This window comes from Tenebrio molitor, chromosome 6 (assembly GCF_963966145.1).
Source record: "Tenebrio molitor chromosome 6, icTenMoli1.1, whole genome shotgun sequence".
NCBI classification, from domain to species: Eukaryota; Metazoa; Arthropoda; class Insecta; order Coleoptera; family Tenebrionidae; genus Tenebrio; species Tenebrio molitor.
In genome coordinates this window covers 675181-798970 of record NC_091051.1, presented here as the reverse complement: position 1 = coordinate 798970, position 123790 = coordinate 675181, and the positions used below count along the sequence as shown (strand labels likewise).

At 41.5% G+C, this 123790-nt stretch overlaps 9 protein-coding genes and 2 long non-coding RNA genes across 19 annotated transcripts; 6 read left to right on the top strand and 5 right to left on the bottom strand.

The window, feature by feature from the left end:
- Positions 1-2384: 2384 nt before the first annotated feature.
- On the top strand, positions 2385-5693 carry Nadsyn (NAD synthetase). Its single transcript, XM_069050023.1, has 6 exons — positions 2385-2748; positions 2803-3454; positions 3785-4136; positions 4336-5107; positions 5156-5303; positions 5401-5693. Exons 1-6 carry the CDS (start codon positions 2603-2605, stop codon positions 5503-5505), a joined length of 2175 nt encoding a protein of 724 aa, XP_068906124.1. The 5' UTR covers positions 2385-2602; the 3' UTR covers positions 5506-5693.
- A 104-nt stretch (positions 5694-5797) lies between these two features.
- On the bottom strand, positions 5798-13412 carry ovo (transcriptional regulator ovo). 4 transcript variants are annotated; one of them, XM_069050019.1, is made up of 5 exons: positions 13087-13412; positions 7525-9218; positions 7055-7364; positions 6721-7004; positions 5798-6487 (listed from the first exon to the last, which is right to left on the bottom strand). In XM_069050019.1, exons 1-5 carry the CDS (start codon positions 13226-13228, stop codon positions 6467-6469), a joined length of 2451 nt encoding a protein of 816 aa, XP_068906120.1. In that variant the 5' UTR covers positions 13229-13412; the 3' UTR covers positions 5798-6466. The 4 variants fall into 4 exon arrangements, with proteins under 4 accessions (XP_068906120.1, XP_068906121.1, XP_068906122.1 ...); XM_069050020.1 differs by having other exon boundaries at positions 5798-6508; positions 13087-13411; XM_069050021.1 differs by having other exon boundaries at positions 7546-9218; positions 13087-13411.
- A 20017-nt stretch (positions 13413-33429) lies between these two features.
- LOC138132506 (uncharacterized) lies at positions 33430-35218 on the top strand. The gene is made up of 2 exons (XR_011160091.1): positions 33430-33872; positions 33926-35218. It is a non-coding gene; the product is annotated as an uncharacterized lncRNA (long non-coding RNA).
- Positions 33887-34746, bottom strand: LOC138132505 (uncharacterized). Its single transcript, XM_069050018.1, has 2 exons — positions 34620-34746; positions 33887-34573 (listed from the first exon to the last, which is right to left on the bottom strand). The coding sequence occupies exons 1-2, from the start codon at positions 34659-34661 to the stop codon at positions 33908-33910; spliced, it is 708 nt and encodes a 235-aa protein (XP_068906119.1). The 5' UTR covers positions 34662-34746; the 3' UTR covers positions 33887-33907.
- Positions 35111-37486, bottom strand: LOC138132504 (embryonic polarity protein dorsal-like). Of its 2 annotated transcripts, none has more exons than XM_069050017.1 (6): positions 37217-37486; positions 36549-37009; positions 36262-36497; positions 35968-36208; positions 35836-35919; positions 35111-35783 (listed from the first exon to the last, which is right to left on the bottom strand). In XM_069050017.1, exons 2-6 carry the CDS (start codon positions 36985-36987, stop codon positions 35305-35307), a joined length of 1479 nt encoding a protein of 492 aa, XP_068906118.1. In that variant the 5' UTR covers positions 36988-37009; positions 37217-37486; the 3' UTR covers positions 35111-35304. The 2 variants fall into 2 exon arrangements, with proteins under 2 accessions (XP_068906118.1, XP_068906117.1); XM_069050016.1 differs by having other exon boundaries at positions 35111-35786; positions 37217-37484.
- Positions 37487-38816: 1330 nt separating this feature from the next.
- On the bottom strand, positions 38817-39786 carry LOC138132607 (uncharacterized). Its single transcript, XR_011160120.1, has 2 exons — positions 39644-39786; positions 38817-39584 (listed from the first exon to the last, which is right to left on the bottom strand). It is a non-coding gene; the product is annotated as an uncharacterized lncRNA (long non-coding RNA).
- kibra (WW and C2 domain containing protein kibra) lies at positions 39583-52832 on the top strand. Of its 2 annotated transcripts, XM_069050170.1 has the most exons (8): positions 39583-39743; positions 44493-44602; positions 44908-45002; positions 48839-49107; positions 49159-50568; positions 50618-50810; positions 50864-51888; positions 51944-52832. In XM_069050170.1, the coding sequence occupies exons 1-8, from the start codon at positions 39616-39618 to the stop codon at positions 52152-52154; spliced, it is 3441 nt and encodes a 1146-aa protein (XP_068906271.1). In that variant the 5' UTR covers positions 39583-39615; the 3' UTR covers positions 52155-52832. The 2 variants fall into 2 exon arrangements, with proteins under 2 accessions (XP_068906271.1, XP_068906272.1); XM_069050171.1 differs by lacking the exons at positions 39583-39743; positions 44493-44602; positions 44908-45002 and adding an exon at positions 46347-47416.
- Positions 52833-53044: 212 nt separating this feature from the next.
- RpL9 (ribosomal protein L9) lies at positions 53045-54064 on the top strand. 2 transcript variants are annotated; one of them, XM_069052096.1, is made up of 3 exons: positions 53045-53203; positions 53409-53780; positions 53831-54064. In XM_069052096.1, the coding sequence occupies exons 2-3, from the start codon at positions 53413-53415 to the stop codon at positions 54030-54032; spliced, it is 570 nt and encodes a 189-aa protein (XP_068908197.1). In that variant the 5' UTR covers positions 53045-53203; positions 53409-53412; the 3' UTR covers positions 54033-54064. The 2 variants fall into 2 exon arrangements, with proteins under 2 accessions (XP_068908197.1, XP_068908198.1); XM_069052097.1 differs by having other exon boundaries at positions 53175-53258.
- Positions 54065-54097: 33 nt separating this feature from the next.
- On the bottom strand, positions 54098-56016 carry LOC138134033 (zinc finger protein ZFP2-like). Its single transcript, XM_069052093.1, has 2 exons — positions 54773-56016; positions 54098-54725 (listed from the first exon to the last, which is right to left on the bottom strand). The coding sequence occupies exons 1-2, from the start codon at positions 55632-55634 to the stop codon at positions 54220-54222; spliced, it is 1368 nt and encodes a 455-aa protein (XP_068908194.1). The 5' UTR covers positions 55635-56016; the 3' UTR covers positions 54098-54219.
- Positions 56017-56413: 397 nt separating this feature from the next.
- LOC138134032 (signal-induced proliferation-associated 1-like protein 1) lies at positions 56414-71159 on the top strand. 2 transcript variants are annotated; one of them, XM_069052092.1, is made up of 7 exons: positions 56414-56729; positions 65246-65976; positions 66030-66433; positions 66585-67088; positions 67495-69574; positions 70030-70356; positions 70409-71159. In XM_069052092.1, the coding sequence occupies exons 2-7, from the start codon at positions 65255-65257 to the stop codon at positions 70620-70622; spliced, it is 4251 nt and encodes a 1416-aa protein (XP_068908193.1). In that variant the 5' UTR covers positions 56414-56729; positions 65246-65254; the 3' UTR covers positions 70623-71159. The 2 variants fall into 2 exon arrangements, with proteins under 2 accessions (XP_068908193.1, XP_068908192.1); XM_069052091.1 differs by having other exon boundaries at positions 56415-56729; positions 70030-70359.
- Positions 71160-71370: 211 nt separating this feature from the next.
- LOC138134034 (galectin-8-like) lies at positions 71371-77415 on the top strand. 2 transcript variants are annotated; one of them, XM_069052094.1, is made up of 5 exons: positions 71371-71554; positions 71860-71948; positions 73355-73760; positions 74623-74788; positions 76870-77415. In XM_069052094.1, the coding sequence occupies exons 1-5, from the start codon at positions 71432-71434 to the stop codon at positions 77166-77168; spliced, it is 1083 nt and encodes a 360-aa protein (XP_068908195.1). In that variant the 5' UTR covers positions 71371-71431; the 3' UTR covers positions 77169-77415. The 2 variants fall into 2 exon arrangements, with proteins under 2 accessions (XP_068908195.1, XP_068908196.1); XM_069052095.1 differs by having other exon boundaries at positions 71515-71656; positions 71709-71948.
- Positions 77416-123790: the final 46375 nt, after the last annotated feature.

The following is a 123790-nucleotide window of genomic DNA, read 5'->3' as shown; positions in this document are numbered from 1 at the left end:
TTTCTGTGGTTATACAACTGTCAAAAAATAGCAGGAAGTGAGTCTTACGTCTACGCCACTGGTATATCGTCCGATCCCAAAATAAAACGTGAAATATACCTTCCCGCCCGCAAAACAGCTCGTCCTTTATAGTTATATTTATAAAAAAAACAAACTACTTTGTCCCATCTGTCAGCCTCCTCCTCACCGATACCGCCACCGTCTAATTTACTCGGCTTTCGTGACTTGATTACAAAGAAAGTACTGATGGGGCAGGGTTATTTTATTTCCCAAACAAGAAAACTGGTTCGCCTGACACTTTAATTATGTTTTTGTGCCGAACACCCCTATAAAGTGGAAGAAATCGGGAAAATTATATTGTTGACATGTAAATCATGCGACGGAGCTTGGCGGTACCGCTTGTAAATTTCATTGACCTTTTTATTGCATATTCTGCGAAAATTCCAAATTTATTCGTAATTAAGAACCGTTTCGAGTCAATAATTCATTTCGTTGCGATGTAATTCGAAAAGTTTTGGAATTTTTTTTGGAAAAAAATTGTCACGCCTGCTAGATTCTGCGCGAAGTCGAAATACTCGAAATTCGACTGGAATACAAAAATTCAAAATGTCCGCCCCATCCGAGTATTGACCAAACAAATTCCTTAGCAAATAATTTAAAGTGATTAAAATATGAGAGAGCGACACGACTGAGAACTGAGCGAGACTTATTGTTTGTATCACTTGGGTAAAAAATAAAGGCGACACTAAAACCCACGCCGGACTTGGTGCTTTACGCATGCGTGAACAAAAAAAAACTCTAGTGGGAATAGAAAATACAAATTACAAATTCAAACTGTTACCCCGTAAGTATCGTATGATCAAAAAGTCTACCTATGAAATTATTTTTGACATTTACTTGACAACTTTCTAGTTAGCAGGTTATAATTAAATGTTTCAAAGAAAACATAAAATTTTTGTTATTAAATCATACTACAGTAATGGAAATCATGGAGAAAATGGTAATTGGATTTATTCGCCTCGTTTATGTTTAAATGAAGTAGAAGTAAATAATTCTATAGATGGTTTTTACATTACATGGCTATCGCGATCCAGACTTTTTGATCATACGACATGTCTTTTGACGAAAAATTGGTATGAATTACAAAGTTAAATGTGGAGACTCCAGTTTTTTCAGACCCGTAGGGGAGTTTTCTATGGGACGAGTGCGCCAATGCCCTTATAAAACGAATTTTTTATGTTCTTTTGTAGAATTTGCAACTCTTGTTTTAATTTTTAAATAAAAAAATTATTTTTTTAGAATTTTGTACGTACATATTACATAATTGGTAATTCAAGGTAACGTATGCAACTACATCTGCAACAGATGTTAAAAAGTAGAGTTGAACATTAATATTGGAAGTTTTTTGGTGTAAATGACAAAAATGCACTGAAATATTGATAAAAATTTTCTTAGAGATTTATTAAACCACAAGTGCTTTAATAGCCATAAATGACTCCAAATTGAATACAATAAAATACCTATTAGAGACGCACATTCTAAAAAATTACTACTAGAATTATGTTGCGCCCCGGAGACCACCCGGATTCCACCCGGAGCCCACCCGGAATCCTTTCGGAGCCGAACCGGAAACCAGCCGGAGCCGACCCGGAGCCGACCCGGAGCCGACCCGGAACCGTTCCGGAGCCGAACAGGAAAGCACCCGGAGCCGACCTGATTGTTTAGTGCTGTTTGCAACAACTTTTAATAAATTATTACCTACTAGTTGATCAATAGTTATCAAAAGAGTTCTGACAAGAACTGTTTTTTGAAAAACAAAATGAAAACGGAGGAATGAATTTGCAGAAAAACCATAAAAGCACGAAAGAACACATTATTGGCTGGAGAAAAAAAAAACATGTTTCATTCGGATTAAAAGTGACTTTTTTGCTACGCTACGCTCCGCCTCGTAAATGCAAAATTTGCTCGTCAAGAAAGTGACACTTTTTATCCTAATAAAACAATCTATGTACTACATAAATCTATTTATTTTTGTTCACGCATGCGTAATTGCGTACATACTAAATAAGAGTTGTAAGACCGTAAGACTAGTGTTGGGCATAATCGATATAATCGAATGAATCAAAATAATCGCTTTGCATAATCCGAATGATTCAGAATTGGATGGGCGATTATGAATGATACCTACGCAAATTTCAATTTTCACATCAAGTTCTTTTTTGGAATGTTAGTGAAGTAAACGAAACTAATCTATGCTAGAGTATCTATGCTACCCTTACTAATGTGGCAAAAAATAAAATCACTAGATTAAAACGATGAGAAGCGAATGACATGAATAATATCTTCTATCAGAGAACTTCTATTATCTCATATTATCTCGTTTTGTTAGTCGTAATCGAGTGGATCGAGTGGTACGGTCGAGTCCACGTCGAGTCGTTTCGAGTGATCATACAATTCTCGAGACATAATAACGAATTATTTTAACGAATGATAAACGAAGAGCATAATCGAATGATCGATTATTCGGCTATAATCGATACATTTCGATTATATCATTCATAATTTCATAATCGCCCAACACTGCGTAAGACTGCCGCCTGCCATGGGGCGGAAAGTGACAATAGCGAGTGCCACCCTCAACCAATGGGCCCTGGATTTCGACGGCAACCGGGAGAGGATCCTGGAATCAATCCTGGAAGCGAAAGATCTAGGTGCAACGTTTCGCACCGGGCCCGAATTGGAGATTTGGTAAATTTGAGGTTAAGTCAGAGCCGACTGGACGCTAAACAATCGAATTTCCAGTGGGTACAGTTGCGAGGATCACTTTTACGAAAGCGACACGTTCCTGCATAGTTGGGAGGTGTTGTTGGAACTCCTGATGGCCCCCTTATGTAAAGACGTGATAATCGACGTTGGAATGCCTGTAATGCACAAAAACGTCGCCTACAACTGCCGCGTAATATTTCTAAACCAAAAAATACTCCTGATCAGGCCTAAGTTAAAAATGTGCGACGACGGCAATTACAGAGAGTCGCGATGGTTTTCCGGTTGGAGAAAAATACGTCAGACCGAAGACCATTTCTTGCCTCGAATGATCTCACAGTTTACTGGTCAGACGACCGTGCCGTTCGGCGACGCCGTCATTTCCACCAGAGATACCTGCCTAGGTTTTGAAATCTGCGAAGAATTATGGAATCCCGCCAGTACCCACATCGATATGGCTCTGGATGGGGTGGAAATTATCTCCAACAGTTCTGGAAGTTACACGGAATTGCGCAAGGCCTACGTTTCCGTCGATTTAGTAAAGAGCGCCACGTTCAAATCTGGGGGGTGTTACATTTTTAGCAATCTGAGAGGCTGTGATGGACAAAGAGTCTATTTTGGGGGTTGCTCTTGCATAGCGCTTAACGGCAGCATCATCAGCAGGGCCAAACAGTTTGCCCTACAAGACGTCGTAAGTCCCATTTTGTCCCGTTGGTTCAATTTATTTTTTGCATATCGTAATGAAAGGGGCACTTTTTTACACGAAAAATCGTAGTGAAAGTAGTACTTTTTTGCATCATTTTATTCCATTTCTTTGGAGATGATTGTCAAAGCATACCTACCTTTTTTTTACAACTTGCATCGATACGCAAAAAAATTGTGTTTACAACACGTTATGAAAGTCTCTTGTTTTCACTTATTTGCTTGATTAATTCGGGCCACGCCCTCGTAATCAATCTGCAAATTCGTGAACAAAAGTATGACTCTCATAACTAGTTATAACTATTGAAACTAATTCTAGGAAGTTACTGTAGCAACTATCGATTTGGAAGATATAAGATCTTACCGGAATCAGATTAGGTCGTTGGCGCATTTAGCGGCCGGAAGTCCCAATTATCCGAGGGTAGTCGTCGATTTTTCGCTCTCCCCTGAACATGATACAACACTGCCTATTGCTACATCAATTGAATGGGTTTATTTGAGACCGGAAGAAGAGATCGCGCAAGGTCCAGCTTGTTGGTTGTGGGATTATCTGCGAAGGTCTGGTCAGGGAGGTTTTTTCTTGCCCCTAAGCGGAGGAGTCGATTCCACCAGCGCAGCCCTTATCGTGTACTCCATGTGCAGGATGGTGGTAGAAGCTGTACAAAGAGGGGGTACGTGAACAATCACGATCTTGGATTATCAAAATATGGCACATCCATCCTGTTAAAAAAATACTAATAATGATCAAATTATAAATTAGCGAAATAATGATTTTATTTGACAAGTGACATTTAAGATGTCATTTTTCCAAAGACCACTATGTTGATTGTCAGTTTATAAAATCCACATCCTGATTGAGGTTAATTTCAGATACGAAAATCCTGTTGGATTTGCGTCGTTTATTGGGCGATTCCGAGTACACCCCGCGCACCCCCTCCGAGCTGTGCAACAGAATCCTAGTAACATGCTACATGGGTACGGAAAACTCGTCCAAAGAAACCAAACAAAGAGCCGCCACTCTAGCTGCATCGATCGGTAGTTACCACTTGCATATCGTTATAGACAAAGCCATCACGGCTATAATCGAAATCTTCAGCGGAGTCACCGGTTTGTTTCCTAAATTCGCGGTTAAAGGAGGTTGCCCCCGTCAGAACCTCGCTTTGCAAAACATCCAGGCCCGCTTACGCATGGTCTTGTCTTATTTATTCGCACAGTTGATGCTATGGGCCAGGAATCGCCCAGGAGGACTCCTAGTACTAGGTTCAGCAAATGTAGACGAAGCGTTGCGGGGCTACATGACGAAATACGATTGTTCGAGTGCCGACATAAACCCCATCGGAGGCATCTCCAAGACTGATCTGCGCAAGTTTCTTCACTACGTCAAAGATAAATTCGACATTTCTGTGATCGGGGAGATCGTCGATGCGCCCCCTACAGCCGAATTGGAACCGCTGAAAGATGGGAAGTTGGCTCAGACCGACGAAGAGGATATGGGGATGACCTACGCGGAGCTGAGTCAGTTTGGTAGGCTCAGAAAAGTGGAAAAATGCGGACCGTTTTCGATGTACTGCAAGCTGGTGCAGACGTGGAGCGGCAACTATACCCCGCGAGAAGTTGCAGAGAAAGTCAAACACTTCTTCAGGTGGGGATCGATCAGGAAGTAACGTGATTCAATAGCGCCGTTTTGCAGATGTTACGCCATTAATCGGCACAAGATGACGGTGCTGACTCCGGCTTATCACGCCGAACAATACAGTCCAGACGACAATAGATTTGACCATCGGCCGTTTCTGTACAAGGCTAATTGGTCGTGGCAATTCAGAGCCATCGACAAACAGGTGAGCGTCCTTTTATTGAAAAATTAAACTGGAAATCAAGTAGAGATAGGAAAGTGTAGAGGGCGTTAGTAGCGGTTGTTGATGGTGAGTTTTTTAGTTGGAATATCAGAGTAACACAAAGAGGGCGGGTGCGAATGTGGCCACGACTTCCAATAAAAAAGTGGATAATTCTTCACGACTTCGGGCAGGGATTCCCGTGTAACGTAAGCCATTCCAGTAAAAGAAGGGTAGTTTTTTGCATATAATTTATTTGTATAACAACATTAGGAAAAATTACATATTTTGTTCTACAAATACAATATTTCTTGTGAAGTTTATAAATACAGAGTTATTACGTATAAATTTAAAGTGTCATCAGTGTTAAAGCTAATATTATTGTTTTATTTTTTTTTAATAAAAAAACAAAGCTTTTACGTACTCAGTTCGATACAGTTAATTAAATAAGGGGGACTACGACACTATGAGAAGTCATCAAAATACTGTGATGTAATAAGTAAGATAAATAATGTATTATTAATCAATTCAACATTTTGTAGGTACACTGGCAAAAAAAGTAAAAAAAAAGAATTAAATAATTGTACAGGCTAACAATGTTGAACTGACGCAAGTTCAACCATAGATAAAAAGGTACTTAAGGTAGATAAAACCTAAATATTTTTATATACAAAACTATAAACATTCATACAATATTAACACATGTTCTCTTTCAACAGGAGTATAAAGACTAAAAAGTACAAAAAAATATAAACCTATATTGCAGAATGATTCGTTGTCAATGAATTTTTGAGGGATAACGCGAAAAATAATCACAACACACCTTACTCTACGAAAAAATTCTGCAGCACCATAGTTTATGTGTAATCTATGAAGCACCAGAACGGCGAGGGACGTGTTAAAGCTCAGAAAGAACGACACCCCAGACCCCCCGTTTTTCGAAATCGCTTCCAAATTAGTCTCGTGTTAAGAACTCGGTCTCGACCCCGTCGAAATGTTGGCGTTTTTCTAAATTCTAACTGCGTCCCTTCTTTAGACAGTTCAGTAGACAACTATCCTATGCTTACATAATAATAAACCCAGTTCCATCCACCTGATTGCACAAATAACCCGATTTAAATATTGTCCCGCGAACATTATTTGCGGCATCGCCTCCGTTTTATTTATTTTCATCTAATATTCTTCGTATCCTGCAGATAACTTGACAATTACTACAATAATGTAAAGTGAAAAAGGATTAAATTTAATTATCACAGAAGGAAATGAAAAGTTCGTCTCCCAATTAATAATAATTATTAAAAAAAAAAAATAATAAAACAACAGAGACCTAATTTTCCAGATAGATTGCAGCCTAATTGGACGGTTCGTCTCGTCAATAAATAAATAAATAAAACAAAAAATAATAAAAAAATTAGGTACGTACTTGGAGCAGCATGTTTGCGAAATTCGAATTCGTAAACTTGAAGTGTCGCTTGTCGTAGAATTTGAGCAGGGCAGGACTGTAGGGGTGTTTCTCTTTCAAGTGAAGGTAGTGGACTTCGGGCTCGCTGGTCGTGTGTCCGCACTCCTCGCACACGTACACTTTGGTCCTCCTCTCCTTGTAGGCGTACTGGTGTTGGACGCCGTGCACTTTGAGACAGTGCGACTCCAACGAGCATCTCTGCGTGAAGCTTTTTTCACAAAGGCTGCACTTGTACGGCCGCACTCCTGCAAGAACCGGTGTAGACGAGACGTTCGTCCGAAGGACCAAGACTCACCTGTGTGCGTCCTCGTGTGCCTCTTCAGGTCGAAGGTGTCGTTGAAGCCCTTCCCGCAGAAGGTGCACAAGTACCTCTTGACGTCCGAGTGGCACTTCATGTGTCTGTTGAGGAGGCGCTGCAAGGCGAAGGTCTTGTTGCAGATGCGACAGCAGAAGTTGGTCTGACCGTCTTCGGTGGTGATGGATGCTACTTTGGCTTTGTCTTCAGTCCGGGGTCCTTGTCGGACGGTCTCCTGGTTGGCGAGGGGGTTCTTGATGCCGTGGCCGCCGTTCACGAACTCCAGCTGCACCTCGGAGGGGAGGCCCAACTGTAACAGCAACCGAACGTGGAACGAGCGACTTGGGTGTCGGGATAGCATTCGCATTGAATTGGGCATTGCTGGAGCGAACCGACAGATTTGACGCGTCTGGTCGGTTCGTTTTGACTGAAAGAACCGGAAAGCGTTTGCCTGCATCAAGGAAGCTTACCCTGTGCTGCAAGACATTTACCCTGCCGTGCAAGGCAGGAGCCTCACTGCTGGTGCTAGCGCGTCGCCCACTCACATTGGCCGGGGGAGTGATAGAGCCGCCGTCGTTGTGGGCCCCGTCGAGTGAACAGCTCGCCGCTCCCGGAGACGGCAGCGACATCGTCGTCGGAGAGTCCAAGTCCAAGCCGCTCCCGTTGAACGAGAGCGTCGGCGAGAGCATTTGCTGCTGCTGCTGTTGTTGCTGCTGCTGGTGCATCTGGACTTGCAGCGACTCGTTGTTCACCGATTGGTAGTTGTTCAGGCTGGTTTCATTGTAAATTTTCGAGAACTGGTGGTTGTAGTTACGACCTTCGTAGTTGCGGTTGCCGAGGATTTGGTCGTTGAAAGAGTCCAGATTCTGGTCGACTTGTTGAATCTGGGAAGAGTCGGAGGTCATGGACGGGGAGTGGATGTTGCTGGTGATGATCTCTTCGTTTTCGTTGTCCTCGCTGGGCAGACGTTGGAGGAAGGTGGACAGGTCTGCGGCATCCGAGAGACTCTCCAAGAGGGCGTGTTCCGCCGAAGTGGAGAATGTCAAGGTGGCGGTGAACTGCAAGGGGTCGACTACCGTCCCCGTCACCATGTCGACCATCATGGAGTCGTCGTAGCCGGTATACGAACCCGGAAGTAGCTGGTTCATGGCGTCGAGTTTACCCTCGTACAGGTCCAAATCCGCCTCGTCTTTCATGACTATCCCGTAGGAGGCGTTCTGGAGGGTGGAGTACTGTTTGGGCGGACTCTGGCCACCGTTCAGGCTCAGATTGGCGAGCTCCTGTCCCGTGTCGCACTCCATGTTGTGCTGGTTGCCGTTGTTGATGAGATAATTCGAGGAGAAATTCCCGCTGGCGTTGTAATTGTTCCCGTTGTTCCCACTTTTGAGCGACTCGTAAAACGGGGGTAGACTCCCGGTTGGGGGGCTGCTGGGCCCATAGTTCTGTCTCCCGTCGCGTCCCGGATTCATCCCTCCACCTCCGGTCCCACCACCGATCGTTCCCCCAGAACTCCCACCCGACGACCCTCCCGAGAAGTTTATGGTCCCTCCACCTCCGGCCGACGAATTCGTCGATTGATTCCCCGCACTTTGATTCCCGCTCGAGCCTCGACCGTGTCCCGCCGCCGCCGACATCGTCACCGGCAGCTTCCCCACGATCGCCCTCACCGAAATCAGCGGTTTACTAACTTTCGAACAGTGACTACGCCTCTGCTCTCTTATCTTCTTCTCCTCGTTCTCGTCCTCCGTCTCACCTCTCCGCTTCGGAATGTGATAATCTATGGGTTGCTCTTGCTCCGGCTCTTGCATGACCAGCGGCGCCGTCGACAGCTTCGCCTCCTTGTCCTCGTCGCGTTTCGTCGTCTTTGGCGTGCGCTGTATCACCGAGAATTGACGCACCGGCGCCAGGTTCTGCGGCTTGGGGGTGTCTTCGGGCGGCTTCTTCGTGACGGGGAGGGTCACCTTGTCCGGGGGGACGATGGGGGCGTACTCTTTGCGCTCGGCGCGCGTGAGAACGTGCCCTCGGCTTCCATAGGGGACGTCTCCGCCGAGTATCGACGAGATGAAACGGCGCGGGGGGACAGTCTCCTGCGGTTTCTTGCACGGCGGCTCGGCCGCCGCCGCCGTCTTGGGCTTGGCATCCTCTTCGGGTTGCTTCTCTCTATCTGAAACGAGTGGAATTCGGATGGTCATTCACACCTGCCGATTAGCATCTTATTTATAAAACATGATGCAACGGTGGGGTCGATTCGGGTGGAAGAATGGGTGGGACGGCGCCGGAGCGAATCGGTGCGTTTTTCACGCAATCAAGGTGTTTAATGGTCCATTAAGAGACGGCAAAAAGAGACGAAGTGAACGCGGGACCGAAAGCCTTCGAACGGTCGGCGGCTAATTGAACAACGGTTGGCAATGGGAGCGGGACCTTGTCAGGTTAGGAGCGCTGGACTCGCTTTTCGACACGACGAAAACTCCAAGGCCACGCTCCATATCAAATCATTCTAATTCTGTCAACCGAGAATGTAAATGTAACGAAAGTCAAATTTTCAGGTTGACAGGAGACAGGTGCACCAACATCTCCGACCAAACTTCACCAAAAACGAAAATGACAGAACGCGACAGTCGAAACGATTTAACTGGTGCTCGAGGATTCTCAAGAGGAAGATTCGATGATTCGGGACGAGTAAACGGTTAAGGTAAACCTCGTCTGTCAAATCTGGCCCGTCACGTGGCGCAATCCTCCAATCTTTCATAACTGGCCTGGCAACAACATAATTTCATGCTAGACTAATCTGTTTGCTTGTAATTTTTTTCAAATTATCTGATCATCTTGTCGAGAATGAATCTCGACTTGCAATTAAATAAAAATGTAATCACGCCAGCGGCACAGATCGCACCTCGACCTTTACCATTGATTCCGTCCACCAGGTGGCGTCGTCGCGCTCTTTCCCACCGCCTCCATTGTGCATTCCGGTAAACGACGCATTATCACCACGTTGCGATCTCCATGCATTCGCGATTCCAATTAGGCGGAGGCGACACCGGTCCAGGTCGAGGGGTGTCGTCTTCAGCGTCTCATCCACCGGAGAGGGTGTATTACGAAACCGCCATCGCTTTACCGTTAAGAAGAGATGATTTCGAATTTGATTGCTGGGGGACGGGGCGGCCGTAAAAGTCAAGGTGAAGACCACGCGGTCTCGGTTATAATTGATACGTCTGTAGGCCAGTGGCGTAGCAGATAGGCGATCGTTGGAACGGCGTCGGCTCGTTTCATGTGCGCGTTGATGTTTTTTTTCTATTGTTAATTGGCGAATCAACACGCGGCGGTGATAAAAAAAGTGTCCTTCGGAGCGCGTTCGACGACCCAAAGTTGTCGAAAACGCTGCAAACCTTGATCGAACAGCGAAATCCGTTACAACGAACTATCAACACAATTACATAAGCGAATGGAAATTTAATTCAGGAAACGGCGTGCATGCGCGAGCCTTATTCGAATTTTAATCGAAAACTGAAAGCGACCGGAAAAAAGCACCACGAACGATCAGATTTCCTTGCTCGCAAACCGCCCGGAGAAGACAGTTCAATGCCATTATCATCATCATCATCATCACCGGTTTCGAAAAATCACAATAAAGAGCGAGTCGACTCGCTCAGCCCTGAGAACAAGAAAAAGCGAGCCTCAATCGACTCGCTCTTAAAAAAAACTCGGATTTGATTTATTAGGAATTGTTCGCGGATTTATTAATTATTTATGGGTTCGCGAGGCGCGATTGCGATCAGCTTCGTCTTGTTGTGGGTACAGTCGTCGGACGAAATTTTCCACGAATGGCGAAAGACAGTCCCAGCTCTCACCGCGACCGCAAGGTTAATTGAATTCCTTCATTGTAATGGAGTGTTAATCCGTCTCCGATTTATCTCGCTCGGTGACGGCCATTTTTAACGGCGGCCATTACACCCAGATCTTATCGACGCTCGTTTCGTTAAAAGCCGAAATAATGGACAACGGAACTGGTCGCTGACGTTCGACCTGCACGAATCCAGACTTCCAACAACGAGAGCCGATCGAGGGTGCATTTCTGGGACACCGCCAGGATTGCAGGTAATAGCTAAGCGTTCTAGGAGCTGGTTTAATAAACGTCAGACTTATTATTTACTACTCTTCACAGGAAATATGGCCAACACGTCCAACACATGCTTATTAACATTATTTTTATTATCATCATCATCACTATTATTATTTTTAGTGATGTTTGTTCACGTCAAATCTAACTACGGTCACGTTTTGACCAAAAGTAAAAGTTGCTTTGTGGACCAGTTCACACCGTCCAAATCGATCTACAACATACCTGCCCCATGATCGAAAACGAAACTTGTTTAGAAACGTCGGAATCACCGAAGAAAACAAGAAATTGTATCTTGAGACGCGCCGGACATTTTTAGAGCGACGAAGAAAGAAGAGAGTTTTTGAAAAACGTACAATTTAGGTCGAGATTACAAAACTGTCTCATAACCGTAGCGGTATTTTATGCAATCCTTGTTGATTTTTGTTTATTTGGGGACCCCTCCTCGGGTGACATAACGATCGTCCGAAAGCGACTTCCTCGAGACACGTGGTGACAAAATTCGACTGGATATGTAAATGTGGAGGAGCCAGTGCGGTTTCAAAACATCGTCGTTGGTCCATTTTTCGATGAGAAACGTTTGTGATCCGAGTGATTGCGCGAGGAGGCACAACACTTGGTTTCCACGGGTGTCAGATCTGGCCGTAGCGGAGGAATTCGGAAATGATGTGTGAAAAGTGGCAGTTGTGTGGAGCACGCACCACGACGATGAGTAACGTTTCTGAATTGGAAATTGACCGGTTTGAGGTCAGAGATTTGGTTTGCATTAACGACAATTACCATTTTAAAACGGATCCGGTGGATCGGCGCGGGAGTGCCAACGCAAGGATAAGTTTCAGGTGGAACATTTACATAATTCGCCTTGAGTGTCGTAAAACGTTTCGGCATTTGAAAAGGCTCCCGCGGCGAGATGGGTACGGTTTTACGGTTGGCCAACGTGGCGGCGTCTGAGATTTGAACAGATCGATTCCGAAATTGACAGGTGGTTTATCGGCGAGTCTCAGGTAGGATCGCGGACATTTTGTGTGTAAAAGTGGGTCACCGCCACAAAGGGTTCTGGTCGTTTCATGGTCTGGTTGCGTCGACGAATTTAAAAAGTGAAACTGCGTCCCTCGATCATCGTTGTTTAATTCATCGTGGCCGCCCCACGTGTCCGCTCGAACTGGGTGAAAGAAATTAGCCGTGATAATGACCCAGAACTGAGATAACATCGCTTATATCACCGGAGAAAGTCGTCACTTTCTAGGCGCGTTAGGTAATTGAAATAGAAATGCGGCCTTGAACTCGCGGAACCACCACCTAACCGTACGGCCGGGTTGCGGTACCCGCGCTCGTGTTTTGTCTCCCCGCAGGTAACGCGATGTGCGAGCATAATGGAGCATTGTTCTTTTCGGATTACACGCTCGGTTGGCCTTGGAACGTGGAATGGTGGTTGATTTTTTCCCCCGCGTGCAAGGTCGCCCTTCCATTCCCGCAGAGCGCAATTAATCGCGGGGCGCTATATATGGGGTGCGTACATTATTCATGAAGAACCAGGATCGACTCGCAAATTTGGACGCCTGATCGGGCGTTCGAGTCTCCGGTGTCGGGGTGGCTTTTTGCCCGAGACAAAGAAATGGGTATGTTAATGAAGGTTGGGACAAGTGGACGAGCCGAAAGGGGCCCACGCGGTGACATTGATGGCACCATCTAGAGGAAACGGTCGCGCCGACCTGTTTCGCGTTGCATATTTGTAATAATGTAGAAATGCGTTGTTTAAATGCCAGGCACAGTTATGTTTGTCTTTGGTCAGGTGACAGTGTGCGTCTTCTTCCAAATTGGGGTGATAAATGGACATTCCGTCGCGCGTTAACGGTACCGATGACGATGGAGGACCATTAGATGCGTCAAGGGGCGATAACACTGTCTCTCTTACCGTCTTTCTTGTGGACGATGAGACTCAGGGGCTGGGAGTCGGCGTTCGGGTCGTTCTTGGTGTTGGCCGCGTTCTGCGACTCCTGCGACAGCCTGAGCTGCTGCTGGTGCAGCCGATTCTTGATGAGAAAGATCTTCGGCATGGTGCCTTAAGTCATCAGTAATCCACTAGATCAACACTGACCACACAGATAATAACACGCGCACTCACGCGAACTTCACTCTCCACCTTCAAAAGGAGGTAGGCCAGACATGAACGCTCCTCCGAGTTTCACGTGTTGCTCCGATCAAGTCCTTGTGAAGACTGATGACCGCAAGAAGTAAAGTCGATGTGAACCGTTGTGTCCCCCTCTCGGTCCCGCTCGGCCCGCGCACGCCGACCCGTAGAGGTTACCATTCGAACTTGCTTGGCATTGGCAACAGCGGCACCGTCTGCTACCTGTCCGCCACCCTCTTGCGCAACCCTCCGCAAGGTCGCTCGACCTTCGACCACCCTCCCGGGTCGCTCGCCTGTTCTCCCGTCGAAGTCTCCGGCGCGAGCTGCGCAATTAACGCGACGTAACAGGTGCTGTGGTGCCGCGGTCCATCCGCTTCTTGCGGATTGCTCTTGCAAAGCGATCTGCGATGAATTATCGAAGCGCCCGTCCTTTTCTAATGCAGGAATGCCAAGATCACGGTCTCGCGACGTTGCCACGTCTCTCGGTACCGGTTCTTTCGCGGTGTTTATTCGAAATTGACAACTGTGGCGTGTTTGACGGTAATAATAACGTTGATGGTTTGCGTGTTCGCCGACCGTTTCTTCAACGCTCGGTTTCTTCGGCCGGGGTGATTTGCATGAACCGGCGGACCTTCGACGGCCGGGACCGAGTCCTCTTGAAATCCGACGGACGCGCTCCCACCTAATTGTTATTCGAGCGATGGAGCGAGTCAAGTACAGTGACTTGCTGAAAAACCAGCCGTAATTACATCACTGGTCGCAAAGTAAACAATGTAACTGTTTTATTTATTTTCACTCGATCGGTACAGTTGGTCGCAAATATCGGAATTTTATTAAAATAAATTCAATGACGTCCAGTCCGGTAATGACATTTCCATCGGGAAAAACGCGACCGATTAATCTGTTACGTTACGTAACTAGCATTGTTTACATACGCATTCAGCTCTTTCGTGTCCGATCGTTTCACACATGGTTAGCGATGGCAGAGCAGGTCTTTGATCTTCCTGGATCGGTTCCAATTGTAAACGTAACGGATCGAGCACATGTCGCGTCGTTACCGCATCCATCGGGATTCCTACGACACGTCGACGCTTTTACCGAATCGTTCGTGTGAACCGACCTTAACGAAAATGGCGGTTTTGTGCAGAGGTACCGCTCGGATCCGACTTGTTTTCGTCTGAAATACCAAAGAATTCGCCTAAACAATGAGAGACTCTCCTCATAAATAAAACGTACGTGGTGATACGGGTCCAATGAAGAAGAGGAAAAAATCGGCGATAACAAGGTCATCGGCGGGCGAACATTTCTTACATCACGAATTTGACAAATTGGGAGTTTCGACGAAAATGCGCCCACCCAGTTGACGAATCTCTTGTTGTTGTTTTGGCGAAGCGATGAAGAAGGCGTTCGTTGTGCTCCTTTTGATATTTTCGGACAACAATTCGGATGCCGAGCACGTAATGGCTTCTAACTGTGGAGCCGATGTGCTGACATATTTTAATACACCTCAAGACTTTTTTACACTTTTGGTTTCGCCAGAATTGATGTTTACTTTTCATTTTTAAATGTGGTTAAAAAATCAAGAAACCAACATTACAACCGGCAACGCTGTTTAGAGAAAAATTTAAAAAGTACGGATTTATCAACGTTATCTTCGTGGTTGTCAATTTAATGCTGTAAATTTTTACCCTTTTGAGGTGACGTCACTATTTCCTTCCTCGCTTTCTCTCTATTGAAACGACAGAAATGGAAAAAAACAAAAAAAGCGGCACGTTTATTTATCGTTAGTTATTTTGAGGTTATTTTATGCTCCTGTCATTCTGACAATTTTTAATTTCTTTCACTTATTACATAATTTAGTGAATTCCAAAAACATCCGAACTATCAAAGTTCCGTCAAGTTGTCACACTGATTATTGATAAAGCTGTTTTAGTACTTTTCAATGTATTTCGTTGACCATCCTGCAGCAGTATAAATCCCGCCAATGTCAATTACAATTTGTCAACAATTCGAAAAAAATGCAAAAACACAGGAGAACAGTACTTAAAGCCAGAAAAAAGCAAGTAATTGACTGTTCTAATGTGATTTTCTGGTCTTTCTATTTAATGTTTCATGTCTTTTTTAAATTTAAACAACCTCACAATCAAAATCATACATAACCTCACAAAAAATAAAGCATGATACACTTTCATTCAAAAGTTGTGTTTCAACTGTCAGCCCGGTACATTGCGAATAATAAATTTTCACAAATTGTGACACTTGACAGCACGGATGTTTTTGGAATCTACTATAGTTATTTATGATCAATTCAAATTTGTTTCTGATCCCAGCTCAAACATAAACTTCAATCAAAAATCAAAAAACCACCACCTGTTACTTTAGGTTGGTAAAATTTAAAAATCCCTGGGTAGTTATTTTTTCATACTATGTTGGTAACTATAAATTATGACATTTATTTGATTCAAAATAAAATTCAATTACTCAGCATGTTTCATTTATTAATTCTTATTAGGTACATATTTTTACTTACATGCCCAGAAAAACAAGACACTTAATAAACACTTAACCTCAAAATTACATTTCTTGTAATCGAAAACGTCAGTTTGACAATTAAATTTACATTTTGACATTTAAATTTTGAATTCGACTAAAAATATTTAACATTGGCTGATCCAGAATGGCGGGAAATTTGAAAACGAATGGTTTTTATACACAAAACTGATTTATTTGTGTTTAGCATCGTCTAATTCAGAAATATTATTTCAGCAGTCCTAAATTTAGTACAAATTTATATAACCTTCAAATGATTAGCATACTTTAAGTAGAACCCATTTAAGTTTACAAAAAGAATCAATTGTATTTGCTGCAAACAAGATATTGTGTCAGATTTTGCTTTAATCCGTTACTTTTAGTGCATTGTTTTAAGACGTAACGTTGGCAAAATATTTACAAACTTACTTTTAAGATCCTTTCAGAGAAACTAAAATCAAGATTGCGAGAATTGCAACATTTTTAGAACATGGTTAGTCAGTCCCAAATTTCAAATAGGCGCAAAAAAAACACAAAAAAATACTTTTTTGAAAAAGAAACAATTCACGCCACTGCTTGTTGCCTTAATAAATGACGTTTGACATCTATGGTTTGGACAGTTGATGAAACTGCGCCATACGTTAACAAAAACAAAAGCAAGCACCAGAACCCTTGACCACAACGCTCTATAGGTATTTTCTTTTGTTGTAAGTGCATTTTACAGATCAAATCTTAAAGATTCGTTTGAAATCTTTGAAGTTTACCTTCCTTCGGACATTTTTTAACTTTTCCATGACGTTTTGTACTTGTTCATAAATTGAAATCCTGAAAATTGTGTTTTTCTTTCTCATTTTCGGCGACATTTTATCTGCCACTGTCCTCCGACAGTCTTCTAGAATTTTCTGACAAACGCGTTTATAATGCGTCAGCTCTGCACATATCGCACGCTTCGTCACCGTCTAATTGCCCCCCTTGCCCGAAACCTCGTCGAATTCGGTGAGCCTCGGTACCTCAACCGGCACTTGTTTCACGCCGATCCGTGCCCCATGCCCTCTGCCTCTTACACGGATTTTCCGCGTACTTAAGTGAACTTCCTCGTCACTTAACCCGCTTCGACCATGTTTAAAAAGCAGTTAACAGCGATCTCCCATTATAAAGCACTTTAGTGCGACAATGCGCCGCGATGGGAACCGCCACCGTCTTCGGGTCAAATGACCCGCGATGCCAACGACCATCGAAATCGCGCAATTTCGTCGTGGATAACATCTGCATCGTGGGCGCGTCAACACGAGCCTCGCCAGGGCCCCCCGGAGAATGTGGTGACAGTCAATGTCAAGGCCAGGACTGGGCCCGCAGCGCCCGGCCGCCATCACCCGCGAGGTGCGCGTCTCTCGGTGGAGACTTCGACGCCGGGTCAGGACGCCGTCCCACGCTGCCGTCGCCGTTCTCGGGGGCCGTACGCGGCGGTTGTTGATGTTTTGGCCAGTCGAGAGCTTCCGAGGTTCGTTGTACCAATTAGCGGACTCGTTCGCGGCCAGTTTTTGTGCATTTGCATCGCGAAATGTCACCGGTTCAAGATTATTTACGAAAAACACACATAACGGCCCTGAACCTTAAAAAATGTCCGACGGTACACTCATAACACATTCACGAATTTTAAAACGAAAGAAACGAGATATCGATAAATTATTCAGAGGCTAATCTAATGCAAGAATGGCGTCATGCCATCAAGATTCTGTGGTAAGGTCAAAGAACTGTCAAAATTTGTCATTCATGCATAATACAGGAACGCCTCGCTTTTTCTGGTATTTGTGTTGTTTGTTGTCGGTTGGCAACGCGATATGACTCGAGAAAGACCTAAGTATTATACAGCCCGCGGAAAACCGAAGACGTGTCGCAGCTTAATCACGCAATTAAACAAACGAGCGTCGGACGGTATCGGAGCAATTACGCTTCGGGGAGATGTCCACTTTGACTGACAGCGATGACGCATTCATTGGCTTTTGTTTTTTCTAATACCATAATCCACAGGTTAACATTCGCGATTGACGCAACACACTTGAAGTTCATTGCCAAAGCTGCCATTTTGCGCTACGGTTTTCTACTGCAATCTATTCTTTTCATTTTTATTCACGCTGGATTGCCTTCGGAAATGAAAACATGTCAGAAGTTGTTGTTTGGATTTCGATACCATAGATTAAAACTGTTTTAAGGTTAGCGACGCTCGACAAACCGGTGAAGATTTTGGAGTTTTTGACACCGACAAGGTCACGCCTTTGCATCGCATCAACTCAAATGCGTTGCTGGGAATTTGTTTAAATAACAAACAACACGAGAGACGATGTTTATTCCGTTTTCAGCTCTCGAACTCAAACCAGTTGATAACATTTTAAAACTGTTTTATTCAAACATCACAACAACGTGGAGTCGTCAGTTTTTGGGCTTTTACAGAGTTCTATTTTAGGACTAAATCAAACATAACAAAAGATTCCACAATATTACCATTTTTTGGACACGTTTCTTGGGCAGTTTTTATGGTATTGCTCTCTTCGATGGAAATATCTTTTATTTGCAATTGGTTTTACAAAAACAGGAAATTGAAGAAAACATTTAAAAAAATCTAATTTCAATCACACGTACATTTTCTAAACACCTGTATACAGGGTGTCCCAAAATTGGCGTACTAATTACTTACTACCGTATCGAGGATGTTTAAATGTACACGAAAAAATATGGAAAAAAAAATTCAGACAAAAAAATAAATTGTTATTATTATTAACAGTAATAAAATATAAACAAAGATATACTCGGACATCATTACCTTGCCATTGCAAGGTAACATTTTACCATGACAATTTGATACATATATTTTGAAATAATTTATCTGTTAAGTGCCACTTTCAAAGACCGCCAACTCAGCAGATAAGTCCAATAGAATTTTTTTAACATTTTTCTGACGTTTACGGTGGTCTCTTCTACACCGTAGTACACCTTTAGTACGCCTTTTTTCGGACACCCTGTATAAAAAAAAAAAGAATACACATTTATTTTTCGTGCTTACATTCTAAACGTTTACCTTTTTTTGGAAATAAAATTCTTCTATGATTTTTTTTTGTTTCCTTTCCTCAAACTATTTTCTTCTCTCTTTTTCCCACACAAATTTTGCTTATGATTTTAAAAATTCTTCCAGCAAAACGTCATGGTCAAGAATCTTTATTTCTACCTGACTCAGCAAAGACAAAAAAATATTACGAATGTGAAAAATGTTTGGAAATTGATATATCTAGTTCGTGAAGCGCAACTCTTGTGTCAGTTGTTCCAGGCTGTGTCAATTCCTGGTCTCGGTCCTTGCACATGCCAATTCCTTCGTCGGCAAAAAACCGACATACCTCTTCGATTCCTTCGTCCAGACAATAATCTTCTGGGAAGTGGGGTTCGAAGCGGCAATTCCTGCTAGAAAAATGTTCTCGGAAGAATCCGGCGACGACAGGTCGTTCCTGCGAGGCGTCTCCATGACCAACTGAATGGCACAAGAGGTTAAAGTCCTTATTCTAGTAGCTTGAAGACGACGATGAACTTCCGGTCGCGGTTTTACCGTTAGTCGTTCCTTCTTAGCTGAGTGACGTTGGCAGTCATCACATGCGATACCAGGATCGGCCAGTTAGTAATCGAATTTGAGGGGAGAACAGTTAGGGGGAATGTTTGTATTGCGAGCGGCGATAATGTATCGGAGGTGGCGCGTGTCGGACGCCATGCAGGTAATGGTGGTCGATAAGGCCATCAAGTTCGCTTCCGCCTTGCCGCAATTATCATTTTTATTGGCGCAATCAAAGCGGAGCGCGTAATCCGCAGATGACGCCTGCAGGATGACGTCTAATCTGATTTATGGAACACAAGAGCGATGAAATCACCGTTATCGGGCGACAATCTTCCGCGATTCAATCATTTATGAAGTTGCGCAACGAGGAAAGTGCCTCCACGGGAGAAAACGCTCACTCTCCCGCGGGAAGTCTCCACCGCATCGGCACTAACGGTCCGTGAACTCTCGCACACATTTTTTTCCAAAATTAATCGCGATGTTTTGATTTTTTTTTCGCATTTATTTTTAGCCTTCATTAAAATGCAACCGGCCACCGAGTCTGGGTTAGGTGAATGTTCACAAATTCGAGCGAGTTTTTCTCCACGTTACGGTACCGCAACTTTGCGTACACTCGTGTGATTTACCACCGTTCGTTTCCGGCTTCCAGGAATCGGGACTCCGCCGAATACGATTCCTGCTAATCGCTTCTCGGAACGGAGTGACCCATTTTGTCACGTGACTCATCGCAAACATTCGTGGAGACTTCGATGCCAAGTTGGAATCCGTCCTGCTGCGACCTTGTCGAGTCAAGGTGATAAGATAATGGTGCTTTTGTGCTATTGTTGAGGCAATCACAAAGCTGGATATGCAGATGACACTGAGCGGGATTGTGCTGCAGGATTGCAACAATGAGTGTGGTAATTGCGCTCGCATTGATCTTGCTTGTGATGAACTTGATTTTTTTTCGTGGGAGCGACTCCAAGAGGAGTGTGTCAGATTTCCCAAAAATCCGACAGGTGCATTTTTACTGCGAGGGCAGGTTGACACATCTAATGAACCAGCTGGCTTTAATTTTTAAACCAATTTATCTGTCTTAAAATTCGGGGTTTTATTTTAATTTTGGGTCTCACATTTACCAGCTGCTTTCTGTCGAGAATCACGAATTTGGAAATTTCTTTTTGCGAAATAAGCAGTTTCACGAAAATTGCCACAAGCACTTGATGATTTCCTGCTATTCCGACAACCTCGGACAATATAGGACCAATAGTGGTAGAAGTTTAAGAGCTGAGTCACTTGGTTTAATGAGAGTTGATGCAGCCATGCGATGGCCTTCTGTATCTTTAGAGACCACTCTAGTGCTCTTTCCGCAAGATTGTTTGCCCGAACGCAAACATTTGTTTACATTATGCATGCCTTGGACAAGTTTTACATTTATAGGTATTAAATAATAATTAATTAATAAGTAACGGTAGTTGGTGGACATTTGCATAAAACATTCGAGAATGTGGCTGTCGCTGCGAAACTGGAATAAATTCGCTCATTTCCCCGGAAAAAATCCTCCGGAAGTGATCATTTCGATTTTTACTGGAAGCAATTCCTGCGACTGGTCTGTCTAATTGCCGTCGCCAACCTGCTTAATGCAAGGAGGGCGTTCCGTATCCTCCTGCATCGTGTAGGCCTTCCCCTCAATGTCAACAGCAAAAACACTAATTACACATGATAAGGCGGCGAATGAAAGGAGTGTTACGTAAGTGCGTTTTTTCCTGGTGCAGTTTTTCTCCTGACCTAGCATCGAATTCCCTACGCAGCTAACGGCGCTTGTTGCGTAGATGTTTTGGTCGGGGCCCCCAGCCGCGGCCCCATCCCGTGTGTGACAGTGACCAATTTGCGTCGATGGGACCTTGGCCTGGGGGTTGGGCGAGGGGTTCGCGGGGGTCTATCTGCGGACACACGCAGCAGGTTCATTGCACCTGACGGAATGGCGAGTCCGGGCACTGACGTGCCGGTTATACCGTTAGGCCGCGCGCTAATGGGTTCCGCTAACATTACAGCGGAACCCATTCTGCATCTGACACTAGCGACGACAATGGACCCGGATCGCTCCGGGAACCGGAGGGAGGTTCCCAATTCGGACGGAAGCTGGAGCACTCTACGAGAACCAACGGTTACTGCAGTACCTTCGAAATCACTGACGGTGACGCTGCCGGGACAGCGAGCTGGATGATGATTTTTGAACGTGATAATCCGAAAAAATTAATGAAAACTGACTGACAAAAATTAAATCAGAATGTGGTACCTACTTTCACAAAGGTAGCAGGTGTTGCAGATTTTGGAAAATAAATCATTCTACAAAAATAATGTCATTTATTTTCCTTCGTCATTCATCCTTTGGTTCACTTCTCAAAACTTGTAGTAGTTACCAAAGGCCAGATCGGCCTACAAATAATTTCTTCCAAAACTTATAGTATAGTACCACTTTTGAATTCACATTATTATTTTTCACAAACAGTACCACTAAACTCCATTCAAAAATCAAAAAACCACCAACGTCGCATTTTCCTCGATAATTACTATCGGCAACGCTGTTTAGTGTAAAATTTGGTGAGAATTGTAATTTTGAGGTGTTTATTAAATGTCTTGTTTTTCTGGGCATGTTTAAGTAAAAATAATAAGAATCAATAAATAAATAAAACGTACTGCTAATAAAACAATATGAACGGAATTCAAAGCAATTGAATTTTATTTTGAATCAAATAAATGTCATAATTTATAGTTACCAACATAGTATGAAAAATATCTACCTAGGGTTTTTTAATTTTTTTTTTTTTAATTTTTTTAAATTTTACCAACCTAAAGCAACAGGTGGTGGTTTTTTGATTTTTGAATGGACTTTAGGTACATTTTGGATCGTGTTCAAATGAAATCCTGGGTTGAGCAGGCGTTGGAAAAATTAAACCGTTTAGAACAGTGCAAAGTTTGAATTTCCCGCCGTTTGACACGAATGACATTTGTTTATGTTTAACCGGGACATAATTAAACATGTTTGTTTGCAGCAAAGGGTCCCTTAGATATTTGCTTCGAGAATAGAAATCGCTACGTTATTCTATTTTTAATGTAAAACATTGCAAAGAAAGAAAAAAGTAAGAGATTTTTGGCTCTAAATTTTAGGTTAGCTGTCAACATGCTCCAGCATACCTAGCATAAGATAGTTTTTGCTTTTTGTTTTTCTTCCTCTTTTTTAGATTCCTATTCCATGTCACATTTTATTCTTTTCGGAACCATTTCTCTGGAATTCCATTTTAGCGCGATCATGCGAGAATTCTGTTGGAAACAGGGCACAAGGTCGCTCCCAACTATGCTAATCGAGTGAATTAATTTACTAGCTGGGTGATGTAATCAGTTAATCAGCTCAGGTTAGCACACCCACCTCCGGGAAGTACTGAGGGCTTCGGCGATGCTATCGTTACCAGACGACGATGTCTCCGTTGCGCAACTTGCACAGAACTCCACGCCTCGATGCCTAGACATTGGCGCTTGACCCTATTTCGCATTATGCAAGTGACATTAGCAAAGGTGAAGTTCAATGGGATCTAATCCTCCCACTTGATCCGCCATCACGTCCACGTGCGAATATGGCGGATACAGATTAACACGTATTTGTAGCATTGAACTTGTGAATCACTAGGATGATTTAGTTGTTTTGATAGAAAGATGACGACTGTTTGTTGGAAATTGTGCATCATCAGGGCGGCTATGCAAATACGGAAATCGCTGGATAATGGCAAAGATGGCCGCGAGACACGCATGTGACAATAAATGATTACACGGTTTGCGTCCAGAGCGGCTTCTTCCTTTTGTGAGGAGCACCGCAAGGGTCTGGACCGGGCCCGATTCTAATTCTTCGAAAATTGTAAAATCCCAGAAGGGATGTTTCTGATGGTTAGATTTCTTGGAGAATAACTCAGACACAAGGTTGGTTTTGTGGTGAGTCACCTGGACCCAAATCTGCGGTATCCGCGGCCCGGTGAAGGTAAGAGGGCGCAGCAAAAGGAAGAGTTGCGCTCTTGGAGCGAGTGCAATGGGAGAATCGTCATCGTCGGTATCAACGACCTCCCATTGCCTAGTGAACCGAACCCGTTCTTCGCCTCTCCGAGCCGCCTCTCAAAATGCCGAAAATTCGCAAGTTGTCGTCGAGATTCGGGCGGCAAAGCCGCCCCCGGCGCCTCCAACGAAACCAAAATTTGAATAAAAGTAACTCTGGTGTAACTGTCGCGGTTACTTTCCGATCCCCGTTATGTTGCGTGGTCCGTTTGTGTGTATGTATGTTAGCTGACCGCACCGCTACCACGGCGGAGCCGGGCCGTGGGCGGCGATAAATCGTCGAGTCGCGCCGAACTTCCATGGAAATTTCCTTGCTCATCGCTAACGGTAAACGGGAGCAGGGCGGCCTTCGGAGGTGGCGACCAAGACGCGAATTCGCTCGCGCGTCCGGATTTGACGATGGGTCCAGCGGGGTGAGCCACCCCGACTTTCTCCGGTTCCCAGCCTCCGCAACACCTGTGCGATTTTCCCACACCCTCGGCGGCAGCTGGCGCAACCCTTCCGCCCTCGATCGAGGCATGTAAGGTTGATGGGAAGGGCGCACAAAGGAGAGGCCCCGAAAATAACAACCATCCGTTCTCTTGTTCGCCGTCTTGCCCCACTTCCTCGCCGTCACGGTCAAGGACTGGGCAATGTCGCAATTAGTACGAAATGCGGAAGCGCAACCCAATTAGAAGAAAAGGAAGAAGAAGGCAATCGAAGAAAAAATATAGCGTTTCGTCCAGAAGAAAGATACCGCGAAATGTTTACGTTCCAGGGTGGATGCATTTTATTTCACTTCCATTCGATTCACATTAAATAACACAGATCAGCGAATCTTGAAAAAAGATTAAAATTAAAATTAAGATTAAAAAGAGTAAAAAATATTCAAAAAAACTTGACACGTTGTTAAAAAGGTAATGAAATCTAATAAGTAATAAGATTCTTATCTGTACAGCTTGATTAATTGCCTTTCCATTATCTAATTTTATTAGAACCGCTTTTGTGTTTCTAATAATATACCAGGTGTTCCATCAGAATGACTACATGGGAAAAAAACATGAGATTTTTTTTTCTACAAATACCGAAAGTGCTTATTGCTAATGATAATCAATTTCAAAGCTTCTTCATCATCATTTGGAAAAATACATAATGATGTATGTTTGCGAAGTAGAATTAATCTTTTTGTCCAAAATAAAATAAACTTTGAAATTTCGAACGTAACAAATTTATTTTTAATAAAAAAGAGTGATTTAAGAAAAAAATCACTCAAGTACTGTCGCGAGCAAAAAAAACTGGTCGTCAAAGCCATGTTTTGACACAATGGAAAATGCTCCATTGTAAAACGGTCGTAAATATCATAACATAACCTATCATCATGTTGTATGACATTACTTGTCATTTTTTTCTCATTTTTTGACACTTTGTTGACATGGGCATAATCAGGCAGGGCATTTTTTTTTTAATTTGTGACAATCTAACCAAATTTTGAAATGACATTGACGGTCAGAATTTTTGCTCGCGACACAGTACATATTTCCAAGAAAATGGAAAGTAATTGTTAAGGGACTATTTGCATAGTCATATTAAACAGATTAACACGCTAATAAGTGCCTATCGCCTTTGACAGCGGCTCAACATTAATAACCAGTTCTAGGTAAATGCCAGGAACAGTCAGTAAGACGTCTTTTGTAACACTTTCCTTATCCAAAATAAATTGTTCCTCTTTACACCCTTTTTAGCGAATAAAATGCTGCCACAAAATATAGAAACCGTTTTTTTTTTAATAAAGAAATTAGGTACCTAAATAATAATAATAATATCTAATATGTAATAAACTATGTATTAATATGTATATCGGTTGTTTTTTTTAAATTTCACCTTGTAGTAGGCGTTGAAGAGTCGATTGTGAACACACCACTCGTGTAATCTCTTTTTAATAAATCTAATAATAATAGTTATTTGTGCAACGAGGTTCTGTGTAAATTGGGCTTCTCTAATTGCCCGAGAGGCCAGATTGAAATACGAGCGTAGCGAGGATTTTAAGGCCTCGAGGGCAATTAGAAAAGCCCAATTTGCAAAGAAAGGAATTGCATACAAAATTTTATTGTTTGAAACGACGTCCCCAAAGCTTCCAAATCTATTAAAAATGATTTCGCATTTGCTTTTGACAGTTTTGACAAATTTTTCAAGAAATGTCACTTTGAATGTGTTGTCTAGGGCAACGATTGGTTATCTGCTGTTTTTTGCTTTAGAGCAGTTAGGAGGCAGTTTACAAAGGAGAAAAATGAGAATTTATGACAGTTGAAAGCAATAAATAATTAAATTAATAATTTAATGAATACATCTTTTCGGTTTGATATAGGTAAATTAAATTAAATAAAAATCATTGAAATGTACAGTCCCAAACTTATTGCTTTGTTAGAATCCGTAGGTAGTCCTGGTAAGCAGCATATTTACATATTTTATAATTTTCTTTGAAGTTGACCGTCACCCAGGTATCAAATATAATCTTCTAACGACTTTCGAGGAAGCTCCTTTGACCAAGAAGAATGTTATAACCAATAAATGAAGGTTTGCAGCCTCATAAAAAGCGACAACGTTGTTAGCTTTCTTTGACCGTTGCCATATTTATTTATTATTGGAGAAAATAGATGGACCGTATCGGTCACCATCAAGGAAAGAGGTATGAAGCTCAGCTCAGCTCATTAAAATTATTCTGGAAAACGAGACAACAGAATGGTCGCTTAAGACTAATAAAATTGACAAAAGGGATAAGTTCAGACCATTTGAGAATTCGAAAACCCCATAAATATATTTGATTAGAAGATTCCAAATATGTAATCTATATTAATCATAAATTGATTTGGAAAAACGTTTTTTAAAGAAGAATCCATGGATGCCAAAATCATAGCCCTGGGTATCATATCAAAGAAGTTATAAATTAATATTTGAATCTTTTTTATTAATCAGCAATTTTCGCTAATCATCTTTGGAATTCGATTGAAATTGGGATCAAATGAAAACAATCTAAACAAAAAAACTGTTACATTATAATTAATTAATATGCTGCACCTAATTCTCACATTGAATTAAGTTTTTTTTACAAAAACGAGACGAATCCAATTGTATCTTCTTTTTCTTTTTCTTCTTCTTTTTTGGGTTAAAAATAGGTCAAAACGAAACGAATTTCGATACATTTTTATTCCGTTGTTTGAAGAAGTGGAAGTGCTTAAAATGTTTTGTCAGTTTTTAATTTCAAGTTTTTAACACTCCTATCATTAATTAATAAAAAGTAACATTCGCCATTTTGTTGAGCGCGACGGATGTCTCCGGCCGTTGACTCTGCAACCAGCGGCCCTGAAAGCCAAAAATCGTGAGATCTCCTAATTAGCTGCGTTCGCCGAAACTTATGTAAATCCGCGTTGCGTAATGCGTACCTCCAATTAGGAGCGCCTTCCAGAGCATGCCGGCATCTTCGACCGGAAAATAAAAACAAAACCCTCGAAAAATTAATCGAAAGGAAACAGCTGCCCCCGCCAGAAGGCCACCTAAAAAAATCCCAACCCTTCTTCACCTTGCGCTTCCGACCTACCACAACCCCCCAGATAAAATCTCCCCGGGTCACGGAATGACGGTCCGTCAGGCGTGTTGGTGTTTCTCACACTCTGAAAAATGGGTCGCGCAAAGGACGCGCTCTTGCGCAACTGCGACGTACGCGAAATCATTTTACTATCGGTATAACAGTACTCCTCATACGCCGAAGAATTTTCTTCGCCGGCGAAAATGGGACACCGCTGCTGTACAAACAAGCGCCGGTACCAACCGCAGATAGCTAAAAGTAATTTGCATCAATTCCGAGCTAATAAGATGGCGGACTAACGGGGCTTTTGTTTGCGCAACGAATGTTTTTTACTTTTGATTGTTTGGATGAGGAGTTAGCGAGATGGCGACCCGACGATTAGGTACTCGCACTGGTGCGATTTGGCCCCCATGGGTCATTTCTGGTCGACACTATTCCAAAAATAAACCTAACGGCGATAATTACACCAAACAACACTGCCACCGGCGCAACTTCTTCGCCAATAACGATAACGTTAATTAATAATGAGCGATGCACAATTAGTAACGGTAACAATAACAAAAACTAATGAAAACCCCCCCAGAAAAAAAAGCAGTAAAAACTCTCGCTACGTTTCTCTTTCTGCACACTGTCCCTACTTTATTTTTAATTCTTTCCAGTTCTTGACGATTAAAATTCAGAAAAAAAACCCAAACAAAAGTTTTTGGTTTGTCTTTGCTCAAACTTCCATCAAAGTTATGTTTTTTTTTTGCGTTTTAAAATGTTGCAAAGAACAAGAAATGTACTCCAGGATGAGAACATAATGAATATCCATATTATTTCATACATCCTGGTTGAGCTTCTTCACGTCTCTGTTGTTTCTAGAAAATTGTGATTTCTTAGAAGTACAAGAATATTTTTATTCATCCTATTTGTCGGTCGTGTTTTGATAGATGAATAAAAAAGGAAGAAATGCGTAACAGGCTGAAACTAGTTCAAACCCAAGTCGACCGTAAACCTCCCGGCTAGACCAAATTCTGCAAATCACACTTTGCGAAAAAATCTGCGGCGCCACTGATCCAAACCGAGCGTTCGTCATCCTCCATCGACTTCTTCGCATCAAACCCAACCAGAAAATTCCAATTGGCTCGGTCGCAGAAAACCGTTAATTCGAGCGAATTAATCCAAAACCTGCAAAATTCCATCCCCATAACCCCACCTCTCCCATAAACCTTTTCGGCATTGTGTCACTAAGCCATCGTCCAAAGTAAGACACGTTCATAAAGGAACAACAGACATGACGCGAATTCTATCCTGGGTAAGGTCGCGACGTCGAGGCGGTCTCACTCTGGCGCGATTCTCTTGGCGTCCGGCGCCTCCTACGTCAGTTTTAGCTTCCCGCGAACCAGATTCGTCGACGTGATTGGTCGACATCCCCACGTGACGAATGTCTGGGCGCGGTTTCGCGGAGCGGCCCCACCTGAGCACGCCGCGCTTGCCGCTAGCCTCGCGGGTCAACGACTGGATGTTACCTGAAAGACATTCAGCATTACCAAAGTCAAGGCGGCAAAAACGATTATATCATACTTGTTTGGCCGAATTTAGCACAGTGGTCGTAGCTATTGCGCGTGGAAATAATTTTCGACAGGATGCCGGTCGACGTGAACAATTTCGCTAATGGCGGCAATTACGCAATAGATTCCTGCTTTTTCAGCGAAGATCGATCAAGAAGAGGTCCCGTCGGCCATCTGGCGTGCCTCTTGAACTTGTTCGCTGAAAATTCGCCATTCCCACGCCTGTAAAACGACACTTACATTCCGGATGGAGCGTATTGTCTATTGTTCGACAAGCGCCACCTGGTGTTTGTTTTTTTCGGCGTGATTGATGGACCACCGCAGCCCCTAATCGAGGGCCCACGATTAATCGATGGTTTTTTGGGACGAGTCAGCTGCGTGGTCAGCATCTGGCCCCCGGAATCTCGAATTACTCGGATCGATTGCGATAAGGTTTGGGAGTGACCTTGGAACGGTGCGCCCTCTCACCGGACTGTCATAATTGGTTCAAGCCATATTGTTACATAATTTGGATTTAATTGTGAAACGGTGAGACCTTGCGGCCCGGGTTCAACAAATCCAAAATTAGACCCTGATGGCTCTTTGATTGTTGCTCTTTCGACAGTTTCGCCGCTTTTCTTAATTACCGTGAAATTAAGGAAATCCAACGTCAATCCGCATAGCAGGCCCAATCTAGATACCGACGGATCATTGTCACTGCGATTTTTTGCGCCACGCCAATGGTAAATTAATTGGTTTATTATACCAATTTGTAACAATTTTATTGTTGAGGCTATGACGAAGGAAGTTTGTTCGTTGTGTCGGTCCTCGCGTATGTAATTTATTTTTTGTTTACTCCTTTACATTGCCACAAATCACCAATTTCGACGGTCACGGCTCTCTCGACTACAAAGGCCATTTTCCAACTGACAACTGTCAAAAATGACATTTACCAAACTTGTCATTTGAGTGTTTGGGAAGTGTTTGTGTTCCAGATAAAATCGTCCATGAGTCAGTCGTTGGTCCGCCGCAACGATGAGGCGTGGAGTTGAGGTAGCGTGGCGGAATTTGTTAGCCGCACAAAAGCAATCGGTGACATAAGTCGTGGGGGCGCTGCGGACAATGCGAAAGCACCGCCGTAGGCGTACGCCCGAAACGGTACCGGACATTCGCAGGGTCAGGGTCCTGCAAATATCAAGAACAAGCGTCGACCCCGAATTTGGCGAATCTCCTCGCAACATCCCGGCCTTGAACGGTGTTTAACTGAAACCGATCTAGTGGTAGGTTGTATATGACATGCGGGAACAATCCAGCATCACTTTCCACGGCCCGCTACGCATGGAGATGAATAACGAGACCGAATAGCTGTACTCGGTTGCATAAAACGAAACCGAAATTGTGCGATGACGCCGGTGGCGTTTTGACCCAGGTCAAGCCGACTCGGAGGCCGTAAAGTCGGCCCCGGCGCGCTTTATTGGAGGGATGGTGGAGGCACTTTCGATTTTGTTGGGGGTCGTAAATAATCCCGAAGATAGTTTATTGGACTTGTGCAATTCGGTTTTATTGCGAGGGCGAGTTCTCGGAAGGTTGTTGTGCAATTTGGGGGCGAAATCGAAAGTGAAAAGGGAACTACCTGGGGCTGGTCCGGCTCGAATTTCGACAGGAAGCGTATCGATTTGCTTTAAAAATCTTGTTCCCATGGATCAGAAGATGAGATTGAGGTTTCGTGGATGATATTTACTCGAAAACCACTTTAAAAACGGATAAATATTGGACTGTTAGGTGTTAAGTTTTTCAGGTTAAATATTTAATCTGGTAGTTTGAACAAGACCGCATCCGTTCGACGGGACAGGGCCGGTTTGGCGACTTTGCCAACTCTTGTAAAAAAACGTAATCACAATTGTTTATTGACAGATTCAGACCCGGAGCCTTATTTAGTGACAGTCGCGTTGGCTTTGAAATTCTCTGATTGGTGGTCCACTTCAAACAAGGGAACAACGAACGCGATTGACTTTGTTTTCGTTCTTCAACATCTCGTCTTCTAAAATTAGAACATTTGTTCTTCTAGATTTTTCCAGAAGCGATCAAGTCACTACTTTCAGGGTTTATCCTCCAAAAATGTTAAATAATTCGGAGAGGGGCGCGTTGATTTGGTAGTTTATTGGGGAAGGAAGACCTTGGGGTGTAAAGAATCGCTTTCGTTTTATTTCGAATTTGGGATTGTTTCCTTCCGTGTTTGTTTGTGCAGAAACTGTCACTTTTGTCATTGACTTGGAGCCATAAATTGCCCAAGTCGAAGCATATCTAAATGCGCGAGAATGCGAGTCGATCGTCGGTACCGGCGCAAGACAAAAACAAGACCCAACCTCCACCTCTTCGAGAGCCTCTTTTTCGGTTGGCCAAGGCCATCCGATCGAAATTTCCCCGTGCATAACGGTTTTTTGACGAAACCAAAATCCCAACCGGCGGTCGATTGTGCAAGAAGTCGAGGAAGAATGCGCGCCAGCTTGTGTCCGAAGAGAGAGGCCTTTTCTAAGCACGTAGATCGAGTTTTACGGCTCGGGATCATAATAATAGACAAGTTGTTTGTCCACGGTTGGCGAACTGGCCATGGCGTAGCAAATGACTCAAAAGAGACTCGAGCAAAACCGGGAAGTAAACTTGGAAAGGCCAATAACCCAGCGACTTCGGTCAAGATCACTCCATCTCGCTCCTTCCTCCTCTTCGCCCGTTACCCGCCGGCTGTCCGCGCTCCTCTTCGCGGCCTCGCCAAAACTGACCCAATTCGCGGTCGCACCCTGGAGAAGGCTCCAACTAACGGGACAAGCTCACCGACGACCCCCCAAATCGATTACTGCGCCACTTTTTGCATCCGAAAGTGGCCAGATTACGGATTAATTGCACAAGGCGGGGGTCATTTCCTTGCTCTCTTCTACAAGGTTGCGTCGATCAGCTCGTGCGTGGATAATGGACAATGGTGGACAATCGAAACAGGAGTTTTGGTGGTCGGGGGGCTACGGCGACGCTCGCACCGGACGTCTCCCATGCAAATCACTCTGTTTACTATTAAAATCTGTATCCGTTTTTTCTCACTATTGTTGAAAGCTCTGTGAATGGTCGGGCACAATGCACGCGGTGCGATTAAATCGCGGGGAATGATCCGAATTTTTTACCTCGGCTCGTTCATTGTCAAGCGGCGTGGAAAAAAATATTACATGATGCCGGAAGTGATGCTTTGTGCGTTTTTTTTTCTGATTAAGCGTGCAGAACGAACCGCAAACAGCGAGGACGCGGCCAGCTAGGCAACCAGGAATACGCACAATCGAAACCTCTTCAACAATAATTCTTGGCTTTATCCAATGAGACCACCGCAAAAAAATACGAGACTCTTATTTTCTAAGCTTTACGATCGCTTTAAATTTATTTCTCTACAAAATACATAGTTGTCATAGTTCTTTGTTTTACAATTATAGTAAATTCAAAAAACTCCTGAACTGTCAAAATTAAATTTTAAATAAAATCCTTGTTTTGACTGTACTTGGATATAAAAAAAGTGTACCGACATCAAAATCTAGTTACAAAATATATTTAGGTTATGTTTTCATTTTTAATCATTGAACTAAAAATGTTTTAGAGCAATTTAATAAAGTTTTTTCACGATCGGGAGTAGAAATCAATTTCGGATGTCAACATCGTGACAGAAGTAGAGCATTTTCTCCCTAGGGAGCAAATATTTGCAAATACTTGCTCCCTAGGGAGTTTTCATTTTTTTGACAGTTGTGACAAAAATCTAATGGGAGTTTTCATTTTTTTTGACTGTTGTGACAAAAATCTAATTGTGTTGTCAAGGCAACTACTAATTCCATTAAATTCATCGAAAGATGACAACTCATTTGTCATCATTTTTTTATTCTTAAAATTTGAGATTTTTGTGCTGTTTCTACTCCCTACCGTGAAAAAAATAGTATATATACTTCTGGAGAGAATGCTCATTTTTCCCTCGGTGCTTTGTAGCCCTCGGGCTTCGCCCTCTGGCTACAAACTGCACCTTAGGAAAAATCATGCATTTCTCTCCCTCAATATATAATAGTATACTATTATAAAAAACATGCGACAAACTGAAAACAGGTAACAAATTAAACAAAAACAACACAACACACAACCAAAACCATCAAAAATAAACTAATCTGTTTCATTTATTATTTAACACTTGATTAACACTTATCTCTCCAAAATTTTCATTTGTGAATCACAAGAACGAACACCAATTCTTAGTTAACAATACTGGAGCGGCTTTGGCACAAATTTGTAATTTCTTCCCGTTATTATCACTTTTTTGTTTGTTCTTCATAATAATTTCTTATGGCCCTCTTCTCTCGCGCCAATAAAACCACCCTAGTTCGTTTTGAACTTTCCATTTTAACCTTTTTAAAAACTACACTTAAATAATTTTGCAATTTATTTGACAATGTCAATTTAAACAAATGAATAGTTTGAAAAATTAAAAAATCATAGATAACAACTGGGCAATATGAAAATAACTAGTGATTTAACCAACCTAACTGCAATTTTGATTTTGACAGTCCAGATGTTTATTGAATGGACTTTATGTATTTAAGTATTATAATTAATTTATTTTTCTGTTTGCTGGCTAAGTTGGAGCGCAGCGGAAGCTAGATGAAGTTGGCCAACACGAAGCACCATCTAGTGTCAAGGAGCTAAAGCTATTTTTCTTTCGTTCTAGAAATCTACTTGGTTCATTTAAGCGGTACTTAAGCCATCTGACTTGCATCTGACGCACTTAAGTCGTTTTATGCTAAGTACTATTTTCCTTGCGTGGGTTGCTGACGTCATAAACTTCACACTGGCGTGAGGTGAGACACTCCTTGTTTTAAGAATACGTCTTTCTGACGAAACGATTAAAGAAAGGTCTTTGAATCCCGGGGATTTTCCATCTGAAGAATTTGTTCCGTAGAGATTCGACTTTTTTACCGTTTTACATCATAAAATAATTAAGTCTGCGGTGAAACTGCGGACGGAAACTCATTACGCCGCGATAAGATTAGTCACTCCCTGCAGAACAGCTTCCATTTGATGTAATCTTAGAAATGTCAGTTAGTTGCATCACAAGGGTTTCGTGGAAACGCCTCATTGGTAAAATTACTTATTTCAAGGTTTCAATCGAAACGTTTAATAAACCTTGACACTGACTTAAGTTAAGTTTTAAAGGTTATGTAAGGTACGAGCGGATATGAGGAAGTGTACGGTAATCTCCAAGACTTTAAGGTGCCACCCAATTTTTTATAAAAATGTATTTAGTGATTGTAACGTACAAATAAGAAAATCATCCAAGAGCTCCACGTAGATGTTCAACGCTTTGGACACGATTTTTTCCAACGCTCCGATCACGTCGTCCTCAACGGCAGCCAACTGCATCTGATGCTGTTGTTCTGCACTGTCGATGACCAAAGGCAAAATGTGTTGCAACAAGTGGATTTTCCCCAGGGCCTCCATCAAGCAATCGGTATCGTCGAGTAACGACAAGCAATTCTGCACCTCCAGTTTAATCTCGACCGTTTTGTTTTGGGCCATCATGAACACCTCTCTCACATTAGAAATTACCTTCTGTCCCATCTCCACACCTTTCACTATCTCATCTTTGATCTCTTCGGCACTTCTTCGCCGAGTCTGATCCAAATTCTCGGCGAGGTTCTCCAAGCAATTCTTCATGTCGATTTGGTACTCTGCGAGAGCTTCCGAGATGGTATCGACATCTTCTTGTATATTTTCTAGGTGCGTTTCTATGATGCCGTTAGCGTCAAAATCGTAATTAGTGAAATTGGTGATAAGAGTTTCGAACAGCCGCGTTAAACTTGACAGATGGAGATTGATGGGGAAGTAAACGTCGTCTTCTAGGAGGTTGAGGCGCTGCACTACTGTGATCTCCACGGATGTGTCGCCGGCGGTCTAAAACACGTAGAACAAGATGGGGTGGTATTTAGAGGGTACGTACCTGGGCAGCGAAGATGGCCAGGAGCGACCATATTTGGAGCATACTTTGATTCTGATAACAAATCTTGTGATGGATGATAAGATAATTGAAACATTTTATCAGGTTTGAACGCGAGACGCCTTGAAAGAAGTACAGGAAAAAGTGGTGAAAAGAACACGATGTTTCTTTTTTTTTTGATCAAGTTACACTTTTATCTTATCTGAGAATTGCTTCTTTAAAGTAACACCTGGATTACGTCTTATCGCCGCAAATAGCAGCACCGTTTAGTAGCAAAATTCAAGTGACCTTGCTCAGGACATCAGGTCAATGATAAATCAGTTACAACTTCGAAGAATACGTCGGGGAAAACCTCGAGCGAGCGAAAAACGCGAAAAGTTGTGTCGACGACTCCATTCATGATAATTCACCGGTTCATTTCTCAAAACAGGTTTCCTTTTTTTAATCAACTGCGATTAGCGATCTTGCATAATTCTATAGAAAAAAGACGAAAAAACTGTTAACACGCTTTATTATAACAATTAATATTCAATAAAATTTGAACAAGAAGCAATCATTAAAAAAGTATCAATATATGTATAATAAAATTTGTACAATAGAAATTTATTTCGATTCATGTATTTTTCTAAGTATATTACAATTACATAAGAAAATTCGGCACAAAGGACAAGATATAACCACAACACAACTAAACTAATAAATCACTCAGTGACATATTCTCTTGAAATGTCTCTGACAGTCTGTTGACATCTGACATTTCCAAGTCCCCTGAATTCAGATGAATCGGTTGGAGTTCCAGCTGGTGGTTGTCGAGATCCAGTAGCCTATTCATTCCTTCCACGGTTTCCCAATTTTCACTAGCACCTTCGCAGAGGTCATTTGTGATGTTCCAATTTTGTTGCATCGTTTGCGAAGTGGATGGTGAGGCCAAACTGTCGATGAGAGGAAAGATGTCGAGAGGTTGCTGCTGCGGCCATTGCAGCGCAGGTAGAGGTCCACCCGTTCCCATTGTTGTTTTCAGGGGTAGATTGAGATTATTCGTGACGTTCCAGTTGTCCTGGAGAGGAGTCGTTTGTATGTTTCCCTCTGGATTCAGATTTGCGAAGGGTTCTGGCCACGTCATGGTGCTTGGTCCTTGAGCGTCCTCCCTGCCAGCTAGATAGGGCACTTCTACCAAGATTGATTAAACGCGTACAAACAAGCAAAAGAAATAACTCACTGTCAATTGGAGATCGAAGAAGCTGAGCAAAAAATTCGTTGGAGTCGTTGTATTTTTCTCTTTTCCGTTTCAGAGCGCCAGGTTCTGAAAAGCAACGCTAGTACCAATATTGACAATTTTACGAGGACTTACTTGCATCCGTTGGCAAAAATTCGAAAGGGAGAGCTTTGCTGTGAGCTCCATCTGAAGGTCTTTGCAGTTGTATGAAAACTTCGACGGGGTTTGTGATTTCGGGGGTGTGGTACGGGGGCGGTTTGAAACAAATCGCTGTTTGGTTGTACACTTCTGAAGGTTTAAAATCACCGAAACCCTCCCACACGACTTGGCCGTCTTTCGTTTCGAAAAATCGTACTTTTATGTCTTCTTTGATCACCTGAGAAGACAAAAATAACACCCGAAGAGTTGACCAATTAAAGAGATACGTACCCTCGTACAGAGAAGAATAATGTCTGGTTTTCCCCCATCGGCGTAGCAGTTACAATGTGACAATCTGTGTATTTGCGGCTCGGGGATGGTCCTCCTGTTGTAAATGGGATCACTGACAACCGGATTGAGCACCACCGAAAACTGCCCCGGCACTTCCCCTTCGATCACAACTTGAAAGCACAGCCTAACCGCGGATAAGTCCATCGACTTTACGTCGTCCCTGTGTTTGAACCCCGCTGTAAATCAAATAAATCAGCAAGAGATTTTTTAACTCCGCAACTCCGTACTCCTGAACGGGTCGATGTTATCCTGTTCTCTCTCCTTCAGCGACTTCTTCAGATCTCGCTTTTTGACACACTGTACCGCCTGTTTCGTAAACGAGATGGTGGTGTCGGCTGTGATGTTGGTGGTGAAAGTGCAAACTCCCTTTTTGCAGTTTTGGCCCACCAGAGTGTAAGGATGCGGCTTGTAGGGTTCGTCTTTGGTGACACAAGACACCACCACCGCAGCTCGACCCTGGTACCCCATGACTCGGATGGCGAAGGGTATTTTGTGTTCGGGGGTGCTGGAGGCGCCAGCGAGAGTGCCAGGGCGGCCCTCGCATTCGTAGCGGAATCTCACGGATTTCGACGGCTGCTCTATGATTTTGATGTAGGGTTTGGGGCGGCATTGGGGGACTAGTTGTGGAGTCAGAGGGTGTGGGGTTTCGGGGACCGGGGCGAACATCGCGTAGACTGAGAGTCGAGGCCTGAAAAGTATTATCACATTATCTACCTTGTCTACAAAAAAAAATCTTCTGTGTACACAACATGCGATATCTATAAGCAAAGCCTTAATTCTCGCAATTAACTTAATTTGTTGAAACGATTCATTTCTACGAAATGTGCGGGATTTTACCTACAGTGATGTCATCAACAACATACAACAATAATAACATAATCGCAAATAAACTTACTTGTTGCTACAGTCTCTTGTGTTGTGTATTTTATAAAAAAAATTGATAGTTGGATCGGAAATGGGAATTATCGAACTTTGTTGCTATGGCTAGATTTAACACTTGAAAGAACAACGCAACATTACGCAGGTCAAGACGCAAAAAACACAATGCACGATGTGTTGAGCTGACATTCAAAGCGGTCAACTAGTTGCGGTTCTTCCCGTTTCGATAGTTTTATACGCAACTCATCGGCGAGTTCTGCCGCAAATCGGACGCACTTGAAAGGCAACTCTTTGGAAGATTCATTCATAAAGTTGTCTGAACATGTTTCTACCATCTCCCCTATTTTACTCATAATACCCATAATTACTGATGGTTACATAATTATTTTATTATTCTCTATGTAAGAAGTGGAGGTTTTGGGACTCTGTGTTACAGCTCGGATATCAAGTCGTTTACAATTAATATTTTCTTAATTTGAAATTAATACCAATTAATTCAAAATTGTAATTTCATTAATCTATACTATTAGGCAACCTACAATACAAACACGTATTGCGTGTTACTCACATCGCAGCGATCAACAGATGTCTCTCGAAAAAGAAATTTTTAAATCGTAGATTAAGCAGTTTCGATGACGCATTTATTGTGATTATTGTGGAATGCGGGTCATTTTGCAATCTGTAGACAAGGAAGGTATGTGACTATCTTTGAACCCAATTTAATAATCAGAAATTATCACCAACCAAAAGATAATCATCGCACACATTTCGTCCTTCGATAAGTCGATTATTTATGGATTGTTTACACGGTTGAGAGAATTTTTTGAGCGAGTAAAAATTCTTTTTTAAAAAATTATCGACAAAAATAGCACTTGACTGATAACCGACCACAATAAATGTGTCAACTAGGCCACTGAAATTTCGATAAATATTATTTGTCTGGGTATGTGAGAAATGGCAAATCCGGCTTGAAGGACCAACAGTTTTTCAGACTGGCGTGTATACAATGGGATTCGTAGTATCGTAATTTTCTGCCCAAAGATTTTGGTCGTGCTGGCCAACTGCCTCTGGCAATTATTTTAATTAACTACAACCGTAGGCGATAGAGGTTCATTCGTAAACATTAACTTTTAACATTTGGGGGCGCAACATACTTATATTATGTTTCTCTAGGGCACTTATATCAATCGATTATTGATTGAATAATAAGCCTACCTAAACGAAGAGCTGTGTTGACGGGATTCGCGATTCAATAAATTCAAAAACGATTACCTCAGATTCTCAAAACCCACTGGAATAGCTGCATCCCAGGAGAATGTATTTGCAGCCTTACTATTAAGTGTAGATGGAACATTTTAGAGTACAAAGCAGATAGAAACTCTGTTTACAATGAACGAATATTCACTGGTTCATTTGTAAAGAGCGTTTTTAGTAAATTCAGATTAATCGTAATACTTTGGGAAATGCAACTACACAATGCCACTCCTTGCATTTGGTGAATATTACATGTAGTTTTATTAGTCGGGCCTCAGGGTCAGTTTAAAGACCTATAGCTAATGAAATTGTAATGTAATACAACAAAAGGAAAAGGAAAAGGGATTAAAAAAAAGATAAAATATGTACAAATTCAACATAATATCGTTTGTAGCAGGATTGTTCCACAGAAGCTTGCAAATTACATTTTTATCAGTTTGTGCTGTAAATTACATGTTTTGAAGTATCTAGACAATGACAGGAATTGTGACTCAAGTAAGACTCGAGATAAAAGACTAATACGCGGTTAATCGTTTCAAAAAACCAAAATTGTTGCCAGTATTTTTTTTTTTACTGAATAATTTCGAATTGAGAAAATTATGAACTTGTAAAATAGTCTTTTATTTAGGGATGTCAGGTTTACAGATGTCTGGGTACGGTAGGCACGTTGGACGTTAGATGTCGCACGTAAGAGTCATCTCGCGATTAATCATCGAGTGACCATAGCGAGTGACGCACGTTCCTCTCCCCCTGGTGGAAAAAATGCGACTCACTAGGCGCTATTAAACTTTGTGGAATGTGGCCTGTGGGACGGACCCTGGCGCATTCCAATCGCATTCCACGATCGCCCGTTGCGCGTCGAGTCCAGGAACCGCGTCGTGTCGTTTTTGTTTCGTGTGTCGACGCCGTCCCCGGGGTGGTGCGGCGGCGTCAGTGTCGTGTCGACGTTCGCCGTCTCCGCAGAGAGCCCCATTCACCGCCGTCCGCGATCAAGTGCGCTGTTCGCCGCATTCCATCGTCGAGAGCGGCCGCATCCGATTGGTCGTTTCGTAGGTGACGTCAGAGCGCGACCGCTCATGATAATGTGGTATTCAACATGGCCGAGTAGTTGGTGTGGTGTGTGCCAGTTGCTGTGGATTTGAATGGATTAAGTGTAGAATAATGCCAAGAAAACGGAATGGTGAGATACCCTTGCCCGAAGGTTGGGATTACGGCCGGGACTACGACGGGAAGATCTACTTCATCGACCACAATTCGAAGAAAACGACGTGGATCGACCCCCGAGACAGGTAGGCCGATGCGCCCCCACGGGGGTGTCCGACGGCGGCGGGGCCCTGTCCCGGGCTCCGGGACCTGGCCCGTACGTGTGTGTGTGCGAGTGTGCGAGTGTTGGAAAAACATCGGTGAATGTGCTGCCACCGTTTGGGAAATATGCGCGAAGGAGAGGATAAATATTGGATTGTTGTGTCTAAAAATATTTACGACCTACGGCGCGGACGCGGTCGGGGGCGTCTGGGAGAGCGTCGGGACGCGGTGGTCGCGCGACGCCAGGCGGTCTGCCCCCAGAGGTGTCGCCGCGACGGCTCCACTTGTTGCCGCCGACGAGGGCCACCGCCGCTGCAGATGATGTAACCGGGACCGCCAAAAGTGGCACGAAGAATTACACCGCTATCTGCCTCTTATTATGCTCGTTTTTTCCTCCTCCTCCATCTCTCCTCGCGGTGCATTGACCACTTTCACTCCAGTTGTCACAAGACTCCGCATTCGTCGGGGGATCCGCGCTCCGACCCCGCGTCGGGCGCCATAAGCCACTTCTTTTCCAAAACGCACCACCACCGAGTTCATTCCTCTTCTAGCCTCCGAACCAGTTCCGCGGGTCCCGCTTGCGTGCCGTTTTTATTCGATGAGCCGGCACGAACCTCCGCCGACGGTGCGCCGCCCCCCACACGTATCTACGCGCCCGGATTAACATACAATGGCCGCCTCGCATAAAATAACAATTAGAGCGACCTCTGACCCGCGCGTTGGCCTACATCGGCCCCTTCGCCTAATTGTGTTGTTCGCGTAAATTATCAGCAGGTGGGTGTGGCGGCGGTCCCTATCGCCCGCCGTCGCGGACCCGCTCCTATCGGTCAACTTTTTTGGTCGAAGAAAGGAAAAGGATGCGGTCGAGCGATATTTATGGTGTCGTAAAATTTAAGCGGAGTCGCTGATTTTTATGGCGCCGCACGGTCGAAAATGCACCGGACAAAAAATTGACCCCGGGTCACCGGCTGGATGGGCTCCATTAACGTGGAAACGAGCGGAGACACTTGACCGCGGCCACCGACAGAAGCGGACGGAAGCTGTGCCGTGCGGGGATACCCACTTCTAAAACAGTCAAAGAACTTGACACAACCTCCAACAAGACCTGGTTGGCCAAAATGCACAAAAAGAATCGCATCGATGACCTTTAAACGTACCAAACATCTTCGGTTGTCAGCGGCCTTCTCCAAATCAGCTCCAAGTACCAGTCAACAAGTTTCTTGCTTCTTGAGAGATACAGACGAAGAAAAATTGATCAATGTAGTAAAAAATTAATGGTTCCGAGATATTTAAACCAAAGAAGAATGGTTAAAAAGTTCAAATATACCTAAACTTATAAAAAGAAACATTCTAGGAAAAAACACGTATGTGCATGAAGTGGCACTTGAGGTTTGAACCAAAGATATATCAGAAATTCCTCAATATTATAACTGATGCAGTTTAAAAAAAGTTAAGATTACGTCAAAATTTGGACAGCAGTACGATATGGTGAATCTACGTCATGCTCCTTTGTTGATGATACTTTTGGAACAGAAGGACAAAAATAATATTTCCTTGTTCTTGTCAAGCTCTTGACCTGGTATCCAATCTGGCTTTGGTACCCGGATAGCTAATTTGTACACTTTTCCTTGAGCTCTACTCTTCATTCGATAAAAGCATAAATCATCAGTTTTCTTTCCGTACTTGTTGGAGAGTGGGACCAGAAGACCCAATTACCGGAAGTGATTTGGGCATTTTCTTAGTATGCAGTACAGAAAACAAAACCGTAATGGTCCGGAAGAAGTGTGAATTTCGGTACCGCACCTTTGACCAGAATGGTTTAATTTGTAGAAAGTGAATTTCGGAAAGTCTACGAAGATCTGTGATGGTCGTTTCGAAATCAGAAAGGTCCAGATCGCTACCGAGTTCTGTTTTTACTTGGAACTCTCCTTTGAATGCATCTTTAATCCGAACCGGAGGAGGCCCGCGGCCCCGCGCGCAGGTTAGCGGCGACATCTAAATATAACCGCAATTAAAATTCCACATACGGAATTATCTCTCTCCACCAATTACCATAAAATTGTGAAATTCAGCTCCGTTCGTTCGAACGGAGGCGAACCGCGAGGAGCGCCGTTGCTTCGATTTTTCTCCGCATCACCCAACCGGTTAATTTTATAATCCTAATCTCAATAAACATAAATAATGGCCGTTTAATTTACATTTAAAAACAAAAACATCGCGGCCGCGAAAACCGAGCAACCGACGGGGGCAGAACGCCGCGCGAGTGGTGTCGAGTCACCGGTGGTGACCTCGGTCAAGGCCATTCGGTGTGCCGCACCACGCTTGACCCACAAACTCGGGGTGGTTCGCGCCGGCACCGCATCTGAACCGCATCGATTTCTCTTGGCGGAGAAGGGTTGGTGGAGGTTATGGTTGTTTGTTGAATGGGTTAATTGCGCGGAGCGCGCCGTTCCTAACTGTAAACATGATTAACATGAAGTCAAATAAACACGGGTCTCGCATGTCGATTCTTCGATTCGGTGGAAAATGGTGTTTGCGTTGCGTTAGTCACTTGGGTAAACATGCAGGATTACTATGCGGGCCACTACGAGATCATCGCTGTGGAATTCCTCAAGGTCCGGCGTTCGGCGTCCTTTAAAGGTGCTAAACACGTCGAAATTTCTTGGCTAAATACGGCGCATCAAACGCTACTCCACTGTTGTCGTCGAATTGTTGCCAAGTTATTTCGCTTCTAATTATAGAGCCCGGTCGAGATGTAATTTATGTTTGGACGGCGTGCGGATTGTTCGAATTCTTCGACGGAACGACCGCACCAAAAGGAAAATTTTCAAAATAGAGACTCTCAAACGACGGATCTGTGTCACTTTCACCGAACAAGTGACGACGCCACTGGAAAAAACAACACGAAAAGCGTACCGCGTTCCGAATTAGACAGATACGCTCGTAAACATCTTCACAAAAGTCACTTCCATCAGAGACGATCACAAACGTAAAAAATTCGAGACGAGTCTTCGGGTTGTGACTTTCAAATTTTTCCAAAGCAGATTTACGAGTTGGAATTTGAACGGAAGAATTCGCGTTTCTGTCTTTATGTTTACACCAAAACGTAAATCTGGACAGATCGCGTGGCCTGAACAATTCGGTGTCTTTCTTCGAGCCGTCGTTTTCTTTGTTGGAGAAAAAATTTCGTTTGGAAAATCAGGAATCCGTAGAAGTTGCCAACTTTGTTGCAAAATTCGAGTCAAGGTTGGTCGTGTTAAGCCTCTAGTACAGATTCGAGTCTCAAAACAAATCGTCAGTTGTTTGTTCTGGACCGGAATGGTGTAAACGTACTTTCACGTAATTTTTTTGATGGAATTTAAAGCATCCACAAATATTTTCACACAAATGTTTGCATTGTGATATCTGAAAAATCGAGAATAAATACGAACTGGCGAAATATGTACTTCTCTCCGGCCGCAAAGCAATCGTTGCATGCCTCACACCAGATTAGATTATGAAAGTATGTGTCTGTTTGTTTAGTAGTATCGATCTGAGAGTGTCGAAATTGGAGTAGGTATTCCAAGAAATGGGATTGCAAAAGGACGACGGTTTGTTTTGACGCATGAAAATCGGGTGCCCTAGAGGTCCGCCCTGCGGTGCGCCTCCCGCGTTTCGTAACCCTCCGGCGCGCACAACCGCATTCCGCGCCCGCTTTGTCTTGCTTTTATCACTCGGTGGAATTCCGTTGCGAAATTTCGCCGTATCCTAACGATGCCCATCGAACGCGGCCGACCTTTGGGTGCCCTCTCCGAGGCTCTGAGGGCCGTATTACGCGCGTACGCGTCCTCCAATAAATCGTAACGAGTAACGAGCGCGTCAGCGCACGTTTTCTGTACGAGTAGTATTCAGGAATGATGCGTGCGAAGGAGAGAGACCCTCCGGAACGGCGACAGAGACGGCGGCGCTGCGGAATGCGGTGACGGTCGAGCCCCCTTCAGACGAAGCTCGCAGCCGACGGGGCCGTGACCGACCCCCCACCCACGTGACCTTCCTTCCGGGGTGAGCGCGGCGAAACCGTGCCAAAATTTTCGACCGAACGAATTTTTCCAGAGGGAGCAGAAGAGGCGAGTCGGGGCGACCTTGCGGGGTCGCAGCTGGCCTTATCACTGCTGATAACGCGACGATAAGAGGCGGCGACGATCCATGGGAACTATTCGAAAAATTCGCCGCCTGGGTTATTTAAGCGGAGCGAACGATGCATTATTCATTTATTATAATGTCCCGGATGTACGAGATACCTAATATAAATATTTCATTCTTAAACTGCGCCGCGTCGGTACAAGCTCCAGAGGGATGACTCCAAGTGAAAAAAAAATCCACCTGCAAAATTACACCGACGGAGATACACTTGCTTGACACGAGCTTAACACACAAACCAAGACAACAATCATAGTTATAATCGTATCAAGGACATACATGAGTGAAATTAAAAAAAAAAAAAATGTATTGTGAAAAACTTGTGTCAGGTGTTGTATTGTTTTTCACGCAACGAGAGAGATCCCTTGAGGTGCACCCGAATGAAAAGCGCTCGTCATAGATGCACGATTTTTTTCCCAACGATGCCTTTTGGTGCGAAGATGAGCGCTGTTGCGTCTCGGAGCCATTTAAATTTTTTCGGCGCCAACGCGCCACGCCTCTGAAATGTCATACTTTCACCGTGTCTCTTTTTGACGATTTTTTCCGTTTTACAGGTTCACGAAACCGCAAACGTTCGCCGATTGCATCGGAAACGAACTGCCTTTGGGATGGGAGGAGGCCTACGACGGTCAGATCGGTGCCTACTATATCAATCACCAAACCCGTGAGTATTAGATTTTTTTTGTTCTGGAAAAATTCTCTGGCATTTCTTTGTGACGAGGCGCCAGTCCGAGTCCCCCTCCTGGCGTACTAATTGCTGTAGAAAATGCGCAAAGAATGCACCGCCGACGAAACATTATAAATCAGATGCCACCGAGATGATTCAAGGAATTCCACTTAACAACAATTATTTCTTTATGGCGTTTTGTTACAGTCGTAAAAGCGGCTAATGTGTTACACGCCTTGTTTTGTTCTGCTCGCCGGATTAAAAACAAACACATGCCCAACTGAAAAATGGGTCTTTTGCAGAGTCGACGCAGTTGGAGGACCCTCGACAGGAATGGAGGGCGATCCAGGAGGCGATGCTCCGGGAGTACTTGCAGACGGCCCAGGATGTCCTAGAGGTGAGGAAACGAGATTTGTCAAGCTCTCCAGACTGCCGGATGATTCTAACGAAATTTTGCGCTTGATTTCGGAAAACCGGTCGCTCTTCCTGCTTCTCGTGTTTCTCTCCGTTTTCCTCGGGCTGCGCCTGTGGTAGCGCGTTTCTCCGGACAATGCGTGGATTTATCTGATGCATTCTGGAGGTGCAGCGGAGCGTGCATCGCACTCTCACACACGCCACGGAATGCGACCGTGGAACTTGAGAGGCCGACTCTTCTCCAGCAGAAGAGGTGCGTTTTAGGGGAGTCCGAAGAACTGGCCCAAATCGAAATCATTCGAAAAATGTGCACGTATTCGACTTTATTTTTAACCGGCGTCGATCGACAACCGTATCGCGATCGAAGGAAGGTGCGTGCCGCTGCTGACTCGACCCGAACCACTCCGCTTCTTTATTAGGTAACTGTAAAAAAAAAGTTTAGGATTTTTCAAATGTTGCCGTTCCGCGCGGACGGCTACGGAATTTTCGTCCGACAATCGCATGGGAAAAGCCGAACGAACTTTTCCGAAATTCGCGCAAAAATGCAACGCGATGCTCACGACGCTGTCATATTTATAGCCGCCGCCAACGAAAATCAGAAGTCATTAAGTCGTAAAGTCGGCCCACAATCCGGCCGTTATTTAAAAGCTAATGAAGGCAATACGGCTTTCGGGCTCTTAAATCGTTGATTAATTTAACAACTTGACGCTTTCCCATTTTATGGGATTTGACCGGACTTGGTGCGTCTGCACCCAGTGGTGGTGTTAATTCATCCCTCTGACGTCGCCGTTTCTTCGTTAACATTGTTTTTGGATCGCAAAAGAAATTCAGGGCATCTGGAAGAAGTTTTGTTGTTGTTGTTGACTCACAATTTTTTTTTGACACATCCGATACAAATAACCTTACCGGCAAAGCCTAGGTCACACCGTTCCTCGTTACTTGACATACCTGCGTTGTCTCGGCGTCAGTTTTTAATATTCAAGAGAGTTTCGAATTGTTTTAATGCGCTTTCTGTTTGGTGTCGCCATTTTGTTTCACTTTCTTTGACAAATTGATGGGTTGGCACCCTTGGGAAGAACTAACCAGACAATAGAAGCATTTTTATTCCGCGTACCTATTAGTCATGTCGGGTGCAATCGGCGTGAAGGTTTAGTAATAGGTTCGGAATGTGTTTTTTTAAATTGTTTTTGGATAATGCGATTTGCGAGAGATCGCGTCGATGTGTTGACAGGTCAGTGCAGGTCGCGTCTTTATCGGCGTACTTGGAATTTTTTCCTTGTTTGATTGACCCCTGCGACTAACGTCAAATCCATAACGTTGGTGCGTCAGAAGTTTTGTTGACGATGAGTGCGGAGAGATTTGAGGCTGCGGCATCGATAACCTAAATATTTGCATTTTGCGAACGAAAACAGGAATCGTGGACTGCGGCCGGGTCGTCCGTGATTTATCGTGGTTGCATTATTTTGACAGGGAACGTGTCGCGTCGCCGCGGTATTTTGACACACGATATTTTCGAACGCCTTTTATAGCGGCGGAACACCCGGTGTCTCTCCGGGCGGCAGGGGGAGGTCAGAGAGGAGGCTCGTGCCGCGGCTGAGGAATGTCGAGGCTGTTCGGATTCCGCTGAAAACACAATAAAATCGCTCCGAAAAAATAAAAAGCGCGCGGGGGTCCGTCTCGTGAAGAAGGACGAGGAGGAGGAAACGGTCGAACAGGTGGTGAGGACCGGGTGCGAGCGAGCGAGGAGAGAAATAAGAGCCGAAGAAAAAAACCTCACGTTAATTCTTTTGTGTATCCGAGTGCGGATTGGCCTGGCACGTCTCCCGGATTGTTTGTGGGGGGCCGAGGGGGGCCGGGCGCGCGTTGCAGCGGCTACCTGTGTTACGCCGCACGATCCCAGCAGGCCACTGCATTCCACCGAGGAGGGCCGATCGGCCACGAAGGCACATTCCTTCGGCCTGATGCTCCGCACATGCACGGATCAACAGGTTGTTGGGTCGTTTCTGCGTTTTATCACCGGACGACGACGGGACGACGATGGGCCCCGCGTTACGTAACGACGGCCCGGACGCGGCCGGAACGCCGCCGGCCCCCGCACGCGAAACGACGCGGCCGACCCCTCGCCCCCCGGGGGCCGGCCGCGTGACCTCCGGAATGCACGGCACACACGGAAATTAAAGTGCGGCCCGGGCCGGCCGGTCGGCAGGGTGCGAAGGACAGGCCCAAGGCCGACCACCGCCGACCCGGCCAGCCGCAACAGTCGAGATGTGGCCCTTGTGCTACGTGCCAGCGCTCCAAGTGCACACGCTGCCAGTACACCAAGCCCGTCGGCCCCGGCACGGTTTCAGGACGCTGCCGGCGTCCTACCACCGGTGCGCCCTCTACGGCGTCGGAATCGTGAGTTCCTACAACATCCTCTATATTTTTCTTTTTATCTACTTCTTCGCAACCTCGAGCCGGATCTCGACCGTTTTCGACAGATAATCGTCTTGTCCACTTAATTAACGACCAGGCCCTCAGCGGGCCCTTTATTGCTTTTACACGAGCTGATGACCGTGTTCCACCAAGTCGGACGTATTTTAACCGATGATCGCAAGTTGGTTGAACTTGCTAGGTGATCTCCGGCGATAAGATCTGAAGGGAAGTGGAGACTCATTTTTTTAATTGTGGTATTTCCGATGAAAACATTTCAAACGCGTCATCCGATAACAGACCAGCCTGATTCGTTCTTTTGTTTCTTCCTATTTCTCGTAAGAACTGCCGCTTCTCACCCTCAAGCTAGTTTTTTTTTTTACAAAATCTGTTTCATTTTTATTAACATTTCAGACCAAAAAATATCATATCATGTTGGAATCTGGTAAACCAATTTGTTGACTTCGAAAAAATGTAATACATATGTACAGGGTGTAACAGAAATAAGTATGTATGTACATTAATTTTAACCAGTAACAGAACTCGTCATGATGAACAATTTTTCTATGTACCATTTTTTCCAAATCGGCAATTTTGTTTAGCAACGGTCGTTACATTTATAGTCACTTCTGGTCTCCAGTGGCGGGTAGCGAAGTTTTTGGAAAATTTTAAACAATTTTAACTCATTAACGAGAACGTTTACGAAAAATTTTTTTTAGAAAAGTTGTTACTCTTAATGGGTTTATTACCAGTTAAAATTATTGTACTTATTTCTGTTACACGCTGTATGTAATAAATAACAAAATATTCAAAAACAAAAATTTTCTTTATTTGATAGATATTGTCTGTTTTGTATTTGATTTTATCTTATCGTTCAAATATTCATCGCTGAAGTGCCCTCATACAAAATCGTTGTTATCCTCAATTCGGAGACTTCGATTTTCCACGGAAAATATGTCAATCGAAAAAATTTAATCATCTCGCACTTCCTAAGATTTTTACCGGTATGGTAAATGTGAGTAAAGTTGTAGTAAAACAGTAGGTTATCAGTTTTCAACAATAGATAGGTATAAAAAATGATTACACTTTTTGTAAATGGAGGTCAGCGCAGTTGCGTCATTTTTTATTTCCAACTAGTACTTAACATTTTTTTTTTAATGGTATCGCAACATTCTTTTTATTTGTAACGAGGTTCTAGTTATATTTTTTCTTATTTAATTGTGTCACATTCCGAGTGACAGTTAAAATTGTCAAATCGATTCAAATGCGTAATGCAGTCGGATGATTGACAGTCACGGCCGACTCTCTTTTTGTGACTCGTGACACTTGGTCGAGCTTGTAAAAATCGGGAGCGTGCAGCGCCCTCTCGTCAGTCGGAACGACACTGATTTTTCGTTTCGTTTCTAGGCCAAGAAGGACATCTACCATGTCAAGTCGCAGAGGCTGATGCTGGCCCAGGACGAGTACAACCACCTCAACAACGCTCTGGCCAACTTGGCCACCTCCAGGACGAGCTTGTACTCGTCGGTGAGCGGCGTCAGCACCAAGTACGATCCCGACCTGCTCAAATCGGACGTCGCTTTGGCCAAAAATAGAGTGTCCAGGTTGAAATCTGAACTGGAACAGATTCGTAACGAGATGAGGTACACGCAGAAAGGAGTCGACACTCTGACAAAGTAAGTCCCGGGTTGTGACGATCGAAGCCGTTTTAATATTGTCGTTTTTAGTGTTGAACAGAAACTGAACTCGCATCAGGGGTACAATATCGTCGAGGCCCAAGCCATAATGGCCGAATTAGTCAACATACAGAAGTCGCTCTCGAGCGGGGAGAAGGAAAAAGCGGAGTTGATGCAGTCGTTGGCCAAGCTGAAAGATGATCTGACCAGGCTGCAGCTGTCCGAAGGTTCACCTGACGTTTCCACGTTGAGTCTTCCTCAGGAGAAATTGAGTACAGCGTCGCAGACGGACCTGTCTTGCGAACTGGTCCCCATCGGTACAAGACTGGCGGAGATGGCCAAGATGCGGCTGGAATATGACGAGGCCAGGAAGCAAGTCCAACACATCCAGCAGAAACTGGCAGACTTGGAGGAGAAAGTTCAGCCGGGACAAGTCGAATCGGACAGGGACCGGCTGTTGCTCTTCCAAGAGAAAGAACAACTGTTGCGGGAGTTGAGGAGTATCACGCCGAGAATGCGTTCGAAAGAGGAGATGAGCGGCATCCAGCTCGAGTGCAAGAGGCTGGAGCAGGACCTGAACAAGGCTCTGGAAATGTCGAACAGAGCCATCTCCGACAGACTGAGATTGCACGAGGAGAAGCAACTGCTCCTCCAACAGCTCAGAGACGCCCTCCGCCAGATGACCCACCTGGAGTCCCACCTGAAGACCCTCTCGGCAAGCACCCTCTCAGTCAGTAGCAGTTCTAGTCTCGGTTCTTTGTCGACGACGAGCAGCAAGGGTTCCCTCAGCTCCGGTCTCAGCTTTACGGACATCTACGGCGGGCCCCAGTGCTCCACCAGCGGCCCCAACCTGGACAAGCCCATCGACATGTTGGACTTGCACCGGCGCGTCGAACGCGTCCTCAAAGTCAAGTATTCGACGCCGTCGCCGTGTCGGTCGCAACCGTCGCTGTCGCCTCGCAGTTCCCTCTCGTCCGTCTCTCCTCCCGTCTCGCCCATGTACGAGAACCTTCCTTGCACCGTACCACCACCCACTTACGAGCAAGTCGAGCGCGACCGCCAAGTACAAAGACTGATCGAAGAGTTGGGCCATCAGGAGCCCCAAAATCCCGGCCCCAAGTTGAGTCGATACTCGTACGAGAGTTCGGGAGATCCGCCCCTGTCTCCCATCTCGGAAACGCCGCCCCCGATGTTGGATCACGACGGGACGGCGCTGTCGAGGACGTCGTCGTCGGGGACCAACACCAGGTCGGTCTCGGCGGCGGTCAGCGACGAGTCGGTCGCGGGAGATTCGGGGGTGTTCGAGGCTTCCAACAGAAAGAAGTTGCTGCAGGAGCAGGACGTGGACACGGCGCAGGTGCAGATCAAACTTCGGTACGCGCCCAACGAGAGTATCTTGAACGTTTGCGTGGAAAGAGCGCGGAATCTGTGCGCTCTTTACATCGTCGAAAACGCTCAAGTGTAAGTTCACGCAAAATCGCAAAAAAAAGTACTCACCGTTTGGTTGTAGGTACATCAAGATTGCGCTGTTACCGGCGACGCCCCCGCTTCCATCCGTCTACTGCACCAAGCCAGTTAGAGACCTGAAGAAGCCGAGTTTCGGCGACATCTTCAACATTAGTGTACCTGCCAATAAGATTTGTACCAAGACGCTTCAACTGAACGTTTGGAGCAAGACTGACCAGGACCAGGAGAAGTGCGTGGTAAGTTGTTGCCGAAGTCCGTCGAAGCGAAGACATTTATCGTGGTTTTCTAGGGGTGCGCTCAAGTGAGCCTGGCCGACTTCAATATCCAACAAGCGTCCCAGAAGTGGTACAACATCCTCAGTTTGCAACTGATCGACACCCGAGAAGAACCCAAACCCGGCCATAATCGGCAAGAATCGGACGTCTCCCGACACGAACCCAACGACTCATCTGCCAAACAACCAGTCCTGAAGGAAGAAAGTTCCGACGATTCTACGATAATTTCGTCGCAAACCTCCACTTTGACCCGCAACCAAGACCCGATGAATTTCCTGAGCACGGTCAATTTCACCCTCGAGGACCTGTACAGCTGCATGGACCGCGAAAGCGAAGAAGAATCGGAAGAAGAAATCGAGGAGGAAGAGGAAGAGGACGTTCTCGAGGTGCTCGACGAAGAAATCGAAGCCTTTTCCGATAAACAAACCAACACCGAGTGCGCTTTCTACCCCGAGCACGCCAAGCAGATGAAGTTGGCGGCGGCAGGAAACGCCCTCGACGACCGAGGAGTGATCAAGCGCTCTCAAACGTTCACCCCGAGCGCGCACGTCTCCAAAAACCAGTACATCTGCAAGTTGAACAGGAGCGACAGCGACAGCGCCATGCCGCTGTACAGGCGAGGCGGCAAACCGTTCGAACGCAACGCCATCGAGAGGCGGTCGTTGCGGTTCAGGAGGCAGTCCGTGACGGCGAGACCGCAGACGCATCTGCCGACGACGGCGAGGACCTCGCTGGACTTGGAGCTGGACCTGCAGGCGCAACACACCCGTCTGGATCTGTTACACTCGGAGTTGCTCAGGTTGAGGGAGTTGAAGGCCAAACTGGAGGGAGCCAAGGAAAGAGGCGACACGGAATTGGCGTCGTACCTGCTGGAAGACGAGCGTTTCCAGAATCTGATCGCACACGCGGAGAGCTTCAGGTGTCCCAAGACGCCCGAAGAGAAGAAGGTGGAGAAAATGTTGAAGAAGGTCTCCAAGGAGATCTACAAGTTGAGGAAGACGAAAGCCGGGAACGGAAAGCCTGACATCATATCGTTCAAGTAAGTCGTATTTGAAGTTTTCACGAGTGCGGTAAATACGTGTTTGTCGTTGCAGAGAGAAGATGGCGTTTTTCACGAGGGTCAACACCAACGTGCCCTTCTTGCCGTCGGACGAGTGCCATTCGGAGGTGTCGAAAACGAAAGACGAGCCGCCGAGTAACAGTGACGATTGTGAAGTGATGAAGGGTGGTGTGGAAGACGAGCAGAGCGGTCAGACGGAGCGCTACGAGTACGTCGTCGATAGGGTATTGGGAGTCGAGGTTTAATAATATTTATTGAATCGATTGTAGTGAATTGTAAATTTATTCTTGTACATTTTGTGTAAAAACGGCGTGCCCAAGGTTGTGTGTCATGCGAAGAGGTAAATCATATATTTTCTGATTGAATATTTATAACGAGGATGTGATTTTGTGCCTTCAGATCTGAGAGAAATCTTGAAATTTTTTTAATACTCAAATGTATTTGTAATGCTTTATCGAGCTTTTGCTCTTCATGTTATACGTTAGCAGTTCTAAACTGCGTGTTCATTGTTTCTTATTGTATGCCTGTTTATGTCTCTTGTTTATACATACATAATACTTTTTAGTACAATCTTTTTTTAACTTTGTTACCATGCCCCTTTTTTCAAGTAGTTATCGTAATATTTATATTAACATTACTTGTTCGTTGGAAATTAACTCGTTTTTCGCGGGCGAGCTCAATTTTATGTCTGGAATGCAAGTTCCTCAACTATATTAGTTGGGTTTATCATTGTTATGATTATTATTATTATTCTAGTTAGCTTTCATAAACGGTTATTTTCGTGATTTTTTTACTTGTATTATATGTAAATAGTTACTTTTGCGATAGTTACTGTAATATAAAATGGTATGTTTTTAAAAAACATAAGCACATTTCTAAACACAAAAATATATTATATGGTTCTAATAAAATTTAATAAAACAGTTTGCCTTTTCATTCCACCAAATCCACAACCAACAATCAGTCTCAAACTTCACTCTCAAAACAATTGAATCGGTGGAATTTGACGCAACCTGAATTTTTAGGGGTCGGCCATTTTCAAATTTGCACAACCCCGTAGATGTTGCAAACAATCACCCTGTACATTCACTATCACGTAGCACGTAGCAAATTGAATTCATTAAACATACGATAGAGAAATCGCAACTATCAAAGCAATTATTAATTTAATATTTGAGAAATAAATAGGTTTTTAAATCGATGCCTCTTAGGGAACTGTAGGTTTTGTGTTGGCAACGCCAATTCCCCCAACTTAGTAACCTCTCTTTTCCGCTTCGGAACGTCAACGTGAAAGGTTAGTGTCAGTGAATTTTTTTTTCGAAAATCCGAATTCATCTCAATTATTAATGGTATTTGATCGTCGTATTCACATTCTTCGCATTTTGTTTGTCCATGTTCATTAATCAAAATCGTTATTTTTGCAAAATCGCGACGACTTTGACCATTGTTTTGATTTCAGTATTTGTAGGTTATGTCTAACGTTGTCTTGTCTTTTTCAGCACGATGAAGCAGATCGTGACGAATCAGACGGTGAAAATCCCGGAAGGCATCACAGTGCATGCCAAATCGCGCTTGATCACTGTGAAGGGACCCCGCGGGGTATTGAAACGGTCGTTCAAGCACCTCGCTGTCGACATTAATATGGTCAATCCTAAACTGTTAAAAGTGGAGAAATGGTTCGGGAGGAAGAAGGAATTGGCCGCGGTGCGTACAGTCTGCTCCCACGTCGAAAACATGTTGAAGGGGGTCACCAAAGGCTACCAGTACAAAATGAGAGCTGTGTATGCCCATTTCCCAATTAATTGTGTCACCACTGAGAATGACAGTGTTATTGAAATTAGAAATTTCTTGGGCGAAAAATACATCAGGAGGTAAATATTTAGGGATGTGTGGTAAGAGTTGGACAACAAGTGTGTTTTAGAGTGAAAATGGCACCAGGAGTTACTGTTAAGAACTCATCCAAGCAAAAGGATGAGCTGATTATTGAGGGAAACTCGCTGGAGGACGTCTCCAGGTCCGCGGCGCTTATTCAACAATCCACAACTGTGAAAAACAAGGATATTCGTATGTTTTTGGACGGATTGTATGTATCTGAAAAAACAACAGTTGTGCAAGATGAATAGACTTGCAATTAATAAATTTTTACATAAGGTTTTATTTGGGTTTTTCTTGGGGAAAAAATTGAATGTACAAACACCAACACTTTATTTTTTTCTCTAACGTTTTCGTCGCAACATGTACCGTCACCGGGAAGTGACATGTCATGACGTCATAAATAATAAAAATACCAAAATTTGGTACTGACAGTATTTACGCGTTTTCTTCGGTTTCAAACTTTTCAATTTTGATTAGGGCAAGACTCGGTTCGGCTTTTACGTTGCCGTTTATCTGAAAAAAATTGGATTTAACTTCTCCGTTTTGAAATTTAAAATCGTATTTCTTCCTTATGTTCATTTCTTTGAAAGCGTTGAAGTCTTCTGGATGTTTCGTCCTGATGTGTTTGTACAATAACTTGTTAATGGTGAATCTCTTATCACAAATGCCGCATCCGAAGGGTTTGTCGCCAGTGTGGGTCCTCCTGTGCTCTTTTACCGTGGTACTGTGGGCGAACCGTCGCCCGCAAATATCGCAGGGATACGGTTTCTCCCCTGTGTGAGTCCGCATGTGACGCGTCAAGTTCTCGACTATCATGAAGCTCCGCCCACAAATGGTGCACGAGTGGTTTTTCTCGCCCGTGTGGGTCAACTTGTGCCGCCTCAGATTCTGAACGTTGGGAAACGACTTGGGGCACAAGTCGCACGTGTAGGGCTTGTAACCTGCAACAGAGTCATTACGTGATTGAACTGTTGATAAAAATGCACACCTGTGTGGGAATTTTGGTGCCTTTTAAGTTGTGCCGACGTGATGAACGTCTTCTCGCACAGACTGCATTTGAAGGGCCTGATCCCGCTGTGCGACTTTTGGTGGTTCTGCAAGTAAAACAAATTGTGATAGCCTTTTCCGCAGACGTCACACCGAAATAAATCCTTCTCGGACGCGTGACAGTCCATGTGATTCGTCAACTGTCTCATCGTCTTCATCATTTTCGAACAGATGGGGCACTGGACCGACCTCTTCGTCATCGTCGTCTCTTCGTGGGACTTCTTGTGCTTCCTCAACCTGGCCTTGGTTTTGAACGAGCTCTTGCAGATCTCGCACCCAAACGGTCTATCACCTGAATGTGTCTTTATGTGGTCTTCTAAATGTGCAAATTGCGTGAATTTCCGCTCGCAAGTGTCGCACTCGAATCGCCGCTCGCCCGTGTGGGTCCTCATGTGTTTACTTAAATTACCGTTAATCGAAAATTTTTTGCCACATTGTTTACACTCGTACGGTTTTTCCCCGGTGTGTTTACGCGTGTGTACGTTCAACTGAGTGTTGTCTCTGAATGTCTTACCACAAGCGCAACAAGCGTACGATCGCTCGGCGAGTTTGGTGTTGAGATGGTCGTGCAGATCGTCCTCACTCCTGAAGGCCCTCTTGCACACTTTACACCGATGTTTGCGTTGCTCATCGTTCAGCAAGTCCTCGTTTTCGCCCTTCACCGCGGGTTTGTCCTCGCAAAAATCGGATTTCTCCTGCTTGAAGCTCAAGAGAAATTGAGATTCCGTATTGAGAATGTCTTCGCATTCTTTTTTGATCACTACGGAATCCAGGGGCAGCGTTTCTTGTGATTTCACTGACATGTCGTTGAGGTTAGGTTTGGGGTTCCCGACTATCGAAGCACTCGTGCAGCCATTCTTTCCATCGTACTTTCGCGGTGTTTCAAAGACACTCGCTTGCCAACGCAGAAAATTTTATTCTCCCGAAATGTTACATTTTTTAATACACTTGTCACAAACAACTACTCTAACCTCACTTTTTTCCTGTCAGGTACTCGAATTAAGAAGCGGTTAATTAATCAAGATTAAATCAGATCGGTAGGAAATTAATGAATTCTTAACGAGATTTAGTGACTGCACCTGCCACAAAAAGTCCAAACTTGTACGTAAATTAATTCGTTTGACATTTGACAGTGACCCCATTTTTCGATTGATTGTCATCAAACGAAAGCTGCGGCGATCGAAAAACTCTAAAAAAGCTCCAGATACATTTTTTTAATTGTAATTAAATGATTGTTTCATTCAGATTGCGTCATCTTAATTATTTAATTATGAGAGGCAACTGTCATGACAGTTGTGCGGTGTGGGTTGCGTGCAACACATCTCCGTACCACCATCCTTTTTAATTAATTACCATTTCAAGGACTGTTAATTTTCAGAGTACAAACAAGGCTAAATGAAATTAACTGGAAGATAATGGACAAGTTAAATTTGAAGTATCTCTTTTCGCAATTAGGGAATTGGATGTGACAAGACATGCGCTAGATCAAAAAACGGTCGGCAGCGACTTTGAGCCTTGCGTCGTGGTATTTTAGGTTGGCAATCGGTGTCAATGGTGCCACCACTCCGAAAGTTTGTTTGTTCTTCGGGTGGGGCGGCGGTGCGGCGAGTAGCTCGTCGTTTGTGACGCAGTCGCGTTTTATTGTGTGTTTTAATGTTTTGACATGTAGTGGATTTAAATTTTCGTTTACATTTGTGTTTTTATTTTCGTTATGTGTTCGTTTTCGACGTGTCCGCCCGTCTAGTGTAGTGCCAAAGCGTCCAGTGATCCGCACTGCGCGTTCTCGACGCCGATCTAGTGACCATTTAACACTGGAAAAAAAAAGAGAGTGAAGAAAAGGCTTTACGGTGACGTTATTTTGTGTGCCTCGACAAAAGCGATCATCTCAGAACGAAGGTGTAAGTAGATTTTGGGTCCGCTGAACACCATCCGCGGTGTCCTTCATGCGATTTCCGGCGTCTACCTCGCGGCCCGCTGGGGGCACTATTGTTCCAACCGTACTGTTATTACGTCATCGAACGAGATCACGGTCATCCTCTTTTACGTGCTGTATCAATTTCTTTGGACGGTGAACTCGCTGCGTTTCCGGTTTACCGCCGCCGTCTTCACCGGACCAGATCCCCGAGAGGCGCATTAGTAGGCCGTGGAAAAAATACGTGGGTGGTAGCACTTGACCGAAATGTCAAACGAATGACAGATAATGACGGAGGCACCGTTACGGGGGTGGAAAGCAGCTGAAACGACTCCGAACATGCCAAAACACAGCTGTCGGCTGGGAGGAATGCGCTGATGACCGTATACACCGAGTGGCTCCGAAAATTTCACACGGCGACCCATTTTCGACGTTGTTTGTTGAGCGATAAAGCGTGGAGTAGCAGTGGGTACTATCGTACGAGGTGTTAGTTTGTTCCATTTACATTTCCAGTTTTTTCAGGATGTGACGTCACATTATTTTCTATGCTCGGCGCTATCTGCATTACGCTACTTTATCTAATGTTTCTGATTTTGGAATTTTTAATGAGGAATTCGTGTAACACACACGAAAGGCAAGATTTATGACCATTACGAATAGATGGTTTCGTGGGTCACTCGGTAGTCCGAGTTTGTGGGTCAGAGGGCCATCAAATTATGGATAAAATTACATTTTGCCATGGGATAACCTAGATTCGGGTTTGGAATCGTTACGGATTGAATCCTCCAGACACAATTTCCATAATTTCCAAAATTACGTCACAGAAATACCCAAATAACCAAGTAAATAAATGTATACCACACACTCCACGAATTCTACTTAATCCGATTACTTCACGGTACTATAAAAGATTTTCCTAAATGATTCCACGGTGAAAGTGAGAATTATTTTGATTTTCACAGATTAAATCCGCGAGAAATTGGGGTTATGTTTGTGGGCTGTCAAAATTCATGAACCGCTGTTATTTTTTTGTGACACGTAATTTTTCGAATGAATTTACAAAACGAACTCGGCACTACATACTTGAAATCAGTGCCACGTCGTCAAACACCTCGACATTTTGTTATTTAAAAAATATATTTCAATTAAATAATTATGTTAAGGTTTTTTTAAAGTTCTTGGTGAAAGTGTTAATTTAATGCAAATGCGACGTGTTACCGCGAATTGAGTAAGTTCGCGTTATGGTGGAAACGTTGCGGATTGAATTTTTTTGCAATCACCGTTTTTATTTTGTAGATTTGAGTGGTACAGTTGGTTGTAAAAAAAAAACGGGAACTGTCAAAATAAAATTGACACATTTTTATAGTGTGAAAACTTCTTATGAGAGATACGTAGGTTAGAATTTTGGTGGTCAAAATGCAATGAGATTTTTAACGTCTGCAAGATGTACGGCTTAAGCACATTCAACAATGTAAAGAATCCGAGTGTGCTCAGAGATGTCATTTTTGACACGCGAAACGAAGCAAAGCGGCAAAGCCTTCCAGTTTCCAGTTAGTTATGATGAACGTCGTTGAACGACGTGAACCGTAAAAACGCGTCGAAGTGGAGTTTTCCGAGCGGTGGAAAGCCACGTCCGTGCAACGGCGAAGAGCACACATCCATCCAGCGGTCAGTGGCATCGCCGACGACAAGACATTTAACTTGTAGAGGTAGTGACCTTGTAGCCCGCATTGGCATTACGTCTGTTTTCGAAGACAAGTTCCGCAATTGCCAGAGGGTGTTGAAACAAAAGATCGATCCGAGTTATCTCAGTTGCGTGGGTAGATATTGCGTTGTTCTAATTTCGCCAAACAATGATACCAACAGAATCCAGCGTTTCGCCACTGACGATGTGAAGTTGCGGCGGTGAAAGCCGCGTTCTCATCTTACGCATTATATTGTTATTAAAACGGAGGCTATTAGAATATTCGGTGCGGTTTCGTAAGGCGGCGTGCGCGCACCGGTTGGTTTCGGGTGAAGGAGACGCCGCCGCTGTGTCTGTTCTAATTGTCGGCAATTAGAGTTAATTGGGCGGGATCGGTGACGTTCTGTTGGAAAATGAAGGAAAGGAATCCGTCGGCACGCCATTGTTGATAGTTTCCGTCCATTCTTTCGGCATTCAAAATGGAAACGGCCGGATGTCGCTCGTTTTTGTTGTTGTTGTTGCGTCGAAATGAAGGATCAAGTGAGGATGAGTTGATTTCGCAATTCTGTAAATAATCCCGCATTCGAGATTTCTAAATGTTTATTATTATTATTTTGTTCCGCTAGAGAAGTAATTGGTGATTTCCGTTTCGGTCTCTCGGTCAACTATGGACGCCGCTTTTTCCGATGATGGCCGCCGTGCGATAACGGATTTTCCGACTGACGGCGGTGCAACTTGGACATCTATTTTTAAAACATCATCAAACTTCGGTTTGACGTCATTTCCGACACGACACTTTTCAAAAATTGCACATTCGGGTTCAGGGAATGCAGTCCAGGAACTTTTCCACCGATCTGGTGACCGAGGGAATTTTTTTAGATACATTCCATTCAGTCTGTGCTGCCGTTAATTTGTTTGTCGCTCAGGATTTGTAAATGTTGACTTTAATCTAAATAAATAATCAAATATCACCACATTAGCCGATAGAGATGGTACTTCACGGTTACACAGAACCGATAACGAGCTAGTTTGGAATATGGAGTGGCCGCACTATCGCCCTCGATAAGACCTATCGCGGTCCAACAATTAATTTTGATATTTTGGGAGCCTCCCGTGGGGTCTGCTCGCCTCCGAGCAGCACAGAGAGTCGATGACAGGTGACGTGGGACGCCTTAACGATTTTTATTCATGAGGAATTCTGATAATTCCTCTGTTAATTGGCGATTTTGAACCAACAGCCGAGCAACAAAGTTAATTAGTATTTTAGCAGCGATGCAGTATGGTTACCAGTGGGAATAATGTCACTGAATCATCGCCAGGCATGCACGGAGAGACGGATGATTTCTGGTCCTTCGGACCGGATCGCGCGTGTTTATGTTTGTAAAAAGCGCGAGCTAATCTATGAAATTAATATTATAGCCGCCTCCATGTAAATATTTGTTGTAGGTATTTTCTTTGTGCTCGACATATGGTGAACTAGATCTCATCTTTCCAGTTAACGTCAACATCACGACTTTCCCCCAGGTTCGATGGCGGCGTCTGTTTACATTCGTGCGTCGATTGTTTAGCCGACGACGGATATTCAACAGATCCGTCGAAGGGTGCGCCGCCTCCCCGAAAAATTACAGAACGAACCAACTGTTGCGCCGCCATTCAGGGAAACAATCCATTCATTTTTAGTAAAAGGTCATCGTGAATCAATTTGACCGTGGCAGCCCGCATAACGCTGACGTAACTTAATATTTATTTAATCAAAGGGTCGAAGCAGCGCCATCTCACTTGAGCAACCAACAAACAGACAATGGTTGATATTTGCGTTGCGTCACGCCCAGCCCACCACCCAATAAAACCGTGCGAATAATAGCGCAGAGGACATTTTTTTTCTAGTGAGTCAAGCGAAAATGAATCATCTGATGTTCTATTATTGGCACTGAAAAATTATTATAAATACTGTTTGACAATACCCTGACGGAAACACGAACGGTGCAAATGTAAATAAGATAACACTTATTGGAACACCGATAAGATTAGATCGATCGGCGCTCTTTTTTTTTCCTTGTTTTGGCTAATAATAATCATGGCGACCAGGAAGCGACCATTGTCAATATCGTTATCTTGCAACAACTTCCAATTGAATTAACGCTAACTGTAGGCCGAGAACGGTTAATCAATAGTCGTAACGTTAGCCCGCAGCGTAACAATAAACAAAGGTACGTGCACGGTGACCTTATCGGAATCGAAAATGTGAGAAATCGAGCCTAGATTTGGGTAAACGCGAAAGTTAACACCGTTCCAGATGAAGTTTTTTTTTTGTTTGGGTATCTGGTGAGGAGCGTCGGAAGAAGTCGACTGGAGATTGAGATAAGACAGGTGACTGTCGAGTTTGCGGAACGGCGTGCGTTATGCCGTTAAATATGTTAATAAATGCCGCAAATGGTCGGGGAGGACGGTTTTGGTGTGTTGCGGCATTGATAAGTAGGACGGTTCATCGATCCAAAGTGGTACCGCAGGATTCTTATCATCGTCATTATTATTATTATCGAATTAGAGGCGAGACGGGGTGTGCAGGACCCATAAAAGTCTCAGAAAAACAAGATTATGTGGAAAAAGGAGAATAAAAGGCCGAAAAATATTTTTTTCCAATTTCTATTAATAAAATGCTCTTTTTAAAACAATACATTATTAAATCTCAACAGTTTAATCAAAAGGATGAATAAAATGTTTGTTTACAGCAACACTTTATTCACACTGCCTTTGACAACACGAATAAAGTAAAAAAAAATAAAATTCGCACTATCTTTGAAATTTTCGTTTGTTTATAGAACATGTGACAATTCACTCAGATTGCCGATTTAGAGTCTGAAAGTATTTGAAATAGCAAATAAGTAACTAAAGCTTGTTTGACACGATGCTAAATTTCGTAGTAAATTTGTTAGAAAATGAGAGAGACCCTCGACAGGACCAATGAACGATCAGGATCATAGTCTGTCTTTGTCAGATCCTGATCGTTCATTGGTCCTCTCTCATTTACTAGTAAATTTTCTCAAAAATTTAGTATCGTGTCAAACAAGCTTAAGAAGAAAGCATACCACAAGATGGTATGAACGAAGCTGCTGTTGCCAGAAAAATCAAAATTAGTTTACGAAAAGGGGTATAAAACATGGAAGACAATAAAAATTCTGATAACGAATTTGGAAAAAATATTGTATGATACACGTGAATGAACGAATTTTATCCACTCAAAAACATTACACACTCGGCTTCGCCTCGTGCGCTATTTTTTCGTGGATAAAATTCACTTACACCATAATCGCCATTATCGTTTTATTTTTTATTGAAAGCCCTCTGTCACAATGTTAGTACCACTTTGGTAAATTCTCAAAAATAAGAGATTGTAGATTATCTGAAAATGACATAAGTGATTGACGACCAGTTAATTAGCTTGTGTTAGTTAAATAATAAGTATCCCTATATGTAATTCTGCCGGGTGATTTTAAATGAATGTGACTTTTTTCATAGGTTGGTAATATTATTGTTGGTTATTCTGCTTTTTAATATGATAGTTGACATAAACATAGGCGTCCTCGCCTATTTGACACAATTTATGTATTAATACATAAAATGTCAAAATGACGTACGTACGCCACTGTGTTGATTAAGGTATCAAGTTTGCCAAAATAATTTATGAAAAATGTTCCTAACTTAAGAAAAAAAGTCACAATCATTTAAAATCACCCGGTATAGGTATAAAGTCCATTCAAAAAACATCTGAACTATCAAAATTGCAGTTGTTAGGTTGGTTAAATCACTAGTTATTTTCATATTGTCCAGTTGTTATCTGTGATTTTTAATTTTTCAAACTATTCATTTGTTTAAATTGACATTGTCAAATAAATTGCAAAATTATTTAAGTGTATTTTGTAAAAAGGTTAAATTGGAAAATTCAAAACGATCTAGGGTGGTTCTATTGGCGCCAGAGAAGAGGGTCATAAGAAGTTATTATGAGGAACAAACAAAAAAGTGATAATAACGGGAAGAAATTACAAATTTGTGCCAAAGACGCTCCAGTATTGTTAACTAATAATTGTTGTTCGTTCTTGTGATTCACAAATCAAAATTTTGCAGATAAGTGTTAATCAGGTCAGGTCAGGTCAATAATTTTCTTCTGATTCTGAATAAATAAAACAGATTAGTTTATTTTGGATGACCTGTTTTCAGTTTGTCGCGTGTTTTTTATAAACTTTATTAAATTGCTCCAATTCATTTAGTTGCTGCATTTCACTTCAAGTGTACTCACAAAGCAATGAATATGTAATTCAAAACATTTTTAGTTAAATGTTCAATAATTAAAAATGAAAACATAACCTAAATATATTTGGTAACTAGATTTTGACGTCCCTACACTCTAGCGAAAATTTTTAATACCCAAGTACAGTCAAAACAAACATTTTATTTGAAATTTAATTTTGACAGTCCAGAAGTTTTTTTAATTTACTATAATTACTGAAGACGATACAAGTTGGTACGACTGAAGTGACATTCTAATTTTTTCGTCAAGTGTTTAAAAAAAATTGAAATTCAATACATTGCCGTAAAAGAAAGAAATTTGCGTAACAAAAAAATAAAAAATTGCATTAACACGGTGCACGGAAGAATTAATTAACCTAACGTTTCGTTTTTTCTTTGATAACAATTCAACAGCGTTGCCACGTGTATTTGTTGAAATTTATTTGAAACATTTTCATGGTGCCGAAATGTTAAAATTATCTTTTCTCTTAATTGGTCACAGAAGTAGAAAACGCTTCGGAATAAATGATTTTAATTTTTTTCTGAAAAGGATTAGTTAATCGTTATGCTAACAGGATTTGGCAAAAAATGACAAGATCCATCTCATGCTTTCACCGGAAACGTTATCGACTTGTTTATCAATGTTTCTCCTTAAAAAATTGATTGTTGATTAGAAAAACCAGGAATTCGAACATTAGAGATTCATCTGCACAATTTGATTTCTCGGAAGGCAAAAAGTATTTTATCAAATAAATCCAAAATATGTATAAGAAAATATTTTTTTTTGCACAACAGACTTTGTGTTCTGAGAATTCTTAAAATTATTTTAAAGATGTAAATTGAAATTTTCCCAGCTCAATTTGCATCACTTCATGATCTATTTTAGTGGTTTTCTTGAAATACATTGCTTTAAATTTTTAAAAACTCAGAATAAAATAACTCGACCGCAGAAGAGTACCTCTAGCAGCAAATATTTGTCAAAACCAGATCTAATAGTTTATTGATCTTAATACAATCTGCGTTCAGTTGAAGAGTGAATGTTCGTGATAAGATGCAATCTCAAGGTTTCACCGGAAACGTTATCAACCTCTTTATCGCCGTTTGTCTGTAAACTCGTGCCGCAGCTGATTCGAAATCACGAAATGAATTTTTTTGGCGGCATATCTGCTGCATTCACCAAAGTGCGTGGAACGAAATCGATTTGAAGAACCGGATCTGTCAATAAAAAATGAGTAGCCGTGTCGAAAAAAATTGATCCACTTCCATATGTTAATGTCCAATGACTGACTCACTTTTATCGTGTCAGTCGTGTCAGCGGTGCAAAGCCATTGTTTATCGATGATCGGAATAAAATCCAACGAGATTCCGCCCCCTCCATCACTTTCGTTATCGTTTCAATTAAACAAATTTTCTTTCGTGAGCGTGAAAATACGGAAATCGTTATCGCACCCACAACTTTCTCGTCGATCCTACGTTTGCGAGACGAGTAGTACCGCAAGGGGTGACCAACTATCGGGATTCTTCATGAATAGAGTCTGAAGAATGGGCCGGCGGTCGCCGGAATGGTATGCGACACCGTCATAGTCGTGCAGTCGAATTTTTTCGTCGATTTTTCTTCGGTGTAGGCGTATTGCACGGATTGCGGTGTAATTTTTGTGTAGAAAGCGTCCACATGCAAATCGTCTTATCTAGCACGCCTCCGCAACTGGATCACTGGGTCAGAGTTGAAAACGCGGAAAATGAGCTTGGAGGGTTTCCACCCGGAGGAAGAATGCGACGCTGCCACTGGAAAAAAGAATGACTCACGTCGGGTTACCGTACGCACAGTTGGGAGAAGCATCGGTGCTTTGTCGACAACAATGTCGCTCACGTCGGAGCGTGACGACAAGTCGATGGATTGTTTTTTTGAAGATTCCGCCGCCTCCGACACATCAGCGGCCACGACCGATGGTGCGTGGGTGGAGATACGCAAGAGTGGATCTTGTTTCCGTCCGGTGTCGTTTCCTGCGCCGAAAATACAACCGATCTGACCTTTTCCTACGTCAATCCGAGCGATGGTTTTAGGAGCGAAAAAATCCGGGTCCCATTACTCGCGCACGATTTATTGTGAAGCCAGCTGTACGCAGAATTTAATCTTTTCCAGAACAGATGCTCCACGTTTTTAACCTTTACGGTCTACCTCCACAATTAGACACTTCAAAGACGGCCATAACACCTAAACACGCATGACACGGAACGCAATCGACAAAGAAAAGATGCGCACTCTTAAATTACGCCGTTTCGCACGGTCTTTCGTCCGCGACAATGGAGTCATAAATTAAAAGAGCAATTAATTTCGCGGACGAGACGTCCGACGCAGTTCTCGGCGAGTTCCATGGCTCGGAATAAGACTGATCGGAGGCCGGGAATAAATTTTTCGCTCGAACGAAAAGTCGATTCGTTCCGGATTCGGTGTCTGAGTCCGCGACAAAAAATTCGTTGTCACTTCCTGTTGAAGCGCAAGATGAAACCCGATTTTTTTTTGGTTGCAGCGTGATGGGATGATCGGCTTGCAAGAATGCGGGCCCGCGCCACCTAGAGCGCCGGTTTCTGGAAGCCGGGCCCGTGAACGCGCCGCTCAGGCCGTGGACTATTACAACACTCATGTGCACAGGGCTTGGGCCAACGCCGGCCTCTCCGCATCGAGATCATCGTTCAACGACCGCCACCACAACCACCAGCCGACGGCGCGCCGTCCACACCACCTAGCGCCGGAGCAGCTGTACCGCAGCAACTCCAGTTTGGAGCTGCTGGACCACAACGGTCGACCGTCGAATCCGTCGTCGCCTACGCTGAAACGCGAGTACGGCAGCCACGGCAGCATCGACGTGATCGATCGGCCCCCGGCAGGCACCAGCGAGTCCTTCTTTGCCATGCTCCAGGACTACCAACCGGCCGTTCTGGGAGCCATCGCGGCCGACCAACGCTCGCCGGGACCCTCCGAGTACCTGCGCGGTAAGGTGGACGTCGGGGGCGACGGCGTCGCCGAGGAGGCGGCGGTCCCGCAGAGTCCCAAGTCGAGAGTCAAACTGTCGAGGTTCTGGGGCTCGGGCGGACAAATGAACGTGAAAAATCAAAAACAAGCCATGGACGATAGCATGGTGAACACGTCTTCCAGTAGTTGTAGTGTTGTGATGGGGGATGGGGACGACATCGCCAGGAGAAGAGCTTTCAGCCACTACGACTGTCAGTCGTTGACCACCAATCTGAACTACACCGCCAAGTTTGTCTCCCGCGCGATTCCACCGAACCGTCTTTCTAACGCGGATGTTTCAGGTTGCGGAGGATGTTGGCGAAGAGGCGCAACACGACGACCGGCGCCTCCGCGGCGTCGATGACGGCCAAGGCGTTCGCCCCGGACGGCGAGACCGGCGGCGACGACGACGGCGGCGACGGCCAGAGCAACGACCTGGTGCAGAGCTGCACGTTCTTCAGGAACGAGATCGGAGGCGAAGAAGAACGGATCGTCAGTCTGACCAGGCTGCAGAGTTCTCAAAGTCTGGGTGGCGCCAAGAAACCACTCCACCGTCCACCTCTAGCTTACGGTGTTGCCGTCCTCGAATTCCCTCCAGGGGAGACACACTGGAGACACTCCACTTGTCCCTACCAGCGTCTCCCCAGACCCATCGAAAGCGTCGACCAAGGCGCCCTGTATTATAGAAAGTATTTTCTGGGACAAGGTGGGTGATATTCGTAAAAACCTAATTGCAGGACAGTTAAATTGTTAACTTTACGAGCCCATAAAGAGGTGTTTATGATCTGTTTCATAAGAAGGAATGTGTATTGGAAAAAATTCCGCTTCTCCTAAATATTGATCTTCTTCGTTTCTAGAACATCAAAATTGGTTCGGAATGGACGAGCAGCTCGGTCCTGTGGCAATTTCCATCAGACGCGAGAAGGTCATCCATCCTGACAACTCGTCGTCTTCGATCATGCAGTACCAATATCGCTTGGTCATCCGGACGTCGGAATTGCAGACGTTCAGAGGATCGATCCTCGAAGACGCCATCCCCAGCATCAAAGCCTCCAGCAGCAGCAAGAATTTCAACGTGAAGGAAGTGTTAGAATACGTCGCACCGGAAGTTCAATTGACTTCGTTAAGATTGGGGATACAGAACCAACAAACCGAAGAGCAGCTACTCAAATTGGACGAACAAGGACTGAACAACCACTATAAAGTGGGCGTGATGTATTGCAAAGCTGGACAAGCCTCCGAGGAGGAGATGTACAACAACGAGGAAGCGGGTCCGGCTTTCGTCGAGTTCTTGGAAACCATGGGCAAGAAAGTGAGACTGAAAGGATTCAACAAGTACAAGGCGGGATTGGACAACAAATGTGGGTAAACTACAGTCCATTCAAAAATCAAAAAAACCACCAACGTCGCATTTTCCTCGATAATTATTATCGGCAACGCTGTCTAGTGTAAAATTTGGTGAGAATTGTAATTTTGAGGTTAAATGTTTTCTTTTTCTGGCCAGTTTTCAGTAAAAATATGTAATAAGAACTAATAAATAAACGCTAACCAATAATAAAATAATTTGAACGAAATTGAAAGCAATTGAATTTTATATTGAATCAAATAAATGTAATAATTCTAGTTACCAACATAGTATGAAAAAATAACTGCCTAGGGTTTTTTAAATTTCACCAACATAAAACAACAGGTGGTGTTTTTTTTTGATTTTTGAATGGATTTTAATCTGGAAATGATCTCGAATGTTGATTTCGTTTTTTCTTGCAGCCGATTCCACGGGTTTATATTCTGTGTATTCCCAATACCAGGACTGCGAGATCATGTTTCACGTGTCGACCATGCTGCCCTTCACACCAAATAATCGGCAACAGCTGTTGCGTAAGCGCCACATCGGCAACGACATCGTGACCATCGTGTTCCAGGAACCCGGTGCGTTGCCCTTCACTCCGAAGGGGATCAGATCGCAATTCCAACACGTGTTTATCGTGGTGCAAGCGATAAATCCTTGCACCGAGAACACCCACTACAAAGTGGCCGTGAGCCGGTCCAAAGACGTGGAGGTGTTCGGACCGCCGATCAAAGACGGCGCCATCTTTCCCAAAGGCAAGGCTTTTGCCGAATTTCTTTTGGCCAAAGTGGTGAACGCCGAAAACGCCGCCCACAGATCGGAGAAGTTCGTGACGATGGCCACCAGGACCAGACAGGAATATTTGAAGGAGCTGGTGACCAACAACTCCACCTCCACTCCGGTGGACACGCACCAGAAGTTTTCGATATTCAGCAGCAAGAAGAAGGAAAAGATCAGGCCGAGGTTTATTCCGGATGCGTGCCAGAGAGGCGCCATCTTGTGGCAGGTTTGGTTGGACGACAGCGGACAGTCCCAACAGATCGAGTGTTTCTTGGGGATATCCACCGACACTTTGGTCTTGATCGAAGAAAATTCGAAACAGATCGTTTTCGTGACGCCGTGCAAGTCGATTTTGGGGTGGTCCTCGCAGTCCAACGGACTCCGAATTTACCATCATCAAGGCGAGTGCATGACGATCTACATGAGGGACGCTCACGGAGACAGGGACGAGCTCATGGAGATCATGGATCGGTTGAAAGCCGTGACTCAAGGAGTCCAGGCCAAGGAGTTGCCTCTGAGGCGGAACATCATGGGGCAGCTGGGCTTCCACGTGCAGCCCGACGGCATCGTCACTTTGGTCGAGAGCGCGGGCGAGGCTTGGCACGGAGGTCTCCGGCAAAACTCTCGCCTCGTGGAAATCTGCAAAGTTGCGGTGTCAACTCTGACCTACGACCAAATGGTGGACCTGCTGAAAACCTCGATCCTCGTTACTCTGACTGTGATACCGCCTTTGCCCGACGGCTCCCCGCGGAAAGGCTGCACTTTGCAAAACTGTAAATATAACGAAGGTAACTACGAGGGAGATTACGAGAATTTAGGGACTGAAGACGGTAAAGTGAGGAAAGCGCCGCAAATGCAACAAGCGGGAAACCACCGACGCATCTACGAGAGGAGCTTCTCTCCTCCTCGATCCAGCAACAGTTCCGGCTACGGAACGGGCAGCAGCAGCAAGTCGTTTCACGGCCTCGCCGCCAACCCGGAGGGCACCATGACCAGCTCGTCGAGCGGCCACTCCAGCGACGACAAGTGGTACGACGTGCTGCAAGAACTGGAACCACCGCCGGTGCCCCAGAAGACGCCCTCCAGGTCCAACAACACGTTTCCGTCGACACCAAAGCGCAACAACCAACTGAGCCAGCTGCAAGTCTCGCAGTCGCACAACCATTTCGGACCCCAACCCATCCATCACAACAAAGTACAAATCAGCCATTCGCTACCTCTGCAGCACGTCAATTATTCGCAGCCGCTGACGGCCGTCGTCCACAACAACACCAACGATTACGAGATGGCGTACAAATTGGAGAAGAACAACGTGGTCAAGCAACAGAGACAAGAGAGCGACTACATGATGGCGAGACAGTTGAACAGCGATTACGGCAGGATGAACATGAACGACAGTCACTCGACGGACAGCTCCATCAGCGAGAGGTTGTACGGGTTGGGAAGCGAGGACGAGTTGTCCAACGGGAGCGGGAACGTGTCCCCCAGGAGCAGAAGGGCGAAGCACCTCACCACCAGCAACAGCAGGAATCACAGCCCGAGGTCGATCAACGGAGAGGCCAAGTTGAGGCCGGGGGTTACGGCCAGGTCGTCCAACAGGAACAGCGCTAACCTGTCCTCGAGCAACTTCCAGGAGGAGTTGTTGCGGTTGATCAATCCCGACAACATAGAAGCCTCGGCGGAGCCCAAGTTGCCCAAAGAGACCAACGGCCACTCCAGGTAAGAGTGCTGTAGCTGTCAGAGTTTTTTTTTAATATATAACTGACGTATACATGGAACGTTATGGATGTGGATTGGTGATTTGTTGTTAATTTGGCACTACCAGCAAAAGTAACTAAACGCGCCAATAAGGTTATTGGAATTTATGACAGATCTCACTAATGTACAGTTCAATCATAAGTTTTAAGCAACCTTGAGTTTGACAATCCATATCCAAAACATTTCGACTTTAGTACCTACATTTATAATTATTTTGAGTGAAAGCTGTATTGACGTTTCTGAAGTAAAAGTTATTTTGATTCTTCTCCAAATATCGTTTTATTTCATTTTAATTTACCACTTTGAAAAAAATGTCAAGAGAGCTGGTTGAAAGAATGAAAAAAAAGTTTTGCTTGATAAAAAAGAAGTAGTTACGGAACGGTGTATTTGTTGTTCGAGCGTGAAAATTTTTTTAGGGAGAACCTCAACTCCACCCTGTCGGTGCACAAGACGCAGCCCGAGGTGATCCTGACCATGGCGCGGCCCGCCACCGTGATCTCGAACGCCAGCACCACCTCCAGCCCCCTCCCGTCCGAATTCAAAGGTTCGAAAGACGAGCTGACCAGTCCGACCAAGACCAAATCGGTGGTGTCACTGGAAGAGTTTCCGGTCCCCGAAGACTGGCCCACGCTCGTCGACACGGCCACCAGAGTGCTGATGCAAGTGGCGTCGGAGCCGTACAGCAAACGCGACGAGGGCAAGATCTGGGACGAGGAGACTCCGATCGACGCCTCGATCACGTCGTCGTAAGTTTGCGTTGCACAGAAAGAGCCGATTCTGACGGGGTGGGTTTAGGGTGAGTTCCAGCACGAGCGTGCCGGAGTTGCAGAACCACGTCACCGATCTGGAGTCGAGTCTGAAGAGGGAGACGCGCAGGAGATTGTCGTTGGAGAACGAGGTGCGCCGTCTCAAGGAGGAGAACAAGAAGCTGAAGGATCAGGCCCAGAGCGCGGTCCAGCAGTTGCGCAAGTTCACCGAGTGGTTTTTCAAAAACGTCCAAAGGCAGTAGGAGGTGTAAATATGTACCTATTCGATGTTGAGTTGTAAATTTTTAACATAGTACAAAATTGTTGTATTTATTTATTGTTTGTTTGACGGAATTTGTTTCAGTTTTGGGTCAGTATTTCGAAATTTGAACGGTTCTTTTTCGAATTGGGCGTCAGCCCGAGTATTATTTTTTATCTAAGTTATTCAAATCTATTTATAATAGTTACCACACCAGTTTTTATTTAACCAACACTCTTACAACTATTTTTAAACAAATTTGTTACTTATAGTGCTGTTATGTATTTACTTAGGACGTATTATTTTTAAATATTTTACTCTTAAAAAGTGAACACCAAATCAAATGTAATGTTAATATGTAGTTTTAGTGTTAAAAGCATCCATTCCTGACACAAAGAGGAGTATTGTTAGCGAATCTGATGGTGACCTGCTGATTGCCTTACGAATGGATTTCAAATATTTTATTTAGGGACTTGTTATGTAACGTAATTTTCCATTTACAATGTAAAATGTTTATTTAAAATAAAATTGGAAATATATCGTTGCGTCTTTGCCCCAGAGCTCTTCTCGCAACCCCTCGATTCCCGTTCACCTGTTAAGTCGTTCTATTTTTAAAGATGCGAATGGAGCACGTGAACCAGTTCATTAACAATTAGTAAATACGTTAAAAGTTTTATCACGTCGGTGTTGACTGTGATGACACCACCGCCATTAGTCACCCATCGCACTACACCCATGATAGTATTGAGCTGTATTTATTTATAAGCATTACCTTCAGTTGAAAGACCGCGTTCGCGGCGCGCGGTATGAAAAATGTCCGAGACCGTAACCGCAGACTCGGAGGTGATTTGTTGCTGTTTCCGTAAGAAGGCCAAAGAAGTCAAAGTGGCGGCGACCAACGCCGACGTCTCCACCTCCAGCACGGCGGCGGCGGCGGTAAATTTGATTTTAGAAACTTTTGTCGCTGCGACCGCACTGCCGGTCGATATTTACGCCGTATGTTGACGATAACAGAGACCGCTGGAACGCATCGGCCAGGTAGAAAGTGCCAAACAAACGATTTGTGTCAGCTTTTGTTGCCGTTTTCTAGGACAGAGGACGCACTAACTGGGCCAGATAACGACGACGGCTGACATGCCGTTCCACTGTCGCTTTAACGCACATTCTTGCTGTGATATTTGCTTAGTGATTAATTATTCATTATGGAAATCAAAAATGACATTTCTTATTGTGTTCGACAGACAGTGCCTTTCGCGGCCGACCTGCCTCAGGATCTGAATGTGGGAAAAGCGATCTGTGTCAGCGGAGTCGTGTTGCCGAAGTGCTCAAGGTTTGTCCCACAAAATAAATTTATTTTTGTCGAGTTTGAGATTATTCTAATGTTGCCACACACTCGCGTGCGTAACCTTGATGATGTAAACAAACAAACAATTTGCTTCAGGCGGTGATAAGGGAAATTAGGTACAAATTAAGTTGGAATAGTGGCGTCGAAAACCTCAAATGAGAGATAAATAACGGGAACCACGTGGCTCGAAATAGATAACAACAAATCATCTTTCATTGACCGTTTGTTAGCCCCACCATTCTTGATCGAGAAGGTTGGGTTGGCCAAAAACGTGTCACTTTTATTGGACAAATCGCCCACCAATACCAAGGACAAAACAGTTTTTGTCACAGTTTTTTTAATCAATAATGGAGTCGGTCGACTAGTTAATTAAACGCTTATTTCTGCTTTTTCTAGATCCTAATTAAATCTGCTATTTTTACGTTTGTTTACCTTTTTTTTATTAACATCCGTACTTTGTTTAAATTCGCGATTCTTCTGTATTTGTTTTAGTGACGTCATCTTGCGGTTCCGTGCCAACAGCAACACCAATAATATCGATTACGCTCCTGACCATTTTTAACTTAACATTAATTACAATTTTCAAATTATCCTTTACAATAGTGAACTTTTATTGTGCCGATAAGCGATCAAATGGGAATTATTTTTTAATTTGTGTTATTGTTCTGTTTTTTAGTCACTGGCTCTACTCTGGAGAATTTTAGTTTCCAGATTTACCCTTCGATGCGGTTAAATTGGGTTGGTCTGCTTGTTACTCAATAAAATTGTCCGTTCTCTTATCCCGTCTAATTCTAGACTTTTTACGACGTAGGCAACCAGTAATACCGCCCTCGCTTTCGATCTTTTCCATTTTTAGACTCTCCGAGGTCGGTCGTAAAGTATGAATAAACCATCAAGATTGCTCCAACTTCCGGAATTAATTGCGATAAAAACAGAGAGAAGAAGATAATTAGTTCGGACTTTACGAATCTAATCGAATTCGGCGCCATTAAAAATTGACAGTTTAAAAATGACAGATGAGAGGATACTCGATTTAATTTTCACGACAATGGACGCTCGAAATTCGAGATTTTGGTCTAGATTGGAGGGTAGAGCCGTTTGTGGATGGAAAATTGGACAAAGTACGGTGCGCGGTGGTCTTCCGAAATTGAATTAGAGCCTTGTCAGCGCCGCATCCGTTGTCCAGCTCCATCATCTCACGGCCCATTGACATAACCTGACAAATGGCCGCTGATGGACATCGCAGCCTGTTTCCTTTACAATTAATTACTCGGAACTGATTTATGGAGTCTTGTCCTGGTCCTGATCGGCGTTTTTCTTGAAAAATCGTACCGCCGCAATAAAAACACGCCTCGCGGCTAATCTGCTGACGTATCGTTTCCTCTTTGCAGATTCGCGGTGAACTTAACATGCGGCAGGAGTCCGACCTCGGATGTGGCTTTCCATCTGAACCCGCGCCTCCTGCAGCGCTACGTGGTGCGAAACAGCCACCTGAACGGCCACTGGGGAGAAGAGGAAAAAACATCCGGGGTTAGCTTCCCGTTCAGGCGCGACGCCAACTTCATCCTGACCATCCTGATCGGCGAGGAGGAGTTCCTGGTGGCCGTGGATGGCGTGCACGTCTGCACCTACCGCTTCCGGGTGGCCTGGGCCAAAGTCAAAGGGATCGACGTCCAAGGGGCGGTCGACGTCTTGGGGGTTGAGTACAAGCCCCTACAGATCTACCCCGAGTTGATCCCGGAGAGGGAGGCGGTCAGGATCGCGGTGGGACGGGGACACGCCGCCGACGCGGAGATGGTAAAGTGGTTAGGATTGTAACGGGCGATGGGTTTTATCGGGGCCGGAAAAGTTTGCTTATTTAATAGCGACGCCGGATTTGCCGCGGTCTGAGCCGACTTCCGGCCCGGATTCTTGCTTATTCTTGCTACACTCGCCGTGTTTATCTAACTCCCCACATGTAGCCTACACTAATTGCCAATTACATCCCTCACCGGCGATCAATACGACAAAAACACCGACTCGAGGGACGAGGGTCGCGCGGGCCGAGGGTGGACTCGGAGGGACGAGCAGCTTCATTCACCAATTTTTTTTTGGAACAAACTAATGATGCAAAAATGGTGGATGCGCTGGGATCACTGTCAAAAGTTTTCCAATAATTATTTCACGCACAATTTATGCGTTTTTCTTAAATTTTTGTTATCTTTACTCCGCAATTTTCTTTTTTTATTTGCACTTTTATAATAACGACTTCATTCATCTTTATTGCCGTACACATTTATATTTTCTTATTGGTCTTAATTGGCCAAGCATCTGTTGTTTCATTTCTTTTATAAAATTAAATTTTGAATTGTTCCGTGAAATTTTTTTGGACGCTTAAATTTGGCCGCCTCAGTTAACTCCACTTAACGCAATAACAATTAATGCTAATTACGGCGAACGAGTCGGGGTGGCGTTCCCCTTCGTGTTCTCCCTGCTCACCTGCTCTCCGACCCCATCCGTCTCAACTTTTAATTAGCTTCCGAAGATGATTTCTCAATATTTGCGCTGTATCGATACCGGAATAACCCTCTAATATTGACGTAAAAATCCGTCAGCGAAACCCCCAAAGAGATAATTAAATTTTACATGATTTTTTCAGGTGTTTTTATGTGCTTTTCAGGTTACTCCGGTTACGTTTTTACTGCCGGGAGGTTTTCAACGAGACTGGCAATTAGAAATTTACGGGCGGGTAAAAATGCTACCCCATTCGTTCTACGTTAATCTGCAGGAGGGGGCGCATCGATGGCCGCATCCCAACATACCGTTGCATTTAAATCCGCGGTTCGGTAAGTATACATAATTTGAATTATTGATGTGGGCACGGTATTAAGGGATGGATGTGGGTCGAGTTGTTTTACGAAATCGCTCGCCCAACGCGGTTTAATTAATTTTTAGGGGATTTAGCGATTGGGACAGGTGTCCACGCCTCGCCCCAACAAAAAAATCTTGTCGAGTACTTGGAGTAGTTTTAATCGGTTTAATTACCAATTTAATTAACCAACCTGAAATTTGCGATCGATATTTCGGCGACGCCTTTCATTGAAATTTTGATTGGCAGTATAATATCAGATAGCGTTTAGTTTGTATACACCCCATTCTTAGCATATAATGGCTCGAACAAACTAGTACGTAATTACTATCCTAATTATAATTTTCCTTCAGTCGGTTAAACGGCTCCGGTTTCAGCGTAAGACTAATTTATGAATCCGTGCGGGAACCCGATTGTGTCACATTCCTATCGGAAATGCCTTCTACGGTATCACGTGAGTCTCGACAAGTTAGGGGGAACACAATTGAATAACGAAGAAGTCTGCGGCCCTTCGACAAATTTGCACCAACATCTAAGTATGAAAAATTAAGGCAAATTAGCCGGATCCTGTTCCTCCCTTATCCAATTAAATAAATCACGTTATAACGCTGTTACGTTCTGAGTTGTTTGGGCTTTGTACCAAATTAAATCAATTAATAATGCATCGCAACACACTACGCTGATGGCTAGGTCGTCTAATTAGAGCACCGGTCGAATCAGATAATCCGCCCCCGTGCACATGTAACAAAAAATCCCCTCTATTTGGCTCTAATAGTAAAGGATGCTGAGTGCACAGCGCAAAAATGTCGATTTTGTACGGATGATCGCCATAATACGTCGATTAAAAATGACCGGTGCAAATATTGCGATAGTTATTTACGTGACAAGTGCGGAAAGTTAGATTTTACTGGATGAGTAAGCAAATACCAGGACGAGGAACAAATGAGTGCTTGAAGGACCTTGCAACGAATCTTTTGTACTATTTTTTTCTATTTTGCCGCTTTATACCATTTTATAAATAAAAAAATAAAAAAATTTAATGTAGGGAATTTTGCGGTGGTTGGTGACATTTTTTATGTGGCATAATTTTAGCCGGCTGTGAAAAAAATTAATTTAAAACGTCAGATTTTTTTAATGTTCGCATTTGATGTTTCAAAATGAATGCTGAAGAAAGTTTGTCACTAACGCCGCCGCAAATTAGGCAAATTGCACAAAAGACGTTAGAAAATTTATTGCCGGAGAAGTCCAAATCCCAGAATGAAAATTAAACGTTTTGTTCATTGTTATTTATTAATTTGTTTTGTTCTCTGCGAGATTTATTTTTTGACGTCTGTCAGTTGACACTTCACGCTACCAACATGAATACAGTAAATTTTACTAGTCTATTCTAACACGCCAACGACCTATTAAAGCACTCAAATGACGTCATTTAGAAAATTTAGAAAAGACTTATTCTAAACGCAAAATAGAAAAAAGTACTTTCCGGACGTGGTGCTGGTGCGTACAACATTTTTTTTGCAATCGTGAATTTTTCACTTTTATCTAAAGAATGTATCATTTTAAAACTGCGGTGGCTTTGAAGTAATACATAATATTGGCCGTGTGTTACCTTAGCAACCAGTCAACAAACATTTTTCAATTTGTAAAAACAACGTTCGTGTTTGCAATTTTTCGTGAATTTCGAATTGAAAATGAGTGATGATAGTAGTTTTGACTGTGAAAATAACATTAACGAGGCCGTTAGAGCGTATTGTGACAATTTGCTACCTTCTGTGTCGCGGGAAAGGTATTAGGACTGGTCCGGTAAAAACACACCCAGCGGACTAGTCCGGTAAAATGGAACTTTCCAGGTGGAAAATTATGAAAGTAAAGTGTTCATTACAGTACGATTGCAAAAAAATATTTTTGTTCGGATTACATTTTGATTTTTTTTTGTTCGAATTTATCGAGGGTAAGAATGCGGGGGTGCTTTTGTTAGCCGACCGTGATCTTAATAATTTACGAGCGGTAGGGATGTTTCGGAATTGGTGGTGTCTTGACCGTGTTGGTGTATTCCAGGTATGGGTTCTGGAGAGTCGTTGTTCGTGAGGAACGCCTGGATTGACAAAGGTTGGGGTCGAGAAGAGCGCACTCCTGGATTCCAATTTGCGCCGGGCTCACCTTTCACTATGGCAATCCGACGAGGGAACGATCATTTTTCTGTTTGGATAGACGGCAAACTAGCCGGAGAATTTAAATTTAGGGGGACCGTCGATAAAATTGATACCGTCCACATTGAAGGGGATGTCGTCGTCTTTGGTGTCGTCCTCGAAGAGAAGCCTGACGCCCTTTCCCCCATGATCCTTTCTAATAGCTAAAATATTTTCTATATTGGAACATTCTAGGGCAGACTGAGCACGCCAAAAAAAGGAATAATCACGAAACCAATTTTAAGTAAGACTAACATTTCTAGTCAGTTGGCGGAAATTTGCGAACAAGATGGAAATTAGCAAAAACGTATTTATAATGACCAATTAACGATTCTAGTTAGGGTATTACAAGAGTATAATTGTAACTGTTAAGTTTTACAATGTAATAAATATATGCACCGTTTTGAGGATGGAATTGCAATCTAATTAATCAGTAAAATTAGTGGAGCATTGTGAAATTAGCAAAGTTATGTTAATTATTTAATTAGGAGGGGGGTGTTTAGTCGCTGGCAGATGAAAAAGGCTAATTGGTGAAAATTTCTCAAGTCGAGAGTCTGCGAATTAGTCAAAAGATTAAGCCAATTTGGTGGAGTTTCTGTAGCTTAGGAAATAATCTGAGATTGAAAATTTAGTTATGTCTCGGAGCCGATAAGGGTTGGCAATTACTCGAACAAGAAATTTATTTACTAACGAGGATCGTAGAGGCTATTTCGATTTAAATTGAAAATTAGACAATTAGTTACAACGGTTTTATTCGCAAAGCTTTTACGACCTTCCTCCGAAACAGACATGATTTCCCCGGGTAATTTGCTTGTGTCACAAAATAAAAGCGGAAAGAAAGAAACACACAAAAGAAAGAGTAATCAAAGGGAAACCTGAAACAAACAGTGAACACTACAAAAAGCTGAAAGAAACAGGTTTCACCTGGCCGTATAAATGAAAGAATTACGGATAATTAGCGTCAATTTGAAGCATTAGCTCAGATTCAGTCGAAACAAGAGCGAACGAAACGAATTTAATCAAGAGTGGTCGCTGAATTGCGAACAAATGATGATTTAAATTAGTCATAATTCGACGAATAATTAATTGGCCGTGGTCGACGTCCGAATTGAAATTTGAATTGTACACGAATTAATGGAAGCAATTGAATAATTAATTAATTTGTGCGAAAGAAGGTGTACGCTTTCGGAGCAACTTTGCAGCCAGTAATTCGTTGTAATTAGGGCTAAGTGCTTTTAATTAAGCTGATTAAAGCCATTATGTGTTTATTTTTGGAATTGCCATTAATTCTAGAATTTCGGGACGAACGGATCCGTTCCACGGTCAATGGAAAATTCCAATTAACAAAAGGAGTGCTTGACCCGGCCGGCATTGTCGATTTTTTTTTTCAACGATCCAGGTGAAAACGGCGTCGTTTCCGGTGTTCCAATTAAACTGTAGTGTCGGCACTTTAATTACTCGTTGTATGGAGCGCATGACGTGATGAAGTGGCAATAGAACCGGTAGAAATTTAATTTCTTTGTCGTTCGATCATCGAACCGATGATGGATGAACGGGCGGCGATCGAGTATCGCCCCTTGATCGGTAAATAATTTTATATGGGGCGGGCGGTGTTTGCGAAAAAGCGTCCTCTCGAGATGCCAACTAACGACGTCTAATTTACTTAGGCGGTTAATTGTGTATCGAACAGTATGGAGGAGGAGGCATTGTTATGCTGATAACAGAACGCGTTTTCTGAGAGAGGGCAGACCAATTTCGATTATTCCCGGCAAATTGCTCATTTGCTTGCTCGTTCTTGAAGTTAATGGAACGTATTATTTCGCCGGCTCCGAGTAATTATGCATTATTGTAAATTGGAAATTAATCACAGAAAGGGAAAAGTGGAAAAATTCGGGACACAATAAGACGAGGAGAGCCCGTTATTCCGGGCTTTTACCCCCGGAGAAAGTGGCTTAGGTGACGTCAAAAGACGGAGAACAGGGTGAATATTCATCAAGGTGGGAGAGGTAATCTACGCACATCTACACACACTAATTAGTATTGTAGGTAAAGTGAGCAGCTCACATCAAAGGAGCACAACTTCGGCGCGACGTACCGAGCTTAGATGTATAATAAATGGAGAGCTTTGTGATATCATCATTAAAACACCACGCCACCGGCATACTGAATCGTTCCACTTTTTACATTACATATTCCGCTGCATCAAGGATAACACAAGTTTTGAATTATTTATGGGTGTCATACACCCGGAGCCCGACGATAAGGAGCCAAATGCAAATTCGACCCGCGAAAGCGCCGGACCTGCAACCCCAAACCGACTCTCCAATTTTCACTATTGCTCACCTAATTGCCAAGAAAATTCGAGATGCAGGGTGGAGCGATTCTCGACCGGTTTGTCCCTCTCCAAAAATGGAGGTGGATGCGCCAAGATAAACCACGTTTTCACGGGTTTATGGAGGATTTCCCCCACAAACTAACTCTCCGACTGGAGGATTATTCACCCGACTATTAAAAGAAATCCAAACCAAACTAGGAGAAGTCTGCCGAACTGTTATACCATCTACGAGTACATACCAGACTGTGTTGGTAAAAATGGTGGATACGCGGCGGTACACCAAACTTTAAAAGTTATTTTTCTCGAATTTAAAAATGTTCTGTTTTGTTTTCTCCACGAAATAGATTTAACATTTGACATTTCTAAAATTGACAATTTATTTTTTTAAATCAAGTAGGTATGTACTTGACTTTCCTCGTAACCATGGGAACAAAACGGAGACAAAGGAACCTCAAAGTAAACAACGTCAGATCGTCAGATCAGATTGTTTGCACAATGTTTTAAAAAAATCGTGTTACAAACGCGCAAATGGAGACGTCAATTAGTAATTTACAGTTTTTTAAGAAGTCAAGTGATGAAAGTGATAAAGCAATCGAAGGTATAAAAAACACTTTAAGGAGAACACGTTGAGTCATCCAAATCTGTCACTGATGTTTTGTCCAGTGGTGTAAATACGCTTTTATTTGAATTATTATGATATATACAGCCTTGAAAAAGAAGAAAAGAACTGATTTTAATGTAATAGAAAACAACCCAGAAATCACGAAAGACAACGAAACGAATACTGCCAATACAAATCAGAAAAGAACACTAACGTACGCCGCTGACGCAACAATGCAGCATGGCCGGTCAACGGTTCCTACCTTCCTACCCCTATCTTTGAAAAATGGACTCGACTAACGTATTTTGTCCACTGCGCACCTTTATTGGTGTGTTTTCACTCTAAGATACTTCAAAATACTGTCCAAGGCTTAGGTATGGAAACGATTTTGTGAATTTCATTGTAATTCATTTAAAAATCATATTTTTTGACTTGTTTAAATTTTCTACAAGGTGATCAAAAGGGACTGCTCGAGTTGGCAATACAATTAAGAACATTTTTTATTCGGTTATTTACAACACTCCAATCGTATAAAGGATGTTTTTTTAAATTTGGCGGCGAAGTTGGCGTTGAAGAGTTGATTGTGAACGAACCAATCGTCTTAAAAACACAGATTTTTTCAAATTGCAGACTAAAAACACAAACAACGCAAAAAGTGAGGTTAGATTTAAACGGCTGATCAGAGTTGTAATCCGGTGGTAATCCGTTGTGTTTTGTTGGTTTATTTGACAGATTTCTGACGTAATATTAACATGAGAGCGACATGAGAGTAAAAATTAACGGTAAAAATAAATTAAACTTGAAATACAGAACAATTATCTAAAAATTAACTAAAGCAAATGCTCGAAATGCCTCCCATGTTGCTCTAAACATAAATTAACTCTTTTTTTTTAATTTTTAATTTTAAGTAAATTAATTTGAAATATCCAGCGTTATAATTTGAAATGTCAAATGTTACTTGTCAATGAGGCAGCTGTCAGTGTCAACCCGCCGGCGCCGTCAACAACTAGAAGTTACTCCAATTGTACCATTTCAAAATAAATTTCAGTATTATTCAAACAGTCTTTTTAATCACCTTGTATCGGATGTTCATTAAAATTTCCTGTCAAAGTTGGCGTTGAAGAGTCGATTGTGACGGGAAATTTTAATGAACACCTGATATTTTACTTCGTGTAGAAAAGATTTCCAGAAATCATGCACGACTACAAGAACTTCTGTAAAATCAAGATTCGATTGTCGAATAAGTCAAACATTTTAAAATCTCGTTGGTCCAAACATACAGGTGTCCCAAAGTTGCGAAAAAGCTCCATAACTTGTTTGTTATTAAAGATATCAACTTTTAGTTTTTTCTACATAGCTACGCTTCTACTGCACATTCGGAAAATATTGCGGTATATATACAGTGTGTCTCAATATTATAAAAACACTAAAGTCATGTTTTTTTAAACGGAACCTATCCAGTTTGATTTTATTTTTGAATTCTATGAAAAATTATTATGAATCAAATTTATACCGGTCGTTTTCACTTATCTGCCATCGTTTTTGATCAGTGGCGCTTTTTTTAACCAAAATTTCTAATTGCAGGGGTCCCTTTGAAAATTCGTACCTTCCAAATCGTTGCACATAAATTAAAATGATTGACACTGTTTGATTTCTGAATGTTTGCCGCATCTGTTGAGTATTTACTCAACAACCTGCTCAGTCGCATACGCCTACTGCGATTTTTTAAACATAACGAACTAAAAATGTCAAAAACTCATTTTTTTTTCAAATGGCACCCCGTATTTATTATTACACTGGTCGAAAGCTTTTTTGACAAGCTTTTGAACAATATAAGATTTGTATAGTCGAATCTGAAAATCTAGGGTGCTATCCTAAAATCGCTAAATTTGGTGAAATTTTTCCGTTAAAAAGACAATACAAAAATCTAGTAGGCCTAACAAAAGATAATCACACAATATGGTCACTCCATAAAGATGAATCAACCAACAAAACAGTGTTTAACAATTAAACATTTAATTATTTTAGTGATTTTTATTGATTTTAAGATAGCACCCTAGATTTTCACATTCGACTGTACAAACCCTATACCGTTGGAAAGGTTGTCAAAAAAGCTTTCGACCAGTGCAATAATAAATGCGGGGTAACATTTGAAAAAAATGAGTTTTTGACATTTTAGTTTGTCATATTTAAAAAATCGCAGTAGGCATATGCGACTAAGCACGTTATTGAGTAAACACTTAAGAGATGCGGCAAACATTCAGGAATCAAACGGCGTCAATCATTTTAATTTATGTGCAACGATTTGGAAGCTACGAATTGTCGAAGAGCCTCCTGCAATTCGGAATTTTGGAAAAAAAAGCGCCACTGATCAAAAACGATGGCAGATAAATAAAATGACCTGTGTAGATTTGATTCAATGATGAAATCAAACTGGGCAGGTTCCATTCAAAAAAACATAACTTTAGTGTTTTTATAATATTGGGACACCTGTATATATACCGCAATATTTTCCGAATATGCAGTAGAAGCGTAGCTATCATCTAGAAAAAAGAAAAAGTTGATATCTTTAATAACAAACATGTTATGGAGCTTTGTCGCAACTCTGGGACACCTGTATAAAATTGCGATTTTCAGTAGGTAAGTACTTAATTTTTTTTAGTGTTTTTTTTTTAAGTTAGTTTTGAAGCGTCGGCGTAATTCATTCGAAATTGCACAACTATAAAACCCCCTCCCCCTCCTGACTACGTTTCCTTATGTTTTTGCAAAATTCTCTCACTCCATCGTGCACTGTACCCCGAGCATAATTTCATTCGGGTATTCTTACCCAAATATTGGATTTAGCCGTGTCTGGGAACGAATTTATTTAATTAAGTGTACTGTTATCGTTGTACGTGTTTACTTGAAGCGACCGCCGTATTTTGCGTTCAAATTACGGACTTTATAATATAAACACTGGCATGGCCGTAGTTAATTTCGGTGAATAATCATTTTTACGCCTCAATTTAATTCAATTGTTCGCAGCCAACGAATGTAATTTGCACAAATTCGCAATTTATTTGTTCCGGCCCTCTCGAGATAATCACGTTATTACGTCAGGATAGTTTGGTACCACGGCGCATTCCTGAGTCGCGACCCGGCACATCCCTTTAAATTATTACCAAATTACAACACAAATAGTTATAAAACATCGTCTGAGAGACGAAAATCTCAAATTTTAGGAAATGTTAAAGTGTCGCAATGTTTCGGAGTTTAAGAGATTAAGTTTTATTCGATTCTTGTGCATTTAAAAGTGTTAAAGAATTCTGCGGTAGAGGGAGCACCTTGTGACCGCCTCCGCCGATTAAAAAAATATATCTTTTGGTGTACAGGGCGATCGGTAAATCGACGGGATTCCACATGGCGATAATTTAACCGCACCAATCTTACAGCGGCACGAGTTCGGTAATTTATTGTGATCAAGATTGAATCTTGCAAATTCCGTGAAGTTTCCGGGAGGCCGCAGGGCTTGCGTTATTATGATTTAGTTGGTTTAGTTAGTTTAGGGTTGGACCCTCTCGAATTTTATCAGGGCCTGCATTCTCCAAGTTTGGGCGAAAGGCGGCGTGAAAGGGGCGGCAACGCTGCAACTAGGCCTGGACGCGTATTTTTTCCTTTTGTCAGATTATTTGTGTTATGAAATTGTTGTTTGTTTTAATGGTGGTTGTTTTTTATGAGCGCGGCCGCGCTCGGGGTAGATAAATTAACTTTACGTGTTTATATGAACTATCCGGCTACATATTTTATTCTGTTCCAGGCTCGCATCGGCTTATAAACACAATGGCGGAACTGTGTATGACGAGATTAGCGCGACCGACACAGATTTCCACGTCGCGATTCGTGAATTATCCGGGTAGAAAAACCAAGTTTTCCCGAGAATAATCTGTTTATTATTTTAGGAGTTTGATGATCCGGGCCGGATCTGCTTTGATTATCCATCGAGGTTTGCACGGTGCAGTTGGCAGATGCGATAACAGCCCTCAGGACGGATCGAATTAATTCGAAACGAGGGCTCATTATTCGAGGGTGAGTTTTCGTGTATCGCGTTGCGTTTCTCGTTTGTAATTAGCAAAAGTCCAGGGTTTAATTTTTTTTTATTGCCGTTATCTGTAATAAGATCGGGCATTGAAGGTTAATTTCGGTGCGTATGTTTTATCAGATTCCGGACGGAGCGAGCGAAATTAAGTAAATTTACGGTGATGTGGAAATATTAACGGACCAAAATGAAAAATAAATATCTAGTCGAGAGTCGAGCGTAATAAAACACACAGCGACGAGCTAATAAAGACAAGTTTTCGACTTCTTTGTCGGAGTTAATTAGTGCATTGTTTTATTAACAGGGTTTTGGTGTGGTTATGAAAGATTTAGGACATCTGCGATGCAGGAGCTGCGCGGATATTGTCGGCAGCTAACGAGGGAAATCTAGCAGTTCAGAAGTGGGATTGCTTATAAATAAATCAAGGTTCTTGATTATGTGCCCGGCGATGCGCAATGCAGGCCCGCTCCGTATTAAAAACGTTGCCGTTTGTGGACAGGGACGTCGATAATGGGAATAAATAATTCCGGGACGGTCTCCCGTACGGGATAAAACCGACAATGAGAGGGTATTAGCGGGACGACGGTTTTTACACGGATCCGGAATTAATTTCCGGAGCCGGAAACGCGACTAATCGATCGCGGGGAATATCATCCGTGAGTATGAAAACAAACGTCCGACGATTCGCCCACTCGAGTTCTTTCTTCTGATGGCGGACTTATTGACTTTGGAAGGTCTTCTTCGCATGTCCGCCTTCTTAGTTGTCCATTCCGGGACTGAACCGTAATTCGATTTGTTGTCGGCCGCGTCAGATGGATTGGAAAGACAACATCGTCCGACTCGAGGCACTCTTTGATCCCGTGCTTTCTAATGTACCGTGTGTTGTTTTATGTAAGGCGCTAAATTTAATTTGGAACACGACGAGCCAGCCAGCTCGTGGCCCCTGTACCTAATGAGACCCCGGAAAGGGTATCACGACCCGGAACTGAACACGCGTCCGATCACCAGGATTCTTTCTACATTATTTAAAAAATAATGAAGCATCAAAAGACTGTTTCAGACATTTTTTGCGCTCAAATAAATAAGTACAGTGATGGATGCGCTGAATATTCTGAAATATCCCATTATCTTGGGAACTGAATAAGCTCTAAAAATTTAACGTTAATATAACAGAAAAACAAAACGGCAAATCTGTTACTTTCACAACACCCATGAAAATTGTAATTACCTCTCTTATTTCGATACTTTATTGAGTTTTTTCAGTTTTTACGAAGTTTGGAAAAAACTGTGTTGATTTTTCTTGAATTCCATTTAAATAAAAAAAAAAGATTTTCAAAGCCTACGTAGTAAAAAATAAAAACCAATTTTATAAGCTGAACACTATTTAATGTAACAAAAGTGAAAAAAGGGCACCGTTTGTTTCTTAACATATTGCAAATCGTTAGTAACATGCATCCCTTGCGTTTTGCAACATTTTCGGTGTGATTTGCCTAATTTCATGCCTAAAATCGAACAGTATTTTAGACCTTAAGAAACGTATAGGCATGAAATTAGGCAAATCACCCCGGAAATATTACAAAACGCAAGGGATGCATGTTACTATCAATTTGCAATTTGCCAAGAAAGAAACGGTGCCAATTTTGAGCATTTGTTGCATTAAATAGAATTCAATACCAATACAATTGGTTTTTATTTTTTACCACGTAGGCTTTGAAAATATTCAGGAAACAAATAGTGCATTGTATTCTTTGCGAAGTGGGCTTTCAAACGAGGTGTCAGTTGGCATCCCCTTCCATTTGAAAAAAAAAGTTAGGCGTAGTTGAGAACTTCCGGGAGCAGATATGCAAAAATCATATGCGCCAAAATGTGGGCAAGGAAAAACAAAAATCGACCTGTTTCAGAATTTTTTACAAAAACCGCCAATCTCCAAGTTATGAATTTTATTCCAGTTAAAGTTTCCACACTGTATACGTTGTGATTGTGATTCTGTTAAATGAGCCATTTTCGGAAACGTTTTGTAAAACAAATAACACATACGAATGAAATTGACAGTAACATTTGACTGGTTGATTTTTTACCTACTTGATTTTTTGACTTGTTTTTGTTCGTTATAAAATTTATTTGTTCCAAATTTTATTTTTTTTCTCAAAAATTTCCTTATGTAAGATAACAAAATTTTTATACTGTCGTTTAGACAAATAAAAGGACTATCAGAACCAATAAAAAAAATTGGGACTTTCCGCTTAAAAAAATATCGATGACGTCATCACTCGAAAACAAATGACTGCTTGGAATTTTATTTGGTATTAAAATATGTATTTTTATAAACTAAAATTGACCTGTCCGAAGGTTTTTTTGAAAAAAAATTTGTTTAATTTTTAATGAATTTATTCCATACTTTTGCCGCTCACTTTGCATATATCGCAAAATTTAGAAAATCATAGACAGGTCGATGTGCTTTTCTGTATTAAATTTGTCACAATCGAATCTACAAAAAATAATTCTTAGATCCGTAATGGAGATTTCGAAATAAAACATATATCGCCGCCACCGCTATTTTTTACAAAACATATAGTCTAAGGGCATTTCGTCCAGCAACTCAGGTAAAGTATTATTCAAGAATCGAAGGTATTCTTCACGATTAACATTAACAGAAAATTATTGTTGATGACGGGCAGAATGAATTGCATGTGGATTTTCGTCATTCCACACGTGCGTGTTATGTAGGTAGATTAAAAACACCGTCTCCAGTGATCCTGCCTCATCGGTAATGTAAAAATTTTGGTTATTCTACACATTTTCCTAGGTTCACAAAACTATTGTCACCGCACGTTATCTGCTGCTTGCAGGACTTGTAATTTTTGTACGTGGTAAGGATGAAGCCCTTATTCTTTTACAGTGTGGCGCATACTACATGGTATGACTCCTACCTTGTGTCTTCGCGTAGTTATTCCAGGATTTGCTTCAACTGCTGCCACGATCTTCCGTACCGTGCTTTGTTAAATTTGGCATTTTAAATGATTTAACAAATACACGATTATTAATACACAGCCTACACTGCACCGTTTGCCGAACTGCAACTATGTAATAACTGACCATAACTGACTACGCCGACCCAAACTCCGATAAGAAGCTTCTTTTTTGTCATACACACTACCGCTTTTTCTTTGTTATTGCTTTTTTGATTTCTTCTATGTAACCCAGACAGTGACGTGTTCACAATTTATTGTCTAAATTGCCGTGCCATTTGTCACGTATTCTTACTTTTTTCAAAAAACGCATATTTTTCTATTAACGCGAGAGTATTCGGTACTTATGGGTTTAAATATCTCCGTTACAAGATAATGCCAAAAGTAGGTCGTTGAAGCTATCTCCATTTTCTTCGTCAAAATGAAATCTATAAAACACCCTATTTCTAACTCCTATATCTTAAAAACAGTTAAGATGTCCATATTTCAGCGCATCCAACACTTATGTATTTTTATTCACAATCGGTTAGTAACGTACAGCTTAAGGTTGGAAAGTGAGCGATTACGTGCGTACAATTCAACCGGTCAGTAATAGTGAAAAAAGGAGTCAATAATAATCAGTCGTAATCGGTTAGTAATAAAACCCATAACTGACCTATGAGAGTGCTACTGTCGCACCAATCGTGAAAATCTCTGTTTTTACGGTATCATAATTTGCTTTTCTCAGGTCAGAGATTGAGTGTTAATTGGTGTGCGGATTCCCGCAATTCTAGAGAGGGTTACGCTATATGTATTTCACTATCGCACATTTTGTTTGTAAAAAAATCTGAGCAAATGTGAATTTGGTTTGACTTTTGTGAACTAAAATTTAATACAATCTCAATCGCGCGCGCCTACTGAGTTTTATTATTTTGCCGAAATAAATAATAATATGTATTATGAAGTTGGTTTTTATATTTTTTATCTACGACCATTAAATAATACGTTTATTATTTACGTAACTATAGACACATTATGTTAGTCATAAATTACACCCGTGACTTATTATAAGTCACTTGTGATTTATCATAAGTCACAGATCTTAAGAAAAAATGTAAATGAAGTGTTTTATGAAAAAAAGTCGTAGGTCGTAGATAAAACGTCGTATTTAACTCGCGAATGAATAATGCCTATAATCCACTCTGGTGATTAAAAAACTCGCCTGCGGCTCGTTTTTTAACTTTCGCCCTCGTGGATTATGATAGGCATTATTAGCTTATCAAATAATATACTATAATGTTGTTTGTTTTATTAAATGATTGATTGAGAATAAAATAGTATACAAACCTCGGCGAAAGTACCATTTCTGTGTCTTGAGAACTAGTTCACCTCGAGGACAAGCCTCTCGGTAAACTATTGTTATCTCGACAGGAATGGAATACTTTCCGCCTCGGTATGTAATATACACTATTCACGACTTTCAGTCTTTTCTTCGTGAATTATTCCTTTCATAAGATTTATACTCTTATTAATTATTTCAAATTTTATAAATCCACCTTTATGCACGCTTTAAAGATCCTGAATAACTTATGCAATGCTTTTACGACTTTAGTAAAGAGATTGTAAGCAAGATTTTCAGAGAAAATTTCAACTTTTTAAGCTGTTATCTTGAACGTTGATAGAAGTTGAGATAATATATAATACATTTATCTGTTAATAATGTAAAGAATTTGATTTGATTTAAGGGCAATGGAAGTTTATATTTTAGAGATGCGCTTAGTTGTGTTGATTTATGAATCGATGAATGTCCGGCCACAATATTGAATAGTAAAAATGAAGACTGATTGGATATCACGATAACACATAAAGCGAGTTCCATAAAAACTATCACATTCGAGCGATTATTTCAATAGATGGTTAAATTTATGTAATACTAGCGCATTTGGCATTTAATTGCTAATAATTTTAATGGCGCCATAAATTCGTAGAACATTGAACTTTAACGCTTTCTAGCTTAATAAAAGTAGAAATTTGTCGAAAAGCAAATTGCGTATTTTGAAAAACGGATAATCCCTCACTTTGCAGGCGATTCTTTTTGTTTTTGCGCGTGTTCACGTTTGCCTTATCTCGGTTGGGATTCTTGGCCTGGTGTTGGTATTGCAGGGAGGACGACACCGTGCGCAATATTTTCCAATTTTTCGCGTGGTGAAAAATGTGCGGCGGCTGCGTTGCCGTTGTCGACGCGTCGCCAGCCGTCCACCAGCTGCGGTGTTGTGTGCAGCCGCACCGCTTCGGCCGCGCTGCCATTTCCATCCGCAACCATCTATGCAAATGCAGGATTTATGCGAAAGAATATGCAGATGAATCATCCGGCCGCAGTCATGACAAACATTCGTGTTACCAACTGATTCGATATTCCGTTATTACACTCGAGAATTCACTGGAAAAATTACACGGCTCTACGCAGACAACGCAATTATAAATGTCGACCGGGGCCCAATTTAATCCGTCAATTTTTCAGTCCGGCTATAATTAGAATGACGCGCCCCGCACAGTCGAAGGGAGGATTTAAAGCGGCGATCTCCCGAGGTTTCCAGATATACTGCCCCGCAAGCTTATTTTTCCATGGGTTTGTTGCACACCAGGGTGAGATTTTTTATGGTAAATGCGACCGTGCAGATTTACAGCGTCGGCGGCGGCGGCCTCCGCACTCTCGTAAAACAAACCGGAGGATATATCCTCCGATCCGGACTCGAATCCGGTCTCTAATTAGCATCGATGCGAGCAGAGGTCTCATTTCCTGACGTACGATCGTCACATTTTCAATTATGCAAGCATCTAGCGAGACTTTCCTGTCGTCTGCAGCCAATGAATACAGATTAAAGCCGCTCCTCGGGGCTTGTACTTACCCTTGTCTCTTATTTACGCCCCACGCACGAAACTCGTTATGTCAAGGAGAGACGCTTTGCATCACGAAAACTCCTCGCCCATCGTCTTCTAAATTCGAATTCTCCTGGTCCATGCATTTTTCTCGTATTCAGGGGCGGTTTCTGCTTGTTTCCTATTACGTTGCCAACTTTTAGTCGCCTGCTCGAGGCGGTCCAAGTTTTTAATAGGGCCCGGAAACGGGGAACACTCCGCGATCTGCTCGTCGAGGATTTGACGGACAAGCGGAGCCTCCGCGGGCATCACCGGAAAACTCCAACGGCGGAAACTTCACAATGCGTTCAAAGAAAAGTTGCCAACTGAGCTCGAATTGAAAATATTTTTATTAAATTTTCATAATTCCGGAACGGTTTGGATTTTTGATGAAATGGAACAAGCTTACGGAAGAGTCTCTCTTTATCCACCTACGATCCATTTTTTAATGTAATTAATTTTTTTAAATATCATCCGTGGCGGATCTGGTGAGGCCAAAACTTTTTACAAATAAAAGATGTTGACACATTTTTTTTGCCTTTATTTAAACGTGTCTTACAGATTTTGTTGTGGAAGCACCGGAATAATTTGGAAACAGAAATTGAAATATCTCGTTTGTCTGTTGCGCGAAGTAAAATATGAAAGCTGTGTTTTGTTTTTGACGAAATTATTCACGAAAATTGCACGTTTCTAGTCTATTTTTTTTTTAAATCAGCTGTCAGTGTCAAAACTTTGTTAAAGACCAGACTGTGTTACCCTAAAACCTGTACTTTCTGACTAACTCTATCACAATTCCCCCCACGTCAAAATTGAGGTTATGTCTGTCAGTCTGTCTAACGTAATTGAAACGTCGAACGTAGTCAGTGTTAAAGGTTTCAATGAAATGTAGGTTTATGTAGGTACAGTCGATGGACAAATAAAACTGGGACAAAAATGACAATCACATAAGTCAAAATTTACAAATTTGCATGGTTTAATTACGGCTTTATCACAAATAGGTTAACTTTAGTATGACATATTATATAGACACTGACCAATATATTGACAATTCAATGGTCTGATTTACATAGATTAAATTTTAAGTGTCCCAGTTTTATTAGTCCACCGACCGTACATACTTGTATTTAAAGAGTATTTTGTAGAGCATGTACTTTCTTTTAGGTACATTGAACTGGACTTTGGAACACAACGATGTTTTGTAATGAAATACAGTTGCAGTTTAAACAATGAAGAAAACATAAATTTCACCTTTCAACTCTTCGCAGTACCGAATCAGGGTCATTTTTTCACTCTCTGTGCACTACGAAGGCACCTCTTCAAATTTTGTGCGTTAATTTTTCAACGCAAATGACAGTTATGCGCAATGACAGCGCCGATGACCTTGCACGGCTCGACGTTGCCAACCTATATTGTGAAATGCACTTTCAATTGCGCATACCAACTTGACAACACTTTGACAGCTGATTAAAAAAAAAGGACTGTAACTTTAAGAATACAATTGCTTCTTTATAGATTGCATCGTATTATTCGATTAATAAGTGCTGTTGTAATGTTTTTCTTCAGTTTGGTCGCGTAACGTTGCAAGTATGTTATTATAATAATTATTATCATTTATCGTCGGAATCTCGCTCCTGATAGGTACCGTTAGAGGGAAAATCCCTAATGACGTAAGTTGATATTCCGGCTGTTGTTCCGTCGTTCTTCCGTAATTACGCCAATTAACAAACGGTTTTAATGAGGAAAATATGATATGATTTTGTTTTCCGCCGTTCACCGGAACTACCCTCGATCGATGTTAACGATGGCGGAGTGGGAATTATTCTTGTTGCCCTCGAGACGGAGCTGAAATTGTGTTACCATTCGGTCGGAAAACTAACACAATTTGTCCATCAGATGTCCGTGTTTCTCGAGGCGCTTTCAGATTTCCGTTCCGCGATCAGAAACGACTTCGGAATGCATTTAAGCTGCGTTATGATGGATTACCGGACAAACAATGCCAGGATCATCTTCAACGGTTCGCTACTCTTTTCACAAAGCGACGACTCTCATCTCTTTTCTTCGACGGCGGCTGATGTGTATTGAATTATTTATGGTTTTTGCCAGGAGGACTCGCCGGATGATCATCGACGTCGCGCAAAAACAACACTCGAAGGCCATGCAAACATTGACCTCGAGATGCTGATGTTTACACTCAAACTAATCGCCCTTCGGCCCTCCTGCCGTTTCCGTTTAAATCTTCTTTCATATTGAACGAAAAATGTCGATATCTCACTTGCTTCTTCAGCTAGAAGAAATCTAAAAAACCCCAAAAAGAATACATTTACTGTACTTTCAATATTCAAACCGAATGGAGAAAATTCTATGAGTCTATCTCTGGCACTGGTTGAGAAAACTGTAAACACAACGTGATCAAGAATGACTGAATCTGTTGGTAACAATGAAAATTTGAATAATTTGTGTAATCTAAAGTCCTTTTTTTTAAATCAATTGTCAGTGTCAAAATTCCCTCAAAGAACAGACTGTATCACCGTAAAACCTTTCATTTCGGAACACCTCTATCGTAAAATCTCCCTAGATCAGGTTTGAGGTCATGTCAGTAATTTTCAAATGTCAGAAAAGTTTCAGGTGTACCTAACCAAATTTTATACCAAAATGCAAGAAATAAAGACCATAATGACACTGAAAAGTGCAACTGACCATATACAGGAAAATGGGAATTTATTTAATGGGTAATATAAGCAGTTTGTAATTCATCTTTAGAATCTAACCCCCAATCGTCTTCCGAATATGATTCTGCGGAAAGTTGAATTATTATTGAAAGAATGTCCTCAATTGGTAGATTTCCCATCAATTATTTCCAGTCCTCTCTAATCAGTTCCTCGCAGTGATGAACACCATTGGCCCATATATTAAAATTATAAAAGAAAATACCTCGAATATGTGTGCATCTTTACTGCAATTTAGCATGATCGGTTTTTCTCTCTGCATTTCTTCACGTAATCTAATCATAGCCAATTTTTCTCGTTGTGTTAGATCCTTGCTTTCGGAAACTCATTTAACTTTTTATTTTTATTTAAATGTAATTGCGGCTTCACTAGCGCAAGCGCCTTCACAATTCACATCAATGACTGACATAACTCTTTGACATACAGTTGACATTTTACGTTGCCAACCTGATTACTACCAAATAACCAGTGACTCATACCAACCTGACAACACTTTGACAATTAATTATAAAAAAAACAGACTTTAAACGTATTTCTGGTTGTCAGCTTTGACCGAGTTGACACGCGAATTTGACGTTTACCATCAAAGGGTCACCATAGCCTCCTAGATCGAAAGAGACAAAGTCTCTTATAAGGCCAGTCGCATTAGCTAGTTTCAGGCCTTTTTCGTGTTTTTAAGAGGACAGCACATTAAGGGACTTGGAGGGTTGCCTATCTTCAATAACATAACCTTAAATAATGGACAGTGTAAGGTTATGGCCGGCCGTATCGTCTAAATGTCTAGTTTTAAATGTCTTTATTGAACATCCCATGACATCCCCTATAGTATTTTTCAATCATGGAGGCTTACAGTAGGCGCGTAATTTTGAGAAATAAAAAATATTTGTCAATTTATTGATTGACTTTTCGATAATTGTGTATAAAAAAAATGAACACAATTTTGTCATTCTCAGAGTGAAATCTCAAAATTTAATATTTTTACTGTTCTAAACTTACACTGTCCATTTTTTAAGGTTATGTTACTGAGGATAGGCAACTCTCCAAGCCCCTTAATGTGCTGCCTACTGAAACTAGGCAATGCGGCGGGCCATATAAGAGATTTTGTTTCTTTCGATCTAGGAGGCCATGGTATAAACATACCCGACATGACCCAATTTTTTTCGGGTCAAGTTAAAACATCCGGTCAGTGCCAATTACGAAACAGAAAAATACCAATATTTTTCAATTTTTTCATTGTCAACAGACTCAGTCATTGTTGATCACGCTGTATATACCATGCAGTCAACAATTATTTAGATCAAAGAAGCCTTTGAGATTTTGGACGTATTTCCGCAGATGCTCTGGAATGCATGGAAGTATTTTTGGTTGCATATACCTGTTCAATTTACTTAACTTTATTGGCACGACCATAACCTACAAAAGTTAGCAAAGATACGAAAAATCTGACACTGTCAAAGTCATAGCTGCCCCTTATGTAAGTAATATTATGTAATAATGGTGGAGGCGCCGGGATATTTTTTTAGAGCAGAACTAACGATATTTTTGTTATAGAAGAGTCGAGCGGCAAACGAAGGGAGATTTAATTTTTGCAAATAATTGGAGGTTCGCTGTCGGATCGCGTCCGCATCACCATCGAGCTAACATCCGTTGCGTCGTGGACGTGGTTATTGCATCGATTCCTGTGAACCGGTCTGATGCATATTTATGTCGATGATTAGTTTCCAGTCTCGTATTCATGTTGAAATAACGAAGTAATTTGCCGGAGCCGAATCTGATAATCTCCGTGATATTTCCATAATTGCGTCGTCTTTCTCCCGGCGAAAGTGTCCGATAGGTGGCAGCTGCCGCCGCAGCGCACCGGCTCCTGCGATCCTGCGAGGACTACGTAAGCCGGCGTCAGGTCCAATCTACGTGATGAGAAATGTGTTAATTCTATTTAATCTGTTCTGGCGCAGTTTGCAAATTAAAATAAGAGACCGCGATAACCGAGCCCTCCGTCGAGATATTTCGGATATTACAATGATCCGCTTATGAAGAATTGAAACGGCCGAATTTGTATCTGGGGCGGGTATCTCGCAGCGATTCCGCCATTAGCTCGGTCGAGTTTTGTTTAATTCCTTAAAGCAAGCGGCCCTTTCAAGAAGTTCGCAGTTTTATAAGTACGAGAGTTATATTTATAATCGAGTTTGCCTTTTTCAATTAAGGCCGCCTCGCCGAATCCATAGGTCCCAACGACCGGATCGTAAACGCCGATGACGAGGAATTAATGCAGACGGATGCTGCACAAGACGGATTTATAATTCATACCTTCGCTTCGAGATGATCGGAGGCGGCACACCTACACTCCTTTTTGAGTGCACCTTGAAGGAACGGTTTTATCCGGTCCCGATTGTATTGTAATCTATGAGCTCGGCAACACAATGGATCCCCCGGGAGCCGTCACAACTCATATCTTAATTAATAATTGTGTAACCGCTAAATTATTTAGAGCACCTTTTATTTGGGAGAACGCTGTTGTCGGCCTTCCATTTCGGGAACATCGACGCAATCTCATCATATTTCTGGTTCGGTGAAACTTACAGCGTCTCATGTAAATAGCGACGCTGCTCGGCTCCCATTCCCGGAGTCATGTAAGTTGTAATTGTGTAATCTCGTCGTAATTTATTTACGTCTGTTCTTGCACACTTTAAGCATCTTCCGTTGTAGTTTCCGGAGACGATCGATCAATCGGGTGCCGCCCCCGTCGGCAAAAATTAACCAGTGCGATCACGTAACGCGACAATTAGAGCCGTTGAGTTCCTATTAATTTCCCGGTGATCCAATATGTCTGTATTCAGGACGGCGCCGCCGACAAAACACGATTACCGCGGCGGTCCATCTTCATCAAACGAAAGAAATTACGCGATTCGCGCCGCCCCCGACCAATTAAAACCGCCAGATCAAGCGTCTTCGGTTCGGGTTATTTTTCGAATGTCGACGAGCCCGCGGCGCTGCCGCCGCTGATATGACTGTACGTGTCGCAGAACACAGATTTGTTTTCATTTGTGCGTTGCGTCGCCCCCAAAAAAAAATGACTCGACGAAAGACTGGCAAAATACACTCGCTCCAAATTGAAAATAATAGCTCCCGGCTAAACTACAGGGAGATGACGGGATTGAGTTAAGACAACGTGAGGGAAATAAAAATATAGGGGGAACAGCAAGACCGAGTTTGCTTAGTGTTATTTCATTTTAATGTCAAGAGTCGAGCAGGGCGGACGACTTAATCCGTCCTGTTTAAACGGAAAAGTACAATCCCTGATTTTGACAGGTCGGTAATACGCCACTCGAACCAGATCGAAGTAATTGCGAGCGCGTCGGGGCCGCGGAACGTCGCGGTCGGGTCGGGTATACCGCAAGGGGGCGCCCGACAACAAAAGCTCCTGCGTGGGGTGCTACACCCAACTCGGAAACAAAAAGGCTAATGAACGGAAAATGTTCGCCATTGATAAAATTATTACGCCCAACAAATCGAGATTTCCCTTTGGCGAATGGCATTTTTGGAAAATAACATAACAGTTCTTTTTTACATTGACCATATACAATTTATTTAATTTAAAAGCCATCGAGTTTTAACTTTATTTGTTGTATTGAGTAACAGACCAACTGCATTTTTTTTGCTTAATTAAATTATTCATTTATATTTTTTTAAATTTGGCGTCGAAGTTGGCGTTGAAAAGTCGATTGTAAACGCACCACCGGATTACAACTTTGATCAGCTGTTTAAATCTAACCTCACTTTTTGCGTTGTTTGTGTTTTTAATCTGCAGTTTGAAACATCAGTGTTTTTAAGACCAGTGGTTTATTCACAATCGACTCTTCAAGGCCAAATTTTAAAAAATACCCTTTATACCGTGCGATCGAAAATAAAAAAAGTCGAGAAGACCGTGATTAATACGCTTCAGTTGGCAACACGTAAAAATTTAATTCAAATGTGATTACAATAGTAATTGTTATTATTAATTATTGACTATTAAAATTACAATATGTCCACTTTAGAGCAAAAAATGGAGAACGACCTGAGAACGGCGAATGGTCCTATTCGACACCTCGAGTTTTTGAGTAATTTCAACAAAAGTTTCCGGATTTTCAAAGCACTTACCAAAGACTTGCCCTGACGCAAATGCGTAAACAGGTTTTTGGTAGTATTCTGCGCAAAAAAGGCAGTGGAGGACCGACAAAAAGAACAGCTGAAAATATTGAAGAGGTTTACAAAGAATTACAGAGACCCCAAATAAATCCATCCGGAGATTAAGCCAAGAAACTAACCTATCATTTGGTACAGTTCAGTTTATCCTTTTTTATGCATTTTTTCCTTATCGTGTGTCTGTTGTGCATGAAATTAAACCCCTTGACAATAAGAGCCCCCACAACATAACCTCTCTGAATATTGATCGTTGACTCGATTTATAAATAATAATTCTTTTACAATCGACAGGTCACACATAATTCACACCTTTATGAAATTCAAGATTTCAACGTTCTCAAGAATTGGTATCAATAATTTTTTATGTGTAATCGTAGATATGATAATGTAGTCGGGTACGAAGTTTGACGTTGTATTTTTTTTCTCTTGACCCTCCAAAAAACTAAAACAATTTTTGGGCGAAATTAAGTTGGCCCCGCTTTTTAATTCACTTTCAGTTTTGTGGAGCTTTACTTTTCAGTTTTGAGCGTGGCACATGTTTAACTTTCCGACTTGTCGGTGAAGTTTCCGTTCCCATTTTCTGGTGCGAGTTGGCAATGTAAACTGTGATTTTTCGGTGTTAGAATCGGGTTTGTTTTTGTTGCGGGCGCGATGCAATTTCGGTACGCGTTCCATCCCGATAAATTCGATTGGAAGGAACGGATTCGCCGGGACAGCTGGCTGCAAATAAGATTAGAATGCAAATTGCAGTTTGAGCGGGTTCGCAATTTCGATTAGTCCGTCTGGGTGAAAGTGTCGGTGCGTTTCGCTAATCAGTGCGTGTCCAATTTGGTTTTCAATATCGGAGCAATATTCGTCGTCGTCGCCAGTTCTGGAAGGCAAGTAAACGAGTCATCGTCAAAGAACTTTCATTAAACTAATGAAATAAATGAGAGGGTCGAAATTAGCGCCTGGTTTGCAAAACAAGGCTGAGTGGATGAAAAGGAGCGACCAAGGGGGAAGCGGCTTAATATTGCCTTTGATATTTTCCAGAGAATGTAAAGTTTACGTGTCCCGGTTATTAAATTTACAAAGGTACTAACGTTCGAAATTATGCAAATGAACGCAGCCTGATATTAAAATTTCAAACGTAACCAACTACTTTCCTCTATTAATTAATCGGAAGTATTTCCGGCCTCTCAAGGCGAATTTTAATAATAATCCTGCCCCGTTCATGGATATTGATGTTGCCTCTCACTTCGTTATTATTCCGCTGTGCGCTACAGAAAACTCCAAATACTCAGACAACTACAAATTGCTCATTATAAAAACACTGCTTTTGTGCACGAGCACGCTCTTCATTTTACATTCGTTCTACAAACAATGCTTTGTCAACGTTGACTTAAAACACATTTCATTTTGATGGCGAGCTCGAAATATGGCCCCGGTCTCGACGTATCGCCCTTAACTAACCCGAAATGGACGGCTGCTTACGCTTTTTCCCCAAAACGTTCAAAAATCGCGCCACGAAAACTCTCCACTTCGTCCGCAATACACAAATACCATGACATATTCCTGAACATAAAAACAAAATTCTTTGGTAAAATGGTGGATGCGCTAGGATATTTTAGGTGGAAATCCATCGGTATCTTTGGCGTTTCATGAACTAGATTCAATCGAAAAATTGCATTTCATTGATTTTATTGTTGTCAAGGGAACATTTCTAACGTTGGTTAAAAATAAATTGAAAAATTATTTTTTTCCCAAAAATGGTGGATACCCGAAAATTTTTGGATTGCTCTCAAAACTGAGATCTGGATTAAATACTGTGTATTCGAGTTATCTGGGTGTGCCATGTGACAAATGTGGGAGGGACAATAGCTGTTTTCAACACAAGTGAGCAAAGTAGGGCATTTAATCACGAGTACGGAAGTTAGGCGTCTGAGCCGAAGGCGAGGCACCAACCGTACGAGTCTGATTTTTTCCATGATCATAAAATAGAATCGCGGAATTGAATTTTCGGGCAGCATTTTTTTGTGACTTAGAATTTTGAGTGTTAAAATCACTGAAGAATAATTTATACAAAATTAGGCCAACAGGGAACTCACGAAACTTTCAGTCGACAAACTCGCAAAACATTCACTTTGCTCACTAGTGAGAAAATATTATTTCCTCGCTAGTGATTCAGTTGCCATATTTGCTAACTATTTTCAGTGAGCAAAAATCGCTAAATTGTAAAAATCGAGAATCCGGCCCTCGGTCTCAGTTGCAGCTCGGCAATCTGCAGAAAAGCGTTCTATTTTGTGGCTTGCACGTTATTTATTATAGCGAACATTAGAACTTTAGAAGTTCAATGCATCAGTTAGTTTTATACGTCTCCAAGGACAATAATCTGTAAGATAGTGCCATTAACTGCCTCACCTGACCTCATAAATCGCAGAAAATTTCAAGGTGCACTACAAAAATAGAAAACAAATTATTTTCGCATGAATCAAGGGGAATTGCGACGTCATTGGGATTATCAAACTCGTAACGAGCTCGGTCTGGGTTTAATTGAATAATCTTGGTGGAGCTGATGCGCGGGAAATGGACAGGTGGGAAGGAAGAAGCCGATGGTAGACCGAAGGAAAATTGAATTATCGTTAAACGTCCGAATTCGGCCAAGTCCACGTGTCGAATAATTCGATTTAGGTTTTTCCCGGTGGCAATTAGAGTCGAGAAAGCCACAAATCCCGGCGGGTGTTTATTAAGTTTTAATAAAACAAGAGCTAATTAATTTTTTTTGTGTAGACTTTTGCCAGTCGGGAAGAATGACTGCGGGGTCACCGTGATTGTTATTAAAGCGATGAACCCGATGAACAAGAAGTATCTGCAAGAGAGTTACGACCGCCTTATAAATAATATACCGATATATTATTTCAGGACAAGACTGTATCCGACGTAGTACGCTAACTTGCGGTTTATGAATCAAAGCTCAAAGCTTTCTCCGTCTTGGATATATTTTAGTTTGGAGTTAGTGTACTTTGAGATACAATGTAATTATTCTCTGAAGGCGACGTCTTTATCTCTAGTTTACTTTTAACAAGTGCCGCCTCTAATAAACAATGGAGGTCTGTGTGATTTTTGGTCCTTCGCGCCGGATTTGCAGAGCGTCTGCACTGGTGAAATGCCTTTCCAATTAAGTCTATCTCGACATTAAATCGCAGCGGCAAACTATAGTTAAGACGGGATATAATAGGTGCAAATTAGGATAATTGTCGTCTCAGAATTCCTGGCATATTGCCGTAATTAGATTTCAGTAATAGTTTCGGTAATGTAGGCAATTAACACGATGACACGCGACAAGCTCAACGACTGCTGCAGATTTAATCATCCGGAATGGGCTCCACACCGAAGAACAATACACTGGAAGGTTCGCCCCCGATCAGGACGTCGTCGTCAAAGGGCGTTGATAAATCCAAAGGCCATATTATTCGAAATTTGTTAAGAATCCCGAGACGAAGAATCCGCCGAAAGTATGTACGGGTTTTATAATTAAAATTTACTTAAACGAAAATTGTTTAATATTGTTGGAAGGAATTAATTCCACCGAAAAATGCCTTTAGCTGAGACGGACGTGTTTCCCGGGGCCCTCGCCTGATTCAATTTCGTCTAAATTATGACCCGCCGTATGACGAAATGGAAATTTGAAACCATCTCGTCCACGAAAAAACGAGAGATTGCAGATTATGAAAATGCTGCGGCCATCAGAATTTTATTCAACTGGACTTACATGCAAATAGCGTTAGGATAATGGGGGCGAAGCCGGCGGGATTGCTACCCGATGCTCTAGATTTAAATTAGTACGAGCGACACCCTGCGAGAGGCGAAGCATTTACTGTGGAATTTTTCCGTTCCGGGTACGAAGATTTTTCCTGGGAAGATTAGAATTGTATCCGATCGGACCTACATGCAAATGGCGTTGAGATAATGGGGGTGAAGTTCTGCAACACGATGCTCCAGATTTAAATTAGTACAAACGTTAAGTCGAACAACAGCCCTTTGAGACCGCTGCCTGGATCCTGCCACCCCTTTCATGAACCGAGAAAGGAATAAAGAACTCATTAACCGCAGGTTCGGTTTAATCCGTCGACGGTATCGGAACTGGGGGATCATTAGAGCCAATATTGAAAGTTGGAAGTAAAAATCAAAAATAACAGTTTCGAAGTTTTCTTTGACGTCTACTCCTCCCGGCTTTTTAATCTGGTCCCGGTTAAAAAACCCCGATTAAATAATTTAAAGGGTCGGGGATGATCGAGTGTCGGACAAACAGGTTTAAACACCCGTTTGATGTTATGCGGAATAATTTTGTCGTGTTTGCCAAGTTGGGGTTTCATCGTCCGAACGTTTCGAAAGTAATGAAATTACGGCTCTGGAATAATTCGTCCGAATGCGCTTGCAGTTGCGCCATTTCGCCCCCATATTAAGTTACAATGTTTGAATTTATTTGGCCGTTCCATCGGAAATCGAAGCAATATTGTCGCGCAATAATAATAAATATCGCCTATCTGCGACCACTGCTGTGCGTGCCAAAAAGTACAAAGCCACCCCTGCCTGCCGGCTAATTTTAACCAAGATTTTTAACTGGGCATTTGTGTTTACACGATTCTTTTTGTAACAAGAACGCCACTCGTTGTTCGCCTTTTGTTGTTATTAATTCCTGGACGAAGAATTCCATTGTCTGAATTTTTGCTCGAATTGCGCGAGCATTGTTTGAGGAATTGTTCAACATGTTCTTCACTCGTGGAATTATTCAGCGGATTTATGGCCGACTCGGAATTCCGAACGCATTCACAATTAAACAGTTAATTCCGACATTAAACACGAGCTGCCAAAAAAGGCCAAAAAATAAATAACGGAACGCGGAACCGTTTTTCTAATTATAAAACTGCGTTTATGGATTCTGCTGTAGCGAATCGAACAGAGAAAACTGCACATTCGTATTTTTCACATGGCTAATTTCACCAACAAAAATTAAATTTACAAAATATGCAAAAATGGAAGGTCGTAAGAACTAAATCGTCAATTTCTTTTTTAGATTGAGATATACAGAGCGATCAACAAGAAACCAAATCAAGAGTGCTACCTCATCTTTTGTTTTATCGAAACGTATTTCCATCATGAATCAGCCGCTTTTATTTACTTGCTGTGCAACTCGTTTTGTTGGTTGCCTACCTCTCAAAAATCTATTATTAATTGCCTTTATAAATTTTTTGTAATTCATGAATAATAGATTTAAAAGCAAGTTATAATTAATTATTATTAAAAAAAAAGTTGTTACACAGTCTAGGACTGGTTTACAAATCTATGAGGGGCGTGATGACCAACTCAATAGACCGGGACCAATGGCTTAACGTGACTTCCGAATCACGAGATAGAATATAGCCTTTTTTTTTTTTTTTCATCCTGGGTCGGAATCGAACCCGCGACCCTCGCGTCCCTGAGCCGAAACGGACTCCCTTAGGCTATATTCTGATTAAGGAAAAAACACACAGTTACACAAAATTCCTTCATAAGGCACAATCTTGAGTTACAAAATTTTAAAAATAATTATTTTTCACAATTCTTTGTTTTGTTGTTTTCTGTAAGTGTAAAAGTTATTATTCTCTAATTTTTGGGTAATTGAGAACTTACTCGTATTTTTCTAGCAGTGTTTAAAACATTTAAATTACTCCAAGGTTAAAAAATAAGTTTTCACAAAAACTGCTCAAAATGTTCTCCATTGTGGTCCAGACAGAATCAAACTTGCCTCTCATAATTTCAAAAACCCTTATGAAGCTGTCAATTTGTTTAAGGTAATGTGTGGGTTTTATTTCTTGCAACACACAAAGGGAAACAAATTAATATCCTTCTTAAAAATTTTCTGATAAGTGCCATAACACAATTTAACTTGCTGTCTTAAACGCCTTACGAAAGTTGAGGGATGTTCCTTGATAATTTGTCGAACATTTTGCACCGTTTCTAAAATTTGAACTAAGGATTGACCTGACTTCTTCTTAATGATGGATTATGATGTGTTAAAATTAGGCACTATAATTTTAAGACATTGATAAACTTGTTGATAACCAATACCATCAGGTTCAGACATCTGGCTTGAAATTCTTCGGTGTAAGGGGGTACAAAGTAAAGCCAGTTTTCATTTTCTTGTTTCACCCTCTTTCGAAAATAATCTAATAAAAATGCCTTCTCTTTAATGGTAAAACCCATTTTACAACTTATTCTGGGATAATTATTGCTTACAACTTCAATAAACGTCTGTAAACTTTGCCGAAATCGAAGATTTGTTTTCTAGGTTAAATCACTTAAATTGTCAACAACAACAACCTTGAATTTTGAAATGTGACATTTCAACGAAGCATCTCCGTACCAGTGGCGTCGCGTTTGGCAATAAAGATGATAATTTACTTACTCTTACAAATGTAAAATGTTGCTCTTGTTAATCTTATAAATTGTTTCCCTTATCTTATAATAATAATAAAATGCACAATTATAATTCCAACGTCTAAAATTCATAAGGTATCATTTTTTATTAAATAGCGTTTGAGACCATAAATTGTCTACGCCCATGTTTTCACCGATTATGTGCATATGATTTTGCTACGACGTGACCGATAATTTGCAACGCTTGCTCTGATTTGGATTCTTGTTGATCACTCTGTACTTCATAATACAGAGGGTCTCAGCTAAGACTTTTGAGCCTAATAACTCAGTTATTTTCCAGCGGATTTTTGTGAAATTTAAAATGCAGATATTTTAGACGGTGAAGAATAAAATCCCATTAATGCAATCACCCAAGTCTTAAAAACGTAATTTTTACATGCCATTTTAAAATGTTGAATCAATTAAGATTTACATAAAAAAATGACCGTTAATAAAAAAGCTGTAGGGAAAAACTCGTCCGTGAAAGACGTCTGGTTTGCAAGAAAAGAGCAAAAAACTGTGTTAAACGTGGCTGCAATTGCAAAAACGTAGACGCGTATGAAACAAACGCGCAATTTTGCAGAATTTTGGTCATCCCTTTTCGCAGAAGCGCAGGTGACATATTTGACGTTTATCTTGCTAACCTTACAAACACTTACAAAGTTAAAGACAACATTTGGACGTAATTTATTATACTGGGTACTTTAATTCTTCCATAAAGGACTAAAACACGATCGGGATATTTTAGCAAGGTAATTTAGTTCACGTACGCTGTCGCTGTAGTCTATTTTTACAGTATTTTCAATAAATTTTCACAATTTGACGTTTCTAATAAAGCGCTCCCAATTTTGACAGAGTTTAAAGAGTGTACAAAATGTTGCTTGGCAATTAATCATCAATTGTTTCAAAAGGTAACTGCTCAAATACCTTCAAATTTTACATTAAATTTTTAACGACAAAATCTAATCTTTTCGTTGAATCAGACAAGTGATTTACTTAATTGTTTGTGTAGACCCCTATTTTTTAATGTTTAACAATCTAATAATAATCGCGCATAATTTTCGATAAAGGAAACATGTGTTAAAATTACATTTTTTAAATTGAGGTAATTTTATTATTACTAATTGAACCTTCTCGGTCTAAAATATCTGCATTTTAAATTTCATGAAAATCCGTTGGCAAATAACCGAGATATTAGGCTCGAAAATCTTAGCTGAGACAGCCTGTATGTATCTAATTTTTGCCGCTCTATAGCATATGGTGGTACCGAATAGAAAAAAAGAGGTTATGTAACTTCATTTCTGACAGGTTTTTAATAGACTGTTGTTAGATGAAAAGTAATTAGAATGTAGAAAAACTGACAAAAAACCATAAACAAAACAACTGTTTAGAACAGTGTAAAGTTTGAATTTCCCGCCGTTTGACACGAATGACATTTGATTATGTCAAATCGGCACATAATATTTGCTTCGAGAATGGGAATCGTTACGTTATTCTATTTTTAATGTAAAACATTGCAAAGAAAGAAAAAAAAAGAAAAATTTGGCTCTAAATTTTAGATTAGCTGTCAACATGCTCCAATTAATCTACGCTTTAAAAAAGTGCAACAATTAACGGTTTCCAACGCCTCCCCAGCCCAGGATTCATTTGACGCGCGATATATCCAATAAAGAGAAATTAAAATTTTCATGTGCCAAAATGGCGGAGGCGCCGGAAGATTCTGCTAATTCAACAATATTTCTGTCGTCTGATCGACTCGATCAAATCTAAAAACACGGTTTTATAGATTTCATTATAGCGAATCGAACGGAGACATTTGCTGATTCGTATGTGTTTAGTTAACAAAAGCAAGGGGTTCACAATTAAACAGTTAATTCCGGCATAAAACATAAACGCGGTCCTGTTTTTCTGAATGCGCGATATTTTCACGGCGCACATTTTCCAGCTTATCTTCCATTTGCACTCGCACACACAGGAAACCACTGAATAAATCAAAATATCTGCTGGGTTTGTTAGATTCGTAGCATACAAATGTACACCGAATGTTGTCGAAATTCTGAATTATGCACTTTCAGCTATTCATAAAATATGGACCGCATTCCGAAAAACACCCACATTATACCGATCATGGAAAATTAACCGACACCATTCCATTCGAAATTTAATGGAGGGATCAGTGCGACTCGGTTGGGGGGTTCGAAATCAATTTTAATGAATTCTTCTTTCTCCCGGTTCAAGTAAGAATTTTTTCCTTGCATGGAACGACCACTTGTTAAAACGCTACAACTAACTGGTTTTCGACGGATCGTTTCCTCATGAAGATTTAAGCTCTTGATTTACATATTTGAAATTGTGGAGCGCTCATTTAACTGAAAACTACATTCAGGTTTGATCAGTTGTGGTTTATTTGGCGTTTGCGGTGACAAGACAGAGAGATGAGGAGCGAAAAAAGCGAGACACGTCGACACCATTAACACTTTCAGTATACAATTTAGCATCGTTCTGGGCCACAAAAAGCTCCAGCAATTTGTCTCTTGTTTGACCATATTCGGGCAACTCCTGGACGGTTCCTGCGGCGCTCACGTAGTATCAGCGGTCGTTTGTTACTCCCCGGTGCCGATGTACTTCCTCCTGATAAGATTACTCCAAACGTATTGCTCACATGGTGCATTAAATGCATTATTACGATCGAGGGGATCGAGACAACACAGCTCCCCGACGACTACTCCTCCTGATGACTCGTTACCACTCCGTGACGGGAGGATTTGCAAGGAATGTGAAGCGTCAAGTCTAATTCCTTCATACGTAAGACAGTAAGCTGTACAAAGTTTTCGTTTGCGAAGCCGCCGCTCACGAGCATCATCGTCTATTTTGCAATTTTAAATTGCAATACACTTTGCTAAACATGCAATTTTTATTCTTGCTCTCAAATAAATTTTTAACAATCCGCATCAGCATAATCCCACGAGCACCGTAAGCTTGATGCTTTATTATTTACAGAGCTCCCAAAAAAGGGCCAGCGAGATGTATTTTTTCGTGCGATTGTTCTTGCACATTCTCGTGTTCGCTCGGCTCCGCCATTTGCGAAAATGACGGGAGGGGGCGGCGTTAATTCGCCTGCAGGTGTAATCATGTATTAATTAATTAAGCGGACACGTTCCCGGCCCTCCAGGATTACAAACATTCTGCAACTGCATAACCCCGCATTGATTAGCTTTTAATTAAATCACGAGGAGTGCTAATCACTGGCGACATTGATTAGGTGCCCGGAAGAAGAAAAATTACACAAATTATATACACGACGTCTCTGTATCATAATAAAAAAGAAGTTCTCCGAGCTTTAAATAATTTTTTATTTTGTTTTGTTTTTTAATTATTATTTTTCAATTAAAACCTGTTTTACTAGTTCTGCATCAAACATCTTGTCGATAAAGTTGGGATTATGCTCAGCTAACAAACTTTCCGCTCCGCGATGCTGCACGTAGATGTTATTAGCTTTTTTATTATTTTGGTAAAATAACTCAGCCTCATGGTTGCTAGCGGTAAGTTTATTTATTTCCACCTTCTAAGTAAATGACACTTTATAGGCATTTGTGGTAACTAAGTAAATGGGTAATTACAGGCAGAGCCCTATGGCTTATGGAGACTCGTTCCTTACGTCACTCGTCCCGCAAGTGTCAGCGCGCCCGTAAAGATTAATTTACTAAGCGCGTCACATAAATAACTATTTTAATATCGAATGCTAAATATAATTGAGCGTCCCTAAACGGTGCAGTTATTTACTTTTCCTCCGCTTTTTTTCTAGGCAATGTAATAACTTTTTACCTTTATATTTTTTCCAAGTTTCTTTTCGGGAGCTTCTATTTGTAATTTTCCGAGCGTCTAAAAAAATATTTCTCGATTATACAGCTTGTCGGCGGTAGGCGATGTATTCTCGCCTCGGCTTCAAAGACGCGGCTAAATTTCAAACGAAGCATTTTCCCGAAACCCATCCGCACATTCCAATATCGTCCGACCACGTCGGAGATTTTCTTTCAGCCGCAGAAAATATCAAATAGCAGAGTCTAGCAGAATATCGGGCATGTTTTCAATTAAAAAAGTTGTATATATGAAAAATTCTTGTCGTTCTTGGGTGCAATTAGTCTCGGTATTTGTGTTCTTTGAGGAAATATTTTTATGGAGGCGGCGTCGTTCGTGACGGGGGCAATTTTCCTGCAGCCTATCTGGAAACGATTAGGCGACATTAACATAATCCTCGGCATCATCTGGGTGCGGCCCTGATTTTCCCCGAAGAGAGAATAAAAACGCGGTATCGACGCCGCCGAGACAACACAATAGAAGAAACCAATAACAGGGCTAAGACATCGCAATGAATCTCGGATGGAACGCCTACCCGAGCGTAAATACTTTACAAAGAAGTATTTATTAATATTGAACTTGATCCGAAAGAAATATCAGACAGTTAGAATGAAATACGAGCGACCACGAGATTAAAACAATAAAACACTGCGGCCTTGCCGCCGGCGGCATCGTTGCCAATTAAAGTCGGACCGATCGGATCGGAGGGCATCCAATAATAAACATTTCCATCGGGTTTAATTCGGCGGAGATATTCCTGAAAGGACTCACTATTTAATTATTTGGTTGAGTTAAAAGGCCGTCCTTTATCGGAACGGGAAGATTTGTGGCGGCTGTCTCCTTACGAAAACAGATTCGTGGCTTGTATTCAATTTGGGAAGATGCATCGGCGCGATTCTCACTGTAATTGACAAATCCGCCGGAAAAATATCGCCTTGTATACGAAATTACTAACAGTTCGTCCATTAAGCGCGGCCGCTACGACAAATTCAGATGAATGTTTTATCGCCTATTTATTTAAGAATTTATTCCGTCAGAATATTTTGTGGAGAGTAATAGTGATGGAGGCGTCGCCGTCGGGATCATTTTTTAATTATCACACTCGGTAGATAATAATAGTTGTGAATATTGTATTTGATGAAATTGTAAAATTTTTCTTTTTTATATTTGCTGTTATGGCAACCGACCTGTTACAAAATAACAAGGCAAAGAGTTTTTTTTACGTTTTTCATCCACAATAAGCAAACGCATGACAAAGATAAAAAATTTATTTCAGTTCAGTGAGCGTCATAATCCTGCAAACGTTACTGAGAAAATCATCTTTCTTTACAAAGTTGCATCGTCTGTTGAGCAGGTCTTTGATATTGTCAATTCGTTTTTTTTAATCGAAGTGTCACCGTGACTCAGAATTTAATGGATCACTGATAGTTCAGTCAATGAAGGTTTTTACTTCTTAATCCTCAAGAACAGGTCCGATTTTGATGATTTTTTTTAAATATTGTATTACAATCTTTCTCAAAACGTATTAAAAATGTTTAATGTAAGGGCCATAAGTAAGAAGAACGGAATGAGGAAAACGACTAAATCGTCGCTACATGGGTAGATAATATACAGGGTGCGTCTGCTTAAACTTTATATTTGAATATCTTCGTTATTTTAAATGACTGCTCAACGATATTTAGTCTTAATAAAGGCTGCATTGCCCTCTTTACATAGGCACTACAAAAATTAACAAGGATCTGGACAGAAGAGAATATTCAAGAAAATTCAAGAAAAAAATTAATGAAAACTTTTTATTTTCAGCATTTCCTAACATTATAACTTTTAACATGCATATCAAATGTTTCTGTGTAGATTTTCTGCCTAATAATCATCCTAGTGCTTATTATTGACCAATAAATTAATGTTAAATAAAGACAATTTTCAGACTTCATTCACCAGTGTGTATTTACGTAAAAAAGTACTTCACGGCTTACTGATTTACAAAAAAAAAACCTTAATTATTTTATTATTTGACAACGTCAAAGTAAAAAAGTTCGTGAAATCTTTGAAATAATCTTTTATATGTATTATATGTTGTTCTCACAGCAAGAGGAAATTAATATTATTTTTACGTATGGAGAGTGTCACCGGTGCTATCGAGCCGCAGCAAAAATTCTTCAGGCCCGTCAAGAAAATGATAAATTTTCCGAAATGAATATCAGATGAATTGTAAAGCTGTTTGAAGATACTGGCAGTGTTAAAGAATTTCCACGAGTAAGGGATGCACTCCCCAAAAATATTAACTTTCAAAATGCCGTTGTTGATTAGGTAACTGAAAATCCACACACAAGCCACAAGAGTAGTAGCGGCTACACTGAATGTCTCACAAAGCACGATTATTAGAACTTTAAAGTCTTTGAAATTTCATCCATATGAAATGATCCTGCAACAAGAACTTCACGGAGTTTTTATTCCAGAATTGAAAGGTGTGTGGAAGTTAATGGTCGAAATAAATTTTGAGCATCTTATTTAGTTATAATTATTTTGAGTACATTTTAAAAATTTTCTTTGCTGCTAATTGTGTTACATTGTTGAATTTTGTCGGGGCAAAGAGCCACCCCCCTCCTTTCAGAACGAGAACCACCCCTGCGTGGGTGAATGACAGAGATTTGAGACGACAGTACCGCTACCGAGATGGACTCGGGGTACTCAGGGTAGAACAGTCACAGTCAGAAGTCACTAAGTCATTTATCCAACATCTCGAGTACGGTCGTACGGTCCAAGCAATTGTACATAAATGTAAATAAACGTTTTACACAAAACGATACGGTGTGTCAGTTTACGCGCGCCTACAATCAAACCAGTGAAGCCTCCATTAGGCTGAGCAAACCCATGAGCCCCATTTGGTTCCGAACAATTCCTGGAGCCCCCATTAGGTCCCAAACAAATTTATTGCAGATATTTTAATTGTTATTATTTAGTATGTGCTTAAATTATTTATTCATCTTGACCCCCTCTTTAAGCTTGACGCACCCACCTCCATAATAGCCACTTTTATAAAAAAAAAACAAAAAAATTAGGAGGGTACCGGGTACCCCATGATTCATTGTTTAAAAAATAAAATTAACATTTAAATTCGTTTTATTGAAAACTTACTTTAAAATAGTTTAGTAAATTTTTCCAGAGAAGACTGATCCCTAGGATGCAGACGTACCTACACCGGGGTTTGTACATACATACCTATTTGAATGTTTATTCTATTTTACCGAATAGTTCAGAAATAAAAGAATTTTAAATAAGATAACAATGCCCCGTCAAATTGACGTATCTAAATTATTTGCTGAAAAATGAGTAATCTGTGAAACAAATTCGTAACAACTTTTTACGCATAAACTCTGTTTTGAACACAGCTGGAAAATTAGTTCTTTTTAACACTAATTTATTGCGTAGTCATCAGTAAAAGTGTAATAAAAACAATACAGGGAGATACAGAGGCCACAGCTGAATATGTTATACTCCGTAATCTGAGAAAAAGCCAAAAAAAATTTTTTTTACTGCGGTTGTTTTTCAAATAACTCTGTATCCTTGCAGGTTTCGTTAACTTTTGTTAAGCACATCTCAAGAGGTCATTGAGATATATAATATTGCTAAATATTGTTTATCTTAATTGATAATTAAAAAAGATATTCGGATATAAAGTTTTAGTAGACGCACCCTGTATAATATGTATTTTTGAACAATGTAAAACGGATGTTAACGATGTTATAGCAAGTTTTTCTACATAATTGATGGTGGTATGATTCATCACAGATTAAAAAAACGTCAAACAGCAAAAATAAAAATTGATTTATTAATGTTCTTTGCAAAAAACTGACCCAAAATAATTTTCAGCGTAGTCAAGCAGAAAGTGATCTTTCCTCATATAGCTGTTGTACAAGAGGATATTGATGTGTTAGTGTTATTAATGAAATGACTCTATCACCAAATGCTGGAAAAATTTTTTTTTTTAAAACGGCGAAGAAATAATGTCTTACTCAACGAAAACAAATTTAAACCAGTTTTAAAATATCAATAAGGAGAATTTTCGAAAACAATTATAAATAAAGACAACAGAAAGAGTGGAGTAATACGAATGGTTTATGATCCATATAATAAACGATGAACCGTTCCAATACAAATACATATTCAGAGCAGATTAGGTATTTTTCATTTTTTTTTTAATTGCCATTCCCGTTTTTAGTCATACGGCTTTGTACGGTACCTTTCGGTCGGCCGCTTTTTCCATTACAATTTCCTTTTTTTTTTGCTTTTCTCAGGTGATGCGACGGGGCTCCGGGGCACTTTCCCCGGCCACCCACGCCCATTCCACCTCACATTCACAGACATACACAACAACATTTATACACTCATGGGCGCCTTTTCCCGACGGGACTCGAACCCGTGCTGACCTCGCGGTGGTGGCCGAAAGAGTGTTGCTCTTCCTTCCACCACCCTACCGTCAGCCCCGAGGAGACATACACACACATCCATGGCCCGGCGGAGGTTCCTTCCTTTGAAAAAAATCCTCCCCCTTCGGTGGGATTCGAACCCACTAGCATCGGGACCGCGACCTCGGAGTACTTTCTCCGACAGCCATGCGGCCACCGAGCCGAGTATTTTTCATTTTCTCTTCCTTCTTGTCGCGGGACGTTATAACGCTCTGAGCACTGTTGCCAAATGGTCATCTCCGTGATTGCCAAGTCGCAGGATACGAATTATAAAGTTCTCGTGGCGAAACGAAATGACAAAAATATTCGCTGTTTGTCCGACCAACAGAGAACTCGGAGGCTCAAAAAGTTCATCGTGTGGGCAATTAATGACAAGAAGCTGAAACCTTGCTAAATCGATTGATTATGTATAGGTGAACTGCCAAAAAAAAAAGTTCAAAAATTGTCGTGTGCAAAAGGGCGTTACTCAAAATTTTCGAGTTACGTAGCTTATCGGATAGCCGATGTTCAAGTATTTTTTTGGTAGACATTTTGTAATATTTTCTGTAGCCGTTTGGTTGTAAAAAAATAAACAATTTTCAAAAAAGTATTGCGTCTTATGGAAAGAATAAAATTCAAATGCCTGTATCTCTGTTCGACGCTCGCCAAAAATTCGTTAATTTTGCCGTGTTTTTACGTTTCTCACTCTCACTCGAAAACTAAGCCTCAAATCCAAAAAATGTATTCTTTGAGAACTAAAGACAGATATTCTCTGATTACGATGGTGGTTATTATTATAATTTTGAGAGAATATTAATCAAGTTATGATTAAAAAACTAAAGTTGCAACAAAATCTCTTAGGACTAATAAGCGCAAACACCGATCACCCTCCCGCACCGCACTATTCCCCCCGCTCGACCCTTGCCTAAGACCTACCGAAACAATTATTTCGTTTGCTGGTCTATCAGTAAAACAACTAAATAAACCATTTCGAGCTTGCCATCACGCCTAAATTATTCTCTTTATTTCTTCAAAAAAGTAATACTAATCTATTACAATTTAGGAACAGATGACTTAAACCGCGATGTTTGAAAAAAAAATCCTTCAATGATTACAAGTTGACAACGTCAGGTTTTATAATAACATCTTTAAAAAATGTTTATATTTAAAACCATCAAACCATCCGGCAATGGTGCAAATCTGCAAATTTGTATACATATTATAGAGTCAATTATATTTTTCTTTTTGCCGAGTTGAGCGGTGGCATTGCCATCTCGAACTCCAGGAGCGCGTTCATAAATACTCTGGGTAGGTATAAAGGTTACCCTTGGGTCACCCAAACGCCGTTCACAAATTAAAATTGGGGGAATAATCACACTACCCCAGATCGTTCACAAATGTTTAGAGTGACACAAGGAGTGTGCCCATGTTACCGATGTCTAGCGGTGCGGGAGAAATTACCCATACGTCAGATTTGACGTCTGTCAAATATCTGGCGGCAGTGAAGCGGCGGCTGCGTGAAAAAAATATGTTCTGAGGTGTTTTTATACATTTTTTAATTATGTTTTCAATAATGGGGACAACATTTTCGAAACTGGAATGGCTGACTGCAGTGCATTTGAAATTATCTGTTGGTTAACCCCGGTGCAATCCGTTCAACATATCCAATTCTTAAAGGTATTCCTTGTGCAACCACACTTATATTCTCTTCTTCCCCTTCCTGTATTGAATCCGGTGATAACAAATTTACAAGGAAAAAACGTTTTTTTGCAGAACAAATTGCCCCAGAAACAATTAATTTTCTTTTTCTTTCGTCAAATTGCATTTTTAATCTGTTGATCTTCATTTAAGCAGGTGGTTAAATAGATGACAATTAAATGTGAGTTGACAATGTTGACATTTACAAAAACAAAAAACACGCGTTTACCCGATTCCGTTCATAATGCCGGAGTGATACTGCAGTCACGTGATATTCCCCACACTCTACCTTCGCCCATATTTTATGAACGCGCTCCAGGCCTTAAGCCAGATAGCGTGTGACGTCACGAGGAAGGCCAAACGTCAAAATTTGACATTTGTTTACATTTTCAGAAAGTATCAAATACGGTGTTTTAATCATTCTTATGGAAAATTGTGAGATAAGCAAAAGGTTGGTGGCAAGTGTATATAATAGTTTCAGTTGATACCAGGCTATTTACTGTTCATTGAACGTCGCAAGAGACGTTGAAACCTGGGAAGTATTTTTATACCCTATCAACATTTTCGTGATTACAAGTCGTTGTAAGGGCAATTTAGTTGAAACTATATTTGCTACACATATAATTAAGATGTAAGAAGCATTTGTTGTGATTTGGTGTTATTTAAATGATGCACAAAGTAAAAATTACGCAAAAACAATAAATACACAAACTTAACCTCACTTGCAAATGACAATTTTCGCATCATTAATGGCATTTTACTCCACGAGGCAGTAATTGTAAGGCCTAAACACATCGTTCTACTAAAAAAAAGAGTGCTAACCAAAAATTTTACTGTTTTTATTAAATTCTGGAAGTTTAATGCGTTTTTCGATGAAGCCTTTACTGTGACGTCACGATCAAAAACAATTGCTGCCTTAAGGCTTTGTGTTCTAGATGGCAATGGCGGTGGGCTCTCGTGCTACATTTTAACGCACTGTTGCCAGATAGTCAGCTCCATGATTGCCAAGTCGCATGATACGAATTATAAAATTCTTGTGGCGAAACGAAATGACCAAAATATTCTCTGGTTCTCCGACTAGAGAGAACTCGCATGCTTAAAAAGTTTGTCGTGTGGGCAGTTAATGCCAAAAGGCTGACACCTAGCTGAATCGATTGGTCAAGTATAGGTGAACTTCCAAAAAAAAAAGTTCAAAAATTGTCGTATGCAAAAGGGCGAGCTTGCCATCACACCTAAATTATTCTCTTTATTTCTTCAAAAAAGTAACACTAGTCTATTACAATTAAGGAATAGATTACTTAAACCACGATGTTTGAAAAAAATATCTGTTGCAATTTTACTTCTGAAAAAGTTGTTACAAATCTTCTTCTATTCTTGTCAGGATGTTAATAAAATTACAAATACTGAATTAAATTAAAATAATGATAATATATTGAAATAAATTTAAAACACTACAACACACAATATTTCACAATGAACAATCGGTAGAACTGTTATGACTTATTTTGATAACACTTAGGACTCTAAGTTGGGACTCGTTTTTCGAGCTTGCATCCACACCTTTTACTAAAATTCAAACATCCCTCTACCATTCTCTCATTCATTCAGGATTCATTCTTTACAACGGCTAAACTGGAGCTCCAATCAGAAGTTACTTTCATTACATCATTTTTAACCGATTTCCAATTTAACCGTTGTCTTACTCATACAATTTATTAGACCGTGCATAATCCTAATGCATCGACCGTTGGTCCGATTCTTGCAAATCTCACGTTTGTCACAATTTTACGACAAACGGTCTTCAACGGTCCTAACGAACTTTCCACATTCGTTCCATTTTCACGCAATTTTTCAAAATATTATAACATATCCTTCAATGATTACAAAAGTTAACCATGTCAGGTATTATAAAAACATCATTTAAAAATGTTTATATTGAAAACCATCAAACCGTCCAGCAATGGTGCAAATATATTATCGAGTCAATTATATTTTTCGTTTTGCAGAGTTGAGCGGTGGGCTTTCGTGATACATTTCAACGCACTGTTGTCAGATAGTCAGCTCCATGATTGCCAAGTCGCATGATACGAATTATAAAATTCTCGTGGCGAAACGAAATGACCAAAATATTTGCTGGTTCTCCGACTAGAGAGAACTCGCAGGCTTAAAAAGTTTGTCGTGTGGGCAGTTAATGACAAAAAGCTGACACCTTGCTAAATCGATTGATTATGTATAAGTGAACTTCCAAAAAAAAAGTTCAAAAATTGTCGTGTGCAAAAGGGCGTTATTCAAAATTTTCGAGTTACGTAGCTTATCGGATAGCCGGTGTTCAAGTATTTTTTTGGTAGAAACTTTGTAATATTTTCTGTAGCCGTTTGCTTGTAAAAAAATAAACAATTTTCAAAAAAGTATTGCGTCTTACGGAAAGAATAAAATTCAAATGCCTGTATCTCTGTTCGACGCTCGCCAAAAATTCGTTAATTTTGCCGTGTTTTGACGTTTCTCACTCCATTCCGCGAAAACTAAGCCCCAAATCGAAAAAATGTATTCTTTAAGAACTGAAGACCGATATTCTCTGATTACGATGGTGTTTATTATTATAATTTTGAGAGAATATTAATCAAGTTATGATTAAAAAACTAAAGTTGCGACAAAATCTCTTAGGACTAATAAGCGCAAACACCTATCACCCTCCCGCACCGCACTGTTCCCCCCGCTCGGCCGTTGCCTGAGACCTACGGAAACAATTATTTTGTTTGTAATAAATAATAATAAGCGAGAACGTGTCCAAAACAGAACTGACAGTTTATTTTGAAAGTTTGTACAAGTCTCTGTATTTAAGACAAAAACTTAGATCTAAAGCTTGTTTGACACGATGCTAAATTTTGTAGAAAATTTGTTAGAAATTGAGAGAGGACCAATGAACGATCAGCATCTGACAAAGACAGACTATGATCCTGATCGTTCATTGGTCCTGATCGAGGGTCTCTCTCATTTTCTAACAAATTTTCTACAAAATTTAGCATCGTGTCAAACAAGCTTTAGTTAGTTAGATCTAATGAAATACGAGATAGTATATTGGGGGAGGATCGCTATAAATTCCTTTTATTTTAACTTGTGCTTTTTCCCAAAATCCTAAATATCGTCGTCGCCGTTTATCGCTCCGTATTTGAGAAAATTCAGCGTGTGAGTGTTAAACTGGTATATGCCCCTCATAAATATTCGCCGTGTTTTCCATGTTTATTGGCAAAATGATACAAACTTTTTATTATCCTAATCTCCACTCACACGTGTTTAACTTATAGCTGGAAGGAAATGAAAGAGCCCACCAAACGACAAAGGGAAGCGATATTTTTAAACTCTTGTTTTTAGTCAGCAACCCCCATAACTTTAAAAGTTTACCTCGCTCCGGAATTAAAACGGACGGGAAATCGTAAGAGGAGGTTGATGCGACGCCACCGGCTCAATCAGCTGTCAATTCATCGTTCCGGTGTCGCAAATGCAAGAATAAAAAGGCGTTTCGGTGTCTGAAATTTTTTCGGTCGGTTTAATAAAGCACAAAAAAATTCGGGTCAAAATAGAGTCCTGGAACGGTCGGGACCCCAAAAACGTTTGTCTGAACTCAATCCGGCTTATATTCCATCCGACATAAAAAAGGTGTCTGGCGGAGGCACAGATAAGAAGTTATGCGTGCAAAGCTCGCTGTCATTTAGTTTTATAGAGGAATTCCTGTAAAAAATGGTGGTGCAAAAACGAGATTGACCCGATCGACCGCAGAATTCAATTTTCCATCAAGGGAGATCGTCGTTGCGGTGCATCCCGCCAGGTGGAGGCACGCGATTGATGAGGGCGCCGCTTTTATCGCCACCATTTCATATTTTATGACCCGGAGGAAGTTGTTTCTTCCATAAATTGACAAAGGCTTATTATTCCGCGGCGGCAGCTAGACCAACAGGAAATTGAATTTTTTTCACACGCTCTCCTCAAATCAACAATACACCAACAGCCACAATAAAAACGTTGACACCCGTTTCGTCATCGTCGCCCTCATCATCAGAACCTGAAATATACTCCGCACAACTTCGACCTGAACACGGTTTGTTAAACTGGTACTATCGGAAGTGACGTCAACTTGGAATTTTCATCTTCGACGTGTCCTTTATTAATTAGTCTCGGGTTCCGATTGATTAATCGCGCCCTTCCCCAAACAGGAAAGCGTCGTCTATAGCCGCCTTTCATAATCACTTTTTGTGACATGTTTGTTATTAAAGTTCGATAAAAAATAATTCAGATGACAGGTTCGCTTAATACGTGTCACCATCAATAACTTGGCTCGGCCGATCCAATAGCTAGGCTATATAAATGACTAGAGCATGGTGCTCTGTTCGGGCCGATGATGTATGGCCGGCAAGGCGCAATGTTCCAACCCCGCAAACACCCCCCTCTGGAACACGGGGCCTATATCCTTGTTTACGCGCTGCAGATGTCTGGCCGCGGGGCGACAGGATGTAAATTGCAGCGGAAGGCGACGACGGCAGCGTCGGGACGGCCTCCACCAACATAAAACGCGATGGAACACTGCATGGGGAGGGCGATTTTTAAAACGCGACGGTAAAAAAAATCGAACAAAACGACGAGTTTTGACACATTCCGCAAGCTTCTTTCTCGACAATTTTTAGTTGGTTTTTGGATCTGACTGATTACGTGTATTTTGATAACTTTTTGAAAATAGTGGATGCTTCACAAATTAAAAAAAAAATAATGTATTGTCTCTACTATTCTATGGTGAAACGAATAAAAAAATATGTGTATGTACAACGTATTTCGAGTAAGAGTACGCGCCTGACGAAACGCAACACAAAATACATTTGACAATGGGAACTAGATCCATTAAAGCTTATAAATTGTAGTTTTGGACATCCCTAACTAACATAATTGTTGGAACACTTTTTCGCAAATGTGTGTACAAAAGGGAAATCTAAAAAACTTCATGGATGTCCAAATTATTTAAAATTATCGTATTCCGAGTTCGGGGCTTAGTAGGGAACATCCTGTTGACCAAGTAAAAATGTTAAAAAAAAAAATTGCTGTCACTTTAAAAAAAATATCAAAGTTGCCAATATTTGTTCAAAAGTACGTTATTAATATTCTAGCTATATTGTACCTCCCTTCTGAACAAAAATTGGAAAAATAAAACTTTTATTTTTTCGAGATAAAGCTGTTTTTTCAAGAAATGTCTTTTCATTTATATTTAAATATTTTACATAATCATCCTCACCATATGTATTTCAAAATGAATGTCAACCATTTATATTTTTTATTTGAAGAACACATGATGAAAAGTTTGAACCTTTAGACCCATATATCTTTGTAAAGACCCCCCCTATAATTTTTATTTTATTTTTTCAAGATTCCTGAGATTTTTCCCTACAAGACCCCCAACATAGAATACGTTAATTTTGCGACACCCTGTATAATTTATTCCATCTAGTGAAAATGGAACATTGGATTACATTTTGAGTTTGTCAGGTTCGTACTCTTACGTGAAACACTCTGTATATTAAATTACAAAATGGTTAATGTTAATGTTAATTTTCACCAGTGAAAGAACTCGCCAATTTATGAAAGAAACTTTTCTCTACAACATTTTGCAAAATTCGCAAAAGTATTCCAAGATTTTTTTTTGTTCCTCAGTTTTTACCAAACGAGTCGTTTTGTGTGATTAACTAGTCTCTACTTTTTGTAACCATGGGAATTTTTATTTTAACTATTTAATTTTTTCTATAACAATGCTCCGTTTCTATCACAACAAAACATTTTCGCCCTTACCCATAGGCGGATATAACGGGCCTTCAAATAAATTTATATTTAGAGCAACCTATGGAAATTCAATTGTTTGCAACATTTTTCCAGCGTAGAAAATGGCACAAGAAACGTCTGACATTTTAACGAAATAAAGTTAGGTTAGAAAATATTTTTAATTTTTGTAGTGCATTCTTCCTATTCCCCCTTCACGGAATATGACAATATGAAATTGGGAAAAAGCTTACTATGTAACCCGTGTAACTCCGGAGAATAATTGGTTACCTACAAAAATTACTTTACACTGTTAACAGAATTAGAATGCCGCCTACGCCTACTCTAAATATATATTTATTTGAACGCCCGATACTTTGATGGCTAATTTATTCCACATTTTAAATCCATTTGTATTTTTTTCTCGTAAAAATGTTATAGAGAAAAGTTTCTTCCACTTGTTAAAATTAACACACGTATTTCAGATACACCCTGTATACATATTTGCTGTCTAATAACTACGGTTAGAGATAGGGAGATGCATTTTTTTTGCATTTAATTCGTCACAATTAAATCTGTCAAACATGTTTGTTAGACTAGCTCAAACAGTAACCGAGTCATTTACACTTGGCTTCAAAAAAAACGGGAACTGAAATTTGACCTAATGTGAATTGGAAATTTAATTTGTCAATTTATGTCAATTTTTGTCTGTTTGACAGTAGTATTTCTGACACATAAGTGCAGTTTTTTAACCTAAATTCTAAAAAGCCGTTTCAAACTATAAAAATTTAATAAAACCTGACAGAACTTTTTCTGACAGTTCCCGTTTTTTTTGAAGCCAACCGTACAACAAAAACATATTTTGACGCCTCCACCATTTTTCACAAGATTTCTAATTGCGGTGTGCGTATCTGATAGGAATTAACAACAGAGTCATGTAATTTTTTTTGCATGCGATTTACCGCAATTAAACTAATAAATAACAGTTTTCAGATTTAATCTAAATTAAGCAACAACAAAGGCATCGTGATTTTTGTTGGAAACGCCTCCACCATTTTTCGAAAAAATATCTACGGTTTTCCTAATTGCTCTTAGAGGTAGAATAAATGAGTTCTTTCTTTGCCTCCGATTCGCCACACTCGATTTTGTTCAACGGAAATATCGTCATTTCGAAGGAAAAAATTCCGGGCGCATCCACCATTTTTAACTCATGCTAATGTTAAAGTTTCAAAGTTCTCCTCGTATTGAAGTCGTCGTAGCTGAATGAATTAAAACAGATTTTATAGTGATGAACGAAGAAATTCAAAAAGTTATTAGCTCGTTATCAATTATAGAAGTGGTGAATGCGCCGGGGTTGTCTGCACTTTACTGCCGTCATGATGGCGCAATTATCTGCATTTTACATATTACGCAGATCTAGTTTTAGTTTTAATAAAGTTGACTTTAATTTCCTAGGACTTTCAATGAACTAGTTTCAGTTTTTAAGATTTTTTTTCCATTTTTATATCAAAGCTATCGGTTTGTCGATTTGTAGCGCCTCTAATGAAATATTGTATTTCTTTTTTCTGGCCGATTAAAATATGCCGTCTGAACCATTAAGCGGCCTTTTAATTGGCGGGGGCGCGTTATGAGCTGGCGAGATTGAATTTTTAATGGCGAATCTTTTCTCTTCGGGCGGTATTGATGAGTTGGCAGTTATTGGCGTTCCTGTTCTCATAGATTAGTTACGTGAGGAGAAAGCATTAGTTATTATTTATAGGCCCTTCCGAAAAAGCTCCGGAGATAATAGGGTTGGCTTTGTAACTCTCTTGTTTAGATTCTCCGCGACTTTTGATGGCAAATAAATTGCCGAACGCCCCAAATAAAATAAGCATTTCAACGTTCTCCTCGATGTTTGTTATTTATTATCCGGTCCGGCCGATGATCGCCCTGCTTTATTAGCGCCCTTATTCAATCATTAGATATGAAACGGTCGCCGAGATTGCGCAAAAATTACATTTTTTATTAGACGGGACGCCCGGTGACCATAAAACTTAATAAAAAGGCGCACGGCCATCGGGTGGGGCGTTAAAAATTTATAACCGGAGAGCGCGAGGGTGGCTCACGTGACGACGTCACTCCCACCACCATGAATTTTTCTTAATGTTTTATGCCACAACCGAAAACGTCACCGTCATAAAAGTACCCAACTAACAAAATCGTCCCCCCTTAAAATATACAACACATTTTTAAATCGTCACTGGGTAGCGAAAAAAGACACTTAGGAAATCAGAGCGCCGTATAAAGTTTATCATGGCCATAATGGCGGTAACGGCGGCCGAAACACATCACCCGCTAGATTAAGTCCTGGTGGGTATATGAGGTGTTATTATTTACAGAATTTTTTTATCAGACATGTTCCGGCGTCGTAACGCACTGTCATAAAAAGAGCTTCCAGAAACGGCGAAAATTGGGTGGAAGGCTGAGCCATTATGTGACAAGCCTGCACTCTCTAAATCATAATTACACGTGACAAATTATCGGCTCGTCTCAAGGATCTTCTCCAGACACCTTTTATTTATGCAAACTCGCACGATTCCTAGTACAGCGATAAATTCCGTACGAATTGTTTGATTTATGACAGTTTTGGTTTTAGCTGTCATCTCTTTAGCCAGAGAAATATTTAGTCTCGACCGAAGACACGCATTATTGGCATCGGCGATATTTATTGCGACCGCCTTGAAAAATCACCAGCTAACGGATTCAAAAACACGCAAATGGAGACAACCGAGATACATTGCGTTACAGATAACTTGCCAGGATAAATTCGGATTATTGTCCAATAGTGAACATGCTCCGAGATAAAATCGATGCCACCGAGACGAGAATACGGAAACTGAGCGTTTTTTTGTTGTTGTAAGCGCAATGCACGTCGTTTCGTGACGACATGCCGAAGTTTGTTTGCGAATTAAGGGTTGAGTGGTGAGATATTTTCGAATGATTGCCCCATCGATCTTCGAGCTAATCAAAACTTGGCAGATATGAGAGACAAATAAAAAAAAAAAGAGCGTGTGCTTAAGACCGCACGACAGAAGTGAAAACTTCTATGATGTTCGTTACTTATTTTAAGTAATATGTATTCTATACATTATATTATTATGGATGATAGTACTTGGAGGAATAAGGAACAAGGCATAAATAATTAATATTAAAAACATCAAAAATCTGTATTTTCAATAGAAACTGCAAATACGTCCGCTTTTAGAGATACACTCTGGCAAAATTTGTGAGGTTAGGTTTGGATGTTTAAGTTTTATTTTCTTGACAATGATATTAAGCACAACACAAGTTTTCATAGCAATACTCTGTATTATGATAATTTGTCCATTTTTCTCTTCACATTTTGCTACACAAATTTTTCCAATAGATGAATTGTTGAAGCCGTATAATTGAGAATTACGTATTTAAATCCTACATTCATCTGTAAACTTACGATATTTGTCGTGTCTTTATCGTTTATATTATATAAAACTATACAGGGTATTTCACGAGTGATAATGCACCTGACGGAATAATAAATTCAACCTACAATACATTTTCAAAAAAAGCCGGACATTGTAATGACAGTAGCCGGCTTTTATCGGAAATGTAGTGTGGGTTGCATTTTAAATTACGTCAGGCTTGTTATCACTCGTGAAATATCCTGTATATATATACAGTTACTCCTGCAGCTCTGCACTGAGGTCAGTCAGGTCACAACACAACGTAAAGTTGACTCAAGTTGCAAAAAACCACTTGGCATTTGCAACAGCACTTTTATGGCATTAGTCATTTGAAATTACTTTAAAACTGTACTTGTATGGAAAATATCCAACCCAAACTATGATTTTCTGATCCCTTTGTGCCTTTATTTGGTTCAAAAATATGAAAAAAATGCTGTTGCAAATGACAAGTGGTTTTTTGCAACTTGAGTCAACTTTATAAGTCAAATTAAAAAAAAAATCAATTGTCAAAGTGTTGTCATGTTGGTATAAGCCACTGGTTATTTGATAGTTATTAGATTGGCAACGTAAAATGTCAACTGTATGTCAGTCATTTTGATGTGAAGGCACTTGCGCTATTGAAGCCGTAATTACATTTAAATAAAAATAAAAAGTTAAATGAGTTTCCGAAAGCAAGAATCTAACACAATGAGAAAATTTGGGTATGATTAGATTACGTGAAGAAATGCAGACAGAAAAACCGTCATGCTAAATTGTGATAAAGATGCACACATCATATTCGAGGTATTTTCTTTTAATATATGGGCCAATAGTGTTCGTCACTGCGAGGAACTGATTAGAGAGGACTGGAAAAAATTGATGGTAAATATACCAATTGAGGACATTCCTCTTCCGCAGAATCACATTCGGAAGACGATTGTTTAGTTAGATTCTGAAAATGAATAGGTCAATTGCTTCTACGAGTATAACCCATTAAATAAATTCCCATTTTCCTGTATATGTTCAGTTGCACTTTTCATTGTCATTATCGTCTTTATTTCTTGTCTTTTGGTATAAAATTTGGTTACACCTGAAACTTTTCTGACATTTGAAAATTACTGACATAACCTCAAACCTGATCCCGAAACGAAAGGTTTTAGGGTGGTACGTACAGCCTGGTCTTTGAGGGAATTTTGACATTGACAATTGATTTAAAAAAAAATGGACTATACGATGAAAATTTAAAATTGACAAGTGACGCACAGTTGATTGTTTTTCGCTCGCTCCGCTAAAAAACTTGAC

Coding starts and splice junctions, on each gene's coding strand:
- LOC138134034 (XM_069052094.1), top strand. CDS start 71,432: ATGTCCGAGACCGTAACCGCAGACTCGGAGGTGATTTGTTGCTGTTTC. Junction 73,761..74,622: donor ACGCCGCCGACGCGGAGATG/GTAAAGTGGTTA, acceptor TGTGCTTTTCAG/GTTACTCCGGTTACGTTTTT. Junction 74,789..76,869: donor GCATTTAAATCCGCGGTTCG/GTAAGTATACAT, acceptor GGTGTATTCCAG/GTATGGGTTCTGGAGAGTCG.
- LOC138134033 (XM_069052093.1), bottom strand. CDS start 55,634: ATGTCAGTGAAATCACAAGAAACGCTGCCCCTGGATTCCGTAGTGATC. Junction 54,726..54,772: donor GCACCAAAATTCCCACACAG/GTGTGCATTTTT, acceptor ACTCTGTTGCAG/GTTACAAGCCCTACACGTGC.
- LOC138132505 (XM_069050018.1), bottom strand. CDS start 34,661: ATGCTCCAAATATGGTCGCTCCTGGCCATCTTCGCTGCCCAG. Junction 34,574..34,619: donor TGGCCATCTTCGCTGCCCAG/GTACGTACCCTC, acceptor TACGTGTTTTAG/ACCGCCGGCGACACATCCGT.
- LOC138134032 (XM_069052091.1), top strand. CDS start 65,255: ATGATCGGCTTGCAAGAATGCGGGCCCGCGCCACCTAGAGCGCCGGTT. Junction 65,977..66,029: donor AATCTGAACTACACCGCCAA/GTTTGTCTCCCG, acceptor CGGATGTTTCAG/GTTGCGGAGGATGTTGGCGA. Junction 70,360..70,408: donor GACGCCTCGATCACGTCGTC/GTAAGTTTGCGT, acceptor GGGTGGGTTTAG/GGTGAGTTCCAGCACGAGCG.
- kibra (XM_069050170.1), top strand. CDS start 39,616: ATGCCAAGAAAACGGAATGGTGAGATACCCTTGCCCGAAGGTTGGGAT. Junction 39,744..44,492: donor TGGATCGACCCCCGAGACAG/GTAGGCCGATGC, acceptor TCCGTTTTACAG/GTTCACGAAACCGCAAACGT. Junction 45,003..48,838: donor CGGCCCAGGATGTCCTAGAG/GTGAGGAAACGA, acceptor TTTCGTTTCTAG/GCCAAGAAGGACATCTACCA.
- Nadsyn (XM_069050023.1), top strand. CDS start 2,603: ATGGGGCGGAAAGTGACAATAGCGAGTGCCACCCTCAACCAATGGGCC. Junction 2,749..2,802: donor GGGCCCGAATTGGAGATTTG/GTAAATTTGAGG, acceptor TCGAATTTCCAG/TGGGTACAGTTGCGAGGATC. Junction 5,304..5,400: donor TCAGAGCCATCGACAAACAG/GTGAGCGTCCTT, acceptor TGAGTTTTTTAG/TTGGAATATCAGAGTAACAC.
- RpL9 (XM_069052096.1), top strand. CDS start 53,413: ATGAAGCAGATCGTGACGAATCAGACGGTGAAAATCCCGGAAGGCATC. Junction 53,781..53,830: donor GGCGAAAAATACATCAGGAG/GTAAATATTTAG, acceptor AGTGTGTTTTAG/AGTGAAAATGGCACCAGGAG.
- ovo (XM_069050019.1), bottom strand. CDS start 13,228: ATGCCGAAGATCTTTCTCATCAAGAATCGGCTGCACCAGCAGCAGCTC. Junction 9,219..13,086: donor CATCGTCCACAAGAAAGACG/GTAAGAGAGACA, acceptor CACTCGTTTCAG/ATAGAGAGAAGCAACCCGAA. Junction 6,488..6,720: donor TCGCAAACATGCTGCTCCAA/GTACGTACCTAA, acceptor AGTTATCTGCAG/GATACGAAGAATATTAGATG.
- LOC138132504 (XM_069050016.1), bottom strand. CDS start 36,987: ATGTTCGCCCCGGTCCCCGAAACCCCACACCCTCTGACTCCACAACTA. Junction 36,498..36,548: donor TAACATCGACCCGTTCAGGA/GTACGGAGTTGC, acceptor TTTGATTTACAG/CGGGGTTCAAACACAGGGAC. Junction 36,209..36,261: donor TTATTCTTCTCTGTACGAGG/GTACGTATCTCT, acceptor TTGTCTTCTCAG/GTGATCAAAGAAGACATAAA.